Source organism: Vigna umbellata, chromosome 5 (assembly GCF_029865625.1).
Source record: "Vigna umbellata cultivar VRB3 chromosome 5, Vumbellata_1.0, whole genome shotgun sequence".
NCBI classification, from domain to species: Eukaryota; Viridiplantae; Streptophyta; class Magnoliopsida; order Fabales; family Fabaceae; genus Vigna; species Vigna umbellata.
This window is the reverse complement of record NC_142169.1, coordinates 60,559,296-60,701,291: the sequence shown is the minus strand read 5'-3', so window position 1 is coordinate 60,701,291 and position 141,996 is coordinate 60,559,296. Positions and strand designations below refer to the sequence as shown.

Below are 141,996 nucleotides of genomic sequence, written 5' to 3'. Positions count from 1 at the left end.
AAACATTTTCTTTCCCGTGAACTTCAATAACCTTGACTCTTGACTTTACTTACAAAATAGTAAAAGTACTATAACGAAATGGAATATATAGTCTTTATTTATTCTGTATAATCTTAGAGAATAATTCTAAGATACAGAAGATCAAATATATGTTTGGAATAGAAATTATGTATTAAATGAAATTTATTTTTCGAACCGAGTTTAACGAAAACATCACTTTTCAAGATAAAGATAAAAGTATATTATAGCTCAATTTAAAACCAAGCTCAACTAAAATTTATGTTAGAAATGTATGAATTAAAAATAAAAAAAATTAGTGATATAAAAAAAAAAACGATACCTCACCCAAAAATCTAAGTATTTTCTATGGCAAAAAAAAAGTGAGTTGAGACAATCTTTTCAGTTTATCAATTCGACACAACTCATTTCGCTTAGTCTGACAAGTTAGCTCGATAATATGATATTATTAAAAAAAACTAAATGTAAACAACTTGTCTTTGCTCAACCTAACAATTCGACATTACTAAAAGAACTTAAATGTAAGAAACTCGTCTATCACCTTTTAATTACACTGAATAAAAACAAAAAGAAGTTAAATAATATATTAATAAAAAAATCTCATAAACATTAAATTTGAATAATTTGAACGTGGTGTCCATGTCTTATACTAACTCATTCTAATAAATGAACAATTTTCTTTTCCTGTTAAAAGATAAAAATTCAATAAAAATAACTGCTTAAATTGTTTTCAGAATACAAAAGAACAGCATGGTTGGCAATGACAGCAAGCAAATATTGTTTCATACATTAACCCTGTCATTCAAGGTTTTGACTGAGTTTGAATATTTGTCACAGCTAACCCAAGACACTTAAATATGAATTGAATGTTTACAAAATTGCTAAACCTGTTAAGGAATTGAGCCACATATATATCTATATTCTCTGTCAGACTGTCACTTAGCCAGAGAGGAACATTGAACATTCTTAGTTTTCCTCATTCTTCGAGATACCTTTATGCAATATTCAATTCCTGCATTGAAAGCTTTGCTTTTCATCACTTGACCTTGTTTTAACTCACTTTTGGTCGGCACAGTTTAATCAAAACAAATAAGTTCAAATATTTTAAACCCATTCACTTGCACGCAACAGACTTTCTAAAAATAAAATAAAAAAGCACCAACCTGATCTGATTTCATATAAAAAACAATCAATGGGTGAAACCCAAATGAAAGTTCTCCCTTAATCTAGAAGGTGGAATCATAGACCGTGAAACAAGATCATTGTTGAGTGAGTACTAGGGTTGGAAAACGACCACATAGTAAAAAATCAAACAAATTTTAATAAAATAAAACGAAACGCCGTCATTTTAGAACAACATAGAGAGTGAGCCACCACCTAATGAAAACGAAAGAGAACCCTTCAACCATACACGTACGTAGTAGCTAAGTAGCAGTAAGTGACATATCATACCCATGAGTCATGAGTGGTGTCCCACATTACCATTTTCTACACTCATTCAACCATTTTTCCAAATTTGTCATCTTCCTCGAACATTAAATAATGCATAACCCTGCTTCTGGGAAGCCTCAGCTCTTACCATTCATCATTGCCAAGTTCAAATTGTTGCCTATAAAAGCCACCATCATGTTAATAACACTTCACCTCACCATATACATCGTATATACATATATTATATACATATATTTATACGTACGTTTACATTAATACATGGGGAAACTGAGATACGATCCGAATTCCTACCAGCAGAGCAAGGAGTGCAGCAGCAGCGGCATAAAGATGATGCATAAAACTCCAAAGAAAACAGTGAAAATAACCTACATATCGAGCCCTGTGTTGGTTAGGGCCTGCGATGCTTCTGAGTTTCGGTCGGTGGTTCAACAACTCACGGGCAAAGACTCCAACAACGTTGGACATGGTTCTACTTTGATGCATGGTGAAAGGGTCATTCAAGGTGTACGTGGAAGTGAAGATGGTGATCAGTTTCATCATTACAACACCAACAGATCAATGGTGATGAGTAGTTCTGTGGAGTTGGATGAAGAGTATTTCTGGAAAGAACTTTCACACTTTGCTCTTCCATCACCCTGTGTACTTGCATGATACGTATTCATTACGTATATGAATACGTATTTTATGGAACTAATAATCGAGCACTGATTGCTACTGTCTTTTCAATTGCAGCAACCCTTTCTCATCAGTTCTCTCATTTTTTTGCCATTTACTTTCCAAATCACTGTTTTGTAAAGCTTAACGTATATGTGTGAAGAAGAATTATGAAGAAGAATCTGAAGCTGTGAGATTGAAGTTGTAAAAAAGTTACTTTCTAAGAATATTTATTTTCTAAAACATTCTAATATAATACTCTACAATCTATCCTATTAATGAATTTATAATAACTGTTAAAATTCATATTCATTATTTTTAATATAACAAGGTATAACAAATTTAACTCAGAAAATTGATATTCTATTTCAAAAAATTTAATTATTTTATGATACACTTATCTGATCTCATTAAATATTTCTTAAGTTTTTTTACTAGATGTTTTTAGTATTCTTATAATCACCTCAGGTTGAGTAAATAATTGTTAAAACCAATATTTAGCCCATTGAGATTAACGTAAACAGGAGTTGTCTACAAACCAATCTCAACCTATAAGTTTTATATTATTGCAGAGATTCGTCTTCATATTTTGTGAACTCATAATATTTTTTTTTCTCAGCAGAACTCATAATAAAATAACAGATATAAATATCTTACATATATTAATTTTAAATTTTAATATCTAGACACGTATTTTTAAAAAGTATACAAATAACATTTTTAAAATTAAAAGATAATATTAAATATTTTGTCATATAAAATGTAATTTTAATATAACAAAAGTAAACATTATCTTAGGTCTAATTCATTCATGGCTCAATTTCAGCATCTCTAGACGATCTCATAACAATGCATACTCCAATTTAAAGGAAGAAAAATAATAATGTGATCACTATTTTGTTATATATGTAAACAATTGATTTTTTTTATAGTAAAAATCAATAATATAAAGTTAGTAGGAGACAATTTAAAAATTGAAAAGAGAATTAAGCCCTTTCTTGCGTCTATGAAACCTTTTTTTTTCTTTTTCTAATTTTACTTTTGGTAAAGTAAGGAATAGAAGCTAATTTAATTTTGGTAAAGTAAAGGAATAGAAGCCCAATACACCAAAACCTTCTCCTAAAACAAACCAAACATTCTTCTCCTATTATAGTTTTTGTCACTTTTTTTTGTATAAAATTTAAGATAGGTATCAATATTACTTTGACATATACCTAAAAAGATATCTATTATTTATCATGACATAAAAATTGAGTAAATAAAAAAAAATGAAAAACCAAAACATATATCCATGTAAAGTAAACAAAACAAACTTTTCATAATGCCTATATAAATTTAAATATGGGAAGGAAAAAATAAAAAAAAAATTGTCAAATACAAATTTTAAAATAAAATGACAAATCTCATTATGAAAAAAAAATATAAGTTTATTATAAAAATTAAAATCGAGTATCATACAAAGACACTCTCCATTTTCCAAACCTAAAGCAACCAATTATGGATTGAAAGTATAATAATTAATTTTCTTTTAGAGTATTTATATTTTTACCAAACCTATTATCAAATTGTTAAGTAACTATTAGCTATGACAAGTTTACTTTGAGAATTTTACTCAATGTTATTTGATTCCACAACACAGCTACACTGTAAAATTTAAGAGGAAAACTATATGAAGTTACATGTTATAGTATAATTCCCTTTTTTCAATTATAACTCTTGATTTTTAAAATCAACCAAATTTACTAAGGGAAAACATCTTAAATATTTTTATCTTTCCAAATTAAAGTTTTTTTTTTTCAAAATCACACATAATTGTTCCACTTTATCTAATTATTTCAAATTTTATTTTTAGATAAATTATCATTCCAAGATTAGATGTAGCTATGATCTTCACAAATTTCTTAATTGAATTTAATACAATATTTAATTGAATTTATGTTTTTGATATTTGTGTTATTTTATGTTTTATCAGTGAAAGTTTAAACTATCGTAATAAATTCAATGAAAAATATATCAGAACATAAAATTAAAATAATTAAACCTTAAAATATACAATCAAACTGAAGTTAATCAGAACAATCGAGGGTAGGTAAAAGAAGTCTATTAACTAATGATTTTCTACTAAATTTTATTTTTTTAAAAAAGACTATTTATGTAAAAGTAAATCTACTTTGTGCTGCACAATGTATCTTAGATTTAACTCAACTTAATTCATTAGTGATACAAATTCAAGTAACTTGCACATAGAATCTAGATTCAGATTTCATTCCTATAATTGACATTGAGCTGGATGACATATATGTCAACCAATTCAAGAAAAAAATTTAATTAAAGTTGTTAGAGAAATGATTGTTCTAATATTATTTGAGATATAATCTATTTATACTCTATTTAATAAACAAAAAGTTAACACCAAAAGCATTGTTCTCAATCTCTTGACTAATTGAAAAAATAATTTTATATGAAAAGTGAAATTAATTGTCATAAACGTACAATCTACTTTTTATTTAAATTTTTATACTATGACTTTGAATTATAGTATATTTAAGAGTTTAAAAATTATAAGTATCTACAAGGAAATCTTTATGGAGTGATGCAGGGAGATAGAAAGTAGTACTAAAAATGTGAAGCAGAATCTAAACTGATAAAACCAACAGCTTTTGAACTTCACATGGACCAACCATGCTATGTGACCACAGATGTAAGCAGAAAATGTGCTAATTTGTGTAGAAAGATCAAGGCAATGGTTTGCCTCAAGCAATACTACAACATAAACCAACATTATATAATAAGCAGACAAGTTTTGCACTTAGCTACTTAACCTTGGTGTCATTGCCTAATTCTCCTAACTATAATTAACTAACCAAAAGTTTGCAGTAATTTTGACATTTTTGGGGTGTCTAGTTTCCATCTTCAGCAGACTTCAGGTAAAGGCTTTCACCTCCTTCACCTGAGCTTCCCCCTCTGCCATCACCTGAGCCACCGATATCCTGCTTGCCACTTCCACCGAGCATGCTTCTTCCATGCAAACCCTCTCCGGTGGAGCCGCGGACAAAGTCAGGAAACCCTCCAGAACCTCCTAATGTTGAACTGCCAGATCCCACATTCACATTGCTCCCTTCACTTTGCAGCATGTGCAGTCCTGAACTTCCCCCCAGTTGGCTATGCATCACTTGCTGCTGTTGAAGTGCTGAGTATGGCTGCTGGGCGTACAAATGGGAGGAGCGTGCAGCCATTAGCTGCTGTGGTGTCATCTGCTGAGCTTGTTGAGCCTGCATGTAGTGTGCTCCCTGCTGCATCATCCCACCAGGAGGGTACTGCATCATCAAATCCATACATTAGTAGGGGGAAAATCATGAGCTGCTTGGGAAAGACTGGAAGATTGAGACAATGTTTAGATAAAAGTTGAAAAATTACTTTCTGTGGATTTTAGTACTACAAATGAAGAATGAAGAAATTGTTAGTTTGAGAGGAAAAGGAAAAGGAAATGTTTAACATGTTACGAGTGCAAAACTTAATAAGGCATTATGTACCTGACCAGGCATGGTGGGTGGTTGGGGCTGAGAATCTGCTATTGCTGCCAAGTACATTAGATTTCTCTGTAGCCTTGCTTGATTCCTGCAAAAATTTGAGAATAAACTTATACCTCTAAGATCAACTTCAAAAGTTAGATCATTGTGGAATTCTTAACATCCCCTCATGCCTAGTTAGTACTGAACATCTCTGAATGAAATATATATAACACCAAGAGTAGACTAGACTTTGATATGATAAGGAAATTGAGAACAAAATTGGCTCAATTCAACTTTAGAAGCTAGTTTTGAAAGGGAAATTTTCTTGAGTGATTATAAGTACTGTTCAACTTCAAGAAGTATTTCAATAGCTTAAGTAACTAGATAAATCTGCAGTGACTTTATATTACATCTAACACAACCTATACTTTAAAAAATAGAAAATGCACAGTTGCACTTGTCCTTCTATCTTGCATTGAAAGCTTAATTTAAATGCAGAATTGCACTAGCAGTCTAGATGTTGAGGAGAAAACCCTTAATTTTCTCTCTATGTATAGCTGAACAATCCGAAGTTTGATTTCCACAAGAAACATTTCAGTTAATTCAGCCATACATTATTAGTTCCAACTGCATCCAACAACCAAACTTCATTTCATTAAATGAAGGCAGCTACACATTGAAAAATGACATCATTAGACTATCCATCCAAAACCAAAACATCCATGGAAGAATGATTTTTTCAATGATCTCCTGTTGTCTTCACTTCAAAAATCATATAATTGGACTGACCAGTTGACAGAAATGAATTTTCAGAAATATAAAATTTACATTAGAATCAATGGAGGTGTCCCAAAAAAGTTATTTTCTGTACTACAGAAATCTGTGAGAACCAGTGAAGTTATTGGAGAGAGGATAAAGAAGAATAATCCAGAGAAACAACATTAAATCAGAAGAGTTCATTCATGTGGGGAATATAGAAAGTGAGAATTTTAGGCAACTTCTCTTTCATATTGAATATAAGAACTAAAAGCATCCACACAGTGAATATCTTACAGAAAAATTAGCCAAAAAGATCTGTCACAAGATATAATCAAACAAGATAACCGGTAAGACAAGTGACATTACAAGAAACTACATTGGAGATGTATAACTTTTGACTTCTAATCTGTTTGGGATGTGAAAAAACCACATTTAGCATGTGGAGCTAAACACACTAAAAGACATTATTACCTAGCATTAAATTGAGAAATCAGAAACACAAAATTCTTTTCAAATGTAAAAGGATAATTAATTAGTATAATTCTTACTCGGCACACTCGCTCAGCTTGCCAGAATTCTGGCTTTCAACAATCTTCAGGATTAAGGACTTGTTCTCATCCAGGTACTGCTTGTAAAATAATGGGGGTTAAAGGTCAATCGAATGATCAACATCATAATAGTATCATATAACTGTTGCTGAAAATAATCAAGTAAATGGGAAGGAGAACAACAAAAGTTATAAAACCTCCTTGCTGTTACTGAACTTTCTGAAGAAAATACCATATGATAGCACGTATATTTAAGAAGGTTAGAAAACAATGAAGAGTGTTTACTCAAGTTGATCAGATATAGTAAATATATACCAAGCCATGAATAGTATATGAATTTATATCTTATACTTTGATCTCAGTCTGTCTGCCTTAATTTCTTAATTCTCCTACCATTTGGGTATGTAACTAGAACTGCACCACATTAATCAAACCGAATCCTTGAATCAAACATTTCTAACAAAATAACATTTAAGGTAAAAGTTCCCTATGATAAAAGTTGTTACCTTGATGAAATCCCAAACCAAACACGAGTGCAGGCATGTTATCAAAATCTAATATAAGAAAAAGATGTGTACAGTTGAAAGAGTTATACATGTAATTTCAGGTTATTCGAAGGATTAACAGCAAGTGTGAAAGAGGGATGGAAGTAGCACAAACAAACACTGAAGGGTGGGTCAGAGAGCGCATACAGTCAAAGCATGAGCATTAAAAGAGGGGGAAGGAGGTGTTGGTGGAGTGAAGGAATGGCACATACAAACATAGGAAATTGAGAGGGAGAGATAATATGATCTGAAAGGTTACAGAAAATGTGATCTGAGCGGTGAGAAAAAAGCAGAAGCAGGCGTCATAAAAGCTCTGATCGAGCACAGCAATGTACACAGAATATTTATACAGATGCAAGCAAGAGCGTAAGCGGTAGCAGAAGCTGACAAGGGAAGAAGCAGAATAAGAGAAGGAAGGATGCGAACAGGAAAACTAAAAAGAAAGGGTTCTAAAAGTGGCATACAATACAAGACCCACAAGCAGTGCTGAGACAAAAGGGCCCTGAGCAGAGCGAGAGGGGACATGAATGATGAATGAATGCATATACATATATATACATATATACACATATACATAAAAGAAACATGTTTGTATGTGTATGTATATGTACGATGAGTATGAGTATGAGAGGAGATGGAGAAGGGAGAAGAGTGAAGGACCTGCTGAATGTGATCAGTGGTGACGTTGTTGGGGTAATAGGCTGCCATCAAGGGCTGCATCTGCATCAGGTGCTGCTGCATCTCTCACGCAAGATTATCTGTTTATATATAGTGTATGATATGATGAAATGAATGATATGATATGATATGATGGGAAATTTCTCTCTCTATGTTTTCTCACTTCAAAGGTGAAGGCTGCTGCAGCAAAGGAAGGAAGGAAGAGATGGAAGAAAGAAACAAGAGTTGGGTGTTGTATTTCTCTCTCTCTTTCTTTCTGGGTCTGGTCTGGCTTTCTGTGTGTTCCCACTTTTCCCTTCTCTTGGTGTTGTTGGGTATTACAATGATGCTACCACACGGAAGAAGATATTAGAAAGCGTGAACAGAAAGTGAAAGAGAGAGAAGAGAAAAGAAGACATTGGGGTTGGGGCTATTACTATTTTATTGGTTTTGACTCTTTCTTCCACTATGGGGTCGCTCTCTCTTGAACTGCGTGTTTTGCTGTTCTGTTCTGTTCCTCTTTCTCTGTCTCTCTCTAGATCACGTGACAGATGACGTCAGCGACAAGGAGAACAAATTTGACCAACTATTCTCACACTATTAATTAATGTTCAAATTTATATATACTTACTCTGTTCATTTTTGCATTTCCCGTAATAATGAATTTATAAATTTATGAAAAGAAAAAGAATTTAGGGTAAAAGAGAAAGTATCTGAGAATGGCACATAAACATAAAACATAAAACATGACAATGTCGAGAGGGTGTTGTCCTTGTCCACTTAGGTCTCCCTCTACAAATGTGTTGTTGACGTAGGACTTCTGTAAGAGATTCCGATGCTTCCTTACATTTCTCCACGCGCTATCCTTCACGCGCTATCCTTCACGCGCTCTAATTTTTCCTTCTTAACCTTGATCTTCGTGCAAATCATTGTTGTCCTCTTTTTCAGTTTTTCTTTTATTTTATGCATTTTCTTTTTACTTATTTTTACAATAAATTTCTCTCTCCGCAATGTTTAAAAAATCAATTAAAATTTTAGCATAGTTTAGCAATTAGATGTTAATCTCTTGTTTTCCTTACAAATTTTTCACACAAATTAAGAACGTGTTTATCTTTTTACTTTTAATACAACTTTAATGAATTACTTATTATATCTGATTTTTTTTTCATTTTTATGTGTTTTATTTTTCATTATTTTTATTTTAAGTTTAACTAAGTTTTATTTATTCCACGTTTAATTAACTTTTAATTTTTTTCATAAATATAACTTCTTTTAAATTATCTTTTGTTAATAAATTTATTTATAAGATATGAAAAATTTATATATAACATTATCTTAATAGTGTAAAATTATTAAAATAGAACATACATATATAATAACTTACAAAAAGTCTGAGACTACTAGAATCAAAGATTCTACTATTGAAGAGCAAAATTTTCTATCTTGTTGCTTCTTTCTCTACCGACCGCTGGTTCAACTGAAAAGATGTCTCCTTCCTAAACTCACACCGGTTAAGATGATCATTGCAAAAAGAAAAATACCGCACACACAAACAAACACAAAAGCAAGGGTAAGTTATAATACAAAACAATTAATGATATATAAGAACATTTAAACATTTCACAATGGATACACATATCACAACAAAACAACTAAACATTTTATGTATGACAATACTTTGACTGAACTGTCCGGACTTAGCATGAATGTCGAGCTATGACGGATTGTGCACTTGTGATGGTTACTACTGCTTTGCAAAGCCCTTGCCAATTAGGTTTCACTCTACTACACGCTACAAGGTTAGTCCTCAAACACCCTTTTATCAAATGGAGAAAGGTCCCTCAGGCTCAAACCTCCTCCTACTCTTACCACATGCATCAAACCTCTTTATTTGAGAATGTATAATCATTAAAGTGTTAGGATAACCCTCAAGCTCCCTGCATTCAGATTAACACAGTGGAACCACACCAAGAAGTTCCATGTTGGAACTAACTTTCATAACTTTGAAACCATATATGTATCACTTTACTTTTACAATGCATTTCAACATATGAAAACACTAAGCATGCTTCAAATAACTAGAAACAACCCAACAAGTCATCATAGAACACATAAAACAATTGATGTCCAAGATGCATAGTTGAAACCATAAAGTTTCACAACCTAGCTGTGAATGTTTCCACAACCTATGGATTTGTCTCGAGGGAAGCAAATTGAAAACCAACAAGTTCAATAATTGAGTTGTGGCTTTTTCCACAACATGTGGATTTATTTTAGGAAGTGTGAAATTGAAAACAAAGAAGAACACAACCAGATTATGGATTTTCCCATGAGCAGTGAAAATTTCCAGAGCAGTTAATAACCTTTCATAGATACACTTCAAATCTCAACTTGACATTTCCCCCGTATTCTACTGATTCTTCTGACTTTCTATACCTAGAGAAACATTGAAAAGCACCTTCCTAACTCAGATTAGTTATCTTAATCTCACTTAACAACTTAACACCAATCAAACTCCATTTTATACTTTTCAACATCAATTCTCTGCAACTAACAACTTACACAAGTCTTAATAGACTTAATAACAACCTCCAAAACCTCACATTTGTCTAGACCTTATAAATCAAAATACCACTAGTGAAAATCCCTAAAATGAACTAAAAATCATACAAGACACCTCCAAAATATAATCAACTAATTCTACATCAGAATATTGTTGTCATAACACTCAAACAAATCTTAATCAACCCTTTAGACACGTGTCAAAACACAGTTTAACTAAAAATAACCCTTTCCTTAACTTTTCACCTATCAAAACCCCCTTTTAAGTTATTTCTTTTGCTAAAATGTAAACAAAGCTTTATACAATTTGACAGCTTATACTTCACCCAATTTAACATCTTTAAATTCATCATACACAAACTTTACATCAGAATCACATTGCACCTCACAATTAAATCAATTTTCACATCAACACATTATATACAATCAACTCAACATAATAAATTTCTCAATCCAATACAATTTCACAATTCCATCAATAATTCATCATACAATTAACATTAATTAGAACTCGTCTATCAAACAAATCAAGTAAAACTAGCTTCCCTTACCTTACACTGATGATACAAAACTCTAAGAACACCCTGATTACTTCTCGCACAAGAAATTTCTAGAAACACTACGAATCACCAAATTGAAAAGGAAAAGAGTCCTTAGGACCTTAGATTTACAAAAAAGCTCAAAGAAAAGCACGAGACACACATCCAATGAAAACTTCCATTGACTCGATTAAAGAGAAAATAGCAAAAGGAAGAATAAACTTATTTGCTCTATTGTAGAAATTGATCAAATAAAAATTTAAACCTCATCGTTGTGGTCAATTAAGCACCTCTTGAAGGAGATAACTCAGGATCTAGAAGTCTTAGAGAGAAGGTAGAGAATTCTAGAAAAGTAATTTCCAGAGATGATACATTTTAAAATGATGAAACTCATTTATAACAAAACTATTTATATATAAATCATTTAATATTAAAATAACTAAGTCTTACTATTTTTTTAAACTATTACCACTTATAAAATATCATTTTCTGAGTTTTACATAATAATTGTTTTTATATTATTAAAGATGATGTAACATTATTTGTAATTTTTTACATATTTGTACATTATAAAAAAAACAGCTTACTCAAATTGCAGTTTATTAAAAAAATTAAATTTTTTTAATTGAATTTTTATTAAAAATTATTCTCATATTTGTATCAAAAAGCTTTAAATTTTTAATTAAATTTATAATCACTACTTAAAACATATAAAATACAGCTTAGTTAAATTTTAATTTCTTCATAAAGTTTAATATTTTAGTTAATTTTTTTATTGAAAATTGATTTTATATTAAACATTCAAAAGCTTTATATTTTTTCGTTAAGTCCCTTAAACGACGAGACACTACAATTTTTAACAATAATTAAATAATAAAAATATTAAGAGATTTTAAACTTAATTAAATAATAAATCATAAAAACAAACTAATAGTAACCACATTAAAACTCATTTTATCTACAATAAACTATTACTTATATATTTACTAACACCATATAAATAGTTAATAAAACCGCTATTAACGGTAGAAACATTTATTAATTCATTAAATTTTTAAACATAAATCATATGTTTTATTAATTGAAATAATAAATTATTTATTTATATTTAACAGAAAAGTAATATATTTACCACACAATATATTAATCTACTATTAAATATAAATAAATAATTTATTATTTTAATTAATAAAAAATATGATTTATGTTTAAAAATTTAATGAATTAGTAAATGTTTTTACAATTCATAGCCGTTATACTAATTATAAAGAATTATATATATTTTATTTAAAATGAATATTATATATATGGGTTTGTTAATACGCCTATTTTTTAGTTGGTACATTTTAGTAATGTGTATCGGGTTTTAATAGATAAAAATACCCTTATAGATCATGGAATCTAAGTTTTAAGGTTAAGGGTATTTTAATAATTTTAAATTCTAGAAACTAAAAAAAACCTCAAACCCTTGTTCACCTCCCTCTGTCATCCTATGGTAGCCAGAACTGAAAAAAAATCAGGAACACTGATGGTTAAACAATTTCTTACAAAAAATGATTTTATAATGAGTTTTCATTTTATAATTTTTGTCTTATCTAATTTTCACAAGCATAATGACATCAAAGGAATTTGTAATTGGCTTGGAAAAAATCAGAAACACGTTAAACAATTTCTTACAAAAAATGATTTTATAATGAGTTTTCATTTTATAATTTTTGTCGTAAATAATTTTATCTAATTTTCACAAGCATAATGATATATGAAGGAATTGGTAGTTAGCCTGGAGGGGTTTTTTTTAGAGATGATGATTCAACATATGCAGATGATGAAATTATGTTTAACGACAAGTGTTTCTGATTTTTGTTAGTTTTGAGAATGAAAAATTATTAAAATACCCTTAACCTTAAAACTTAGAATCCATGATATATAAGGGTATTTTTGTCTACTAAAATCCGGTACACATTGTTAAAATGTACCAACTGAAAAACAAGCTTACGCGCGTTAGCAAATCCATATATATATATATATATATATATAAAAGTTGAACTTGATTTATAAGTTTCTGGAAATATTTTGGTTTTGTGAAAATTTTTTAACTCTTTTAATTTTTCTGATCAAGATTAATTTGTCATATATAGTAATAACTAATACAATTAATTATTATTCTATGTTCTGTTTTATTTAACCTTTTAGCAAAAGCTTTCAGGAAAATTAAAGACTAGTTAATAAGTATTCAATATTAGGATATTTTTAAATAAATATTTATGATTCATTAAATTTTAAAGATAAGTCTTAATTCGTCTTATTTATTTTCTCTGTTTCTTTTTCTTCTTCATTTGATAGGATGAGTAGTTGTATTTTGTATATTAATAAAAATAATAAAAATATAATAGTAAAATTAATTGATAATAAAGTTAGTTTAATTCATGTACAGTATTAAATTAACTATTTTCATCAATGTGTAGTTGTGATTAAGGTATTTTATATAAAGTAGTTTGAGTATTAATATCTTTTTTTTCTCTAATAATCAATTTGATTAATTATTATTATATATCCCTAGTTTTGGTATTAAAATATTAATGAGTAGTATTAAATAATTTTTCATTTCGAAACTTATTTTTCTTACTATTTTTATGTAATTTCATCATGAAATTATTAAAATATAATAACTTAAAAAAAAAATTCAAACACAATAAACTATATCACAATGAAGTGATTTTATTTGAAGTTATATGAAGTCTGTCACGAATTTTATTAAAAAGTTAAAGTCGTTACATCTTAAAAGACTTCGTTACCATTTCATAAAATAATTAAAGTTTTCATAATATTTATAATTTGAGTACATTTTATTTTAGTTAAAGTAAAATAGTAGTGTCGTCAAAATGAGTTGAAAGCCATGAGTCAACCTGGCTCACCATAGGCTTTAGTCGGGTTGGGTTGAAAAAAATTGTGAAAATTTTGATGCGAACCAATTTTAACCCGATTCACCCGGGTTGAACCAGTGGTGAGCCGGGTTGACTCACCAACCCACCTATTTTTTTATTGAAATCAAATTAATAAAATTAATTATTCAAATCCTATTTTTTATTATTCAAATCAAATTAATTAAATTAATTATTCAAAATGCACAACTTTTACTTCGCAGTAGAGCTTTTCATGCTGCTTTCTGCTGTTGTCTATCCAAAAGTTCCCCTCCGCTATATATTTTTGTTAACGGCTATATGTTGGGAAAATTTTATAACTTATAATATATAACAATAGAGTTCTTTTGTTTCATTTTCTTTTATATTAATTGGTTCAATTATTACGGTTTCAATTTTATCAATCAATCAAAGTAACATGTTATAAAAATCTCAGAAGAAGATGGTGAAAAAAAGTTAAGTGAGCCAACGAGTCAACCCGTTTAACCCACCAACCCGTGGTGGATCGGGTCGGATTCAAATTTTTTCAGCTCACTAAGTGGTCAACCCGTGGTGGGTCGGGCCCGATTACTCATTTTGACAGCTGTATAGAATAGTCTCAATGTAACACAACTTCATTTTGAAGTCGTGTCAAATTTGTACAATATTAAAATTTGAATTTTTTTAAAACTTATCTAATTTTTATAATTTCATATAAAGTTACACGGTAATGATAAAAAAAATTCATGCAACTTTTATTTAATATATATAAATACTTTTTATTTGGAACTTTCAATATGACTCAAAATAAAATATTTACAAATATTTTTTTAAATAAAATATAAAAATATATAAAAAAAAAATTAAGTGTTCATTAACAATTTCATTAGTGTAAATATAAACAAATATAAATATTAAGTTTTTAAAATTTTAAAAATAACACTTCATTCTTTAATATGAGAGGTTTTCAATCAAAACTTACATTCTACATTCGAAGAATAACAACGACCAAGAGCAACGATAATATTTTTATCGAACTAGACACAAAGTGGTGTTTTCAACCAACTACAGTGACAAGGCAAAGCGAACTGGTGTTTATTAATTTCGTGTTATTAATTTCGCTACTAAAATTTGGTTCTTTTTCTTAGAATATTTTTCTACATTGAGGTAAGTTTTGTATCCTTAAAATGTAGACGCGTGATTGTTTTTGGGAGAAGTCATTGCTTTGCATGAATATTTTTCTTATTTGTCTTGAACGTGAATTTCAAAATTTTTGGTTTATATGAGATGTTTTATGTTTATCTAATTTTAGGATATGAGATGAATGTAACGAAGAAGTGAAAAAAGGAAAAGAAAAAAAGAAAAAAAAAATAAAGAAAAAGGAAATCAAAGAGAACGACGAGAATAAGAATAATACAGAGAAAAAGAATAGGAAGAAAGAAAAGAAGACAAAAAAATTTGATACAAATATAAAAAAAAGAAAAAGAAAACGTAAGTTTATGTTCCGCAATAACGTTTAGTTTACAACAAACCTAAAAAAACATAAAATAACGTATTTAAAAAAAAAAGACTTTTTTTGTGTTACCGTGAGTATTATACTCAAATTAATGCATTACTCATACATTATAATCACTTCAGCAATTGTATTGTACCTCGTACCAAATTAATAAAAACACAGATATACACTTGTACATGTTTATGAATAATAAGTTAATAATATATATATATATATATATATATATATATATTATATTAAATTTTTTTATTGAGAAAAAATCTTTTATAAAAGCTTATCTTTATGAAAACATCACTGTAAAATTTTTATATTGCAAAAAGATTGCTTGTCAAAAAAATTATATATCATTACTTTTAAGGAAAACAAAATCATAAAATAAAAGGAAAAAAATATATGTTTCGATTGTACGGGCTGAGTCGTCTAATACCTCCACGTTTTCCTCTTCTCGTCTCTCGGTCGTCCGGTTCTCGCTCCTCACTCCTCAATTTCCTCCTCTGCGTGTGGGTGGAGACCTGTCAAAGATTCTCCGATGCCAAAGTCAGTTTGAGAGCAACAACGTTTTTTAATAGAACAGTAATAAATGCGTAGTAAATGCAACCTATCTACCACTCACCCTGGATCTGTATTTATACTTTTTGCTATGGGCTTGGGATTACTGAAAAGTTAATCACGGTCCAAATTCAGCCCAATAGCTTTTAGTGACTACTTACCGTAATCTTAATCCTAACTTGGTTAATTAGCAATGTGGTTAGTCGGTCTCCCGAAGTTTGGTTCTACGACCGGCCGGCCTATATAGGCAATTTGGTTAATTGGCGATGTGGCCGGCCGGCTTCATATGGGTTGCTGTTCATCCGGATGACGAGCGACAAAGTCGCGTAATTGGATCACTGTGAACCTACGGATGTCCGGTCTATCGCTGCCCGACCCCTCTTGATGACGAGCGGCAAGATAACATGATTGGACAATTATTATGCGGACGTCCGATCTATTCGCTAACCGATCCTTACATGTACATATCACAAGATATAGCATTACACCAAACCCATGAACTAAGTAGAAACACTCAATCTTGTTTTTAAAGAAATTGTCACTATTACAAGTAGTAAAACATAATCAAGAAAGATCAATCCAAAAATCAATTATATCTTCACTAATTAATTTGTATATTTGTTTCTCTCTCCATAAACATGAGTTACAAAAAAAAATTAGTGATTACTATCTAATTCATATAATAATGTGAATAGTACTGAAAACCTTCAATAAAAAAAGTAAAAATGATTTCTGAAAAGATAACATTTAAACTTAAATTAATGAGATAAAAATTAACTTTAAATTTAAATCAACAGCATAAAAACTATAAAATCAATCTGTAAAGTGAGATTTAATTTTATTAATTCATGTTATATATAGCTTGGTTAAGTTTAAAACGAATGAAAAGGTGATTTTTGAGTGTTGATATTGATGTTGTGAACATTTATTTGAGTGAAATACTGGATTACATTGGTAGTAGCAATAGCAAGGTGGCATAGAGAGAAGAGTAGAGAAAATAATGGGGTGAGTGAGTGTTGTTGGTTTTGTAGGCAGAAAAGACAGTGAACATTTTCTTACTTATCATTGAATTGATTAAAAGGAAGGATGGACCCAATGCTTCACATGCATGCCCATAGTGTTGTCCAGTCCATTTCCAACTGTAATTTTACAAGTCTCATCATTTCATGAACAAAAACAAGTCAAAGTTTGAAATGGGTAATAAGGTATGTGTGTGTGGGTCACACATGCAACAGCCATGGCCTCTGTCTCCTTCCTCTATTACACACCAATAACCAATAACAAATGACCAATAACCTCTTTGGTTTTGCCTTTTAAGGGGAACAAACAAGCCCTCTTCTCTTTCTAAGATTCCCATCATAACATCTTTACATAATAACAAAACATGCATATCAACTGTAATGTAAAACCACACTCATAATCAATACAGTCAAATCAAAAACCATTGTGTTTGTGTCTCACTTCCTCAAACATGATGGGTGGTTAGGGTCTCAAACTTCCTATGCCTCTTTCAATTCCAATCCTTACTTTTTCTTTTCTTTTCCACGACCCCATATCCCATGCTTCCACTCCTTGTAGGTCCTCCTTCATCCTTTACTTTCTTCCTCCAAATCACACCACCCACGCGCTTTACCATTCTCTTTTCCTAACATTATTTCCACTCTTTATGTAACAATTACTATATGTATTCTTAAATTATTTCTTCATTCTTATAATAACTTTTTTATACTATAACTCGAAATGGCTAAACTAATGAGTATACACTCTTTTTAATCTAAGAGATCGAGGTTAAATCTTCTTCTATGAATATTTTTCAAAATTTCAAGCTAAAAAGGTCAAAGTTTTGTCTTTAATTTTCTTTACCGTTTCGATTGATCCGAATCTTAACGGGAGAAAACACTTTGATAATATTTTAATATTAATTAAAGTTATTGTTTATCTAAATATTGTAACAATAAATATGTAAAAGTAACTAATCATGTGAATATCAAACTTATATTTATAAATTTTGAGATAGACTTTTAATTAATGTTGACTTAATCACGATCTAAACCGTAATAATCTGACTTAAAATTAACATAATTATTCTTATTGCTAATTTTATCTATAATCCGACTATTGATTATCAATCGTTTTACATTAGATCAATAAGTACGTTCACCGCTCGATTAATGAAGAATGGTCATACTTTATACACACTTGAAAGAACAAATACAAAAATATGAAAAATGTTATCTAAATAAAAGATTGACAAAGACATAGTTAATGATAAGAGAAGAGTGTAAAGCAATGTTGTGAAATATATGTATAGAAGGAAGGCAAGGAGGGATAGAGGAGAAAGAGATAAAGAAGAAGGGCCGACAGAGAAAATTAGAAACGTGGAAGAGGAATACAAGGTCAACATATGTTAGATATTTTGGTACAGAAAAGTTAGAAGCAAAAGAGTGGACCGGTCCTTGGTACCAAAAAATTCAGTCCACTTCTTCCGATGCTAATGCAATGGTCTTCAATCAGGTGTACCTGATTCTGCTACTGCTGATGCTCTCTTCTACCTAAGTATGTGATGTATGAACAGTGTATTTTGTTGGGTGTAATGCATAATAATTAGTTCTGGAGCATTTGAAGAGCGGCAGAAAATGAGTTAGATTTGAAATAAAAAGGAAGCAGGTGGAGTAGAGTATAATATAAGAATAGTGAATGTGTGTTGATGAGTGGTGTTAATGCTAAAATGTGAACAGCACATTAGCATTGTGATTGGGTTACTTAGTTGCAAGTTGGAAGAGAAGAGAGCAGAGACACAGAAGAAGAACAGGTGTGTCTGAAGCAACAGTTGTTTTGCCTTGCCTTAAATGAGTTTGCAATTATATGCGGTACTATAGTTTTTTAGCTCACTTCTGAGCTTCACCATGTGACTTATGCCCCACCATTTCAATTTTCATGCCCCCACTAACATTAATTCATTTCTCCCTTTTCTACTGCTTCCTCCTCCATACTCACATTCTCCTTTAAGTAACCAATAAATGGATAAAAAATATATTTTAAATCTATTTTAATCTTACAATTTTTTCTTTATTATATATAATTATAAAATCATCTTATTTCCTTCTCAACATTTTTATAATTTTTACCATATTTAATAGTTTTCTATTACTTAAAAATTAAAATTTAAAATAATTTAAATATCTAGATAATACATATAGAATCGATCACTGTACAACTTTTTTTATTATCGGTTTTAATAATAATTTTGTTTCTATTTATAGGTTTTAGTAAAACACAATTTATTTGATTTTTAAAAAAATAGTAAATTATGAAATAAGACATTTTATAATTACTTATTATGTAAATTATGATTCTCATGATTGAATTTATTATTAATACATATTTATGTTTAAGGATAAATATTGTTTTGGGTAAGGTGTTCAACAAGTCTCTTATTCAAAACACTCAAAGTTGTTATGAAGGTCAGATAGACTTCCTCGTGCTTTGTTTTCTCTTTTTTTCTCTAAGTCGTTATCCAAGTTGCGTTGTTATTTATCTTTTTCTTTTCCAAGCCGTCTGGGAGGTACTTATTAAAAGTACGCTATGCTCAAGTCAATAACTTTGATATATTTCTACCTTTCTGTCAAATATATATATATATATATATATATATATATATATATATATATATATATATATTAAAATGTGATTATCTAAACGACTTTCATTATTTTATTAACTGTCAATTAATAATTATTATTATTATTGATTATCCTTTAACTATCTCAACGATTTACTGAATTGATAATTCGGTCCATTTCCATACGAGTACAAATATTACTTTTCTTTTTACTTTTTGAATAAATAAAACTAATTGAAGTTTTTTTATTTGGAACCATATGGTAGATTTAACTTCTGTTAGATTATTTGTAATTACATATTTACTATACCGACCAGATATATTAACCGTGAAAAAGAATATTTAATTAGGAACAATTATAGTATAATCCCGTATTGTTAGTTTTAATATTTCATGTTCTGTTAGGGTCTGATTTTTCACAAGTTATTCTGTTGTATAAGTTCAATTTTTTTATACAAAGAAAGGGTAAAAAAGAGTTTGATTAGAAAAAATGGAGTTTAATGGTTGGTCAGTTTTGGAATAAAAATATAGTTTGTGCAGAAAGATACGTCCATATCCAGTCTTCTTGATTCTTTTCCTTACTCTTCTCACAAAGGGACAAAAGTTTACGGTTTTCGGGTATCTTTGATAATTCATCATTGACAGAGAGCCTTTTCTTTTTAATTTTATTTTTTATCACATCTTATTCTTAATAGTTATAAAGACAATTATTTATAGTAAAAAATAATTATCAGTTATCGAAAATTCCTCACCTTCATAGTATTCTTTCAAATTTGAACCCTCTCTTGAATCTAATATATAGTGTTTTTACTGTATTTTTAAGATCAATTGATGTATTGTAAATTTTTAATTTTTTAAAATGTAGTAAAATTATTGTATTATAAATATACAAAGGGATAATACAAAAAAAAATCAATTTTCTCTAGTAGTCCATTTAACACGATTTCTTTTCTCATTAGATGATGATTTTTTTTTCATCCAGATAGTTTATTTTAAGATTGTATAAAATTCATAATAAACTATTTTCGTTGCTTTTAGAAATTTTAAAAAGTATAATAGATAGAGAAAAATAATATAGATCGCGATATGTTCTTATATGAAAGTACGTTAATTTAAAAAATTCATTATTTTGTTGCCATTTTTTTAATATATAGTTATCTATATATTATTTATATAAACGTGTAGGGATAATAAAACAATTATGTACAAATTTATCATTTAATCTTTTATTCTAAAAGTTATTGTATCTAAAATTTGATTTTGACTTACAATTAAAAAAGTACCACTTATTTATATTTTTTCCTGGTTTTTTTTTCAGATTACAATAGTATATGTTTGGAACAAACGAAACTTTATTTTTAATTTATTTTTCTATTTTAAAAAGAGTGAAAACATTACTACACTTTCTTTCAAAAATCTTAATTTAAACATTAACTAATGGAGGAAAGACTAGCTTGAATAAGAAAATTACTTTATGGTCAACTATAAGAATGTATTATTTAATGAATTACTAAGAATTCAAAGAAGGTTTCTTCAATCAGATGAAATACTCGATTAAAGGCTTTTTAATAATGAAGATTAAATTTAATTATGAACGTAATTATTTAGCTGAAAATATTTGTTTACACTGGAATAAATATACGTGGAAATGGTCCCATGCATGCACAGCTAATCTTCTGCAACTATTGCAAAGTTGACTTTCATGAACAATAACGATGAGAAAGTCAACCAACGCGTTCATTAATCCAACACGTGCGATTTCAATGGTCTTACAATAAACACACACGCCATGCATGCATATCTCATCAGCCCAAAAATTTGACGGCAAGATAGAGATATGAAAGAATGTGATGCATGTAGAGGAACATCTAACGGCAAACACGGAAAACAAAACATTAACATATTTGAAGCATCATTTAAGACTATAAAACAATTTAAATGTAAAACACATTTAATTTAATTTACTCACTTTGGTATGTATGGATAAAGAAAGGAGAGAAGGAGAAAAAGAATTAAAAATGAAAACAATAATTGTTGTTTAAACGCAATGATAAAAATTTTAAAAAAAAATTATTGATGTAAAATGATTTAATTAAATTTAAATTATTCATAAATTTATATATTTTCAATAAATTGTTTTATTAATTATTTTTTATTATTAAATGCTCATATTATTTAAATTTTTTGATTGAGTTTTTGCTATTTAATTTTTTTCCTAATTAATTAATTAGATATAAGTAAACAAAGAAAAATAAGTAAAAATCACAACCATTTTAAAAAAATAAAAAATAATAAAGACTCAATCTCAATTCAAAAATATATAATTTTTTTTAATATTTAATAAAATAATGTTAATAAAAACTTCATTTAAAATATGGAAATTTATTCAAGTAATTGTGTGTTAAAGTCAATTATTGTGTGTGAGGTTTTGTCTACTATTGTCGAGAGAAACATATCAAACATTGATTTTAAATATGTAGAGTGAAATTGTTAGAATTAATAATTACATTTAAAGTTCTTTTTAAAGTTTAAAACTCTTACAATTTTATCTTTAAAAGATATCTTACAAACTTTTTTGAAGAAAGAAAATATATTTAAATTATCTTTAATCTATGATGTGAAATTATTACATACAAGAAAACTCGTATAATTTGGAAACATGCATTATACAAACATAAGAGGAGTATAAGAGGAGACACATACATAACATGACACGTAATTGATATGTTATATTTCAAAAATGAAAGAAAATAACCAGTGTACTATGATAGTATAAAAAAGAAACCATGAAGCAGTAATAAGTTGTTGTATCCGATTAGAGTAAGTTTTGACAGAGTTGATATTTTTTTAGGTCAAGATGAAGATATTTTTGTGGTATATGATATGATATCATCGTATACTACTTAGTTGAAAAAACATGGAATAGTTCAACATTTTATCTAATTAGGAATGACAAAAAAATTCGTAAATATGGGTATTTGCGGATAAAATCTACGGCGGATAATTACTATCCGTACGTATTTACTATCCGCAGGTAACGGATAACAAGTATTTTAATATTGGCTTCTAAAAAGGTCGGATATGCATAGTATACTACTCGATCTGTGGTTACCCGTTACCTGCAAAAAATAAAAAATAATAATTTATATATATTTTTTATTAAATTTAACTAAAAATAAAATAAAATAATATTTTATTAGGTTAAATTTAATTAAAATTAAATTTTAATTAATATTTAATTTAACTTATATTATATTATATATATATATATATTTATTATAAATTTATTTAAATTTTATTTCATAAATATATAAAATATTTTTTTTAGTATCCACATATATTTTAAAATTCACAAATATTTTTTAAATGAATATTCGTACAAATAACGAATCGGGTAACAAATACAGATTTATCCGACACGTCCTCGACCCGTTAGAATCCCAGTCTCTAATGTTCTTCTTCCACTTGTTCTCTGCAAACTCAACACCAGGATCATCGTTGTGAAGAGCAAACACATTTCATCTTATGTAATAACGTCGAGCCATATGTCAACTAATTAATTATCTAATTGGACTAATATAAAAACTCAATTAATTGTATTATCAACTCAAAAACCATATAATACATATAAGGTAAATGTGTTAAACCAATCGTATTGTCATTTATTCATTATTGTTATTATTTTATAAATTTTACAAACCAAATTTTGCTTCGCATTCTATCATTAAATTTTTAATTTTCCGGAGTTTTGCCATTGTATTGACGTTAAAACACCGTCATTTTATAAAAGAATACGGTAAAATAACATCGAAATAAAATTGATATTTGAATTATACATTTCAAATATTAAAATAAAAATTGAAAATTTTGAATGTATGGAAACATTGGATAAAATTAAGGAGTTGCGGAAAGAAGAAGCAGACTAAAATCAAACACTACAAAGTATAAAAAAAAATATTTTTGACACATTTCTATCTTTATTTAACACATTATTTTTTACTTTTTCATTATAAAAATAATCTCAAATAAATATAGATATTCCTACTATTATTCTAAATTTTTTATGTCGAATCTTTAGACAGAAACATTATGGTAAAAGATCGTCATGTTTGCGGTAATTATGGTTCGAAATTTCATGTTAATAAAATATATAACTAAAAATTATAATATATAAATAAATGTAAAGTATTTCATAAGTTATTTTATAAAGATTCATAACTTAATACCTCTTTTCTCTCGAGAGAGGGAGAATGTTGAAATTGGTTCTACTTTTTTTTAAAATTTAAAAACAATCCCAATTTGTGAAAAATGAATCAAGTTAATCATTTTTTGTTACGGTGTTAAAATTTTAACGGTGCAACTGTCACTTGGACAAAACATAATGGGGTGTCCAGTTTTAGTGATTTTGTGGCTGTGTGAGGGTGAATGAGGTGCAAAATAAAAAATTAGACAAAAAAATTAAAATACGTGGCAGAGGTTAAGAAAAGAGGGATTTGGGTTAGAATGAAATCGATTTGGGATTAAACATTGGAGTGAAAGTGGTGTTCATGTTCTTATAATTTTTTGAATAGGTATATATATATATATATATATATATGCTTGAAGAACTATGGAAACGCATCTCAGTGGTGGTCGTAATCATGATAGCGGAAGTTTTTGTATATGAACTAAGCCAACCACCAAGACAATGCACCTTGCTTCATGGTTGCCACAATCCCAATTGAAGCAACAAATATGATCTGTAGTAGTACTTCTGTCACATTCAGGCTTTTGTATGCAGAATTGCAGCTCTTGCAGTTCACATAGGACCAGTACCTGTTCAAATTAAATAGTAACCAACAATCTCAAGAAGCCGCAGGGTAAGAAGGGCAAAGGAAGCACCTCCCCAACCCAAAAACAAGCATTCCAAAAGTTGTTTATGAAAAATGCACAAGAGAAACAGGGGAATCAACTATTTGATGCAATTTGTTTTTCCATCAACTATTCATGTGAATCTTGGCTAATTGACAGAGATTCACTAACCACATAACCTAAGACAAAGAATTGCTGAAACAATTGGAGAGCACCAAAGTCAAATGGGTACCCATTCGAAATGGTGAATAGGTACAAAAATTGGATGAACCAAACCTTAACTCCTCTTTTTTTTAACCTCTATCAAAAAAATCCGCACGTAATGTATATTTTTTCACAATTTTAACCTTTTTCACAATTTTAACCTCACACAGTCACATAAACTGGATACGTCATTATGTTTTGTTCAAAGTGACAACTTCATTGTTAAAATTTTGACGCAGTAACAAAAGAATTAACTTGACCCGTTTTTTCACAAATAAGAATATTTTTAACTTTTTAAAAAGATAAGATCAGTTTGAACACTCCCACTCTTTCGAAGGATTAAAAGAGATATTAAGCCTAAATTTAAAATCTATTAGCAGAATTATCGGTTACCATAATGATGATATCAATGAAACCAAATACATTTGAATTCTTATTATTTCTATGACCATGTACTTATACTATGGTTTATCCTTTTATGTTTTGGGGCTTTTACAAAGCTTTTATTTTGTCCAGGTAAAATCAGGAAGTTGACTTTTCTTCCTAGTATTACTAACTACACCCCATACCAAGACTTTTCCTGCACCTTCACGGCTGCCACAAAGAAGACGAGAGAGTTTGTTAGAAAGGAAATATTTCATGGAAATATATTCTTCAAATGGAAAGAAATTTCTTTTAGTACCTCCATAATTTCTATGGGTGAAAAAAAATTCAATTAGTCCATGTAATGAAAATATTTTAGATTGAATAATATAAGAATATATTTTAAACTATAAATCCAAAATTCAAAAATTTATTTTAAATTGGACAATCTAAATTATATTTTTAAATCTAGAAATGTATTATAAATTATATAATTCGAAAATATATTCTAGATTATACAATATGAAAACTTATTATAGATTATTACATAATTTACAGCTATATTTTGAAATTTACATGTTTTCAAAATTTCAAATTGTGCAATTCAAAAATGCACAGTAGATTATACAATTAAAATAAATTTATGAATCATGTTATAAAAAAATCTAGAATGTAATTTTATATTTGAAAATGTAAACTAAATGAACAAATATATAAATAATATAATTTATAATTTTTTTTTTGAATTTATAGATATATTGCATATTGTTCTGATTTTGCAATTCACAGATCTTAAAGTATGAGTATTGTAGAATTTTTAACATTCTCATGGAAATACAGGAAAAAAACCATTGGGTGGAAAAATCAATTTTCCACACAGACACAGAAATTTATTAACAAAGGCTCACGCATGCATCTAATTGGGCCGATATTTGTACAAACACACAGGAGCAAATAGGGCCCATATATAAAATTCTCACATGTGTTAATTCACTATATATTCAAACTACACAATCCAAAACGACAAGATTACACCAATTAAACAAACAAGCAGTCACTCATTTACAAAGAAAAAATGGCAAAGGAAAATTTTGTTGTAAAAAGACAGCATAAATGGGCAGACGAAAACCTTGTCAACTCATTGCAGCAAAACGTTCAGCGAAACCCCGAATAAAAGGCAGGGGGAGAAAAGGGAAAAAGAAACTCAATATTATTTCAAATCCTATCTTATATCCTGATGAAAGCAAGCTATGTTACTGTACAGTTGCAACCAGCTCTGGTAACCTGGTTCACTAGTGTACACTGTCCCTTCCTCCTGGTTGCCGATCAAATCATTGGTGTATGAATCTGTAAAACATGTAGTATGCAAAAGGTGAACATTTTGTATACAGTATACTAAAGTGGTAAAATCTGATGCGAAATTGTAAACAGAATAGGATTTCGTAATCTGCCTTTAGATGTCAATATTTTGCAACTATATGCATAAGACAGACTACAAGCGATATTGGCAAGCATGTCCGATATATGAAAAATAATCTTAAAATGGTTCCAAGATTTTGCTTCTTTAATCTGTATCGTGAATACCCACTTGGCAGTCGCATCTGTCAACATGATATATTCCTAAAACTCAGACTGCTACACAACTGAAGATTAAGCTTCGCATAAGACGGCCTCAATCATTGATGGCTTGAGTTTTGGTTTTGGTTTTTCTACAAAATCAAGCTTCATTTTTTGTATATGTATTATTTCTATGTTTTCAAACAAACACGTGGAACATAAAGAACCACGAAGCATACTGACGAGGTTTTGCAGAGACCAGCATAGTATGACCTCTGATGTATGATTAATGATCTTCCCATTCATCTGTTGCCTCACATAATAGTAGCGGAAACACTGTTTATGGGTTATTTCTTCTTCTTCTTTTCTAAATTGAATAGAATCTATAATTTTTTTTTTCCATATTATCCTTTCATTTCACCGTCTTTAAATCATACTTATACTCTATCCATACTTGTAACTGTATGATTAATCAATAAGCAATTACAAAAACCTACCAACTAAAGTTACACACTATTCCTTGAACAAGACTTCACTTTCTTTAAACGTGAGCTACGTGATAATTAATGCACACCACTTTCAGCATTAAATTCATACTTTCATCTCAATCTTTTTCATTCTTGAAAAGAACAGCAGCTACATTTCCAGATCCAACCATCAACTTGACTTTATTTGCTTTATTATCCAATGTAATGTCGTATTTGACATCAATCCCACCCACCCACCATTTTATTGTCAGCTATTTATTATTTCTTAATTTACATAAATATAGCCAATTAGAAAATAATCTTTTTTATTTGATACCTATTTAAGTCAACGAAAATTCACCTGTTTGAAGCTTCAGTCACTAAAGATATATCACTTGGTCAAACATTTTTCTCCATACTTAATATACTAAACGTGGGCAGGCACATAATTATCGTGGACAAATTTCCTTTTCTAAATTAGTCCGAAGTCCAAACAAAAAAAGAACAGAAAGTAATATGGATCAAAGTAATTTTAAAAAAGAAGACAGAAAGATGCTTTGATTTTTTGCCTAATGTTTTAGAAATAATTACTGACCTTATATACAGTCTCAAGCAACAGGTTGATCTAATTCTCTTATTCCAATCTGACGTAATTGTTGTAGGTGATCGGCTATTTCCCGCAATAAATTAAGTCCTTCTTCTCCATTGCTCGATAAGTTGATACTATGCTTAAGGAAACTCAAATCTGACTCAAGAACTTGCAACCTTCCGAGAAAGTCCGAAGCCAAACTATGATTAGAAGATAAATCATTATTCCCACAGAGCACAGGAGGGCTATGTCCATTGTACCCAAGTTCATCACTTTTCTTGCAAACTAGAGGTTCCTTGGATGAGGAATCATCACCCTTGTCATTTGAATTCAGTTTAAGTGAAGCAACAGATTTGTCCATTAGAATATTATTATCCAACTTCTCCAAGTTTTCCAGGGATTCATTTTCATCAATTTCTGAATTTATCCAATTGTCCCGAGATTGATGAATATTCAAGAATAAGTAAACTTGCTTCTCCAATTTCTCCAAACGTTGTGAAATATATAACCTTTCATCTTGAAACTCCAATGGTGAATTTTTTTCAGGTTGAATATTCTGTTTCTCCAGCAATATGGGTAGAACTTCAACTTTGTCAGATATATCAGTATTTTCAGTAACTGACTTTCCATGGATAATTTCATCCTTTTCAATGCAATGATCCAATCCAATCTCTTTCACCTTCATTTCAGAGTTTATCTCCACCATGTTTTCCGGCATTAATTCATCAGGGAACTTCTTACTATAAAACTCAAGCTTAGCTTGTAACTCTTCAATCTCTTTCTCCTTCTCAACTAAAAGGTCATTAGCTTTCTGCAAAGCTTCTGTTTCATACTCTGACTGCTCATCCATCATTCTTAAGTACTGCAAGGCTTCCATGTGCAACGTTGCCTTTTCTTCCTGCAGCCTAGTTATCATGGCTAAGGCTTGATTTGCAGCAACTGCTGAAGCATTTCTTTCTTCTTCCAGCTCTTTATACAGAGCATTCATAAGTTTCCTATCATGATCAACTTGTCTTTTTAGCCTGTCAACTGCACTTTCACCTTCAATTTCACTGACAATGCTTCCATCCAGAGACAACCCAGATTCATTTCGCTCAAGTGAAATCATCCTTTGAAGTATCTGCATTCCAGCAGAGTTAGAAACATCAGAATTCTTCACTTCATCACTGTTCATAGACAATCTTGGACTGATGATGTCATTAACAGATAGATCAGTCCCTCGAGTAGATGGAAATTGTGACAGCAACATCTTCAAATCTTCACTAATTCTTGTAGAATCCTTTCCAAGCCAATGTTCTACAAGCATGCCAGGTCTTCCTCTGTTACTGACTGCTAGCTTATAGGCATCGCCAAGATCTAGTAAATTGGGATTTTGCTGACCAATATCATTAGAAAAGGCAGTTGATTCTAAACCTGCTTCAGATGTTGTTGGCTTATCAACTGACTCAATTATTTCCTCATAGTCCGTGGTTATCGTTTGCTTAGATTTTAAACTCACTTCATGGGTTGTCAAATCATCTATAGCAAATGGTAAAAAAGTTTTCTGTCAGTTATTCATGGAACTTGCGAACTTCAAATAGTAAAAAATTAGGAGCCTATTAGGTTTCCTAAAATGTTTCCTGTTTTCATAAATACTTCCTAAAATATCATCTTGGTTTGACTTTGCTTCCTTTTAAATATTTGTATAGGAAAAAGTGACAACAACAAAATCTTATTTTCACTGTTTTCCATACAAGTCTTTGACAACGAGAAGCAAAGTAAAAATAAGAAGACATTTTGTAATGGTTACTTAAAATAGATAATGAATACAGAAAATGTTTTCTCAAATCAAATAGGCCTATATTTTTCAGCTATGAAAAATGTATGACTTTTTTATCATTTATAAAGATGATTTGGCTGTTAAGAACTAGCTTATTGTTTCTTTTCATCAACTTTCAGTAATGACTACAGTACACTCCTCCATCCTTCAGATCCAAGTCTTACATGGTATGTATAAAAGCAACTGCAGAAAAAAAACTTACAGTTTTCCTTCACCAGTTCAACGGGAACTCGTGTTTTATTTGATAATGCAGGGACTTCATCACAGGAAATAGGCTCAACTGCGGCAGGACTGACAGCATTTCTCTCAATCTGCTGTTGAGAATCAAATTCGGCCTGACCATTCCTAATCTCCAGTATTGCTGTTGTAGATTTACTGCCATGAGTATCTTTATTTTCTAATTGCATTCCTGGCTCAGATAATGCTGGTTGAAGTTCAGAAGAGGAAGTCCCGAGTTTCTCTGAAGCCAAATTCTCATTTAAATCAAGGATGGGAGGCTCCATATGTTCACATGGAACTTCTATATCTTTCTTGGAGTCATATGTACCCCTGACTGGTATGCTTGTACCACCATCATCAGATAAGGAAAGTTCCTGTTCAGACTCGGTATCAGAAGTAACCTTTAGTTCAGTGTAACCGACATGAGACAAAGGATCTGCCCGTTTATTTCTAAGGCGAGAACCTCTGCTAGATACAAATGATTTTGCTCTTCTTTTCTTGTGAAAATTGTTTCCCACAACATTTGATACATCAAACTCAACACCGCCAGACCCAATTGATTTGGTAATCACCGACCTTCGATCATAACATTTTAAAGACCACTGCTCATTACAACAAGAACAGAATTCTACACTCTCATTTTCACCAAGTAATGGATCCTGATCAAATCTGGACTCGGATCCCTCCCCTAATTTACCCACCAATAATCGGTAGGTTTCAGCATTAGATTTGTTGACGGTAGCGAAAGAAAAAAGGCAACTTTCACACATTCCTTGAACATTCACAAGCTTATCATGTGCACGACAAAGAACTACAGAAGAAATCTCCGTCTTATGACCACTGCAAATCAAGTCCCAATAATATCCCTTCCTCTCCTTGCCTAACACGTGATCAAGCCTAGAGCAGAACAAACACGGTGTTTGCAATTTGCAGTAACCAGCAAACTTTGTAATCACATAAGAAAAAGCAGCATCAATAAACAGTAAAAAGATCAGGAACCATTCAAGAAAAGCCGATGCCAAGGCCATAGTAACACTCGGGGAGAGCTTGCGGCACTCGGAAGACGAGATTCCCGCGGTAGCCATCATCCACCCTACTCAAGCGGCTTCAAAATTAGAAACTGATTTTTGCTTGAAAGTTCAACAGATCAAACTTTGACCTTCTTCCCGATATGATATAAATAATTGAAGGCAAAAAGGTCCGAACTGAATACATTCAAGAAGGAAATAAAATCAAAATCAGAAATACTCATCCAATAATCTGAAATTGAATAAACTTGCCAGCATAAACACGTTGCTTAAAACAAGATCAAACAATGAAAACAGAAGGAAGAAGTTGGATTCATATTAATTGAGATACTAAACTTAAATTAATGAATGAACATGTACTAAAAAACATTCCAGGTAAAACTAAAAAGAAAGGAATAAACTGAAACGTAAATCTTATTCATACCAATATCTGCATCAACAGGTAATCTAAGCAGATGAAACGTAATCGAAAATTTCAAAGTATAAGACAGTGAATTAAAGAGGAGTTATTAGAGGAACTGAAAACAATAATAGAAATAAAATGAGATGAAGAAAATGAAGGGAAATACCTTATGAAGATTATATTATTATAGTATATGATATGAAGGGAACTTTTGAGAGAGAGAAAAGAGAGTGAAATGAGATTAAGAGAATATTAGAAATTAAGAATGTGAGACACCGATCCAAACAAAGTAAACCAACTAACACAAAGGTTGAACTTTCCAACGGAAATCCACGCAATTTTCACCTTTTTTTTTCTTTTTGCGCAGAAAAGTAAAGAAAAAAATAAGAAGCCGACAAGGACAAAAAGGTCAACTGAGTCGTGAGTTTATGGCAAAGTAATTTGTAAACACCGAAAAATATGGAAAAAGATGAAATGAAAAAAAAAACTAACAAATTGACCATATTAATATATATTAAATATGTATTTAAAATCACAATTTTAGAAAAAATAAAATTCAAAACAGGTGATCTGTTTCACTATTCAAGTGTTGGTTGAATCAGACTAAGTCTAGTAATATTGAATCCAATTTAAGATTTTTTTATTAGGTCACAATGATTTTATGGAAATCCAACCAAAAGATAAGTATACTCCTACGATCAGACTTGCTACTTATTCTATAATCGTATTTATAAATTGAAAAAATATTTAAGAAATTGTTTCAATCTTTTCTATAGATATAAATTTATTAGATTTTAAGGTTTTTTTTTTTATAAAAATATGGTCCAACTTTTTTTCTCTAAAAAAAAAAGAAATTGATCCAAACAATAAAGTCTATATAATTCCAAGTTACAATAAGCGAAAAGCGTGAATATTTGATATTATTTGATTGAAAAATAGATGTTATGCTGAGCACTCTCCATCTTGTATTTGTCTTCTTCAACTTTCCAACCGACCATTAGTTGTGCTTCTTTATAAAAGTTTGTCACATTACAATTGATATTATTGTACTCTTTCTATCAATTTCGTATCATTACATTTATATTTCAAAATTATAAGCTTAAAATAATTTTGAAAAAAAAAAAGTGAATCAGTTTGTTTAAACTCAAAATTAATATTTGAGGGTGTTGCTCCCTCCACCACCACACCTTTCTCCCTCCACCTCCCCTTTAATATTTTTCCCCTGAGTAAAATTTTATTTTTAGGGTTATTATTTTTTAATTTTACCCCTTCATAATCTATTTCACTAATAACCTATTGTAGTACCGTATATGAGTAAAATACTTTTCTTTCATTTTAACATTATACTTGTTCTTCTCTTTCTTTGGTTTGCTGTGAAATACTACAAGTTGCAAAGGTTGGTGGTGGTGGAAAGAATTATCAAGCAGTCTCCCTCTCGTGGTGGTGCATTGTCGCTCTCGTGGTACAGTGCGTGGAGTCGTGCAGTGCGTGTGTGGTGCTTCCTCCGACATAAAACACAAAAATAAAAAAGGAAACCTTTAAACGGAGGTGACATCGTTCAACGGATGTCAACATCCGTTTAAGGTAAAACGGATGTTGACATCCGTTTAAAGGTTTCGTTTTTTTTAGGGTTTGTTTTATTAGTTTATTAGATATTTTAATAATTTAATTTAAATATTTTGATTTATTATTTTTGAATATATTTTTAATGTATTTTAATAATGTATATTTATATTAGTTTATATTTAAATTTTTAATTTTGGATGTGACATATAATTAGTTTTTAAACGTAATGATTTTGTAAAACTGAAGAAAAAGGAATGAAAACGCGGGAAGTGGAGAGGTGAAATAAAAATGGGGAAAGGGGAAGAGAGTTCCGTGGGTGGATGTTATGGGGAGGTGAAACAGAAATGGGGAAAGGGGAAGAGAGTTCCGGGTGCTAAGAAAGTAAAATTAGGGTTTCAAATTATTTAAAATAGGATAAAAGTAAAATCTTTTTAACTTAAGGATATAATTGTATTTAAAATAATTGGAGAAGTGAAAGAAGTATACGGTGGTGGTGGAGGGAACAACACCCAATATTTGATTGTACCAATAAACAAATTTCTTTCAATTAAAATTTATTACTAACTTGTTTCGTAGTGATTCTTTAATCTAAAATTATATTTTTTTAATCTAAACGCTTATAAAGTTATATGTTTGTTTATAAAATATTTATTTAATGAAAAATATTTATTACATTTTTAAATATTATGAATAATATATCGTTTAAAGTCATAATAAATAAATGCTAGAAATTTTTTATTTATATTTAAATTTTTTAATTTAATTAATAATTTGATTTCGATAATTTTGACTCAATTGAATTTTTATTCTTTTCATAAAAGAATTTATTGACTCTTAGATTAGTATTAATACATTTAAAAGTGTAATGTGTGAAAATATAGATTGACGTATATTTAATTTTGACACCTAAAATAAATAACCCACATTTTGATAAGTAAGATATAAAGATTTTTGCGTATAAAACTTCTAAAAAACGTCCCTTTTTTAACATAATCCCAGTTCGTACATCTCCCTATACATCCGTGTTTTTTTTTTAACTTATCAACTGTTAATATCTCGTGACAGTGAATATCAAATTAAAATTAAGAGAAAAATAATAATACAGTAACATATTTTTATATTCATAATATAAAGATAAAATAAATAATTATAAAGAAAAAAGTAAATTTTTGAATTTTTTTAAGAAAAAAGAAAAATTAATATCAAATAAATATAAAAAATTTATGTGTAGAAAGCAGAGAGTAAAGCTGACAAATCAAAAGCCCAACAATGTTGTCGTGTTGGTGTGGAATTCTGTTTTCTCTGCACCAATGCCTTGGCGACACAAACGTATTTTAACTGAAAAATATATTTTGACATACGCAATTCTTTTATATTTATTTAATATTTTTAACTTTTATTTGAAAAATACAAAAAATATTATTTTATCTTTGTATTATATATAAAATAACATATTATCTATTATCATTTCAAAAAATAATTCTTTTAATCTATATAATTTTTTTATATTTATTATAATTATTTTATCTTATATTATAAGTCAAATAAATATAAAATGACCATATTATTATTCTTATTATTTCTCTAAAAATACCTGCCAATAAAAACACTACAACTTAGAGTAACACCTTCAATAATGGTATTAAAAAAATCTACCACCAACAACATATTAACAGTATAAATATGTGCATTTATAGTATCCAGCAATAGGAAGGACGAAGAAAATGGCAGAAGAGAAGAGTGTGGAGATTCCTAGAGTCAAACTTGGAACTCAAGGTCTTGAGGTAGTATCATATATATATATCATATTATGATTACACATAAGGAAACTATAACCCTAATTGTTGAAAAACATCAACGATTTTTTATGATACTGAATCTTCTGTTATCTGTCAAAAGGTATCAAAGTTGGGGTTGGGATGCATGAACATCAGTGGAGCCTATACTGATCCTGTTTCTGATGATGAAGGCATATCTCTTATTAAGTATGCATTCGATCACGGAATTACTTTCTTTGACACTGCTGATATTTATGGGGCCAAGGCTAACGAAGTTTTGATCGGAAAAGTAACCATTTTTTTCTCACCCTTTTTCTTACACTTCAACTAGGTAAGATCACTTTCTCAGTGTTTCATTATTTGATTCTATTGAACAGGCTTTGAAGCAGTTACCCAGAGAAAAAGTTCAACTGGCGACGAAATTTGGAATAGCAGGAATGAATTTTCCTAATGTACAAGTCAAAGGTACACCGGAGTACGTGCGATCGGCTTGTGAAGCTAGCTTGAAACGTCTTGATGTTGAATACGTTGATCTCTATTATCAGCACAGAGTCGACCAAACAGTAGCCATAGAAGAAACGGTTCGGATTCCTTCTTCTGTTACACCTTTTTTATGTCTTAAAACTTATTATATACTTCGTACTACATGTTCTGTTCTGTCTTTGTGTGATTCATCTCAAAAGACAAAAGTTACATATTGTCAATTGTAGGTAGGTGAGCTAAAAAAGCTGGTGGAAGAGGGAAAAGTGAGGTACATAGGGTTATCTGAAGCTAGTCCTGATACTATAAGAAGAGCACATGCTGTTCATCCCATCACAGCTTTGCAAATAGAGTGGTCCCTTTGGACTCGTGATATTGAGGAGGAGATAGTTCCTCTCTGTAGGTTAGTTCAACTTCTTCTCCAAGATCACTGGAATGTTGAGATAATTCTCATATCTGTTTCTTAACTAAATTTTTATCCTCTGTTTAACTAAGAGTTACTAGAAAAGATGGTAGAAAAATACATTAAAAGAAAGTTGATCTGCTGGTTACATGTTTATGTTGTTGACACAGGGAACTTGGCATTGGAATTGTACCATACAGCCCTCTGGGGCGAGGCTTTTTTGGTGGCAAAGGAGTTCTGGAAAACATGCCTGTAAATAACGCCCTGGTACAATACTTTTCGTATACTGGTGAATTTCTATAGGATATTCTTAAGAAGGAACTTTAAACATTAATAAACATTACATTTTGTTAAGATAAATTCTAATTTATACTTCTAAATATCATATATTAAAAAAGTCTAACTTAGTTTGTAAGATGAGATTTACGTTCACTTTATCTTTAGTTTCCAACCGATATTGTTAAAAATTTTGGATGTGAAAAGTTGGAAATAGTAACAATGAATCCTTCAATTTGAACCTATACTAGATTTGTTTTGTAATTGCTATGTATTATTCAAATTGAAAATACTTGTGTGAATGAAAAGTGATGATGGAAGGTACCATACATGTTACTTTACCTGATAAAAGCTAGTGAAAAAGTTGGACTGCATAATGAAAAGAAAAAAATGCAGAAGAGATCTGGTTGTCTGATGGCTAGTAATTTCAATTGGCAGACTACATATCATCCTCGCTTCAAATCAGAGAACATGGAAAAGAACAAGTTAATATATGACAGAATAGAAAGCCTTGCTAAGAAACACCACTGCACTCCTCCCCAATTGGCCTTAGCTTGGGTACTCCACCAAGGCAACGATGTTGTTCCTATTCCTGGTGAGTGACAAAATATGTTCACCTTTTCAAAATAGAGGAACTGACAAAACATCTTAAGGATTCAGGATTCTGCTTTTGTTTTATTCAATTATGATAACATATTGCTCACCACAAATATACAACTTTGACTTAACTTTTACAGGAACAACTAAGATTAAGAACCTTGATCAGAACATCGGTGCATTATCACTGAAATTGACAGAAAATGACTTGAGAGAAATTTCTGAGGCTGTTCCCATAGATGATGTAGCAGGATCTCGATTCTTCTTTGAATATGATAAAGATTCTTGGAAATTTGCAGACACACCTCCAATAAATCAGAGCATCTCAACTTAAGGGCACAATAAATCCTTTTCAGTTTGCATAAGATGCAAAAACTAGTACCATTATAAGATTCAAGTGCATTATGCAGATGCAGTACACAAGAGTATGATATGTTGTGAGTTTTTTTTTTTTTTTTTCCAGCAATATGCATAATAATAGCCTAACTCAACTATGGACACTTTGATGGTTGGGTGATTAAAGGTTTTATTTTGAAGTACTAGCTGGTGATGAAGAAAACGAAAGTTCTGATTGTTATTGTATGGATACAGTTATTTAAATGTGAGGGTTTAACTCATGTTTTATGGAGCCAAATGTGTTAAGATGGTTTCTTATTTGATATAATCAAATTATAATATCATCTTACTTAATATAATCAAATTATATTCTTAACCATGTGTATCTAAACGTTAATTTCAGCTGGAAACTATGTTGGAGTTGAGTTTTATACTGAAATAAAGTATTTACATCGTTAATTAATTCTGTATTAAAATAAGTAAATAAACTGTTATATTCTTAGTAACCATTAATAAAAATATATGCTGGAAAAAAAAACAAAAAAAAAGTAAAAGAATGATGAACATAAAGGGTTATTTCAGCAGTTTCAAAACTTCTGGAAAAACTAATTAATTCAGATAACAATATGACCTAAGCCTTCAACATGCCTATGTATTAATTTGTCAGCTATGATACACCAAACTATTTTACTGTAATAGCTTAATTTTTAAAATTTTAACTTAATATATAATTCAGTTTAATTTTGATAAAATAGTATAATATTTCAGTTAAAATACTTTTTCGTCTTGAACTTGAAAAATTAAGTTAAATTCGAATACCCGAAGCAAACATTAACCTTTTATTTATTTATTTTTTACTTTGTTCTTTGTTTTCTTTCTCATGTGAGTTATCATGTGGGCACAACTGCAACTACTTATAAAATAATTACGAAACGAGATGGAAGTCTCAGTCGGTCAATTCTAATAGGTTCTCCAACGTAAATGAATTTATTATTGTATGGTATTGTTTTTATTTATTATTTTATTAATATAATATTTTAATTGATAATTAATTATAACAATTTTCATAATATCTTTTTTTTTTTTAATTTCTATAGGTTGTAAATCTGCCACCATACAGTACTAACTAGGATTATTATTAACATGGAAATATATATAAAAAAAATTGATCTGATCAGCCAATGTTCTTAGGTTTTTTCTTCCTGTGCTTTCATAATTTATAGTTGTTCTTTCAACCATCCATTTGGTTTGGATTTTGTTGACCTCATCAAACACATCCATGACTGTGGAGCTTTATTTTCTTATCATTACAGACAATTTTATCCCATTATTTAAGGAGATACAAATATTAATTTATAATTAGATCTCCGTAAATGCGTGGATTTTACTGATAGTTGGTAATAAAAAAGTTAGTAGTACTTTTTTTTATGAAAAAAATATTTATATTTTTGTTAAAGAATGATAAGCAAGATCCACAGGTTTAGGATGAACTGAGAAATTATTTTATATTATTAAAAAGAGAGGTAAGCGAATATGAATAGGACAAGTGGAAGGACTCTGATGTGTCCTTTACATCTTATTATCCACTGTTCTTTTATTAATTTTTTTATATTATATAATTATAAATTTACTTTTTATCATATATTTTATAAAAAAAACAATCAAATCAAATGCCATAATTTTTTCGCAAAAGAAAACGTGATGAATGACGCACTGAATGACGAAGTGGATAAACCCTTGATTCCTATATAATAGCTTTACTCCTAAAGGTTAAGGAATGGAATAAAACATAGTGTGAGTGAGCCATATCCGAATCACCAAACAAACCAGAATGGAGCATGTGGAACACATTCAAAGAGTTAAACTTGGGACTCAAGGTTTTGAGGTACTAGCAATCTCTAATATACTTCTCTGATAATATTCGTTATGATTAGGGATTTCAGATTGATTAGAGGTTAATTTTCAGGATAGAAGGAGGATAAATCTTACTTTACAAAGTTTCTTAAGGTTGAATAGGATTAAACTCATTTTGTAAAACTGATATTAAGATTTAAGTATTGTATGATCACCCACAAATATGTAAATCAGTAGGTAACCTCTCACCTTATAAGCATGATTTTGAAAGTTGGATTTAGACTTAATCTATTTTTTTTTTTATATTGTAGGTTTCAAAATTGGGATTCGGATGCATGGGCCTGTCTGGATCGTACAATGAGCCTCTCCCAGAAGAGGATGGCATTTCTATTATCAAGTATGCGTTCAGTAAGGGAATTACCTTTTTTGATACAGCTGATGTTTATGGAGCTAATGCCAATGAAGTTTTGGTTGGAAAGGTACCATTAGTTTATTGTCTGTAGTAGTAGAATTAGGTTTACTTGTCTTTTCCTTCTATTTGCTGATTAACCATTTTCCTGTTTTAGCAAACCAATCAGTATGGTTTATAGAACCTTGTTGTTTAGATAAAGAAAATTCATGTCTGAAAGTTTGAATCTCTATGATATAATTAATCATAAATAATATTCTTAATACCAAAATATCGAGATTAATTATAATATGTGTAATTGTCAGGTTTGGAAGGTTCTAGAAGGAAGATTATTGAATCGTGATCTTTAGTGTGTCTATGGAGGAAAACTTTTGTTAGAATGGACTGAAGTATAAATATGACTGGAAATTTTCCTTTATAATCAGTAGTTGTGTTTGTCATTTTCTTTTTTGGGATTTTGTTGGAACAGGCTTTGAAGCAGTTACCCAGAGAAAAGATCCAGATAGCCACGAAATTTGGTATTCTGAGAACAGAGTCTAGGGTTGAGATCAAGGGTTCGCCGGAATATGTGCGGTCATGCTGTGAAGCTAGCTTGAAGCGTCTTGGTGTTGATTACATTGATCTCTATTATCAGCACAGAGTGGACCAATCTACACCTATAGAGGATACAGTTAATTATTTCTTCCTTTCAGAAATCTATCTATGATTTTGCTGATATACAACACATTATGTAATCAAATAGTTTGTTATATTTTAGGTGGGTGAACTTAAGAAACTGGTGGAAGAGGGCAAAGTGAAGTATATTGGGTTATCTGAAGCGAGTCCGGATACTATAAGGAGAGCGCACGCAGTTCATCCCATCACAGCTGTGCAACTGGAGTGGTCTCTGTGGACTCGTGACGTTGAGGAAGAGATAATCCCACTCTGCAGGTTACTTCCATTTTCTTTTTAACTTCATGGCGCTGGAACTCTTGCATGTGATCTGGGATCTGAGTTAGTGAAAAAAATGGAAAAAAGAAAGAAAGAGGAAGAGAGGGCAGAGTGAAATCTTTTATTTATTATCATCATTATTAGTACTTTCATTTTGTTATAATTATTATTTTATCTATCATAATTCTTTTTTTGTACATCATTAAATACAAATACCGACTTTCTTTCGTTCCACGCCTACATTAAATTCCTGAAAACAATAACAGTGTGAAGGATGATAAAGAAAATTGCTTAGTTATGGAGAATGTGCTGGCTGAATTTGTGTTAATCTAATGTTTCTATTGGTACAGGGAACTTAATATTGGAATTGTACCATATAGTCCTCTGGGTCGTGGCTTTTTTGGGGGCAAAGGAATTCTGGAAAATGTGTCTGCATTTAGCAACCTGGTATATGTTATTTTAGCATTTGCAGTTTCATGTGTGTTCTGCTGTATATCGTGGGGGATAGAATTGTTAAGATGTGACGAAAAATCTTCTTCATTGCAAATACATGTTATTGAATTTAACTTACTTCTTTTTAAAAGAAGAAAGATATTATATTGTTTTCTGATGGCTATTATTTAACTTATCAGAAAACACATCCACGTTTCCAAGCAGAGAACCTGGAAAAGAATAAGAATATATATGAACGAATTGAAAGTCTTGCAAAGAAGCATCAGGCCACTCCTGCTCAGTTGGCACTAGCATGGGTTCTCCATCAAGGAGAGAATGTTGTTCCTATCCCTGGTGAGTGACAAACTATCTGATAGATATTGAGGATTCCATAGAGTATTTTGAAAAGTTTGAACTGTTATATCCGAAGCATTTTGAAGCACAAATATGTTCAGTGTTCATGTATATTTTGTGGCTAGGTGTATGATTGTTTCTTCATCAGTTTCTTGGTATCTTTACAGGAACAACTAAGATTAAAAATCTGGATCAAAATCTGGGAGCCTTAGCAGTGAAACTGTCAGAAGAGGACCTGAGAGAAATTTCTGAGGCGGTTCCCATCAGTGATGTAGCAGGTGTTAGATACCTAACCGGAGCGGATCAGTATTCCTATAAATTTGCTAATACACCTCCAAAAGATTCAAAAGTCTGAACCTGAAGCACTGGACTGCACCTTCAGTAAGAGAATCCACGTAACCAAGGCATATATGAATTGAGGGTAATAAGGCTAATATGAGCTAGCTATTAAAATATCAGTAATGTAGCTTATGTCTCGGATGATACCTTTTAGACAATTTGGTTGGTTAAAGTTTTGATTTATGCTGTGTATTTAATTGAAAGATTAATTTGGAAAAATGAATTTGAAAGATGGCTTAATTAAAACAAATTTTAATAAATATAAATTGAAGATTATAAATTTGTTCTTAGTTAAAAATAATAGAAAATTAAAATTTGATGAATTTAAATTAATTTAAAAGAAAAATGTTGATGAATAACTTTTAGATAAAGGGATAATGGATAATTAAAGGAAAATACAGTGCATTTAGTGTAAACCTACAAAGTAAAAATATTATCAACTCAATTAGTTTATGTTCTATTTTTGGTAAACAGAAAATACAAATTAATTTATCTTTTAAAATATATCATCAGAAAATGGAATGAGTAAATTTAAGATGTTATTATTTATGAAGTATAATATTTGAAATATGATTAAAATGAATCATTTTAGTGATTAATTTTTTTCTCTGTTTTTGTCTTATTTCTTTTTCTTTTTAATGTTTGTCATAATGGAGATTCTTTTTGTTAGTACACCTTAAAACAAATGCATAATGATAAGTACCTGCCTAATATAATAGTGTGTCTATTTTTTTTATAATAATAAAAAATAATAAAACTATTATTACTATAATATAAATTAAATATAAATAATCTTCATAATTTTATTATAAAAATTTATACCAGTTTTAAAAAGTTTAAAATTTAAAAGAGTAAATAAAAGAATAATTAAATTTAAAAAATTATTACTTCAGTAAAGTAATTACTTTATTTAAAAAAATAGTTATTTAAAGAATAAAAGTGGAAAGAAAATGTGTACACCAATAATGAAAATTTCCTGTATATAATAGTATAGGAATATAAATATATATAAATTCTTAATTTTATAGGAAAAAAATAGTTGTTAAGAAAATTCTTTTATCATTTTGGGGTCTCCAGTTTTCTATTCAATTTCCAACTACTATTTGAAAATTAGTTCTTATATCATAATGTTAGATTGAAAGCTTCTTTCATACTAAAAAGTTTTAGAGTAATTCAAATTTATTTGATTCTTTATCCTATAAGCCAAAAATATCAGAATATATTTTAAAAATATATCAACAAGATTATTAAAGTGTTATTTTAAAAAAAATGTGATGCACTCAAAATAATATGGAGTAAAACTCCTCTCAAGCACAGTTAAGATTCGCCCTAAATACATATTGCGTAAGATATCTCTTATTATGCCAAAATTTATAATCGAAACAGGAAAAAAATAAAGATTAAAATGAAGCTATGAAAAATAAATATTAATTGTGTGATTATATTGCATCATCAAGAATATAAAATAGGCTAGTTATTTGATTATTTAAATAAATTAAATGAGTTTTTAAACAGTCATATAACATTATATAGAACGACATTCTTAATATATAATATGATCAAATTACACTGTATCGTTATTACACTTTCAATCATTGATTTTACTATATTCTAACAGTTGTATCATGATCAATCTAGTTATTTATGGATTTTGGATAGTAAATTAAAAACTTAAAAATGATTGATTTTCTAAATTAAAAGTTAAAAGAAATTATTAATCATATCCGTATAATAACTCGTTTATTTAATTTCCAAAAAGTTTGGTGCCATGGCTCTGTCTGGTCATCAACCAGGTGATGATCTTTTTTTGTATGAATGAAGTTAGTATTCTTAATTTTTATAGGATATTTATGCTAATGAGACATCTTAAAAACATTTCTATACAGTAATTTTTCCTGGATTATGAAGTTTGAACAATGTTTCGAAAATTTGTGATTTTTCACCATTTTCATATATATACACTCTTTTTAAAGAGAGTTTATGGTTTGTTTGAATTGGATTTAAAAGAATTAATTCAAATTAACCAAGTTTTATGTGTTTGGACCTGCTCAATATTTTCTACAACTTGAACAAAACTTATATTATTAACAAAGAGTTGAATGAGAGATCAATCGGGTCTACTTTATATAAAATATACATCATTTTTAGTTTTGAGAAAAAAATAATGATATTTTTTATATATTTTTTTAAAGTAAAATTGATCATTCAACAAAAAAATAAGTAAAGTTTTTGTAACTTTTTTTTAAAAAAAAAACTGTGCCCAGTAGAGAATTATTGTGGAGAAAATCGAGATAATAAATTCAATGATCAGTGACATGTTAAATTTGTAAATGTAGCGAAAATGATTAATGTTGTCTTATGTTGATGAGTGTATATGTTAAATTGGTTTACATTTAAGTTGAATTAATTATTCACTATTTCATGATTGTATTATGAATGAGATAATTACAAATTAGGCTTTTAGTGTTGGATATTTATAATAAGCTTCAAGATTTGAAAGAATGTCTTGAGTTATTGAATTCATATATGCAAGTTGATTATATGGTAATAATTAGTTAGCCTAAAATATATTAATTAAAGAAGTGATAACAATAAATTTTAATTTGATCACTAGATTTGATTCAATTTTTAAACTTGTAATATTGCATTACAACTGCTTGGTAAGCGTAGAATTACATGGATGATTATTTTGGTGGGTTTGAAAGGTGTTATTATCTACGTTTTGTTTATGGACCATTTGTATTTTAAATTTGCATTTGAGTTGAATACTCATGAGGTAGAAGTTGAGTATAATTTAAAATTTAAAACTATTTATATCTTTATTATTACTAAATAGCATTACACAAATGTTAAAATATTACTTAATTGATAGTGTTTTTATCACACTAAATAATTTTAAATTATTTAACCGTCGAAGTTTAAGATATTTTAAATAAACTTTTTTTTCTATTTTTTAAGATTTTTTTAAAGATAAAACTGTGACAAAATTTATCAAAGTAGATAATATTTTGGATATATAATGATTGACTATAATATGTAATTTAATAGATTTGAGATTAAATTAGTGTTCACCACCAAAGTTAATAATAATGAAATATATCAACTTTTTATATATATAAGTTTCTGATCAAACAAGAAAATATATATTTTATTTATTGAATTATATCACTCAAGAGAGAAAATTTTGCTTAAACAATATTTTCTATATGGTATATTTCTTTTTTTCAAAATTATTTTCAATTATTATGATTTGTGTATAATTGCATTGTTATTTGGTAATTTTGTTTTTATTCTTTGAAGATTTAAGGGCTTTGAACTACTAAATAATTTGAAAATGAAATTTATATTGTATGAATAGCGCGAGCAATAACCACAGTAATATGATATCGTTTACGTACTGCATATTGATATCATAACATATATATATATGAAATGAAATTATAACTTAAAATAATGTAAATAAAAATATTAAGTGGTAAGAAATTGATAAATTTTTTACATAATATTTCATAAGTATATTAAAAAATAATTGTGATTAATCACATATGTCTCAAAGACTTGGTTAACAAATCAAGTGTTAAATTAAAATAATTTTGTTCAATATTTGTTTTTCAAAGTCATAAGTTATAATCAATCATTGTGGCTTTGGAGTTATAAAATTTGAAATTATGAACCTCTTATAAGATTTAAGAAGCAAGGTTTGGTAAGATAAAATTTAATATATTGTTTTTATTAACTTGTATATCTATATTAATTCCTATAATATTTATATTATGACGCATAAATAAATGTTAGTGTAGGTTGGAAGAAAACATGAAATTAATTTAAATGATGCATTATACCTAATTTTTTCTATCGAAAGTTTAACTTTCTATAATTTTAAAATACGCTCATTATATTTTTTTAATATCTATTTGAATATTTTATAACTTGTGTTTTATATTTTATTTAACTTATATAATAGCAACAATATTTAAACACCAGTTATTTTCCTTTGTATTTTCTTTAATACTTTAACGAGTTTATAATTTATAACTCTAATATTTGAATTAATTAATATTATATTCGATTAATTTAAAAGGCTTATTTATTTGCTTCACAGAGGAGTAATGTCTGTCCATATCAGTCAATAGTTCTTACTCTTTACAATTCAAAAGTTTTATGATTTAAGAAATACTTACACCAATCTTTCTAGATCACACTCTTATATACATTTTTTATTACTTATAGTGAATTATGTTTTTTTTTTTATAATGAGTCCAATTCAATTCAATGCTGTTTTTGAAAATAAACTAAAGATTAATAATGATAATTTTTTGAAGACAATAAATAGCATTATGAGGTTAATAAATTTTGTTTCGTGTAACATTCCAATTTTACTAGTTTACAATAGATAACATAAGATATTAATAAAATAAAGCAGATTGTATTAGAATATATTTATTTAGTATTAATATAATTATTTAAAAAAAATAATTGTAATAATATAATATATCTAAAACAATTAAAGAAAACTACTAGATGACAAAGACAAATATTTTGTAGTATCACTGTCTTTCACGGGAGATGTTTCAATATCTACCTTTAGAGATGCTTTAATATATATCTCTTATCTGTTCATACTAATAAGATGATCATCACAAAAGAAATAAACAAACACTAAAAGAAAACAACAAGATAAACTAATGTGCAAAAGAGTTTTTATAAAAAAAAATAGAGATATATTATCATATATCACTCATTCATAAAAACAATCATATCCATATAAAGACTCATACTAGACTTAGTTTTTTGGATACAAACATTGGTGTAAAATCTCGAGGGGTTTTGCACTTGTAGTGATATCTATTGCTCTGTAGAGTTATTGTTAATGAGTTTTACCCTATCATACACAAGGTTAGTCCATTATCATCTTTGGTCAAGGTAAAACCTTAAACTAAGATCTCCTGCACCTATTACTACACGCCTTATTCTATTCTACCTAAGTTTGAATAATTATTAGAGCAACAAGATAACCTACAACATATTTAGACTCCCACATCAATGCGTATACTAAAAAAATGCCACCATAGAATCTTCCCACGAGATCTTTGGAATACGCCAAACACATACAACGCTCATATAAATTAATAAGCTCATCGTCATCACCATTTCACACATCATTATTTGCATGCACATTTATCCATAAATCTTTCAACCATTTTGAGATAAACATCACAAACCAACTATCATTTTTAAAATTCACAATATCATACATTAAACTTATCATAATAGAATATATATAAGAAAATATAGTCAGGTTTTGTAATTTTGCTCAGCGAGACTATATACTCGCTTAACGAGTAGTGTGTAAAAGTCTACTCGTCTAGTGAAATAATCACTGGAACTCACAAACTTAAATTTTTCCAAAAGTTGCCTAGCGAGAGTTGTCTCTCTTAGATACTGTCAAGTCATTAAGCTCCTTAATTTTGGTTTTGCCTAATGAGTATGCTCTCGCTTAGCAATTACCAAGTCAGTAACTTTTTGACTTTAATTTCGTTTATAGTGTATATTCTCACTCAACAAGTTTCCATAATTTTGCATAACATAATTCTACAAGTTTATGTCTCAGTTCAACAACAAACACAAATGCCAAAACATACTGACTTTGAATTATACAACCTTCACTAAGTCAAAATCTCATATGCAATACCAATCAGACAACATTCTCAAATCTCAATCCATGGAATTTCAAAACCTAATCACAATTTAACATATCACACTCATCACACAAATAATTCATTTAGTCAATTAACCATACAGTCATAAAATTATACATTTCAAGGTATTTATAACTTAATAACTGTGTAATTAGCTTCACTTATCTGACTAGCAACTCATAATGCCAACCAACAAATCTCCTCCTAACTTGCAAGATGATTTATCTAATATAGAAATATCACAAGATCGACCAAGACATACCGTTATGATCACTAATCATCAACAGAGACTCATGTAAATGACTAAAAACACGTATGTAAGTGGAAGAAGACTTACATGTAATAGATAATAGAAAAAGACTAATAAAAATGATTAAAACTCAACTTACATGAATAAAGAAAATTAATCAGTCTCAATTGAAAAACTTATCATAATGATCAATTTTACTATCTCAATTTTTCAAACAAAAAAGGAGAAAAAACTTTTAAAAAGAAGTCAAAGAAAGATTATATGTTTTAAAATAACTAAACTTATTTATAATAAAATTATTTATATTAAAATCTTTTGATATTAAAATAATTGAATTTCATTGTTTTTAAACCACTATATTTTTAAAATATTATTTTATAAATCTTTAGTGCTTACTTTCAAGTCAATAATTAAGAAAGCCAACTGCATTATTTAATTTTTGGACGAAAAATTAAGAAATATGTTAAAAATAACTGAAAAAAGTATTTAATAAAGCATTAGACATTATTACATTGCTTTTCTTTAATAGAATAATAATGATTTTAAAAATTTGTCATAATAACAAGAGAAGATTTATAATGTACTAATAAAAGAGCATATAATTGAATGAGTTTTGGTGTAGTAATAAGGTTTTGGTTTAATATATAGTTAACTAACGGCATAAAATTTATAATAGAGAAATAAATGCAAAGTTTAGCATAAAGATGTGAAGGTGAAGTGAATATCGTTACATATTTGTTTGAAGCATAATCTGAAAATAGGGGCAAAAGAGTAATTAGAGGGAAAGGAAAAGAAAAGAGAAGAGGGTGGTTTCGTTTGACCTAAATACCCTCTGTTGGTGCTTGGTTGAAGGTATGGATTTCCCATGAGGACCCTCTAATTCCCAATCTTCCTCTCTTCTCCTTACCCTTCTTCTCCTAATTCCGATTTTCTCCACTTCCCCGCCATTTTTTCAAATTCCCGTTTCTTCTTTTTTCTCGATCAACCCCTTTCTGTTTGCCACCTAGGGTTCCGCTTTTTTTCTTCCAAGCTTCAATCTTTCAGGTAATTTCACTCTCACTCTCCTTCTCATCAACATATTTACGCCTTCAATTCTTGTGGGCTCATGCTTTGTAATTTAGACTTTTTTAATTTTTGTTTAATTATCGCATTGAGTTCTGCTTGGGTTTTATGTTTCCTTTTAAAGTTTGCGTTTTTGGTTAAAATCTTTACTGGGGGGCCTTGTTGAAGTTTTTTATGGGTTACGTGTAGCTTCACTGGAATCACTACTTTAACTTGAGCTAAATGCAATTTTGTCTTCAATTTATTTGGATTGCAAAATTGATGTTTTCTCTCTCGTTTTTAAAAGGGGTGGTTTTTATTGTCTACCCTCTGATTTCAATTTATTCTGGGACGGTTTATAAATTAATAGAAGTTATAGTGGTATGTTTGCGGTTATTGACAGTGTACTGTACAATCATGGACTTGTATTCTGTGATCCCTATGGTGTAATTGTACTTAACACTTGACACTGTATTATGCAATTTGGGATTTGTAACTTGTGGTAGCTGGTTATTAAGGGCTGAGAGAGCGTTGTGTATGTTTCTTAATGCGTCCCATCTTTGTAGCCGACTGTAGTCTTGTATGAATTTCATACTGTGCTGGATTTGGTGATGTTTGTGTATCTTTACTCCCTAGCCTCCTTTGAACTGTTTATTTGCTGCAGTTTCAGCGTACCTAGTTGTATATAACCATCAAACTTCACATTTGTATGATTTTATCTGACTTATCTATTGTTATCTGTGATTTTTTGCAGCTGGCGTTCTATCCGCAAATTCTCGTTGTCGTTATATATAGTGATTAATGTCTTCAATGTCTAATCATGATTTGATAATTGGCCAGAGTCATAATTTGGCACTTGGCCATAACCAGCAACTGGTGCTGAACCACACTCATAGTTTGGGCCTCAGTGGGAACCATGATTTGGACTTGGGACAAACTGATGATCAGCATTTGGGTCTGGGACAACCTCACGATCATGAACTGGGCTTAGGAATTGCCAATGACCATGAATTGGGTTTGGGACTGAACCATGATGATGGAGATGGTGTTCACAGGTATGGGCACGAGGATGAGCTATCCATGGATCAAAAACCAGAGCATGATGGCCATGGGATGCCCATTCCCACTCACAATCATGAGTTGACCATAACAGAGAACAATGAGTTGTCTGTTTCAGAAAATCAGGAATTTGATGAGAACATAGCAATGACTATGGTCCACAACCCAGAAATGAGTATTGAATCTGCTGAAGAAATGGGTGTTCACGAATCCCAGCTTATGGTTGCCACATCCCCTGTGATTCAGGCTCGTACATTAGCCATAAGTCCTAATTATGAATTGTCAGTGGGACAAGAATTCCCTGATGTTAAGAGTTGCCGAAGGGCATTGAGGGATACAGCAATCGCTCTGCATTTTGAGATGCAGACTATAAAATCTGACAAGACTCGGTTTACTGCTAAATGTCGAAGCGAAGGATGTCCCTGGCGCATTCATGCGGCAAAACTCCCTGGTGTTCCAACTTTTACTATTAGGACAATCCATGAGCATCATACATGTGGAGGAATTTCACATCTTGGCCATCAACAAGCCTCAGTTCAATGGGTTGCGACCTCTGTTGAGCAAAGGCTGAGGGAGAACCCTAATTGCAAGCCAAAGGAGATATTGGAAGAGATTCATAGGGTTCATGGCATCACTTTGTCATACAAGCAAGCTTGGAGAGGCAAGGAGCGTATCATGGCTGCAATGCGTGGATCTTTTGAAGAGGGATACCGCTTGCTTCCACAATACTGTGAACAGGTGAAACGCACAAATCCAGGCAGTATTGCATCTGTTTATGGAAATCCAACTGATAATTGCTTCCAACGCCTATTCATATCCTTTCAAGCGTCAATATATGGTTTTTTAAATGCTTGTCGACCACTTTTGGAGCTTGATAGAACATATTTAAAGAGCAAGTATCTTGGTACATTACTTCTAGCCACCGGATTTGATGGTGATGGGGCTCTCTTTCCTCTGGCTTTTGGTGTTGTTGACGAGGAGAATGATGAAAATTGGATGTGGTTTCTGTCAGAACTTCATAACCTGATGGAGACAAACACCGAAAACATGCCAAGGCTTACAATTTTGTCCGACAGGCAGAAGGGAATAGTAGATGGTGTGGAAGCAAATTTTCCCACTGCCTTCCATGGATTTTGTATGCGTCACTTGAGTGACAGCTTTCGCAAGGAGTTTAACAACACAATACTTGTTGATCTTCTATGGGAAGCTGCTCAAGTTCTTACCATACTTGAATTTGAAGCAAAAGTTTTAGAGATTGAAGAAATATCACAAGATGCTGCGTACTGGATTCGAAGAATTCCACCTCATCTGTGGGCTACTGCATACTTTGAGGGGCAAAGCTTCTTTCATTTTTCAGCAAACATAGTTGAATCTTTAAACACATGGATATTAGAGGCATCTGGGCTTCCAATAATTCAAATGATGGAATGCATAAGAAGACAGCTAATGACTTGGTTTAACGAGCGGCGAGAGAACAGCATGCAGTGGACATCAATACTTGTACCTTCAGCTGAGAGAGTTGTTACAGAAGCTCTTGATCGTGCGAGGACACACCAGGTACTTCGTGCCACTGATGCTGAATTTGAAGTTATATCACATGAAGGAACAAACACTGTTGATATTAGGACCCGTTGTTGTCAATGTCGTGGGTGGCAGCTCTATGGTTTGCCTTGTGCACATGCTGTGGCTGCTCTTCTCTCTATTAGGCAGAATGTGCAAAGATTCACAGAAACCTGTTTTACTGTTGCAAACTACAGAAAGACATACTCACAGACCATACACCCAATTCCTGATAAATCTCTGTGGAAGGAGTTGTCGGAGGCTGAGGGGGTTGTCACTGTTTCTGATGTTGATCAACTTCAACTTCAACTTCAACTCACTATTAACCCTCCTAAATCACTCAGGCCACCGGGGAGACCCAGAAAGAAACGGGTTCGGGCAGAAGACCGCGGCCGCATAAAACGGGTTGTGCATTGCAGTCGTTGCAATCAAACGGGTCACTTTAGAACTACCTGTGCAGCTCCCATCTGAATCTCCTCCTACACCTTAGTTTTTCATTATTTATTATTTAGGCTTTTTAGCTTAGACCCTCCAAATTTTCTTTTTTTATTTCCTTTACATTAATGTGAATTAATATGTTTCAGCTGTTGTGTATTTATAGTCAATTAATTTACATTTTTTTCAGTAAGCATAACACTTCAATACATCCTTATTTCAAAGCTTAAAAAATTCTTAACACGACTCGAATGATTCTAGAGAACCAGGGTATTCGAGCCTCCTAGTTTGCTCACTGAATGGATTTCATGTAGCGAACCGAGTTACAAAACCAGCCCTTGTATCGATTTAAATTGAAACTTACTTTCAGGCCAAATGTCAGTAAACTTATTACTTTTTAAAGAAAATCAGACTTTTTACCAATTTAAGTCTCTTGAACAAATGTAATTATGTAAGTTGGAAAAGACGAAATGAAAAACCAAACATAGCCTTGGTAGTTAGGGAAAATGTGGAAACGAAGAAGTTGATTTATACTTTTTCACGTCAAATTTATTAAACGACGCAAACGTTGTTTTCATTTTCAATTTTGGATAATGATTTTTTTCTTACATGATTATTTTTCCATGTTGTAGTTTAATTTTCTTCGGTATGTGAGGCGGATAGTTTGATATATTCAAGCAAAGCAAGAGAGATAACAGAAGCCTGCAAGGGCGAACACACTTGCTTGATTACGATACAACACCATCGACTAATCGAAATGAACTAGATTGCAAAACAAAGATGAAGGTACAATGATTTATTATTTTCGAACTTAATTGATTAACAAAGAATAATTAAGAAAGCAAAATTGGAAGAAGTAAAAAGGACACAAAAGTGTACATCATATAGTTATAGACTTAAAGGAAAAAGAAAACTAACGTGGCATAAGCCTATAATGTTAATGAGCAACGTATCAAGGGTTCTGAGCCATACAAATGATAAGGGTTCCATAAAATTTCTCTTTTTTTTTTCTTTTCTTTTGATCTTTCTTTTCCATTCAGCATTGCTAAAAAATTCAACAGGTATCTGACCCACAGTTCAATTACTTCATGTAATTCCCATATCTTTGAGAAATTCCAGAATCCCGGTGAAGGTTCCATATCTATACAAAACAGTTAGTTTTCCACGTTCACTTCAAATAATAGTTACGCTAGTTGTTGTTATACAGAAATAAAAACTTTCAATGAGCATGTTTCACTTACTCGTAAATTTCCCTTTGAGCCTCCTATAGCCAAAAAAAAAGGGTCCTCTTCCGAGAATGAAATACAAAAGACAGGCCCCTAAGAAACATCATAAAAAATTACATTAGCATCACTTTAACAATGATATAACTACTTCCATCGTACTTTCCCATTATACATACAAACTCTGGGTGAGAAAATTAAACTTACTACTTGTGGAGAATAAGAGGCCACACAAGAAGGTTGGTTGTGTGACAAATCCCAAAGCTTTACCTGCAACATATATTAGCAATTATAGGAGATAATTTCAATAACAGAGCAGCAGCACTATACACAAACAACAGAAGTGCTTTCACTGTTACCGTTTCGTCCTCCGATCCAGTGGCGAGAAGCTGCATGAGGTCATTTTATGAAAGCCGAGTTAAACTAAAGTACATAATTTATACAAGTTCTAATTAAAACGTTGAATATGCATACATTAGGAGCTGACGGATTGTAGGATACTGATGTAACAGCTTTGCCGTGTTCATTAGCATTGAACTCAGATCCGGAATCTGACTTGGCAGTCCGAACATCAATCAATCTAACAGTACCATTTGCAAGACTCGCCTAACAAGGCAAGTAAATTGCAATCAATGAAATAATAAGAATTATAGTCATTTTGGCATTGGTATGTAAGCCTTAGAAATAAGCATAACACACCACAAAAGAGTGCTCAGAGTGTGGATCCCATGCCAAGCTCTTTACTTTAGCATTGAGTTTCCACTCACAACCATCGTTTGATGGCATCCTCCCGTCCTTCTGCAAAATTTAGTCGCATTAAAAGCAAGCTGAGACTTAATATAATTATTTTTGTTTGAATACACAAACGTAAAAGAAATCAATGTCAGGGCAAAAGAACCGAGGAACATTCGATCATTACCAGAAAAACAGTACCATCAAACGAACCACTAAGAAGAAGCCGCGGTGAATGGAGATTCCAAGCAACAGCTTGAACCTGTGAGAGGATAGACGGACAGGAGATAAACATGACGAGAGATCAATAAAAGTGATTGATTCAAAAGTTAAAAATTGGAGAGATCTATAAAAGTTTAATTCTTGCCTTGTCTGAGTGATCCGTCATCGTAATTTCACACTTCCCACTGACAACATCCCAAATCTTCACTTGCTTGTCAACACTCGCACTTGCAATTATATTCCTATGCGATAAGAATAAAATGCCAATGAAAAGAGTTAAAAAGAAATTACTACATGAAAACTTTATGACGTAGAAAACATTCAACAAAAAAGAAATAACAGCAGAACACAATTTGAAAATGTAACAAACCTGTACTCTTTGTTCCATGCAAGACCAAGTACTGCGTCACTGTGCCCATCATCTTCAGTGCTACCCAACACCATACATGGCTCTCCCCTTCCATCCCCTTGAATCTGAGAACAAGGAAAAGTTATAAGCTATCCTTCAAAAAGAACTCTACTTAAAGTTACAAAACAATCAGTGAGATTTATGCACTAAATTCACTTACAACGTCAATGTTAAAAATTCCAATATTAGGTTCCATTGAACCAACAGCTAAGAAGTTCCCTGTGGTCATAAAGGAAATACATAAGATAAAAATATTATAGAAAAGCATCAAGTTCGTATCAAGAAAAACAAGTTGCAAGTGATGGCAGTGATTTAAGCCCACAGTTACAACTGAAATAGTAGAATGCTATCACAGGCATATAGCAAGGGTCACATTATAGTTCAAATATGATACAAATCAGTTATAGTTTGAGTAATGAATTGCAATCGAGTATTCAACCTTTTACCTCACCTTTAGATGAAGTATGAAATGTTCATAGTTTTAATATATAAAAATTGAAGTTAGAAAAAAAACCCTTCATTTACATATGAAAAAAAAAGCATAATTGCCAAAAACAAACAGTTAATACATGACAGATATCAAGCAAAGAAACCACAATTCTTTTACCTCTCTCTCCTCCTTGAAGGGGACAATCAAGCCAAGCTGAGCAAAGCGGCAATGCTGAAATTAGGATTTCATGATGATTATGCGGCAATACTGGAATTCGGATGTCATGGTGATAAAGCGGCGATGCTGAATTTCGGATGTCATGGGGATTAAGTGTCAAAACCTGAAAGAGCATAAGCAAATGAATCATAAGTCTAGTAATGTCTAATCGGATATAGAAGAAAATTATAAAATACTTTTATCACACTAAAGAATTTGGTTACCTCAAGAATACCAAAACTATCACTACCTTCTACCTTTGGCCGTGCACAAACAATGAGAGAATCCGTTGGATAAATGGGATTGCAAAGTTCCTCATAATCATAATCATATTCCTGACAAACAAACAATGTCATAGAAAACAAAGGGAACAGGCGGAAAACAAATTAATAGAAGTTTTGAACTAACATCTTTATCTTTGCTGAGATATGGATCCTCATCACCATAAAATTCCCTGAGGACGTCCTTCATGGCTTTGGTCATGTAGATAACTGGTTTTGATACTCCTTTTGGTACCCATGAAATTGACGAAATCATTGTTTTTCAATACTTTTCTTTGCTGTTCCAAAAATTCTCACAACCAACCGTTGTAAACTTATAGGACTATTGTCTCAACTGCTACACCACGTAATAAAGAATTTAAATAATGTGAATGATTTCTTTACAATGCGTGAATGATTATGAAAAGAAGACAAAGAATATACATAAATAAGTGATATCATGGACTTTTGCCCAGAACATATAAACAAGTAGTCAGAATACAAGAACAAATAGCCAATAAAGTATGTGTAATGATACAAAAGATAAAATACGAGGCAAATCAACAAGCACTGTGAATAGCATGATACTACTCTGACTTTCTCGTACCTAAATTTTGAAAACTCATACATAATTCTCATTTTGAAGAAAGGCATATGAACAACACAGTTCTATTAGAACGAAGATTTTAAATTTTGAAAAATGTTATGTATCTAAAACTATTATATAAAAAAATATGAGATGCTGGAAAGGTGTCCGTGCTTTTCTACTTTTAGTTTTAGTCTCCACGGCTTATTCTGTATAAATAAGGTTGTCCGAAGAGGGTGCTCATTTAAAAAGTGCTTTTCTACTTTTACTTTTAGTCTCCACCACTTATTCTCAACAAATGTATGAATAAGGTTGTCCGAAGATGATGGTATATTTGTAAGATTAAATAGTTTAGAGATTAAATAATTTAGATGTGAAAATGTATCAAAATTTAAGATTTAGATGAATTTTAATCTCAAGCCTTTTAACCCTAAATTTTATAAAAATATATTTCAATATACTTTTGTTTTAAATTGAAATAACCACTTCCCTGATGAAAAATTTCATTCCCATGCATGTCCTTTCATATATAGCTTCATTAAGAGGCTTGCAACAGAGTATAAAAATCATGATTTAAGAGAAGAATCAGTAACAGCAGCAAGACCGTGTTTATATAGGATTGAATAAAAGAACTGAATGAGTATTATTTTTTATATAACTTATATATATATATATATATATATATATATACATATATATATATATATATATATATATATATATATATATATCATTTCCTAGATTATTAATTTGTTGTGAGTTTGTATAATAATTCTCTTTAGAAATTATTTTTTTATAATAATTAATCATCTCAAATCTACTTGATAATTAAATAAAATAATTTTCTTATAAATAAATTTAAATATTCGTGTGATTCTTTTTGTCGGTCTTTTTTTTTCATCATATCAATTGTGTACAAATCATAAAAAAAATATAAAACTTTTCAAAAACAACAAAAATAATTTCATCTTCCATTTATTTTTTATCTAGCTCGTTATCCATGGTGTGACACTTTTTTCAAGATAATTCAAAAATATAAAAAAAAATCATAAAATCTCCAAAATATAAAAATATCAATCTTTTTAAATGGCTCTAATTTCACGACTACATAATTTCTGGATGACTCAGGTCAATCCAATGATGTTGGTGTATTTCGACCTTTGGATCGATCCAGACTAATCCATTTTGATTGTTTTTCTGTTTTGGATCATTTCCATCGTTGGATTGACCTGAGTCAACACGTTTGGATCATTAGCTTGAGTCGGTCCATCTCAACCTTTGACTTAGACGAACTTATCTCGATATTCGGTCTGACTTGACTTGCTTTAACCTTCAACCTATGATGGTTTGTCTAGACCTTTGGCCAATCTAAACCTTCACCCTAGTCCAACACATCTTGACCTTTCATTCGAGACGGACTGGGCCAACTTATCTCAACCATCAGCCTGGATTGGTCTATCTCGACCTTTGGCCCATGTTAGTTTGTCCAAACCTTTGGCTTGGGTCGGTCCTTCTTGACTTTCGACCTGACTTAACTTATTTTAACCTTTAGTCCGGGATGACCTGACTCGTCCTTTGACCCATATAGACCTTCAGTCAACTCCAGCACATCTCGACCTTTCCTTTAAGATATTATGTCTCAACCTTCAAACTCACGTTGATCCTAATCCTAACCTACTTGAGTGAGAGGTGTGAGAACTGAAGTTTATTTTTGTATCCCTTCATTTAGAGGTCTTCTAAAAGAAATCTTATTTAAAGGTGAATTAAGGTTGACTAATGGGCCATAGATCTAAATAAGAATACATGGACAGATATAAGTAACAACACATGAACATTGTTTTAGTCTTTTATAAAAACACAACCCCAAAACTAACGATATTAAGAAAACCTAAGAAAAAAATCAAAGATTTTGTTTTTGATAACAACAATACAAACCCAAGATGAATAAGAAGAATAAAAAACATAGAAAACACAACCAACTTTAAATGAGCAAAAATGATAGGCTAACAACATACATTAATCCAAGAAACACAAAAAGAAAAATTCTAAATAAAACAAAAGTCAATGTTGTTTCTTAATAACACAATCCTAAAAGAAATAGAAATAAGGATACTAAAAAAAACCTACTAGACAGAAATCAAAATTTTCATCCTAATAACAACACAATCCAAAATCATGAAAATAAAGAGAGTAATAAAAAGGAAAAACAGAAAAGAAACGTAAATAAAATATTATTGACAATTATTAATGAAAATCAATAATTGTTGTTGTTATTATTATTATAAAATTTAATATAAATTATTTTTATAACTTAACTTAAAAATTCTATTTAAAAAATGAAATTAAAAAACAAATTTTGACACAAAATAAATTATTTTTATATAGATATAAATGTAATTATTTATTATATTATAATAAAAATAAAATTATTTTATTATATATTTATTTCTCCATTTCAATGTAATTATTTCTCTTTATTTGAACATATAATTAGGTTTCAATTTCAAGATACTTAGATTATCCGTAGAAATGGTAGAAAGAAACAGCTATTATTGATTCTATTGAGTTTAGTTTTCATGTGTTATCGGTACAATTTATTATATTGCTGATCAGATTTTAAACCATGGTTGGATTGTGAAAACATTTTACTCATACTCTTTCTTTATTGCAAAAGAATAACATTGAGAACCTTTTCTTATTTGAGTTTTATTTGAAAACTTTATTAGTCTTAAAAATATCTTTTGATTATAATTTTAATTGCGACATAAATATAATTCAGCTAGTTCAACTCATAATATTTTTCAAAGAAAAAAATCAATTATAGAAAAATCATATCTCCATATAATCATATCTTCAACTCAGTCAATCGTGATCCAAGTGGTTGACTGCAATCCAACCCGGTCGATTGCGATCCGACCCAACTGACTATTTTTTATAGGGAATGGAGAGTTTACGTGAGAAGAGGGAAACATTAATAGCCTAACTGTCTTTGTATAAATATTTGAATTACGTGTTGACAATTCTTTGTGCTCTTAATACACAAGAGGCTATTCTTTGTGATTTGTGTATACCATCGGTTTGTGTGTGAGTGACTGCCTGTGAGTTTTCTTGAACGGAACACTATCAGTTTTCAAGTCGGTCGATTGTAAGCTGTCAAATGAGTCCTTTTATTAAGATTTGACCCTAACCACGTGGGGTTGGGGTCAAAAAAGTTCACATAGCCAAAAAAACCTTCATTAAAATAGTTCACAAAATGGATTTAAGAGAATTTGAAAATAAAATTTTTGTTGTTTATTGAGTGGATTTTGGAGGTAACTGACAATGGATTTGAAAATAAATTTTTTAATTTGTCACGTCAATCAAATCCTACATTAATTCTTACAAATTTTATTTCCAAATCGTGGATAAGATCGTGTGTTGCGGCTTCTAGTTGCTGGACTGTGAGTGCCTCTGGACGCTCTGAGATGTGTGTATGGGTTGCCTCAGTGTGAAAGCAGGCTCCCTTCTTTCTCGTGTGCACCCCAACACTTCTCTTCAATCACACACCTTAAGCCCATTATACTCTCCTCAACGTGGCTGTTGCTGGGCGCTGCCAAGTGTGGGCCGTGGCATCCCTTTTTCTTCCAGCACCACTTCTTCATTTTAAAATAAGCTTCTCAAATCAAGTCCATCTCCGTGTGCACTACCATAATTTAAATCCACACCTCTTCACTCATTTTAGCTTAAAATATAATTGATGTGTCATTTCTCTTTAAGTCCCAAAATATTATCCAATAATTTTCCTACAATTAATAATGCAAATAATTAGCCTCAGATAATTCAAATTAATTAAAATAAGAATTTATGATCAAATTAAGCACAATTAACAAAAATGGGAAAATGCTGGACATTCAGGCACAATTCCCTGATTAAATCTAGCACAACAAGTTAAGTGAAATCAAGAAAATATTGACTCATCAACATGTCATCCCATGTGCCTATACGTTAGCCATCTCACCTGAATTTTAACGCCTATTGTTTTGGAAGACAAAAAATTATGCTTTCTAAAGGAGAGAGACAAAAAATTATTTCTCACCTATTTATGTTCATGTCATTATCTTTTTACTAAACTTCAATCAATTTTTTTCATTAAATAGTATCATCTACTTAGTTGGCCTTGTTTCATTAAAATCCTCGTTTTTGTATTAAGAACCCATTCGAAATCAACCATGTATTTTCATTAAAAAATATAGTTTAATTTTAATTTATTTAATACTTATTATTTTAATAAAAAAGATTATATTAATAAAAATGTATCTATATAAGTTTTACATACTAGAGTAAATCCTTAAAGGTGGTCTTAGACTAATGTCATGTGTTCTTTAATATTCTAAAACAACTTAAAAATATGAATACTAATTCAACATTTTTCTTTAATCTAAATGTTAGAATGAGATAAGCTGTTACAAGGGAGTTAGGAGTTTAAATTAGGAAGGTTGATTCTTAATTATTAGGTGTATTTATTATAATTGATTACGTCTTATGCAATAAATACATGTTATGTGGTCTGCATAAGATACACAATTCGTTCAAAACATATACAATTCTGTTTAAGTATCTCAGTCCTGCTTTCCTAATTTCAGTTCTATACAAGGCCTCTTTCACTATTGTTCATTATCCACTATTTTTGTCCATCGTCGGGCACAATTTTTTCCTTTTCTTTATAATCGAGCATCCTTCTCCTCTAGTTGCTACTGTGATCAAGACCAACTTTCTTTGGTGACCACTGACCATGACCCAACCCGACCCCCCATGACCCAACTTGGTCGACCATGACCAACCGACTGTGCTTCGACCTGGCCGACCGTGCTTCGTTCTGGTTGGCGGTGCTCTGACCTGATTGATGGTGCTATTGTGTTTGTTCCTTTTGAATTTGGCAACTCTAACAATAAGCTAGCTAACACGTTCACTTAATCCCTCATAGGCCCCCACATTAAGTAAATTTGTAACAAGCTTATTACACATGACTTAAGGAAGAGTGTTAGAGTAAAATCACTTGTTACAAATTTCTAAGGAATTAGGCGTTGCATAATCTGGAAAATTATGATGATTGATTCCTAATTATTAGGCGTATTTATTATAATTGATTTTGTATTATTCTATAAATATTTGTTGTTTGATATGCATTACACACAAAATTCATTTAGAACTTATACAATTCTATATTAAAAAATAAAAATAACTTTTTTCTGATAAATAATAGAATTAAATTTTGTTTTTGAACATATATTATACTTTCTATATTGGTATTGGATCAATGAAATGGATAATTGTTTAACATGTTTAAAATTTAGCATGTTACAATCATTAAGTTGTTGTTATTTACAACTTGTTTAATATTATTTTGTTTTTAATTTTAATTTAAATTTAAATTTAACCATTTTTGTAAGTCTTTGTTTTGTATTTAATATATATTTTTTGCAGAGTCTATTCATGGCTCAACCTCTTTATAGGTGATTTTTTTTTCAATTGTTTCAATTGTTTCTTCCATTGTTTTATCATGACATTCATTTGAGTTTTAACTTTGTTTTAATAAAGGTGGCGTAAAGAAAAATTTCCATTTCAACTACATGCAAGATTTCATCCAACCAATAGTCATGAAATGCTGAATTTGTTAACTCAATCCTATTCTGAGGTAGATTTATTTCTTCTTATTTTCATGTTAACATGCTCAAATTTCTTCCCAAAAAATGTAAACATGCTTAAATTGTTTAAATTAAAGGTTGGAAGCTTTCCACACCATTATTATATTGATGGAGTTCCTTGCCCATCATTTTCGGTAAGTAATGGTTAAATGTGTATTTAAAAAAAGTAATTATTTTATTTTGATATATCTAGTAAATGTTAACCGTAGTTTCTTTACTTTTGTAAATAAGGTACCAGAAGAATACATGGACTTGCATCCAAGGTAAATATTTAGATCTCTTCATATACATTCAACTTCTTCAAATTTTCAAAATACCGGTTTATATTATTTTAAGAACTTTTTTTAATTAATTCTATATTATTTAAGTAGATAGCTTTATTATGAGTTTATGACTACGTTTCTTTATAAACTCTTATTTTTATCTTCTCCCAAATAGATTTGTGAAAGAAGGAATCGAGAAGAAAATAATAATTGCAACTAGGTTTATTAGGAAAGAGTTCATGATACTCATGTTTATATATTATGGACCTTTGCATTTAGATTCCATTAAGAAACGCTGTCCATTCTGAGAAATTAGCGGTTTTTGTCCTCGGACTTCTCACTTCTTAAGGACTTCATTTTCTTTGTTTAGAGATGCCGAGCTGTCAAATCTGCCATCTAGGACGGATAATAGTATATGTGGAATGGATTTTGATAAGCAGGTGATTTTAGTTTTATAAGTTAATTATATGAAAATGAGTTTCTTAATGATATTCATCATGCTTTTTTTATTTCCCCTCCAAACTGTGACACCTCAAGTATTCTATTTTTGAATAATGTTCCAGGGAAAATATTTAGTTTCTTGCACAGAAACAGGCTGTCTCACGATTCACAATTTCGAAGTCCTATATACTCAAGCCAGAAGATATCCTAGTAAGTTTCAAATCTACGTTGTAATATTATTAGTTAAAATGGTTATGCACGCTTAAGTTTTTTTTACCAATTAATTTTGTTTTTTTGTTTTTCTCTATTTATTCTATTATTTTTTTAAGGAGGGTTGTGTTAGGTTTCTTAGTAACAAGAAACAAGACTTTCCTCTGTTTTGAGCACAGAACACACACACTCACAGTAGAAAAACCATGTATTATTATGTGGGTAACAAAGAAAATGTTCAATAACATCCAGGGGAATAATCTCCCTTCTCACAGGTATAAACTTGTCCACAACAAAGATACAGAAACGTGTCTGTCTCAAGACATCTTCCCCGTTATATAGCTAACCCCCCAAGAGGCACTACACAGCCTAACAATCCTAACACCTCTTCACAGACTATGTTTTGTTTTCATTCCCTTTTCTCTTAACATAGACTCTCATGGTCCTATCATTACTCGTCACAGCAGAAACAATCTTGTCCTCAAGGTTGTAGTCTAGAAACGGTCCTTAACTGTTGCCACAACTTCCTATGTGGCTGCCTTACGGCTTCCTTTTTGCGTTTGGATTAACACTTGCTGCAAGACTTGATCTCCCATCAGCTGTGGTGGCCTTCTTCCCATCGTCTTCTTCAGTTTGGTAATTTAAGCTATCACAATATCTCCCCATATAAACTGGAGGATATTGCATAGTAGCGGCCACTGCACTTGTCTGTGTTGCTTGAACTTTTCTGGATACTGTAAGGGATTGTGCGTCCATACTTTCCTCCACAGTAGTACGTTTACTGTTTTATACAGCAACTGTTTCATCTAGTAGACTATTTTCAATTCCAGGCACCAGTTGGGTATCCATGAAATCGAGTAATTTATGCCCTTTTGACAAATAATACGCAGAAAGTCAAGCCTTGAAGATCTCCAGCTCCATAATACTACTATCGCTACCACTGACTCGTGCAATTTGATTCACATGAGGAAGTAATTTGCTGGCTTAGTTTGACTATATAAAAGTCTATCTATGCCAGTTTTGGGCACAATTCCTTCCTTGATTCCAGAATTTTTCCCAAATGCGAGAGTAAATTCAAATTCAGAACCTGTTCGCTTGTCAATGACTAAACGACTCAGCTTCATAGACGGAGGCCTTCCAACCTCCCCTGCAGCTTCTTGTACAACATTGGCAAAATCGATGCAGCTACTTCTGTTTAACCCTCTCATCAATGTTGTCCCTAAATGCATTAAAGTGATGGAAGAAGGTAACCGAAGATCTGTTCTTTTGTTCCATCTTCAATGAGTCATCAGATGCATCAGGTGGGTCATAAATTTGGCCAAGCCACCAAGGTTTACTCTCGACTTGTCCCCGACCAAAATCACCAAAAGCAAAACCATAACCTTCATCTCTCAAGTCCTTCACGTGTACCACCATGTTTTCACTTGTCTCTGCAATTGGAACCCCTATAGTCACAGTGTTCTCAGAACAATCTGTCTTTTTCTACCTCTTCACTGCCTCCCTCGTCTTTTGCTTCCTCAACACAAACCACTTTTGAACCATCCATACTCAATACAGTCACATCTTCTACTTTATTCTCAGAAGTAGTAGTGACCATGTTCTTACCACTTTCTGCTTTCTTTCCTCTATCTTTCTCCTCCACTGTTTTAGAATACGCACCAAGACCTACCACACTCTCCTCACTAAAATCAGCAGCTTTTGCAACTTCACTCTGAAAAGCAAGAGTCACACCATTGCCATCACAATCTTCACCTGATGTATTTTTCCCACCAACCTTGGTCAAATTATCCTCCCTTAGACCAGTAACTTTTGCACCTTTCTTAGAAGCAACATCAACAATGTCACTGCACTTATTATCAGCCCCAAACCCGCCATCAAGATCTTCCCAAGAAAGGTTCTTGGATTTTTGTTGCCAGGTCTTGAACCCCTGGACTGCATTTTCTTCCATGCTATTGATGGTTAGGTGTACTTCTGTTGTTCTTGTGATGTTTTGAACTTCAAAAACATTTGTTGCCCTTGTTGTGTGACCTTGGGTGCCATTGCCTTCAATTATGGACAACTCCCCTTTTATTATCCAACACTTCTGATTTTCCTCCCTTTCTACCTCAATTTTCTCTTCAGGATCCTCCCTTGTTCCTCTTTTCTCTCCATTCACAGAGCTCTGGCTGCCTTCGGATCCCTTTCCATGGGATTTTGGCATTCCGCAGCATGTCTCTAATTTATTGGAAGATCTCCTTGAATTCTTGCATAGGGTTCTTCCTTTCAGTTATAGGTCTATGGGATTCTAACTGCCGCAGCATATCTTTAATTTCTTGGAAACTCTCCCTGTTTTCTTCCTTTAACTAGACTAAGGCTCTTCTCTGTCTGTTGGTGATAGGCTTCTTTAGTCAAGAAGTCTATCACACTCACTGTAAGGCACACACTCACATGAAAGAAGAAAAGTATATGTGTATTCCTTCTAAAGAAAACAATATCAGTGTACAATAGCCACCCTTAAGGGAGCACTCCTCCTCCACAGGAACAAATTTCCTATCTATACAAAAGAATAACCAAAACTCCAACCCTTTACAAAAACTCCTAACCTTCTTATAAGGTTCTCCCCCTTGTCCGCCTAACTGAATAGTTAACCGTCTTTCATCTTTCTAAACCACCTAACTGCCCTATTAATTCTTCTTCCTTCTCTCATACACTCTTAATATTCTATCATTACCCTTCTCCACAAGATCAACCTTGTGCTCAAGGTTGAATTCTGGGAATTGCTTCTTGATGTTCAGCTCATCCTCCCTTGTAGCTCCTTCTTTTCTCCCTTCCTCCCACTCAATCAACACTTGTGGTATCATCTCCCCTTGCTGCTTTATCATTCTTTGTAGCACCTTAAGTGGCCAACAGAGAGGCCATTCTACCTGTAACTCTGCTGGTAGGTCCCCTTCCACTTGTCGCGTCCCAATCACCAGTTTCAACTGGAAACGTGAAACGTCGGGTGTATGCGGGCTGTTTCCGAAAGCTGTAGCCTGAAAGCCACCAGTCCGATCTATTGAAGCACTTGAAAGGGTCCGTAGTAATGGGTTGACAACTTAGGATGTAATCTAGCAGGCATGGAAGCTTGTCTATGGGTCTAATCTTCAAGAATACCCAGTCCCCCTCCTTTATAGTAGATGCCCTCCTTTTCTTGTTAGCATGCTGAGCCATCTGGTCTTGCACCTTGGCCAGATGATACCTCAGCTGCTTCAACGCTTCGTCTCTGGTTTGCAAATCTTGTGTCATTGCTTCTATCATTGTCTCTCTTGGCACAAACCTCGTTAGAGTGGGCAAATGCTTCCCATAAACTATCTCAAAAGAGGTACATTTTTCTTGGTAATTGATGTTGTACTAGTATTCCACCCAGGGCAAAACTGAACTCCACATCTTAGGTTGTTCTGTGTCAAAAACCATGATTGACGTGGTAGTAATTGTCGTGATATATTTTAGGATGTTTTTATATTTGATGGGCTGTATTTATGCAACAGTTATGTGCTGCATTTATTAGGTTTATTTATGTATGATTGATCCCGTAATCATAGGGATCTGTTTCTTAGAATTAACAGTATGCATTTCCTAAAATATGCAGCTAACCCATGTATATTTATAGAGGTTAATAACCTCATAATGAGAATAAGAAAGAAATAATATTCCTTCTAATTTTGAGATGGTATCAGAGCTCCCGATCCGTGGGAGTCTCTGACCGTGCCACCAAACTGCAGCCGTAACCTTCATTGTTGTGCGATCTGTAACCTAAAATTGCAGCCTTTATTGTTGCGCCCCGGAGCTAGCCTTCATTGCAGCATAACTCCTTCCACCTTGATTCCTCCTTGTTATGGCTGAAGTAGTGAATCTGGAAACTAGGGACAGTCCCCAAACCACTGGAGAAATGCAGAATATTCATTCCACTTATAGGTTAAATGGGAAGAACTATCTCAAATGGTCTCAAATCATTAAGACCATCTTGAAAGGTAAAGGGAAGATTAGTCACCTGACTGGTAATGCACCAGATGAGACTGATCCCAAATTCAAATCATGGGATGAAGAAGACTCCATGATCATGGCATGGTATGGAATTCAATGGTCCTAGAAATCAGTGATACTTGTATGTTTCTGAAATCAGCAAAAGAAATTTGGGAGGCAGCTGAACAAACTTACTCTAAGGCCAAGGATGCTGCTCAAATTTATGATGTAAAAGTGAAGACTGTGGCTGCCAAACAGGGCAATAAATCAGTCACAGAATATGCCAATCAACTCAAGTCTCTATGGATGGAAGTGGATCACTATCGAGTTATAAAAGCAAAATGCTCAGAAGACTCAACAATTCTAAAGGAGTATATTGAACAAGATAGGGTCTATGATTTTTTGGTAGGCCTAAACCCTGAATATGACCAAGTTCGAATCCAAATCCTGGGAAAAGAAAAGGTTCCAGGGCTTAATGAAGTGGTGTCCATTATCCGGAGTGAAGAAAGCAGGAGAGGGCTGATGCTGGAAACCTCAACCATCGAAAATTTTGCAATGATAGCTGAAGGAGGAACAATCATGATTGCCAACCAAAAAAAAAACTGGGTTCCCAATATGGAGAAAAAACATGAGGTTTGGTGTACTCATTGTAATAAGCCACGCCACACAAGGGAAAAGTGTTGGAAATTACACAGAAAACCCCCAAGCCGAGAATGGGGGTTGAAAGATGGAAAGATCTCAAGCCGAGAATGGGGGCCAAAAACCCAAGCCGAGAGTGGGGGCAAAAAGGGGGCGTATACAAAAAAGAAGGGCAAGGGCAAGCATACATTGCTAATGGAACGGGTAAGAGCAATTCTTAGTAAATTGGAGAAGCCCACCAGTACAGGTATGTGTACATTGACATACTCTGGTAAGTTTCCATTTCTGTTTGGGCTCAATGTTTCAGATACACCATTTACACATTATTGGATATTAGACTCTGGAGCCACTGACCATATGACCCCCTTACCCAAATACTTTTCCACGTATTCCCCATGTCCTAGCAACAAGAAAATTTCTACCGTAGATGGAACCCTTATAACTGCAGCCGGACAAGGAGAGGTCCAAGAGTCTTATATCTACATCCTAATCTGCCTACTAAGAGTCTTATATCTACATCCATCATGACCAATAAAGAGAAAGCTCAACTTCATCATTACCGGCTAGGACATCCATCATTCCGTGTTATAAAAGTGTTGTTTCCTTCCCTGTTTAAAAATTTAAATGTGGAGAAGTCTCCATTGTGAGGTGTGTGAGTTTGCAAAACACAAGCGTGTACCTTTTCCCATTAGCAATAAGATGAGTTCTCTCCCGTTTTCTCTTGTTCACACTGATGTATGGGGTCCTGCCCATGTTCCTAATATCTCAGGTGCTAAATGGTTTATAACATTCATTGATGATTGTACCCGGGTGACTTGGGTGTTTTTATTGAAACAAAAATTTGAAGTTAGCTCTATGTTTATCCAATTTGTCTCAATGATTAAAAATCAATTTGGGGTCAGTATCAAAAGAATTAGGTCTGACAATGCCAAGGACTACTTTAACCTTGTACTAAACTCTTTTTGCCAAAGGGAAGGGATAATCCATGAGTCCTCGTGTGTAAACACACCTCAACAGAATGGGATTGCAGAAAGGAAAAATGGGCACCTATTAGATCAACTAGAGCTCTACTTTTTCAAAACCATGTTCCTAAGAGATTTTAGGGGGAAGCCCTTCTTACTGCCACCTATCTAATTAATAGGTTACCCACTGAGGTTTTAAACTCTAAAAGTCCCATGGAAGTTCTATCCTCGTTCTACCCACACTTAGATCCTACAAATAACCTTCATCCTAGAATATTTGGGTGTGTATCCTTTGTGCATATTCATAGTAATGAAAGGGGAAAGTTGGATCCTAGGCTGTCAAGTGTGTCTTCTTAGGGTACTTTACCACACAAAAAGGGTACAAATGTTTTCAACCCCTCTCAAAAAGATTCTGTGTCAAGAGATGTCACCTTCAACGAACAAGAAAACTACTTTAAACAGCCTCATCTTCAGGGGGAGAATGTAAGAAAAGAAGATGAGACTCTCATGTCCCCAAATATGATGTTTGGACCTGAAATTGGCCCAGAAATTGACCTTGAAACTGAGGGAAGCATTGAGCATGCTGCACCTGAACCATGAGACCTCTTGCAACTACTCCTGCACCTGAACCAACAAAACAGCCTACACCTGCACCTGATGGAGGCGGAAAGTTTGGGAAAAATCTGGTATATTCAAGGAGAGAAAAGGCCATTCCAGGATCCGGCAATGTCCAAGAATCCAACCTACCGTCACTACATGAGGTAACGCCTTCAAATCCTATAAATTTAAGTGATTCTAATGAGCTTTTGTCTGAAAATCTAGAAGCACAGGTGGACCAAACTCTGGGCCTGCCCATTGCCCTTAGAAAGGGAACTAGAACATGCACTCAACAACCACTTTACCCATTGTCAAATTTTTTATCCTTTGAAAAATTCTCTCCTACCCATAAAACTTTTCTCACTAACCTCAACTCCACACACACACCTTCCTCTGTATCTGAAGCATTGTCTGACAGGAAATGGAAACATGCCATGGATGTGGAAATGGATGCGTTAAACAAAAATAGAACCTGGGAACTTGTCACTCTACCTCCTGGAAAAAAACCAGTTGGATGTAAGTGGGTATATACAATAAAGTATAGGGCCGATGGGACCATTGAACGTCACAAGGCAAGGTTGGTAGCTAAAGGCTTCACTCAAACCTATGGAGTTGATTACTTGGAGACATTTGCCCCGGTTGTTAAAATGAACACGGTCAGAGTAATATTGTCATTGGCAGCTAATAATGATTGGGATATGCAGCAATTTGATGTGAATAATGCCTTTTTGCATGGAGATCTTGAAGAAGAAATATACATGGAATTGCCCCCTGGTTACAATGATCGGGTTGCTGCTGGAATTGTTTGCAAACTAAGAAAAGCTCTATATGGGCTAAAACAATCTCCAAGAGCATGGTTTGGAAGATTTACCAAGGTCATGACAGGTTTGGGCTACAAACAGAGCCAAGGAGATCACACATTATTTATCAAACATTCAATTTTAGGGGGAGTAACACTTTTATTAGTGTATGTAGATGATATTATAGTAAGTGGGGACGACAAGCAGGAACAACAAGTGTTAAATGAGTGTCTTGCCACTAAATTTGAGATCAAGACGCTAGGGAGGCTTAAATATTTTTTGGGAATTGAAGTGGCTCATTCCAAGAAAGAGATCTTCATATCTCAACAAAAGTATATTACTGATCTGCTCAAAGAAACAGGAAAGATAAGATGCAGACCAGCAAGTACTCCAGTTGATCCAAATATAAAATTGGGAAGTATGGAGGAGGATATTGCGGTGGACAGGGAAATGTATCAAAGACTTGTGGGCAGACTTATTTAGTTATCTCATACTAGACCAGACATTGCTTTTGCTGTAAGTCTAGTCAGCTAATTTATGCACCAACCAAAGGAGGCTCATCTACAAGCTGCCCTTAGGATTGTTTAGTACTTAAAAGGAACCTCCATAAGAGGAATTTTGTTCACGCGGAACAAGAGTGTAAGTCTTGAAGCATATACAGATGCGGACTATGCAGGGTCAGTTGTAGATAGAAGGCCAACCACGGGATACTGCACCTTCCTCGGTGGAAACTTAGTCACTTGGAAGAGTAAAAAACAGAGTGCAGTGGCTAGATCAAGTGCTGAAGCAGAATTTCGTGCAATGGCCCACGGAATATGTGAACTTATATGGCTGAAGATTATATTGTGACAATAATCTGCAATTAGCATAGCTCACAATCCGATTCAACACGATAGGACTAAACATATTGAAGTTGATAGACACTTTATCAAGGAAAAACTTGACAGTGGCATGATTTGCACACCATATGTGTCCACTCAGAACCAACTTGCGGACATCCTCACCAAGGGCCTGAACTGCAGCAAATTTGAAGGGATTATATCCAAGCTGGGAATGGAAAACACCTATTCACCAGCTTGAGGGGGAGTGTCAAAAACCATGATTGACGTGGTAGTAATTGTCGTGATATATTTTAGGATGTTTTTATATTTGATGGGTTGTATTTATGCAACAGTTATGTGCTGTATTTATTAGGTTTATTTATGTATGATTGATCCTGTAATCATAGGATTTAGAGTGTTCTAATCCGTATAAAAAGAGTACATAGATCTTTAGGTATCCTTTTAATATACCAAATGAGGTAAATATAAGTATCCACATAAAGATCCACCCATCTCGCCTTTTGAAATTGACAGAGTTATTCTTTGAGAGTTATGAACCGTTTATGTGGATACTTATATTTACCTCATTTGGTATATTAAAAGGATACCTAAAGATCTATGTACTCTTTTTATACGGATTAGAACACTCTAAATCCTTTTCAATTTATATGATTTTTGTTGATTTAAAAAACGGTAAATGAACTAACTTATCCTTCAGTAATGTAAATGAACTGACTTACCCTTCAGTAGTGTGCAGGTGAGTCCTCTCAAAATCATCAGTTGTATCCAAACTACCAGAGCTACATAAAAATTTTCAGGAAAAGGTATACACAATATTATTAAAGCCTTTATTATTAGCTCACAAAATACAACGATAAACAGGTAATTATTTTAGACAGATGAAACCTACTGGTTTTCACTAGACTGAAACCCTAATTGGTTTGGGCACGAAGGATTGATACGAATGGTGTTAATGCGTTCTAAAGATCGCAACCCCTGCATGAAAATATGTACGAATGACTTAGCACATGTTAAGTCTTCACACTAGAATTAAACATCACTTAGATTGTATAATTTAAAAGTAGCATTTGTCCTAGAAGTCATATGTCAATTAAGCATACTAAATCTTTATTGGCAATTTCTCTTTGGGTGCGAATGTCCCACTCATACACCTTTCCATCTCTTTCAGCACCAAAAATAACCTAAAGTAATGTGAAATGATATTGACCGATCACAATAAACAAGTTATATTTCCTAGATAATCACAAAATGCTGTAATAGAGTGACGTAAACACTTGATAACCTTATTTTCCACGTCCAATTCAATTGAGGCCAATCTATCATTCTTGGGTTTAAACCGATGGGAAGGTTGACTAGTCCGTATTCTCGTATCCCAAGTATATACATATTTTTGTCCTGAGTCAGAAGCAAATATCTTATTAAAATTTAAAAACATTTAAAAGGTGACTTCAACAGAAATTATATAAGGTTGAGGTTGAGGACAAATACATTTTAGTGATTTGGCAGAAAATTTATCTTTACCAAGAGTAAGGTATTGGACAAAGCATGTCCAACCAAAAACACGAAGAGGAATGGAGTAAAGATCTTGCGTTGGATATAAAAGAGAGTGAGGAACCTAATTATTAAGGACGGGGAAGCCATGCGGTTGATCAGATAAGATGCTGTTAGAATAGCATCTCCCGCATAAGCGAAAAGGAATATTATGGTGAAGCAGAAGGTATAAGCAGTTTCAACCAGGTGCTGATTCTTTCTTTCAACAACACCATTCTGTTGGAGTGAAAGATGATTGATGAAGGATACCCTCTAAACTTACAAAAGACTAAAATTGGAAAGACATATTCATGAGCATTGTCAGCGCCTAAAATTTTAGTCGAGAAACCTTGGAAAACAGAGAAAACAACAAAAAGATTTTTCTTTAAGAATAACCAAGTAAATATGGAGAAATTGTCAATGAAAGTAACGACACGACTAGGATCCCAAATATTAAAGTGAATTAAGATAAAAGAGGACAAAATACTTTTATTGACTTGAGTACCATATGTATGACAAGTGTTTTCCTAACTGCAAAACTCACATATGACAAATTTGAGTAGTGAATGAAGCACGGTGGTTGACGGAGGAAGACGGTCTTGATCGCGACGGTCACTGGAGGAAAAGGATGCGAGTTATTGGTTTCATTTCTGGAAGAAGACCAAGAACCCATCTTGGGAGGCTTTGACGGAAGCGTTGATGAGGAGATTTGAAGGGAGAAACAGATGGTCAATCTTTTAGAAGTTGGCGGCCGTGAGATAGTAGGAAACAACAAAATATATCCAAGAATTTGAGATGCTTGTGGCCCAAGCTACTAGCGTGACAGAGGAGCAACTCTAGGGTTATTTCTTGGCGGGTTTACAGGGAAGCCTCATGAATCAGATTCGACCCCATAACCCGAGGGTCCTACTAACGGCAATGGAAGTGGCCCACGATGTGGAGGAAGCTGGGAATAACCCCAGAACAAATGAAGGAACGGCTAGTAAGAGCATCCAACCATGGGGGCGGTATCAGGGAAGTTCAGGAACGGTTGCGAGAATTGAAACATACAAGGGAGGCCAGAATGCTCAGGAGGCTTCAAGTGGCGGAAACATGTCTAAGAAGGAGGGAATGGTTAACACCCTAAGTTCTAAGGTGGGGAGCAATGCAGGAGGGGAGATGCTAAACAGGGGGTGAGAACTTTACCCTATCCCGAATACATAAAGAGAAGGGAAGAATGGAGGTGTTTCCACTGTGAAGGGCCATACAGCCCAAGACATAGATGTTCTGAGAGGAGTATGAGGGTCATGATAATGGAGGTAGATGACGAAGAAGAGAAGGACGAGGAAGGAGAGGAAATGGAGCAGAAATGTATGGAACTATCAGTTTTTTTCTACAGGGGGCCTACCCAAACTAACACCATGAAGTTGGAGGGCTGGGTGTAGGGGAAGGAGATATTGGTCTTGGTAGACAGCGAGGCAAGCCATAACTTCATTTCAAAAAGGCTAGTGGAGGAATTGGGCTTAGAGGTCGTCGAAACACCTCACTATAAGATGTGTCTAAGGGATGGATAGAAGAAGGCCACACAAGGGGTGTAAAGGAGTTTCCTTGACTCTTAGAGTTGTGGAGATCAAGGAGAACTTCGACCTATTCGAGCTGGGGAGAGTAGACAATATACTGGAGGTGGCTTGGCTGGCGACTCTGGGAGAAATTAAAATTGATTGGGGAAAACTCACCATGAGATTCGACCAGAGAGAAGGAGGTGTTGATCAAGGGGAACTTGACACTAACCAGGAAAGTGGTATCCCCAGAGGCTTTATTGAAGGAAACCGGGATAGAAGCAGTAACCTTGGGTTAGGGTTTGGGTCAGACTGAATTAGAAAGAGGTGAAGAGGAAATGACGCAACTAACACCTAGCCAGGCTGAGGATCTGGAGCAGATTTTGGGAGAGTTTGATGGGATTTTTAGGGAACCCCAGGGGCTTCCTGCCAGATTTGTAGACCATAAAATACCCATTAAGGAGGGGACAGAGCCTGTCAATGTAAGGCCCTACAGTTATCCACATTTGATGAAAAAGGAGATAGAGAAGTAGGTAGCAGGGATGTTGGAGATGGGTATCATTAGGCCCAACAATAGTCCTTACTCCAGCTCGGTGATTCTAGTGAAGGGGGACGACAGCTAAAGAATTTGCATAGATTACAGGGCCACAATCTCTGACAAGTTTCCCATTCCAGTAATTGAAGAGTTACTCGATGAACTCCAAGGGGCGACTAATTTTTCAAAGGTAGACTTGAGAGCAGGATATCACCAAATCCGGACGAGGGAGGAGGATACTCAAAAGACAACATTCAGGACTCACTAAGATCATTACGAATTCTTGGTGATGCCATTCGGGCTAACAAATGCACCTGCAACCTTTCAGTGTATGATGAACACCATTTTTAAGTCTTTTTTGAGGCAGTGTGTGCTAGTCTTTTTTTATGACATTTTGATCTATAGAAAGACGTGGAAGGAGCATGACAAACATCTCAGGCAAGTGCTACTATGGTAACAGCTGAGGAGGATCGGAATCTGAAAAAGATCATTAAGGAAGTAACGGTTGACCCAAATTCTCACCCTGCGCATACGTTGGAGCATGGCAGACTCCATTATGAGGGCCGCTTAGTGCTCTCGGCTCAGTCAGTGTGGATTCCAAGGTTGCTGGCAGAATTTCACACCACCACCACGGGGGGCCATTCAGGGGTGTACAGGACGAATAGGAGAGTCGCTCAATCATTATATTGGATTGACATGAAGAAGTTGGTAATTGATTTTGTGGCAGCTTGTTTAGTTTGCCAAAAACACAAGTACTTAGCATCATCACCTCAAAGCTTACTTCAACCGTTGCCCATTCCTCGTCCTTAATAATTAGGTTCTCACTCTCTTTTATATCCAACGCAAGATCTTTACTCCAATACAATAAATTTTCTGCCAAATCACTAAAATGTATTTGTCCTCAACCTCAACCTTATATAATTTCTGCTGAAGTCACCTTTTGAATGTTTTTGAATTTTAATAGGATATTTGCTTCTGACTCGGGACAAGGATATGTATATACTTGGGATACGAGAATACGGACTAGTCAACCTTCCCATCGGTTTAAACCCAAGAATGATAGATTGGCCTCAATTGAATTGGACGTGGAAAATAAGGTTATCAAGTGTTTACGTCACTCTGTTGCAGCATTTTGTGATTATCTAGGAAATATAACTTGTTTATTGTGATCGGTCAATATCATTTCACATTACTTCAGGTTATTTTTGGTGCTGGAAGAGATGGAAAGGTGTATGAGTGGGACATTCGCACCCAAATAGAAATTGCCAATAAAGATTTAATATGCTTAATTGACATATGACTTCTAGGACAAATGCTACTTTTAAATTATACAATCTAAGTGATGTTTAATTCTAGTGTGAAGACTTAACATGTGCTAAGTCATACATACATATTTTCATGCAGGGGCTGCGATCTTTAGAACGCATTAACACCATTCGTATCAAACCTTCGTGCCTAAACCAATTAGGGTTTCAGTCTAGTGAAAACCGGTAGGTTTCATTTGTCTAAAATAATTATCGTTGTATTTTGCGAGCTAATAATAAAGGCTTTAATAATATTGTGTATACCTTTTACTGAAAATTTTTTATGTAGCTCTGGTAGTTTGGATACAGCTGATGATTTTGAGAGGACTCACCTGCACACTACTATGAAGAGTAAGTTAGTTCATTTACATTACTGAAGGGTAAGTTAGTTCATTTACATTACTGAAGGGTAAGTTAGTTCATTTACTGTTTTTTAAATCATATAAATTGAAAAGGATTTAGAGTGTTCTAATCCGTGTTAAAAGAGTATATAGATGTTTAGGTATGCTTTTAAATATAAGTATTCACATAAACGGTCCACCCATTTTGAAATTGACAGAGTTATACAACAAGCACACACTAAAAATAATTCCTATCCTTTCTCTATACCAAGACTCGTGTACAAGATCAATGCAGTAAATTACGTAAAACATAATCTCCATGGCTAAACAGAACCCAAAGCTACATACGTGACTACCTTACCATCTCCCCCACGATTCAACAAAACCCCAAACTATACTACAATACCCCATACACATCCATAATCAAAAGTGTTAAATCCCCTTACCTCGTAACAGTGAACCAGCCACCAAGCCAAAGTCTTCACAATTCTTTCTTCTCTCTCGAGCTCTACTCTTCCACCAAGGTGCAAGGCCCTCCACGATTTGCTAGGAAAGAGTGATATAGGGTTTTTCTCTCACTCACACACTTTCAGTGAATTATCTTCCCCTAAGTTTTATCCTAATTTCATTTAAATATCTCTATCAAATATTACTTTATGTTTCTTATTATTATTTATTTATTTATTTATTTATTTATCTATTTATTTATTTAAAAACTAAGGCCCAAACCCTTTTTTCAACTTATTTCCAAAAATTAAAATAAAACAAATACTAATTAATTTTTCTTAAATACTTTTATCACCCAATTCTATATATATATATATATATATATATATATATATATATATATATATTTTATTATAAATAGAATAGCCGGAACAAAAATTCTCGTAAGTAATTTTTATTACATTCAACTATCTAAATTTGTACATGCAACCTAAACTTTAACTTGAACATATTTTTCTTTTATTAACTACCACCGTATCATAATAATAATAATAATTAATAAATGGATGGGATTTTGTAATAAAGAAAATGTAGTTGTTTTGTTAACAATAAAGTAAATAAGAAAAAATAAATACTAAAACTTTACATTATTATTTCTCACTTATTTATATTCATCTCTTTATTTTTCATTATTTTTTTACTAAACTTCAATAAAAATTTCATTAACTAGTTTCATTTACTTTTTAGATTAAGAATCCATTCTAGATCGTATTTTTATTAATATATATATATATATATATATATATATATATATATATATATATATATATTCTTTTTTTTTTTTTTCTTCTTAATTTACCTTTCTTTTATTATGTTTGCCTGAACCGTAACAAACAAACCATTCTGATTCCTTTGCCTCCCTTTCTAACGGCTTCATGTCATTCCATTTTCATTTCCACACCCTGCATTTTCTCGTGACTGTCTCAGTCGTTTTCAAAGACTAATTCTAAGATCGAGATTCTCTAATATGGTGGTAAATCATTGTATTAGAACAGAAGCGAAAGAGAAAGAAAAAAACTCGTGCGTGAAAGAGAGGAAGAGCTCAAGGCTCACTGCAAGCGCTCTCACATAGCTGTCGGAAGAAGGAGAAAGTGGAAATCAAATGAAAAGCTTCATTGGAGGTAAGAAAACACTGAACCATACTTCTATTATTATGTGTACTGAATCTGATGAACATTATTCAAGGGGAAAGAAACCCTAACCTTAAATAGGTAAAGGGAACGAGAGAAAAACGGTAAAAAGGCAAACTTTCTAATAGATTACCACTTATAAGCAGTAATCTTAACACAGATGGTATATTTAACAACCCTAACTAACTTCATTACATTGTTTAAACCATACTTTTTGTTTTCAGGATAATGTATTTGCCTTTGTTTTCATGTCCGGTGTTATGGTTTGAAGGGAGAACGAGTTTAAAATTGTAACTGAACGAAATTGCATTTGTGATGAATCATCTATTTAGTATGCCATGTTTAGAGGTGTCGTTTTAATCCACTGCCTATGGGTCAGCCCCAGCCCTGTTTAAAACTAAACCTTATTTTAGTGACCCACTTATTAGGGGCTTCCTGAAAGCCACAGCCCCAAAAGCCCTGAATAGAATGGGTTGGGACATCTTCATGGTGGGTTGAGCCCCTTTTTCGATCAAACCACTTTTTCTTTCATCAAAGTGAAAGTTCTCACCGAAACATCTTCCTGTGTGACGTTCTTCTTCTCACCCTGCTAAAGAACAATCCAAACCTTCGCTAACCTCATCACCAACCTCGCAACATCTACGCTTTCCTCCGCTGAAACCTCACCAAATCCATTCTCCGTATAACACCACCAGTTTTGGTTCTCCCTCTAGATTTCACTTCCGGTAAATCTTCTTTTTTCTTTGTTTTATTTTTGTCTAGTGTTGGTTTTCCACTTGATTGGTGGCCATAATTCATTTCTCACGCCCCTTTTGAGGGAAAGTAATGGATTCAATCATTATAAAATCAACCGTTACTGGGTCTTCTCCATTTTATGTGTTCTGCCACTGTAGGTGTTGTTTTGTTTCTGACAACATGCATGGTTCAAAAAGAGAAAGGGTATAGAATGAGACTTGAAGGGATTGTGTGAGGAATGTGTTTTGAATGATTATTATTTATTGGTTTGAAATAATGAATTTTAATTTGTGGGGTGCCCCTTTTCTTCTTGGGTTGTTAAGTGGGCTCTGCCTTGTCTTGCTGCTATTGTGGACTTATGCTATATTGTTAAAAAAATGTTTTATTATTAAGTGGGAATTCTTTGTTGTATTATTATCTCTGAAATTAAAATGATGGAAGAATGAGAAATGCAAATATCTTTTTCATTGATAGTCATATTGTGCACAGAGTTGGAATGTAAATAATTATTAGCTGATAAAGTTAAGTATAGGGTTTAATCTCAGCAGCAGTTGGGACTTGATTCACAGAACTATAAACTTATTTTAAAGAATGTTCTCTTATCTACACGAAGATAGCTTTAAGTTCGAATGATGAAAGAAGATGTAGTGGCAAGAATTGACATAGTTTGATTTTGTTGAAGTGTTAGAAATAGAAGTGACAGTCTGATTCTGTTAAAGCATTAGAAATAGAAGTGACAGTTTATTTCTTGATATTTCATTTTGTTTGTGTTAGTCAGTTTAAAAATAGCTTTTACATTTTGGATAATGTCATTAATGGCTTGTTTTTTATTTTTTATTTCATTTCATTTTTCGCTTGAATGAAATATCCTTCTGTCAGGAACCCATATATTAAATGCAAAATTAAGAGTTGTTGAGGTGGCAAAATTTATTATTAGAATAAGGTTCTCTCCTTCTCCTTCACAGCGAACACTCAACATGCCCCTGTTACCGTTCGGCTTCTCCTATTGATACCATTCGGTTGTCCCCTGTTATCGTTCGGTTGTCCTTTGTTTCTGTTCGGCTTCTATCCTAGGCGAGCTTTGTGATGACGACAAATGAAGATGGTTCGAAGAGGTGCAAGGAGAAGGCGCACTGTTATGGGTTTTGTGTTTAGGGTTCTTCGTGGTTTCTGTTTTCTGATGTAGGTTGAAGGCATTGGAGTTCACGATTTAGGGAAGGTGAAGGCGCGAATTGGGGCTGCGCGATTCTAGGGTTTCTGTTTCTGATTTTGGGATGAACTGTGTTGATTTTCTGGGTTTGCAGATTAAGAACCGCAAAGGAGAAAACATGATTTGCGCGAGATGATGGGGACATTGAATCGCTTTTGCGTCACGGCGGAGGTGCAGTTGTTCGTTATTGATTGTGTTTCTGGATGAGGGGAACTCGCGGTTGAGGCTTGAATGACGTTGCTTGCAACACAAAGAAGAGGCTTTGGGTGGTGGCGCTTTTCGCTCTACGGCAGCGACAACAAGGTTGGTCACGGTGGCGGTCTTGACGGTGCGGTATAGTGAAGGCATTAAGGGCGATTTGCAGTATTGACGCCTTCACTGTCGGAGAATCAAAGAGGTGTGGTGTCGTTGGATGTGGCGTTGGCTTGTTTGAGAGCTTCCAGCATGCAGGATTCCTTGTCACCATTTTGGGGTTTTTACGGTGCTGGTTGGCGAAGAGATGTTGATCATGGCTGATGATGACAGATGAAGTTAATGGAGGATGAGATGCTCTGTGGGTGAGGAGGAAAGAAGCTTATACGGTTTTTTTGAATGTTACTTCCATTATCTTTTTATTTTTTTAATTTACTAAATTCCTTGTCATAATTTAATTATTTTCACGTAATAAAATATACACCTTCGCATATGCACTATCATCACATTTTAACGCCGTCTGTAAAAGCTTAATAGACAGAGCTTAATTAACTTAATTTTTCAAATATTTGGACACATTTTTGCAAATATAGAACGAGTACCAGTTGAGATTCTTCCACAGATATAAAAACGACCAAGGGTTTAAACCTATTTTGTTATTAAGATAGAAGTCAGGAAAGAGTATATGGGGCATTAATGATTTTACTACTTTATCCTATTTTGATATCTTCACAACTTTGGGGAACTCGTGAATTGAGCTTTCGTCAGCAGTTTCTTTAGCAAGTAATTTAGGAAAAACTAAATGCTACAACTACCAGACAAAATTATAGAAGATGGAGATGATGATACATGAGAGGTATGTTTAATCTTTGAAATGACTACGAGTACAACACAATACAAGGGGTCACACAATAATTTAATATTTGTTAAATTATTACATTGATTCTGTTCTCAGCATTTTACAGTGAAATAGTGGAAGCATTAGTAGAAGAGTTAAACTTAGTAACCATAGTTTGCACCATAAACAGAGCTATATCCTCCAGCATGTCCTGGATTGGAAGGAGGAGATGCATACACAGAAGCGTGGGCAGGATAAGAGCTGTATCCTTGGTCTGCAGCAGGTCCACCTGCTTGCGGCTGTGCCGGTGCCCCACCAACTGCTGCTGCAGCTTCAGCCATAAAATTCTGCACCACATTCATTAATTGTATTACTTGATTCATGCATACTAATAATCACGTGAGGCAAGTGCAAGTTTGGTTTAACTTTTTAAAATAAGTAACTTACTTTAACTAACTTTCTAATGGAGAAATTTTGAAAACTAAACGACTGTGTATCTAAATTTAGGCATTACCAGACATGCATTAAACCAGTTCAAACATTCACATGGGATCTATTTGTCTGTGATGAAAAAAAAATGATTATTTTATTAAAAATACTTTGTTCTTATAAACACAAACAAACTTATAATACATACAACAATATTAGCATCAAACTAAGAAAAACCTCTAGCCTCTCTTCAGAAATAAAATAAGATTGAAAATTAAATGAGTGAGTAAACAGGAAGATTGGAAAAAAAAAATATATTAGAATTTTACTACCCATTTTTTAATATGATACTTTGTGACGGATAACTGTAATTTGAAATTCAACCAGCTTATAGTTTTCTCCATTTTTAGTTACAAAGATTAATCTTGATGAAACTTCGGCAATAAATATTTTATGTCCCGTATGAACACTGCAAACAGTTTTTCACAAAAATAATTTCATCATGATTAAAATGTAATACCTGTATCAGTTGCTGAGCTGTTTGGACTTGAGATGCAGTTCCACTGATTTCAACAGTCATCTCCCCAGGAACACCTCTTGTTTCTTGTATGGTAACAGTAGCCCCACTAGCTCTTCTGATGTAGCTTATACTCGCTCCTGCTGTTCCAATGACCGCATCAGCATACGAGAGAGGAATTTGCATTTGCTGCGTTATCTGCCAAAATAGCAAAAACAATTCATCATGATTAAAATGTAATACATTTTATAAAGAACTGGAACTCAGGTCTAAGTAACAAGTATATATTGCATATTCTCCTATCCCAAATATGAATACATACTAGACAAGAGTGTTTGTCTGCACCCACATTTAAAGTCATAAACTACTAATCAAACAGAAGACCACATCTAATCCCAACAACCGAAGATGACATTGACAAGATATTTCACATACTTTGGTTAGCTAAATATTTAAGCAAAAATCCAAGTATTTGTGCACTTTGCATCATCTTCACAACAGTTATAGAACAAAATTGAAGAAACACCAGTCAACAAATCTCAACAAAATAAAAACTCAATTTTCTAAGAACAATTACAGAACTCTGAAAATTACTACAATAAAATTTTCCAAGAAGCACATGTACCTGTGTGACTACAGAAGGTGCAGATTGAGTATTTGAAGATGCATGAATGCCTATTGAAGCATCTCTTCCATATGCAGATATACCTTGATGGGGCTGTCTTTCGACTGGAGGGATCTCGGCTGGTGGATAATAATTATCAAGTTGTCGTGGAGGTGGTACATACTGAGAAGGAGGTCCAAAACCAGGACCTCCACCAGTATTTGGAGGAAGGCCCTGTGGTGGACCCCAAGATTGGTGGGGTGGCATGGGCTCTGCGTGATGGGGATTGGCTATTTGCATCTGGAGAAATAATAACGTATATCTCGTTATTTTTATAATAAAAAGGTGATTTTAAGGATGCATTGAAGAAATAATTTATTTCCAGAGTTATTTTTAAAGTATAAGCTATTTTTATTTGGTAACAATATATAAAAAAAAAGTTCTTTTATTTTAAATAGCTAGCTTTTTTGTTCAGAAGCAACTCAAAATAATAACAAAATTGATTTATTCAACATCTGTTTTTTCAAAACTTCAAACAAGCACTAACTTTTTTAAAACATGCTTCTGTCCTGAAAAAAATCTAAACAAACAGGCTCTTAGAAGCATTTTGCATCTTATTAAAAAGAAAGATTCTTCACAAGTGTAAGGTAAAATCACACTTACATTCATTTCAAAAATTGGAATTACACTGCGATCAACTAGAAACTTCCTTAGGTGGGAAGCAATTAACTCTAGTGCCTTATGTACTCCAGCAGCATCCCCAACTACTTCAACCACCCTGTCATCTTGAAGAGCAAAAATTGGGAGGTCTTCTGCAGAAGAGAAAGACGATGCAGATGGTTAGCAACTAGAGAATGTCAACAGCCCACCAACGGACCAAAATGCAAAGATTGTTAAAGAGCTTCAAATTTTCAGTACACTATATTTGAAAGCATAAACCAGAACATAGTAATAGATATTATTTTCTCCATAATTCGTTCATACCACTCCAGTAAATTATTCCTGCAATAGTTTTCAGTTAAGAAAGGATAGACAATGAAGATTGTAGAATGTTTCAAAACTATAATTGGATGGTAGCAATCTTGAATTGAAACCAAAATTATGGTTTAAACTATAATTAGATTGTAACGATCATAGCTTACAATCATATTAAGACTATAAAAACCAAAATGAAATCCATGAAATTACAGAATTCTAACATAATGAATAAAGACAATATTGAAAAATTAACAACTACATGAGAAAATGTTATATGAAAAAGCAAGAACCTGCTCCAAGAACTCTAACAACACAATTGGATGCTTCTTGGATAGATTTTACAGTTCCTCCTTGCTTCCCAATTAAACTCCCTGCTTGTGAGGCTGCCACTAGAAGTTTAGTAGAAACCTTCCCAGCCACACCTGAAGGAGCATGGGTAAAATCACTCTCCAAACCATCAATAATCCTCTTATGAACCCTCAATAAGCCATCCACAGCAGGAGGAAGAGAGGAATCAGGATCATCTTTGCCTGATATCATTACCTAATCAAAATGAATGAATTACAGTATCAACCAACAGCACAGTATCTCTAATATTGAGATATGACAAGAATACATAAACATTATGGTGGAAAACAAAAAATAAATCAAATTTAACTGACAGTAATACACCAAACAAAAACATTAATTACCAAGGATATTACATGTCACCTATAATGTCAAGCTCAGCAAGAAAGCAAACAAGCAAGCAATTTTGAATATTTCAAAATGTAATAATTTAAATTCTTTTTCTGTGACATTTTCTTCCCCCAATTAATATTAATATCTATAACATCCTCACCTATCAAAAAAATGCCAGAAGAAATCCTTTACCATCAGATCAGTTGTCTAACAGCTCCAATTTCATTATGGTTAAGACCTCATCACAATAACTCTTCACCTAATTAATCTACATTAACAAACCGATCTGATGGTACAATAGCAATAATTATCTCAGCCCACTACGTGAGATTGGCAACGGGAATCACATACCACTATTAAGATTACTAAGGCCAAATTCTCAAGGGTATTTATTCACGATGAGCTCCTTAATAATTTAACCATAGCAGTTAGTAATATCTGAAAATTAAAATGTTAAACAGCTCTTGGTTAAGAACCAGCCATGGAAACACGATGTTCATTAGAAGCAACTGGAATGAATAGATGGAACGTGATTGAGATGAGATCTTAATGAGCCTCTTCAATAAATCTTAAAATGTGAGTTTAGACTTAACCGTGGAAATCTAAGGTATAATTTGTAGCTTGCACAGCCCTAACTCTTCACCAGACCAAGGAACCACCTTCCCTTTCTCTGCCCGTTTCCACACCTTATACACAGCTTCCCGGGCCTCCACCCATTTTTCTTACTTCAGTAGTGATCTATAAGCATATCACCTAAAATTTCTCTTCCTATCCCTCTACTAGTACATGAAATAGCTCCATAAGTTACATATGCCACAAAAAAAAAATCCTCATAGCTGCTTTTATTCAACCAACTAAGACGTGCAAAAATGGAAGTCTCAAGCTGAAATGTAATAATTCTAATTGAGCAATAACTCTTATATAACATGTCACAAGATGTAAGATGCACGTAACAAGGGAAGTGTCTTCTAACTCCTTAACAATTGGATTTCAGTTTACGAGAGTGCATTCATGTGTTATAATTGAGTTGATTGATAGACCTAAGTAGTTTTTGATTCTTTTTTATCCAATAACATGTATAACAACAGAAAAACACTCCAGTTTTGATGGTTTAAGTATAGTATTAGATTTGGTTATAAGTTTCTTTTCATTGCTTGCAATCTTCGGCAAGACATCAATCATCCAGGTTTTGAATTTACCAGATGGAATGCAGAGCTTCGTGGTACATGCAAACAAACGTTTCAGCACTTCGCAATGCTCAATGCTGATCCCTGAATCTGAAACTTTGGTTCTTCAATATTGGGACCTAATTGATGATTGAGTCGTTGCCTTTAAAATTGGAACATTGAACCTGCACAGATTCATTTTCCGTCAGAATTATATTCATATTCTGTGGATTCTTGCCATTACTCTTCATTTCGAATTAGCTTCATCTTCTTCTCCTAAGTTTTTTTTTTTCTTTTTTACTGTAGCACATGAGTAAGGTTGCACTATAGAGTTTTAGACCATGAACAAGCTATATTTTTTATTACTGCAATATTTTTAATTAAAATTTCTGGGTACAACAAGTGGACACCGGAAATGTCATGAAAGATAGCTGAAGGAAAGACAACCACTATTTGTTATCCCTCATAACATCATTGGCCAACCACAGTCTTAATTCCACTGGAAAATTAGCAGCACTAGAATTACTCCGAAGTGATGCACGAAACATTAATTTCAGTTCTTCAAGAGGAATCAAACCTCCAATATATGCAAAGGAATTTTAACTATCCTAATGTTTTCTGATGTAAATGTTATAAGTAGTTAGGACAAAGACTACCACATTAGCCCTAACTTCCAAAAAGCAGATCCACATGAATTCAAACAGTTTCTGTTCATTTCTGATATCTAATCCAATAATGGTTAGACTGTAGATAAAACATATAACTCAATTCTATCACCATGAGCTTTGAAAGAAAAGCAAATAATGAAAATCTTCCACTATTCCAATCTCCAAGAAGGTCAACCAAAACCTCTAAACATCATAATATAAAACAAGTGCATTACAGAAGAAAATAAAAGTAGACACAAGAGCACATTAAAGATTCCAGATCAATAATAGCACAACAACAAGCAGCTGAAGTATCAACAACAAAATAATATCAAACCGTATCACCCTCAACAGAAGAAAAAAGAAAAAAAAAAGTTGCAATTAACTGGACAGCAAGATATCACATAAGAGGAATTGAAGAAGTCAGAGTGTATGGGAATATGACGATGAGTGAAGTGGAAGACACTTACAGCCCTTTGCGCAGTTCCAGGAGGACCATCAAGAATTTTAACGCGAGCTCGTGTCTCCTCCACAATTTTCTTAATGAACTCTCCTTTACGTCCAATTATGCCCCCAACCTTCTGCGCAGGAACTAACATCCGAAACACACTCTCTCCAGGCCACCCCGGCCACTTCTTCTCAGCCACAACCGGCTCTTCGCCACCTTGCAATTCCGCCTCAACTGTTTCCTCCGCCTCATGCTCAGCGCTCGCGTTCTGATCCACTTCAGCCATCGAGGTTTTCACTGCCAAAACACACAGCAAGCACTATTACATACATGACAAACGAAAAGTAACATCATATCACATGCTATCTCGAAGGATTCAAATAAACTGGATCTAAAATGGAAGCACTTAATCGCCACGATAAATGAATAGTAAATTATTGAACAAGTGAGCTTAGTGTGTAAGATTACCTTGATTGGAAAGAGGACGAGGTACAGTTGCAAATCTAGGGTTTTGAGTTGAGGAGGAGAAGAAGAAGAAAGGCAAGTGTGAGAGAAGAGAAGCAAATAACGATGATGAATGAAAGGGGAAGTCTTATATATGAGAAACCGATGGAGCAGAAAGATAGATAAATAGATAGATACTATCTGTCATCCAACCACTAAGTAAACTTCTTCCTATATTTGGCTTTTTTTTCCTTTAACTGTTAACTCAAAAAGTAAATAATTGAATATAATTAATTAAATTATTGAATATAGTATAAATCAACATGGTTATTTTTTATGTTAATTAATGTGGAATTTTGTATAATGATTAATTTAAAATTTTATAAAATAAATATAACTGAAAAGGTTTAATGTTTAGTACTAATGCTTTTAATATATTAAATTTACAAGGTGCTTCATAAAGGGGATAAAATATTTTGATAGAATTTCAATAATAACCAAAACATGTCTTATAAAACAATAAAATTTCTATTGTTGAGTTTTTCAATAAATAGTTTAATTAAGAAGAAAATTTATGATTTACTCATTAAATAATTTAGGAAAATTTCATGCTAGAAGTCACTCTACAAATGCTTCAAAAACATTTTTAACATGGAGAAAAAGACATTTAAATAACCTTTGAAAAAAAATAGGAAATTGACCTTATAGGAAATGTTTTTGGTCTTTTAAAGACCAGGAGTCTCTCATAGATTTATTAGTTTCTTTATTCTTATCAAGCAAGCCAAAAAGATAATGCAGTAATAGAATTATTATAAGCATTTCTCAAATATAAATTGGTACTCTTCCTATAAATTAGGGATAACTTTTTAAGATTTTTGTTTTGGGTGTGTTTTACCAACATAATAATTAATCATAATAAATTAAATATTAATTTCTTAAATTAGTTTGCCCTTTGTTAGACACTTATATTGGAATCTTAGAATTAATGTGATGTATTAATTAGTAGCAATTAAACATTTTTCTTTTTCTTTTATTTTGTCCCTAAAGTGGTTTTTCTCAATAAAATTTTGGCATCTTGTACTGGTCATTTCTTTAATTTCAAGATAACTTTTTTTTTCAATTATACTTTTTTATTTCCATTATTACTATGCATTAAAAACTGTTTAAAGAGAAAATTGAAAAAAAAAATAGATATTGCACCCCATAAATAAAAAACTATTACATTGAAAATAAAAGAAAAGAATGCTTCCCCTAATAATTAAGACCTCAATCAATATGGAATTTCTTATTGCACCCCTGTTTTCTTCTAATATCCCATATTATTTTAAAATTTCAGTTATACCTTGATAAAATTAATAATAAAGGATATTTTGGATGAAAGATATTTGGAATTACAAAACCTATAATTCAAAAATATTATTTTTACATATTTTTTGAATTATACAATTCAAGATAATTCATAATGCAAATTTATATTTTAGATCATGTTAAATTTACATTATAAATTATATAATTCATAATGAAAATATATAATATAATCCCTAACGTAAATTAAATTTTAGATTATATAATGCAAAAATGTATTCCTTCAACTCCTTACACATCAAATTAAACAGCCTGGACCCTTTTCTAACCATTCTTGAATGATTGCAAGCCGCTAATATATGGTTCAAGCTTGTAAGAGTTTGAGAATCACATGAAACGGGAAAGGAAAAACATAATTGAATGAATTTGAATAAATAATATATTTTAAAATATGTAATCTATAATACATTTTTGAATTCAAAAATACATTTTAAATCACACAATCCGAGATGTGGTATTGATTTTAATATATTTTGGATTATATAATTATAAATGTATTTTTAGATTTAAAAATATATTTCGAAAAAATTTCAAATTATTAAATATGGAAAGTGTTTCAGAATTATTTATTTGGAATAAAATAGTCATTTAATAAAATCTATGAAGGTGCAAAATGAAATATGGAGTGCAAGAAGAAATTTGTATAACAATTATTTTTAGCGCTGGGCATAAGTATCTAAACTATACTAAACTATAATAAATTATAGTTAACTATATTTCTAATAAACTAAAAATAATTGAACTACATATACTATATATAAACTGTATTGTTAACAGTTCAGTTATAAAAAACTGCAGTTATACCAATTAACTAATAACCAAATCCTTTCAAGATCATCAAGTCAGTTTTATAAAATTCCTTACTCTTCCGTCACTTTTACGGAAAATATTTTATTTTGAGTTTTAAACATTGTTCTTTTGTTTTTGTCTTTAAGATAAGTTATATATTCTTAGACTTTATACCAATCATATAAAATATTATTTCTATTTTTATATGTTATCTATTAAAAAAAATCATATTTAAAAAAAATCATTTATCAGAAATTAATGTAATTTTAAGAATGGATTATTGGAAGTTTGTTTTATTTAAAACGTTTACTCTTAAACCTCCGAAAAATACTTCAGATTTATTTCAAACTTATTGTATAAATAAAATTAAATAACTTTATAATATTTTCTATAAACAAATAATTAAAATTAACATATAATTCTAATAAATTTTATTTGTTTTTGGTTTTCCTTTTATTCTTTTCCCTAACTTTCTTTCTTCAAAACTTACGTCTAACTCTCAGAAAAAAAATATATTTAGTTTAATAATAAATTATTCTTACAAAATATAAAATACATTTAACCTTTTAAATTATATTTGTCTCAGAATCTTTCATTTTGTTTTATATCATAAACTATAAAGACAAATTAAATATATAATTTAGTTTAATCATAAAACTAATTTTTAAATAATTTGAATATATATATATATATATATATATATATATATATATATAACGCTTTTATTTTTAACAATGATACTATATAATACAAAATATTCAAAATATTTATGGTCAAGAATAATTTCATGTCAATTTTTAAAATAATAATATAAAAACTTTAAAATAAAGTATAAAACAAAGTTTACAGTTATCTTACCTTAGTTGAAAAAAATACATTGATTAATTAAATTATACATCAAAACATAATTAAATTATCTTAATTTAACTTTTATTTTAATTATATTAATTTATACTTTTTATTTTAATGTTAAAATAAAAATAACTAAGGATCATATTTAAAAACATTAAAAATGTTAAATATTTAAAAATATTAATTTTTATACTGAATCAATATTGTTTAGCCAAAATTTATTTATTTTAAGTTGAGTTAGATTAGTTGAGAATGAAATGTACATATCTCCAAAAAAACGACATTAGATTGATTTGCGTGAACATGAATTTAAATAAATAAAAAATAAATATTTAAAAATAAATAAAAAAATAAGTATTTAAAAGTGAGATAAGATTAATACTACACGTAACTAGGTTGAATTTTTCATAGAGTTATTCATCTAACTTACAGTTTTAGAACAAAATGAAAGTAGAAGTGATAGGAACTCACTAAACATAGTTCAGTTTTTAGTTAACTGCACTAGAAATATAATAAGTTCAGTTTTTCTAAACTGAACTAGACAATAGTATAATTAGTTTTTAGTTAAAATAGATTAGTTTTTTTTAGTATAAAATAGTACAGTTAACTATAGTTTAGTATAGTTAAGTTATTTTTGTCCATCCCTAATTATTTTATATTGGGCTATTTAAGGAGAGTTTCTCCCTACACCATCACACTCTTCTTCCAAAATCACCACATTCCTCATTTACCCTTCATTTACTTCTGTGATATAGTTAAAGATGATTGGTAAAAAACTCTCATTTGCACCAATGTCCAACCACCTATTTAGAGGGATCTTCACTATAAAATGTAATGCATCCCCACAACAAAGATCACATTTCTTCTTAATTGTGTTATTTTTTTGCACCTCCGAGTTGTGCTATCGTGTTCGTGCTTGTTGTTAGAGATCATGATTCTTTGCTGTCACTTTGGACAACAGTTTCTTAAAAGTGGTGTAAGAAGGTGGCCCAGTAGTGGTGGTGGTTGAAGAAAAGGAAAAAAATAAAGCTTGAAAAATTAAATCAATTACATACATATAAATATTAAATCAATTACGTACATATAAATCTATATATATATCCTAAAACAAAAACTTTTTTAAAGTCAAGAAAACATAAAGAAATAATATTTTATGATTTTGGTGATAGTTGTAGAAAATTCACAAAAAAGGGGTCAATTATATCAAGTAAATCGGTTAAAAAGAAGATAACAGTTTGATGGTATGAGATCACGTTTTATTTTATGAAAACTCAAGTTATATTCTAAGTACATTTTAGTAATATTTTGAATTCGTTCGTACCAAGCACAGCAACAACATTATAAAACTGTGACAAAAATATTTAATGCAGAAAAACAATGAATCAATTTATGTAATCATCATTATCATCATAAATATGTCAAGGAATGACTTCTAAAAGTGACAACATTGAAGTTTGGAAATACGAAAACCTAGTGCGTGGTATTGTTTATAACTTTATGACTCCTCTTGTCGTGGGTGATCAATGAAACCATAATCTAACATCTATCCACTTACGTATACTTCTATGAATGCAAACAGCACAAAAGAAAATTTGAACATGGATGTTAACTAGTTAAGGTGCACATTCACCCAGATCTCCTACGTCTGTCATTTCTCGTTGCTTTTTTTATTCGCAGCTGATTTTGATTCAGTGTTCGTAGGAGCCATAAGACTGTCAAACTTCTCGGATTTCTCTAGAACAATTTCAATCTTAGCCTTCTGCACCAGGCGACCTTTGTTCTCATCCTTCATGCTAACAGAAGATGTAGAAACTTCTGTTCCATCACAAAAACATTCATCAAAATTACTACCACACATCAATCGTATACATAACAGAACAAACAATGAATCTCACTCTTCTCAGTAGCAAATCCATTGTTCTTCAAAATCTCGGCAATCGTAACAACTGTAGTTATAGCTGTTGAGAGAAGATTTGCATTAAACCATGAATCAGAATGGCATCAAAGATTTCAGCTTTACGTTAAAAAAATCGGATCTTTTCGAAAGAAGACGTACCCATTCCAAGAGCAGAAAGCACAACCTCATCGCGCTGCTGTATGTACCTCTGGCTCAAAGAAAGAAGGAATCTTTTTGAGAGAAAATGGAAAGAAGGAATCTTTTTGAGAGAGAATTGAAAGAGAAATAGATAGGTATAACCTTTGCAAGATTGACGTAAAAGAAGAGGGGTTTCTTGGTGTTGGAAACCTGGATTCTGTTCTTCTTGGGAGATTCAATTTCATGGTCAGTGGTGTTTTGAATTTGAGGTACAGGGGGAGCAGCAACAGTGGGCATTGTGATTATTACTATAATATTATTGTATGATGATTTCTCCTCAGTGAGGGAATTGGATTGAATGAAGAACAAGGAAGGAAGTGGATCAACGTTATAGAAAACAAAAGGACACGTGGCGGTGTTTCAAGGGAATCTCTTCTTCGTCGATGCTAAAACCGTTGGAATTCTGTTAGGAGGTTTATGGTCGGAAACGTCTCTTCCTCCCGAATGGGCCTTCGTGCCAGGCCTCATTGGTTATGGGCCCAAAAGGTCTTTGAAAATGTCTAATACGAATGATTGGTGGAGAAAGGTTGCACGTGTTAGAAATTATAGATAGATCATAGAAGGTGTGAATTGTCTCTTATGATGTTTTTTTTTTCTAATGCAAAAAAGAAGGTCCCAATCCCAACAACATTATAGTTGTTGCGGTCATGTTTTTCACAACTTTATTTGGTCCGCAGCATTGTTGTGGTGGTCCAGCCACACGTAATGAGAAAGTGAGTCAGGGTGTCTCTATCTGGAAGAGAAGTTGCATTCTCAAAACGAACGTGTCTTCGCTTTGAATGATGAACCCAAATACATAATAAAGACCAAAGCGAGTGCGTTTTCCGGCGTGGGGAAGTGTAGGTCCAAACGAGAATGCTCTGTTTTCTATTCTATTCTGTGGAGCCATAATATGATAAAGCCATTGAGCCCTTTTCATTATTGAGTCCTTTTCTTTTCTCCTCATAATCTCATAATCATAGACCTTTTCTGATTCATCAGTCATTTTCTTTGTCCTAATCCCTTATGAGGAGTACTTGCAGATCACTCACACCCGCAAAACCAAATGGAAAGCTTAACATAAAATGACGGATAAAGAAAGAGAATAATAAGTGTTAGGCATGGATAAGAAGATAAGGCTAGTTTAATTCTTGATGGAACTGCGGAATCTTCCAATATTCTTTGTGCTTGCCAATTATATAATAATTTGGTGTTTCAATAATTAACACAGATTTTCTTTTTTAGAAATATCTTGATATAGTATATATGTTATTTATTTTTATTAGATTTTAAATATGTAAGCATAATAACAAATAAATAATGAATTAATGAAAAAATAATACATAAATTGTGTTAAAATATAGTTAAAAAATTTATGTTAAAATATATTTTTTCTTCAATATAAATATAAGTTCTAAGTATCATATTAAATAAACACGAAAGAGTTAAATATGATATAAAGTAATAAAATATTTTGAAAAATTAATTTTTAGTCTAACTTAACTTTACTTCTCTTAATTTATAGTTGATATAAATCTTTAATATACCATTATTTTATAATATATATATATATATATATATATATATATATATATATATATATATATATATATATTTCACATCTAAAATTAGACTTTAATAATGAATTAATCGTGAGTAATATGATATATCAAATAAATAATAATTTTCGTTAAAATGAATTTTAAATAATTATAATATCATCTTGAACTTTAAATTTAGTATAATTTTATAAAATTAACTTATAAAATATAATTTAAACTTATTTATATATATAAATTTACTTTGTGAGATTTAAAAAAGAAAAGAAAAAGAAAAAACATGATTAAATCATGTTTTATTGGATATGCCCTTCATAATAATTTTCCTAAAAAAATCATCATGATGGTTGGCATTATTCGGTTTAGCATGTAATAATCTAATTGAGTTAAGCGATCGAAAAGGAGGGAAGGATCCAAGTTGATGAAAGTTGACAATGAGTGAAAATCAGTATTGGAAGTTAGGCTTCCATCTTTTCTAAAATAATTTATCATTTTGCTTAGAGACATGACTTGTCATTTTATTAGTTAACGTTCCACGTCTTGTCTTGATTACGATTCATTTTATTATGTTTATACGTGCACCCCACAGCAAAAAATAAAAATAAATTAATAATAAAGTTCAAACATATGGTGAGAACAAATGGGACGAATGAATATTTATGGGGACCAAAGATTTCGTCATACTATGTAGTCGGTGCACACTTATAAGAGATGAAAGTGAACTGTGAAAGCAAGGGCCCGAACGAGATATATGAAATTATATATTTTAGTTCAAAAGTACAAGACATTTCACCTTAAAAAAATAACATATCATCCATAAATAAGACATGTCATCATCTTCCTTGAGCTCATCCAAAACCCTTATAAAACAATGTTGAATATTTAATTTTACAGTAATAAAATTATGTTTATTACATATTATAACATAAAATTAACCATGAATTTGAGTTTATTATAATTTATTCTCTCTTTTTTTTCTAACGTTAGTTTTAGTAACCTTTTTTACTTTCCTTTTCAACTCATCAAAATAATTTTATTTTTTTTAGATAATGATGACAAAAATATATGTGTTTATGAATATCACAAATAAAATTTATACCATTTGCATAAAAAATAAAATAAAAATTTAATTTATATTTTATTAAGTTAAATTTAATTAAAATTTAAATTGATTTATATTTTATTTTGTTAAATTTAATTTAATTAAATTTATATTTACATTTAATTTATATTTTCTATTTTCTATAAATTTATTTATAAATTATTTTAGAAATTTGTAAAATATATTTTTTAAATATACGTGGGTATCCACATGTACCGTGAATTTTAAAATATTTATGGATACTTTTTAAATGGGTATTCAACTGGTAATAAAAAGGATAATAGATGAATTTTTTATTGCAAGTGGGGTGGTGCTAGACATATCTTTGTTTGATTCAATTTGTTGTCATCTTTACTTTTAGTATTAGTGAGAGAATTAAACTCACAACTCTGTATTCTGGTTTGATCTGTATTGTTGAATAAAAACACTTTGGTCACTTAAAAAAAATTATGTTTAAATAAATTAGTTGAATTAAAATTTCAAAAAATATATAAAATACACCTAATTAACAAAAGTTTTATCTAATGAAATTAATTTTGATTTAAAATGGGATTTAAAAAACTTGATAATTAAACAAAGAATACTATTATACGAACACATTTCATGAATGTAGTTCCTCCACACGTGCTCTCTTAATTACCACCACATACATAACCCATAAATTGGTTGATACACCATTGTTTGATGACCCAAAAAGGAAAAGGAAAATTAATGTCCTAAAGTGAGTAACAGAAGGAAGCTTATAGCAAGAGGTATAACATATAGGGACATAAGAGGTCCCATTTTATGATAGATTAAGTAAAATGAAGCATAGCCTAATTCTTATGTACGACTTTGACTGTGTTATTTTTGGACTTTGGTTGTTATATGTCTAAGTTACAATGATGTGAGCTCATGATGTGTCTTAAACCAATAAATTAATTAGGTTTTAAAATGGGAACTTGGCAAAGGCTTTATGTGTTGATTACAAAAACTAAACTGCTAAACCAAAACGAATCTATCTTCTTTTTTCATTGCACGCATGTAGAATAAGAGGTTAGTCATAAAATAATAATTGAATGCCTTTTTCTGGTACTATTTTTATTGTACTGAGACGGCGTGTTAGAGCGGATATATAATTAAATGCCTGTGCTAACTTTTCCACATCAAAGGTGCAATCCTTTTGACTTTCCATACATCCTTCCGATTTCCAAAGTGGAGAAATTGGAAGATTGAAATTTCAGTAATTGCCAAAAAAAGTAGGTTACATTAAAAAACATATACTAGATATTGAGATCAATTCAAATTGATTAACTAATTCAATTCAATAACAACTTTTTATACACTTTTTTAACTATAATTATTTAATATTTTCAGTGTTTAATTAGTAACTCGGTCTTTATATTTAAGTCTATAATTTATTTTTGTCCTTTTCAATTATGTTTAAGTATTTTTTTAATAAGTTAATTTAATTATTTATGTTAAATTGACGTAATTACGTTTGAAATATATTATTTGTCAAGATTTGGAAAGTGTCAGGCAGGTATCATTGTTTAGAATCAAAATTTGAAAATTGTCACATGTAAAAGCAGAAAAGTCTTAAAGATAGAGAAAATGAACCAAATTTGGATACACTGTCAGTTTTACTTTCAAATGACTTGAATTTAAAAAAAAAACAAATTATTGTTATGTTTTTGAAAACAAGGACGCATTAAGTATTTTTCTACAAAAAATAGAAATTTTAATTTATTAGAAAAATATGGAAATTAAAATTAATCAAATACCTATATGTAGGATTCAAAAATTACTAAGTAAACCTATTTTTAATTATATAGATTGATAATTTGATAATTTTAAAGACTAAAATATTATTAAACAATATTTGAATAATCTAAATATTTAATATATTTATTTTTCAAATTATGTATTTTAATTTTCAACTGATACTTTATAATAATATTTTATGAAATAAGTTAAACATTTTAAACTAATGTCTATAATAATTGTTACGTGAAACATTTTTTATTATACAGTAAAAAAAATATAAAATAAATTAAAAAATTGAAACTTATTTTAAATCAACTTTATATTCTCATGAAAATATGAGTTAAACCTACCGTCTCTTTCGTATTTTCTTAAAACTTTTACTAATAAAGAAATCTTATAAATTCTAAAAGATGCATAAACTCACCTAACTCAAAAACATACTGTAAATCAAATCAAAAATAAAAAACATACTGTAAATCAAATCAAATTATAAAATTTTCCAGTCATAACAAACTAAATTGACTTCAATTAACTCTTCAATTTAACACACCAAACTAACAGTGAATTATGTCTAACATTCTTATAATTGGTCTTATTTTTAGTCGGTGTAAGATATCCAACACACCTCCTCACGTTGAGATATATACACTTCAAGTGTAAAATTAGACATTTTTAATAAGTGGTCTGATAGTGGGTGAAACAATATATCCAGTAAACAACAAATATCGGTAGGATAGGTTCTAATCATAACTTTAATAACATATTAGAAGTGAAATTAACTTAACCTCACAAAACCGACTTGTAAAATAACATATTTGCAAACCCTTATATTGTTTTTTTTCTGCATGCACTAATATTGTTAAATTCTTCACGCAATTTGAATAAAAGCTTGTACAACGGGTAGTGCGTAATTGATTAAATTCTTCACCACCTTTTGTTTGAACTTTCACTATGGTAGATGATTCGGTGAGTTAATTTATTTGAGCAATTACGACGAATTCTTCACAATTCATTATGTTCTCTACCACCTTCTATTTAAACCTTCACATCAATATCAAATACATGTAAATATTTTTCTCTATATTCACACATACCTCAATGAAACCTTTTTATAGCAAAATATAATGAATAGGATTTGTGAAAAATGACACAAGGCTATGTGTTTTACTTTTACAAGACACTCTTGATCATTACGATCATTAAAAACAATAGAGCCATTAAATAAAATACATGATATAATAAATGTAATAAATATAAAAAAGAAAAATTGATGAGGTCCTTAGTTTGGTAGGGATAGTCCTTAAGAATGAGTAATGTGATATTTATGGGGTCATAGAGGTTAGAAGTTCCGACCACACAGGACCCTACACGTGTCCAACGTTGTCCTTTGTGTGTCTCTCGTTTTCTGCATCTTATTATGGATTGGATTGAAAAATGGGTGAGGAGGGTTGTTTTCCTTTTGACTCCAACGTCACCTTCTTCATATCTCACTGTCATTTTAACACCGTCGCAAACGGTGAAAATGAATAAATGCAAATTAAATTAAATTAAAAACAAAAACAAAATGCAGTGACTATATATAACCAAGGAAGGAACACTAATAATCGAAAAAGAAAAAACCTCCCTAAGAAAAGGAGGAATAATCATACATAAATTTTGGATTTCGCACGTAGCCACGCACAGAGGACAAAACACAAAGGAGAGAAAGAAGAAGAGGAAACACGAAAGAGAAGGGACCTTAAGTTTCGAGATCTTGTCAGATCGGAACGCAACTGCAACGGACACCCAGATTCTGGTTTTTTTCTTTGACACCTTCTCTTTACCTCTGCAATGTGTCTTTTCGATCTTTTTTCCCATTTCGGAGATCTATTTTGCTGTTGTTTTCATGTTTATCTCGTGTTCTTTTCCTGTTTTTGTTTGTTAATCGAAAGCAAGAGCATTTTTCTCAGTGGACTTTCTTGTTATTTCTTTCTATTTCCATTTAAATAGATTTTGTGCACATTCTTCTTCCTTGGACCACGTTGGACTCTGTAATTTGCCTTTTTGATTTGTCTGGCATCCGTTCAAATTTGCATGCGTGTTATTCCCGGAATCCTGCCTTCAAATTGCTCTCCTGCCGCTTTTCTATGGTTACGGGTCAAAACACATTCAAAGTCGCTGTCTTTCTTTTCAAAGTAAAAAAAAATAAAAAAAATTAAAGGTCTCAGAGTGGTTGTTAAAATGGCCAATTTACACAAATGATGTGCTCATACGAAGTGATTCTGCTAGAAAAGCAATTTTCTTTTTAAGCAAGGTAGTTTTCTGCATCTATTTTTTTTTTGGCTGTGCTTGAGATTAATTCCATATTGGCCTGAGCTAGCTTGGGCCACAAGATGCTTTCAGGGTCTCCTGTATCTTTTCAAGCTTACCTGGAATAAATTTCCATTTTTCCTGTATTCTAAAGAATTGTGAATCCTCTTGGATTTTCTTGATTGCATATTCAGAGAATCAATTGCTAAAATTTTATTTACTTTTTTTTATATATATTATTGGAATTTATTTCGTATCCATACCTCCATCCTATGTGTTTTACCTTTTTGTTTTCCATTTGAAATATCTCTGTTCCCTTTTTGCCTTTTTAGATCTGTTGTTTTGTAGTTTTATACTTGTATCTTTCTTTCTCTCTTTCTTTTTCCATTGATATCTTTCTTGGTTTGGGGTGGCAAATATTAGGGAACTAGTTCTGGCACTGTAGAGATTCAGGTATAGGTGTGTGTGGGTGCGCATATGGGGTGTATTAAGTTAGACCATGAGAGCAAGAGGTGCAAAGAGCTAATTTTGACCATTTGATATTATATATTGAGTTAAGGTTACATATTAGCATCTCTCACGCCATCTCCTAGTATGTTCTCTGTATAACAATTGTTTTGTTATAGGATGGAAAAAAAGTAGACATATAGTTCGTCTTGACCCTTTAGGTTTGGCATATGTAGAGATGCTTCTCTTCCCTGTCTCATGTTCTTTTCTTCACATGTTTGCTTTTGCACACAATTTTAGGCCAATAGAAGAGATCTGCTCCTGTAGTTTCAGAATGTTTATGATTCAATCTTAATATATTTTTTGTTCTGGTAGACAATTAAATTTATTCTTTTGCTTGTCAAAGGCATGTTTGTTCTTTGTCAATATCAGCCACCTGTTCAAAGTGTTTTGTTACTTACGCTTCAACTTGTTCCATGCAGCACCATGGGAAGGGAAGTTACTGGCTTACAGGTTATGGACAAGAAGCCAAATGGTTCCATAGCAGCTTCAAATGGTAGTTTAAGTGATAGAATGCGTGTTTCTCCCAAAATTGCGGCAATGGTTCAAGCAATGGATCATGATATAAAGGAATCTACGGAAGCTAATCCTTTGGAGAAACATCACGAGAGGAAAGATGTTTCAACTGGCAAAAGCACAAAATTAAATGTTGTCTTGCCAGAAGAGAAGAAGAGTGAGAAATCTGAAATACAGAAGATGGATGATAATAAAGATTTGAGTTCTCCTGTTGTGGATAAAGAGCTCCCAAGCCCGTCTGCTCCACAACCATCTGATCATGTAACTGAAAAGCATGTCACCCATGCACCTGCTGCCCATACTGAAGCTGCTGCAACTGGTCTGAACTTGTCTCCTAAAGCTAACAATATTCATTCCCCTAATTCCTCTAAGAATTCACAGGTACTGTTTCATCATATTTTGAAATTTGAAGTTTGAGCGGCTGAAATGCTTATGTTAGTACTAAGTAGTATGTGAAGTGGTTCTGATTGTGTATGATTATGTTGGATTATTTCCAATAACAAGAGAAAATGAAGTATAAATTTTATTTGTGTGATGTATTGTGAACACAGATTTGTTTTCCCTGCTGGCCACCATTTAAATGCATAGTTATGCGGTGAGACTCCTTGTAAAACACAATTTAGATAGTTCATCAGCCATGATTTAAATAATTAGACCGACACATACGTGCTAACTGATGAAGAAAGAATTGAGAGATTACATTTGATGGGTTGCACTGGGTCAAATCTAAATGCAGTCGTTATATAAAAGATGTTGCTGGGAAACTCATAGTACCGTGCATCCATACCCAACAAATACTAGCAACTTCAATTCATATTGAATGCCTTAAAGTTCTTGAGCCTGTTACTTGGTGAACTGGCAACCAAAACCAATAACAAATGTTTTGTTTGGACACTTCACTCATTTGCTAAAAATTCTGTGAAGGATTTAACCATAAATCCTTAACCTCCGTGTGTACAGGTCTTGTAGGGATGCTTTGCCTTTGCCTTTTTTGCTATTTGTGTGATATAGTGTTGAGTGTGTTTAATGAGATTACTGATATGCCAAATCTCTTCCATTTTCCTTTTCAGCCAAGCTCACCTTTTTCACCAAGGAAGTCCTTGCATTATGATGATAAGAAGCACCTGGACGATGAAGACAATTGGTCTGTTACTTCCTCGTATCCTCAAAAGTTGAACATTTTGATTGTTAATTCTGAACAAATCAATTTTTAGGTATGTCGGAAAAAAAAATTAGAATCTTCCATACTGAGTACTACTAAATATCAAACAGATCCTTCATGACATTGTAATAAGCCCTATTTGGAAACCCCTAACAGAGCCTACATTTACCTATATTTAAATATAATGCAACACTTATTTTTATTTTTTCTTTAACCATAATTAGTAGCGTTGCATCTGCACGCACTGCCAAATGTAAGGTAACTGTTGGTTCAGCCCCTAACTTTAGATGCTCGGACCGTGCAGAGAAACGGAGAGAGGTATTGTTTTACCGAACTTCTATTTCAGATGTATATTCTGGAGTTGTTTGTACTCCTGGTTGGCTATTTTGGTGTCTATTTTGTCATTTTGGTTCTTATCTCCACTTTGATTTATCTTTCCAGTTTTATATGAAGTTAGAGGAGAAGCATCGAGCTCTTGAAGAAGAAAAAAGCCAGTATGAGGCAAGGAAAAAGGTATATTGATCTTCACACTGCATGCATACTGCACACCCTTGTGGGGCTATTATTTTCAACTTTTGTTTTTCTTTGTCTAGCCTTGTGCTAAAAACATCTAATCACTATAGCTAAATCCTAGTCTGGTTTGAAGTCCATGTACGTGTATAACTTGTGTTTTAAATTGATTAAATAAGTTTGCTGTTTATACAATAATAACCTGTATAGGAAGAGGATGATGCTGCCATCAAACAGTTGAGAAAGAACCTGGTCATTAAGGCAAAACCAGTACCAAGCTTCTACTATGAGGGACCACCCCCCAGGACTGAACTCAAGAAGGTACACTTTTCATTTCCCTGTCTAAGGATGAATATGAGTTGCCTTTAAGAATTTTGGAATTTGCATGAATAGACCAAAGGAGTAATGCAATAATGGGTATGCTAAAATGCAATGCAATGCTAAAGAATGCTAATTTGACAGTAAGATGTACACCTATGGCTATGGTACTATTTCTTGTCTGAGTTCAGTGAAGAGTCTTCCTCTCCATGCTACCACATTCATGAAATATCTCACAGCACTTGCTTGTCATGATGATGTCATTTTAAGTTCTTTCCAAAATTTTCTAATGGCTACCAGATAGAAAAATTTCTTATTCCCTTTCTTTTCTTTGATGGAAGCTCCCACTGACCCGCCCCAAGTCACCAAAACTCTCCCGGAGAAAGAGCTGTGGTGATGCTGCCAATGTACCGACTACACACATTTGTACTATAGGACGGCGCAGTGTCGACATGAACACGAAACATCATAACCCTGCCACTCACAAAACTAAGGACCCTGTCACTGGACGGAAGAGCAATGGCAATTTGAAAAGCAAAGAACGACCAAAACTGGATAAGGAAACAGCTCCTAAAATCAGAGAGCAGACAAATGCGGACATATCAGTCCAATCATGAGCTTCCCAAGATTTTACTGACCTCCAGCTGAGAGGAAAATGGCCTTCATTTTCCTTTGTCACACCATATGGATAATCTGCAGAAAAGATGGCCTAATTTTCTTTTCATCCGGACTGACATTTTCATGTGGTTTGTTTTTACTTGAAGTGTATATGTTTTGTAAGTTATATCAGCACACATTGTTTTATATATATAAATAGTTATTGATGTAAGATGTATGTACGAAATTTGATATTCCTCAGATTGCACAACCAGACTTGGTAAGGGAAATTTTATGAAATATATTACTTTTTTTTTTTTGTAGGATGTAACTGCTAAATCTCGATTCTACTGTCTTTTTGTTTTAAGGTGGTAATTGTAGCAGATGTTATTGGTAGAATTTCAGCTTGAATTTGTTTTATTACTGGTACTGTGATAACAAATATTGAGTGTAGTAGAAAACTCTGCTTATTTTTAAAATAAACAAAATAGACAAACATATTAAAAAAATATTTTTTTAACTGATCACAGTAGAATTCTTATTCGAAATAAAAATGAACAAAATAAATTATATATAAGGAGAAACTTTCATAAACATGTAAAATTTTACGACTTGCGGATGATTTTGTTTCCGGTCGAAATTATGGATAAACCGGATTGCTGCCATAGATGGGTTTACCGTGTTTTGGAATGGAAGAAAAATGAAAAGCAGAGAAGAGAACGAAATATATTTGAATATTTCAAAAATAAAAATGAGTGATTATTATTTTTATTTTTTTTATCAAATTTAAACTTTATCCAAAATGCAGTTTGGTTTAATTTTGAAATATCCGAAAATAAAGTAAAGAGAGGCTTTTGGTGTTAGCTTGGGTCCTCGGAAGCATGGTTTGTGTGAGTACAGTGAAGAGCTTGAACGTATTACCCCTTGCCTCGTGGCGGCCCTCCACACGTGTGTGTGGTGGAAGCGGTGGCACGGTGACGATGGAGGGGCAAAAACGTCCTTCCCCCAAAACCCGTAGGAAATCGTCGTACGGAACTTCTAGAAAGTCTATTCTGAAGAAATCCTTCAGTCAAGAACAAGTCACTTTCACCGCTCCTATCTCCGACGACCCCCTCGTTGCCGTCATCGGCGGCGGCATCTCCGGCCTTATCTGCGCTCTCTTCCTCGAGGCACGCGGCGTTCGCTCCACCGTGTTCGATACCGTCAGTCTCTTCTCTCCTTAATCCTAATTCACTTCACCATTTGGTTATGCCAAAGCTAAAGGACTTTGTTTTAGGGTATTCACGGTCTTGGAGGAAGATTGGGAACCAGAGTCGTCGATCCTCATCCGTTAAAATTTGATCATGCGGCTCAGTTCTTTACTGTGAACGATTCTCGCTTTGCTGAAATCGTCAACGGTTGGATGGAGAGGGGTTTGGTGCGTGAGTGGCATGGTACCGTTGGAGAGCTTCACAATGGTGGTGGATTTGTTCCGTTTGTACCCTCTCCTCGGAGATACGTAGCCACCAATGGAATGCGATTCCTTGCTGATTCTTTACTGTCTCAGGTTCATTGCATTACTCCTTAAATATCATTGATTACAACTCTAAATAAGAGAAGAAAATATGAAGTCAAATTAGTTTTTTCTTAAAAGTTAAAATTATCTCATGAGTAGTTTGATGAGAGAGTTTTCATGAGTTAATTTACGTTAAGTTTTAACTTGCGGAAAAAATTATAACTTTTTTGGATAAACTTACAGGTAAACACACTTGTAATAACAGAAAATAGGAAAGGAAAGCTAAATAAGTTAATGTCGATTTTTAAAGTAGTGAGATTTTCTCAAAGAAATGTATATAGTTCCTATTCTTTGAAGAGTATATATGAGGTTTATCCAAATAGACTTTAATTTATTTTTCAATCTACCTTTTCTCTCCCAACGTACTTATTTATCTAAAGAAGGCATAAGTTAGTGATTGCTATTCCAGTTTTTTTGCCGCTGTTACTACCTGCTGTGAATTGTGCAGGCTCGCTTGGTTAATGTGGTGAGGCCATGCTGGATCAGTAAATTGGAGCCGTTTAATGGGTCCTGGCACTTGAGTGAAAATGGCAAGCCTTGTGGCAAGTTCGATTCCATTGTTATCGCACACAATGGTAACTTGATATTTCCACGTTGACCATAATTTGTCTTAGCTATGCTTCCTTGCATAACTGATTTCAATATGAACTTCAATCGAATTGCTTTTCGAATAATTAACTGATTCCAATATGAACTTCATTTAGTCGGATTGCTTTTCTAAAATTGTATAATTAGCTGAAAATTTGTACAGTTTTTCTCTGCTCATTGCAACTATGTCTGTCAACAGGAAAATGTGCCAATCGCTTGCTTATGACATCAGGATTACCATTAATTGCGAAACAAATGAAGGTTGGTCCATGTTATGCCCCTTCCATTCATTTGATTTGATAGAACAGTTCATTTATTGTTATGCATCTCATGCTTCTTGTTTCTGTTGTATTACCTAATTATGTGTTAAGAGGTTGGAGTTGAGTTCAATATGGGCCCTTCTAGCAGCTTTTGAGGACCCTCTCCCTTTTTCAGGAAGCACAGAAGTTCCTTTTGAAGGAGCTTTTGTGAGAGGAGTTGATTCACTGTCATGGATGGCCAATAATACGAAGAAACTACTGATTTCCCAGAGCGGTGGTCCTCACTGTTGGACATTTCTGAGCACTGCTGCTTATGGAAAACAGAATAAGGTTCCACAGGTAGGTGGTGGAAATTTCAAAATCATGTACCAAGAATTAGGATTACAAGTGTTAGATTGGTTTTAGCTTACATTCAGTATTTTTTATTTGTTTTGAGAGTGGGGAATGGGAGAGGAATATTGAAGATGTATATCGTTCATTATCCTACCTAAAATTACACTTGAAATTTGAAAGGGATTTGATTACTTATATCCTTTTTCTTGTCATGCACTCACTGGGATATCTTTATGAATATGTATAGCCTGCAATAATTAGGGTTTTGCACCAACCTGTATTTTCAGGAAAACATCCCTTCTGCTACAGCGGCAAAGGTAAAGGCTGGAATGCTAGAGGGTGTTGAATCTGCCCTTGGACTATCAAAAGGGTCCCTTCCAAAACCTTCGTATACCAGGCTTCAACTATGGTAATGATCATATCTTGGAAGTACTATGTTGGTTGGTTTGAAATGTCCTTTCATAGTCTTGGCCGAGTTAGGAGGTAGGTCGTTAGGATTTTTAAGCTGTTTATTTTGCATGTGTCGTCTATGCATGAAGTGATTATTTCATTAAAAAACGCTTTATTTTCTAAAGTTAGTTTAAACAAACAAACACCATGTGTGCACCCTCAATAGCATTGCTTCTGTGATATTCTAAACCACGAGTCAATACTCAACAAACTAGGTGGGATATAATATCTAATACTCTCCAAGCATCTAAAATATCATATCGGTTGCTCTTGAAAATTGCTTGTAAATTTAATTTATTGAAAATTATGTTATTCTGAGATTTGCAGGGGTGCAGCTCTTCCAACTAATACACCTGGAGTTCCTTGCATCTTTGATCCCTTTGGAAGGGCTGGGATATGTGGTGATTGGCTGCTGGGTTCTAATATAGAGGCAGCTGTCTTAAGTGGAATTGCTCTAGCGAACCATGTACATACATACATACCACTTTCACTTTGACAAGTCAATATTTTCATTTGCGTTCACATTTTTTAATGTTAAATAGACATCTTAAGTAATTCAGTTTTACTCTACAGTGAAGTGCTTAATTTTTTATTTCATTTGAAATTGGGTTGGATCCTTTTTACGCAGATTGCAGACTATTTCCAAAGCCCCGGAACTAACCCTGAGGAGTTCGCTGTTGGTTTAAATCATGAGTTTCAACCACTGGAAGGTCATGATATTGGACAATTCCCTGGTTTGGGATCAGAAGAAAAGATGAATGAAGGCCAAGCCTACGAACTTACCAAGTAGTCCACTGTGCTCGTGAAGGTCTCTCTCTTCTGGTAACAGAAAATTCATTTCATATATCCATGCAAAGGAATACCCCAGATAGCATCGCTGGTTCGAACTGGGAGATAAGACTGGAAATTAGATCTCTCCTTTGGGGGTCCTGATCTCCCTCAACAGCCACATGATGATATGAAACGAAACAGAATTGTAGTTTCTACATCTCTTCTGAAGAAAGAGATAGTGAAATTGTTATTTTAATGGAAAGAATAAAACTGTCCCTGAATGATTGTAAATCCCTTTCTCATATCGGACAGAAATATAATCTTTTTATCTTTTTAAATGCAGGTTTAAGAAAACCAGAATTTGAATAGTTGGAACAGTATATTGACTGCAACTTTAGCCTTCAAAATTAAGAACAGTACAGTTTACATTTCTACCACCATCTCTTTCTATATTTTGGGCAGCATTTTCTTACGCACTATAAAATAAACTCGAATTTGACAAACAAAAACAAAATAGTGATGAAAGGCTAGAAAAGGATAGGTGTGGTTTTGTACAATGCTAGTAAAGAATCAGAGTCTCAATAATATATGACAGGCAACAAGTAATTCGAGTGCTTGTCCGTACAAGGTGACAACAAGGGTATAAAATAATTCATGTTGATAAATATAAAAAGAATCATGATAGCGGGGAGGAAAGAGTAGAAAGTAGAAGCCCCACGAATACTTCAGGATAACCGGTTTGGTCTGCTTGAATTCTATGAATGCTCGAAATTGTTTCCTCTACAGCAACACAAGAATATGTATACACGGATCACACTACTTCTCATCGGCCTTGTGGACTGACAAGTTGTGAGAAGTCTTGCTCATTGTCTTTCAAATCGTTGGTAATGTCAATATCACTTCCAAGGCTCAGGTTTCTATAGTGGCGTGCTATGTCGTTTTCTCTCAAGATTATATCTTCGAACTCACTTTTCTCAGCAGGGGCAGAATGAGTTGAACCACCCGCATCATTGACATTTTCTTGCAAATTGAGAGCAAATTCAAGATTCCACAATAGATCATTCATGGAGGGACGAGCAGCTCCATGATCGGACAAACACTTCTCAGCCGTGTCTACAAACTTCTTCAAGCTTTCTGGATTGATTTTTCCCTTGATACTAGGATCAATGATATCCTCCAGAGTTCCTTTTTTCTTGCAAATCAATGCCCATTCAGCAAGACTAACCTGTTCCTTTGGAAGGTTAGGATTGAGAACAGGCCTGGCACACAGGGCTTCAAACAGAACAACCCCAAATGAGTAAACATCAGATTTTTCAGTCAACTGTTGCCTCCTGAAGTATTCAGGGTCCAAGTAGCCAAAACTACCCTTCACCACAGTGCTAACATGACCATTGTTCATATTTGGACCAGTTTTTGACAAGCCAAAATCTGAAACCTTGGCATTCCAGTTTTCATCCAAGAGAATGTTTGTTGTTTTGACATCTCTGTGAATGATGGTGTACTTCGCCCCGGTGTGAAGGTAGTGAAGCCCTTTTGCAGCTCCAATGCAAATCTCCAACCTTTGCTTCCATGACAGAGTAGAGATAGGTTTGTTGCCCTTGTAAAGATGCTCCCTCATGGTGCCAAGAGCCATGTAGTCATAAACCAAGCACATCTCATTATGTTCCTCGCAGAAACCAATCAAGGACACCAAATGCTTGTGTCTCAGCTTGGAAAGCATCTCAATTTCCGTTTGGAATTCATTAACTCCTTGTTCTGACTGTGGGTTGGACCTCTTGATTGCCACCTTCACTCCATTATCAATGACACCCTTGTAAACCTTTCCAAACCCACCAACCCCAATGACGTTAGACTCATCAAAATTCTTGGTTGCTTGCGTTATCTCTTGCAAGGAGAAATAGCGGCAAAGACCTTGAGACATGGCAGATAAGGTGGAACTGCACACGCTCTTTCCAGACTTGCTGGATTTGCTACAGCTTGAGTTCGAATACATGGGAAGCCAGCCAGTTTGACCCTCTGACCCTGGTTCTTTCTTCTTCTTGTTGTACACAGCAACACATAACACAGCCATAAAAGCAAGACCAGCAGCACCTCCTGCAGCTCCACCGATAACAGAATGATGACTTGTTTTGTGGACGAAGAAACCCGCTTCCTCCTCCTGGTGCTGTTTGAGGAGCATGTCTGAAATCAGAGGATTGGGAGCAGATAAGTCTTTCTCGTTGATCTTGAATATCTCTACTCCATTGAGTATGGCATCGTAGAACTCAGGCTTTGTCTCAGGGTCGGGGTGCAGTGCGAGCCACAGCAACTCATTACTCTTTCCACCTTCAACATTTATCACGTAGTCCTTATAAGTTGGCACTCCTACGCCTCCTGTCCACCCAATCACATCGGCTAGATCTTGTGCTGTTTGGTTGTTCACAAAGATTTTGAACACAATCTCATTGATCTTGGAGAAGTAGTAATCACAGAAATGCAACCTTACAAGGTACATGGAATCAGTATCAACATGGAACATCCAAGTGAGATTGTAGCCCATGGTGAGATCTTTATCTCCCCCCATTGATCTAGATGTGGAGTAGACATCAACAGGAGCAATATACTCTGGCATGCCCTGATAGTTGATTGTCACATTCTTCTCTGCTTTGTTCGTCACACCAGTGGCTGCCCCATAAATATAAGGTGTATCATCATACCACATCCTTGTGAGTCCAGAATCTTGGACTGGAGATATGAACTGCCCCCCAACATTTAATCTAAACATGGTCTGAAAATTCAAGTTTGTCATATCTATGGTTTGGCCATCAAACCCTATCATTGTTGCAGAATCAAACAAATCGGGCATTTGGATAAGCTGAATGCCATTAACAAAAGCGAATGCACCGTTGTATTTATCAGAAGGCCTGAAAGTGAGAGTCAAGGTATCTGAATTCAAAGGAGCAAGGGAATACTCTCTATCAATGTAAGCTAGTGATAGGGCCTCACAAGTCACTGAGGCGCTGAAATTGGTGAGGAGGGTAACCCCATTTGCATCCACGGAGAAATATGAGTTATAGGTATCAAAACTGGCATAAATAGAGGGGTAAAAATGGAGCCTGAGCCAATAACGCTTGTCAGGTTTAACGGGGAATTTGTATGTTGTCTCAGATTTTATAATGCGTGCTGACATGTATGGAATCTCAGACGTAAGAGAAGGGTCTTGGAAAGAGGCTTTGGATGTGATTGAATCACCTTCTGTCCCCAAGAACTTTTTATCAGAACTCCATCTTCTTCCGTCAGCATCTTCAGCTCCTTCATCCAATCCGCAACCCAAGATCAAAGACCCTGGCTCCTCATTCCATGCACCACGAATGCCTTTCAACAAAACAAGAACACAAACAAGAAACAAGGGACCTTTTTCACCGAAATGCATACTTGAAGAAGGATAAGGAGAAAGAAAAATCCAGATAGAACACGTTCTGGCAGTACAGGAAAAAGTTTATGATTATAAGACGAAGGTATGTATGGATAATTTTTTCCTGCACGCCAAAAGGAACAAAGTGGCTGCTTCTGATTTTGTTCTTGCTAATTAAGGTGATGGAAATGCTTTCAAATTAACGCATTCTTCCTACCTCCTTGGAGATTCAAGCAATCAAAAACTCACCTGGTTGGAGGTTCCAAACCAGGCAAGAAGGTGGAGGAGAAGGAGGAGGATGAGATGATGAAGTATACTGATTTCTCTCTTTCTTGTATTATGACAACTTGGGAAAAAAAAATTTCTTCCTTTTCATACTTTATGTATGGGAGGTGGGGAGCAAGAATCGTAATCGAATGAATTGAATTGCTTACAGCGTGTGGTTTGAATTTGAAACATCATCGTATAAGCTATATTTAGCATCCCATGTTATTGTTTTATTCCCCTACAATTTCTGGACTACTGGTTTTGTTCACACTCTCATTATTATTACACACTGAAACCAGGAAATGCATGCATGCATGCATACGCTTTGATTTTGCATTTACTATAAGTTACTCGTAATTCGTTTAATATTTTAACGTTGATTCTCCTGATATCCACACACCAATGTTTGTTTCTTCTCTTTGTGGGAAACTAAATAAATGTTTTCTAAGTCACAAATGTGTAACTAAATTTGATTTAGTATTATGTAGAAGACTAGAAATAAGGCTCCATGGAAAGGCTAATTAATGAACAAAGAAATATATATTATAATATTAAAATAATTTAGTAACACATTTGTTAAAATAAATAAGTTTCTTAAAATATTCATGACCAAAATAAATACTATGGTAGCGATTAGTTTACTGATAAAAAAAATATTTCATAGAAATTATATTTATTTTAGAGAAAATGCAAATGAAAGTGGTGAAAAAAGTGTGGTTTATTTTTACTATCGAAGGAAACAACTGTATATTTTGAAATTAGATTATAGAGAAATGTAATATTTAAACCTTTTAAGATACTGAAAAGTGTAAAAATATGCTTTAGTCATAAAATTATTTTTTGAAAATTTTTAAAATAATAAAATGTATGTCTTAAATCAAGGAAGAATTAATAATATATTAATTCAATAAAAGAAAAGATATTACTAATATTTTACATTGGGTAATCGAATCAAACAAACCTATTTAACGTATAGTTCACAAAAATCTAGCTACAAATTGATCTTTAAAATAAATTGTCCTTTTATCTATGCTTAAGTGTCTAAACAGTAATAAAAAATGAAAAACTTATCAATTAGGAAAAAACTATATATATATTTTTGTTTATATTTACTAGCTAGGTGTGCTTATGAAGAATTTAGGTTTGATAAAATTTTATTAATCAAATCAATTTGACTTGGATTTTTTATTAATTGGATTAGTTAATTTTTGGTTTTTAATCTAAATTCAAATATATTTAATTTAAGATTTCATAGTTAAGATAAAATTAACGTGTAAATTGTTTATATTGTGGTTTAACTTCACAAGTATATTCAGTTTAGTAAATTCTCTTTTAACGTAAATTTCAATAAAATAATTCATGCATTTATTTAATGTTCGTATTTTATGTATTTATATACAAAGGTGAAATAACTTATGGAGATTAAATTGTAATAAAGAGAAATAAAAAAGATCAAGATGAATTAAAATGGTCAAATTGAAAATGTAAATTGTAAAAGCTAGATTATCAAGAGTAAAACAAAAATTAATAAATCAACAAAAATGGTGATTCAAATTGTAATTATCATCAAAGAACAAAAGCGGTGATCCTATTTACAACATTCTAAAAGTTTTTTAATTGTAACGATACTTTGTTACCTCTTTTACATTTGAACAAATTATTTATATGTTTCATTTTTTTTCATAGTTATTAAATAAAAATAAAAGAAAAGAAAATTAATAAATTGTGAAATGCTTTAGATCCATTCATGTTGTGTCAATTATGTCTCTCTTCTTGATTTTACTAAGCAATTTTTTTTTTCACTTATGTTGGCTTTTCTTTCAATTTTTCTTGATATCTTATATCATTTTTTGAAGTTTTCTTCGTTTTTCCAAATAAAACCGTAAGGATGAGTGACTCTGTGGATGAATGAGGTTGCAAAAACTTAGATAGTATGGATGATTGTGAATTTTCTAAGAAAATATGAGGTCAACTCTTAAGGAAGAAAGCCTAGAGTAGTCTAGAAGAGAGGACTTGTATAGGGAGAGCTCAAGCAACTCAATTTCAACAACATTTCTTTACTAAACTCAAGCTTAAAATACAAGAGGTAAATGCCTTCATTTATAGGCCAATAAACCCTAAAAATGTCTAAGAAATGAGAGCAAAAATTTGAATTTTGGAGCAAAAAATTGTGCATGCTTGAGGTGTGACTTTCCACCTAAGTAATCACATGTTTGTGCTCTATGTGCACAAGTAGACACTTGCAAGACAAGTTTTCACTCCTTTAGATTTAAGAAACCTAATTTTAGGCACACACCTTGGCCCGAATTTAGGCCCATCTCCTTTTAGGCCCAATAAGACTCAAATTAAAAATCCTATCATACTCTGTTCATTATACAAGACTCAAATATTACTATTTTAGTATTTACAAAAAAAATCTTAAATTAAGTCTTCATATATATTTTTTTAGCCCAAATGAACGTCAATTTGAGCCTATTCAACTCCGATGAAATCTAATCTTTTTAAATTCTTATTATTACTCTTCTAGTTAGTCCCTTACTTAGGAGTTTGTCATCAGTTCATTATCTGAAATTTGTTATGAAATCTCTCTTAACTTACATCATTCTTTTTTATATATGTCTTTTAAAAGATTATAAAAGTAAACGATAACACATATTTTAAAATCAAAGAATATAATACTAATATACTAGGTTTAATAAAAAAAGTTGTCAAAAAAAGACTGTTAAAAAAACTTTTTTTTTGTTTTTTTGAGTTGTATGGGTAGTCGTTCAAGGCATTTGAATTTAAGAAAATGTTTTTTTTTACAACTTTTTTATAACAGTTTGTATTTTCCATATTAGCAACCTTAACCGTGATTATTATACTAATTAAAGAAATTAGAAAACGCCTATAGCATTAAATAAGATTATATAATTAGGGATGTTAAGCACTATTCCTAACATATACTGTATGAGTGGAATATACTCAGAAAAGACAACGATTTTAAAAGAATTAGTCTTTCATTTTATCCTTTATTTCTTTTATACTTAGCAAGTTGGATTTAGGAAGTAACATAATATATAATATAGTATGTTCCAAATACAAGCTAAATAGAAGTTGAATTTGCGCTGTAATAGCTCGTATTTCAAAAGTTGGTGCATGCATACATGCATAGAGTAAATTGGAAGAAGAATTTGATGGTATTAAAGGCGAATCTTAGATGCAATTACATTTTATTTGAATCATGGTAAAGAAACGCAAATTCCTATACGCCGTAGTATTTACCAGTGGCTCAAAACTGTATACATGGATAGACCTCGGAGAGACATACGAAAAACATATCTATAAAAACGTAAAAAGGAAAAGAAAGGGGTATTTAATTTAGTCCAACCATTTTTAGCTCCAAACAAAAACCCCGACAGAAAGCAACACACTTTTGTTTTGTGTTTTGGTTGTTTTTGAAGTGTCCAGAAACGAAAGCAGAACGATAGTTGTGTTCTTTATTGAGATTTCAGATTCTGCTTTTCGCCTTCTTGCTATCTATAACATATATCTTCCTCTGTACAAAAATTCCACACTTCAATGAAACTGCATTACAGAACAAGCTACAGCCTGAGCCCAATGCCTTAACTTCGTCTTTACATGTTCAGGGTCGTCCCCTGCATACATGCATATGATTCGAAAGTGATGAGGATTAGTATTATGAACAGTAAGATGGAAAAAGAAAGTGAAAAACTGACCTGGGTTACAAATCTTCCAAGAATCAGAGTCAGATGGTGGTGGTGTAGCGTTGATGGAGCTGCCAAAGGAAGAAGAGGCGCGGGCGTTAGGGGTGGAGACCGGTGACATCTGGCGGTTGACGGCGAAGTAGAGATCGAGAGCAGGCAAGGTGTCGCACAGTGTCTGGCCGTCTTCCTCGTTGAAACCGAACCCTAATTCTATGCAGCCTTTGAGCTCGTGAAGGTCCTCGTCGGTGACGTCGTCGCAGTGGTGAAAACTGTTCCTCCTTGTTCTCGGTCTCGTCTTCCCCTCTTGCTTCTTCTTCCTCTCCCATGCAATGTCTCGCGGCGCCTCACACAGCGATAACTGCTTCGATAAAAAACGCTTCCTTTTCTTCAACGCATCTTCTGCAAACGTAATGTGCTGCTGCAACTTCGCATCTACCTCCTGCATCTGCACACGTTGCTCCACTTCTCCCATGTATACTTTTTGTGTATATACTCGATCGATTCAGTGTGTATATTTACACCTATCAATGCCTGAAAGTATCTATATGTATATGTATATATATATCTATCTCTATATAATATTTTATAGGCAAAAGGGTGGCGCTTTATTTATTTGTTCAAGAGGAAGAATTGATGGGTGTGTAAGGAAGGATGTGTGGGTGGTTATGGTGGTGGTGGTGATCGGCGGAGGCAACCTTGAAAGAGGGTGGTCGCCTCGCCGCCGTGGAGGGTTGATTGGTTTGTGCCGATGGTATAATGAGTTGAGTTAGTTAATGGTGAAAATGGTGAAAAACGAAGGGAGCTAAATAATAATGAGGATTATTAACGGGGGTTTCTATTTGGTGATTGGTGTTTGACCATTCGTTTGTAACTGTCAGCAACTGTTAATTATAGAACATGATTTAACTACTTTTGGGCAGATACGAGGATAAAAATCAGAATATGCTTTACTTCAACCCTTCCCAAATTTATGAGGCTCTTGCTTCGTTCCACTAATAGTAATGTTGCATTTATTTACAAACATCATTCTTAATTAGATTATGAGTTAATTTTTAGTTATAAATTCAAATACTGTGTCTCTTTTCTTAATCTTTCAAAACAAAAGAGAAAAATTGTTGCGTGGCTCCTTTCTTTTTGTGTATATTTAGATGGTAAAATAATTCTGACACATCTAAATTTTTTACGTTCATTTCATTTTATTTTTACTTATTTTTTATCCTCTTCATTTTTAAAAAAATACAAAAGTTTATATTTTTATGATTATTTTATCTTTGTATTCTGTATCAAGTGAATATAAAAGTGTGTCATGGTACTATTTAGATGTATTCAATGAAAGAAAAATAAGAGCAAAGATTATTTGACACACCTAAATATTTTACATTTATTTGACAATATTCTTACTTTTTACCCTCTTCTTTCTTCAAACAATACAAAAATTTACACTTTTTTATTATTTTATCCTTGTAATATGTGTCAAATGAATGTAAAAGTGTATCATGATATCATTATTCAAAAAATAAATAATAACAATGGTCAAACTTCAAATAAATAAAGAGTAGGGATTTTGTAAGTGACAACAACCTGTTTGAAAAGTTTAAGAAAGACTTCTTTCAAATGTATGCTTGTAATCGGATAAATAAAACAGAACAATTTTTAGTAAAAACTTAGAAATTTTAATTAAATCCAAACGTATATATAGTAAGCTCTATAGTTTTTTTTTTCTTTTATAATTTTATAATATTTAATTCTTTATACTCCCGTCTTTGTTTTCGTTGACCGTTTTCATTAGGGTTTTCTTACTTCATTTAAAACTACACTAAAAGGAACAAATCTTATTACACCCATTTTCTTTAATTTTTAAATAATAATTATAGTATATCGCAAAATTAATTTTATTATTTTCATGATTTCAAATATATATTGAAAACACATGTTTTTTTTATAGATAGTCCTCTTTCATCAATCAAGTACATTATAATGCAATTTAATCATTCCTAGTTTTTTATCACAATAAATAATATTAAATTTTAATGAACAAACAACTTCATCTAGTATATGATGAGGACTCAAACAAATAATATTAAATGCAGTTCATACCTTTTATAATGTTAAATATTTCTTTTTTGATAAATCTTTTAAGACTTTATTTAAAAAATGGGACATAAGTAATAAATAAAATTGAGTGAACCAATATAAATAAATTACTAACACATTTATACCTTTTTATATATCTACACGGATATTTTTAAAACCCTTTTGAAAACGCTTTTAAGTAGATACTGTCCTGCAGATCATTCTTCAGTGTACATTTTCCATAACACTTTATGAAAGCTATACAAAACATTCATTCCATCCATCTTTTAGAACATTCTTGTTATTTTACATAATGTAATAACTAGATTAATCCTATAATTCGAAATCATGGTGTGAAGAATTCTCATCCTGCTAGGAATCATTTTGATTAACAACATTAATTTCGAAACTAGATGAAAGTTCTTATGTTTGTTGAGAGGTTTCATAACATTCAGATCTTGCTATTAAACTATTATTTTTAATTATTTTTCATGACAATATTTTAAAATAACTAATTCAAAATAAATTTCAAAGTAACTATTATGATAATAATATAGTATTTGTACATTCATACATATTTATATTAATACAAAATTTATAATGTATATAAATATTGTAAAAAAATAATTAGATAATAAAGAAAATTATGTAATCAACTCAGTACTGTTAAACACCATATCATAACATTAATCAACTAAACGAGTACTTTTATAGACGGTTTGTATTATATGAAGAAGTAGCCATAGGCATGTTTTATAATCCTACAATGTACTTATAGAAACAGAATGATCTTATACAGTAAATACAATAATTTCAACAAAAATATAATATTGTTTTAACAATCACATAGAAACTTAATTTTAAGAATATCTATGGTATTCAACAAAAATATAATAATATCCTTTTAATAACTACATTTTTAAATTCAAATAATTACTTATAATAAAAATCCATTTTTCAATTTTTTCTTTTTAATCATTACTTTTTTGAATTCAAATGGTTAGTCATAAAGAAAAAATCCTTTACACAATAAAAAAAAAATTGTCTATAATATAATTATAAAATTTATTTATTTTTGTGATTACTTTTTCATCGATAGTTTTTATTTCAATAATTAAAACTTATTTTATAATTTAATAAAACTTTTACTATATAATAAAAGAAAAGTAGATACACAGATGTATTTTCATTATTAAGAACACGGGTCAACAAAATTTATGAAACACTGCAAGAACAATCTCTCTCTCTCTCCCCTCTGCCACACACAAAGATGATTATTCTAGTTCTTTTAGGTATCTAAGACCAACGCATTAGTCTTTGTCATTGACCATACTAGGGGGTTTCAATATAAGGATTTTTTTTTTCATGTGAAATTAACCAAACCGAAATTACCCACACAAAATTGACCTAAGTACACACAGGATTTAAAAAATATGATTACCATCTTACACCACTAAAACACTTATCATTTCAAAATGAATAATCCTTCAAATCAGATTTTGAGTCGCCTAATTCCATGTCTGCCATGCACTCTTCCTCAGTAAGTGGTGGGAGTTGCCTTGTCTTACGCTTCATATTGTGCTTGTGCCACTCACTCTTGTGATGTTCCCTGTATAGCTTAGACTCATCAAAAGAAACATTACATGTATTGCACTTGTTTTGCTTTTGTTGTCCCTCAGTAGGCCTACTCGTGGATGAAATTGTTTGTTTCTGAAGTTTCTCATTCAATTCAACCACAGAATCATGAGTTTCTTTGGGCAAAGGTGCAGGCATATCCTCATAATCATTGTATTGATCTACATGTGTATCCCCCTCCACATAAAGAGAGTGAGCAAGAACTTCAAATCTTCCATGCATCTTATTCATAACAAAGTCATGACAATCCTTATATAGACCAGGTTCCATTTCAAAAACCTGCAATTCAAATCCAATCAGAGAATATACCATTATCCCTCAACACGTTAGCAAATTCAAGATTGATATTCACCAACTTTTGGAAAGGATAACGTTTCATCCATTAATCCAACAGAGACAACAGAAGAATCATGGAACAGTTTCAGAAATAGACGGCCTTTGGTAGTGAGGTAGGAAAGAAAGTCCAAAAATAGAGCTGATTTTGCATTGGTTAATGCTATTCTTTGTTTAGCAGATTGCATGTATCTACAACTAACGAGAAGTGGCAAAAATATTCTATATAGCTGCCATAATTAACTAAAAGCAACAACGGAATGTCATGCTATTTGTAACTTCATTTACTAATGAACATGGCATAAACTTGAACAATAAGCACATACAATGTCCCAAAGAATGTGACTGACCAAATACTAGAATTAGATCATCAACACGACTACTAGAAAGTGGACCCTTCGTTAGCTCTCCAAAGCTTATTTTAGCTTATGAAAGTGTCCCGTGACTCTTAAAAGCTCTTTTTATAGCATGTTTCAATAGTCTTTATGTAGAAACATAAAGATTATTTCACTAAGGTTTTAAGTCAAATTTATGAATAAGTTCTAGAATGATAAATTTCTGATAAAAGTGCTTAATTAAGTGGCTTATCTTAACACACCCACATAAGAGATAATAAAGACTTCAATAAAACTACCAACCATAGTAATCCTTGGTTTAACTTTCAAGTGATAATATACAATATGAGAAATAAAAATAAAAAAACAAAAAAAACAGTACAACTAAAATTAAAATAGAATTGACCATGGAACTATAGTTGTTTACAACTATACAAGAAATAGCAAGTACTTACAACAGATAACTGAGCAGAAGATCCTTCTTTAGAAATAACAGTAGCATTCCATTCCTTCAGTTTTTCTAAAAGATTAGGCAATTGGTCCTGAGGAGCAGTAGCACGTATTCTCAACGGACATCGTTTTATAGGGAAGTGCTTTTGAAGTTCTTGAATTAACTCCAGAGCCTGTATCATATAAAATATATCAGAATAACTTTCATAACTTGTATTGCCAATCATCATAACATCATTGTAACAGTTAAATAAATGAGAAAATTGTAGCATAGAACCATTTAGAGTGATGGAAAGAGAAACCTGTTTCTTGGAGGCGCTGTGTGGATCAACGGCAAAATGGATTTCCCGCATAAGGCGTTCAATCATACTGATAGTATAAGGGCGTTGAGTCTCAGTATTGTATGTCTTGTGCATTACGATGGTTGCAATATCCCTGAACTGACTTGACAACAGTGATTCCCTCTCTTTCCCAGCTACCTGAAGCTCCCCTTTCTTTAAAATCTGCTCCCTCAAAACAACAACAAAAAATAGAGAAAAATGTTATTGTTATTATTATAAACTTCTGATTTGAGGCTTCCTTACTTACATCTAAGCATATATTGGTCTGGTCATCAGTGCCAAAAGCTGCAATTAAATCCTTGGACTTGGCGAGAACCCCTTTGGAAACATTAGAATAAACAGTATGGGACTGCAGCACTTCATCCAGATCTTTTTCCCTGTTGATAGAAATTCAAATGTAATGGGAAATATGGAGATTGCGTAGCATATGTATTATTAACAATGAAGAGAGGGGTAAGAAAGGAGGCTACACTCCAGAACGCCAAGAGAGGACAGTGTTAGGGTAGCATGCAATTTCAAAGCGCATGCCATGCTTCTTCAGCCGCACCACTGCCACATTTGTTAGCCTCTTCTGCCCTACAGGCTGCACTAGTGTTCTAGACATCTCTTTCCTTTCTTTGTTACTTTATGCCTCCTCTGTGCTTCTTCCTTGGTTAGGTTGAACCTTGATGAATGAGAAAAAAATATTAAATAAATAAAGCATTTTTCACTGTAAACACTATCTTGTAATGCTTGTAATTATCTTAATGGAATTCACAAACTTATCCATTACATGCATGCAAGCAAGTTGATGCTTTGGGCTACAAATAGTAAGTCATTAGGAGCGTGCAGCTACGTTTGTCAACAGTGGACAAGACTACCAAGATTGGCTTTAGTTCCAACGTTCCAAATTCGGGAGTCACGATTATACGATAGAAATTGAAATTTTTTCAAAACATTTATAAAGTTTCCCAAGAAAGATAACTAAATATTAATAATTGTGCGACCATTATATTAATACATAAACTAATCTACAAAGTTAAAGTTTACATAGACCTCAAATCGTTATTACATTATACATGAATTTTTACAAAACCCCTTTCAACTTTAACTTCCCCTCTCAAGCTTCCACAGGATAATTTTGCTCCAGTATAACATCAGAATTACACTATCATTGCAGTCACACACACACAAACCACAAACAAACGTATGGGTGAGCTAACGTTTAAAACACATATACAACCAAACAATCAAATACAATGACATCATAAGAACACATCCAATTCATTAGCACATCAATATCAACAATATCTAATGATTACAACATTCACCATCACAAGTATTTTCTGAATAACAACAGAATGCATGCACATAGTCATAATTCTTCACAAATATAGCATACCATTCTCATTTTCAAGTTTCAACATCATCACCATATTTCCCAAGACATTATTCAATCTGTTGGAAGTTCCACATCGACTAGAGATAAAGGTCAATTTAGAGTATACGCTTGAAAGGCCATCGGGTACATGTTTGGATTAAAGTTTACAAACTTAATTTCGTTAAAATTTGAAAACTGAGATTGAAAAAGCAACCCAGGACTTGCTTTTACAAAACAGTGTTCAGCTAAATTTTAATGTGCAAATCTTGAGTAACGAAACATGTCAGGAAACTATGTTTGGGTGTCCAAAACTGAAAACCACAAATAGCTGAAGATGAATTTACTTCCACTTGAATGTGAAAATTGAAAAATGCATAAAAGTTACCTATTAGCTAATTCATATATTCATAGGGATCCTTACATCCGTGATATTCAAAAAGGATATTATAGGTAATACAAAACCATATATTAACATATTCAAATAAGTAAGACAATTTTGACAATCCCAAACCTGGAGTAATTGTGCCAAATTAACATGTCATGAGATATTATTGGTACAGTAATCAAATTGGGAAGTGAATTGTACTGAATGGCAAAAGGGAACAGCAGAGGAAAAAGAGGGGCAAAAGATTTCTCTGCTTCAGGAATTTATACAATATAATGTTTAAAAAATACTAAAAGATGTGGATACGATTTACTTTTTGAAGTGTTCAAACACAACCATAAAATGAAAGATTGTCCAAAATTTATGATCAAGCATTTCCTTGTTATAACATATGTTTCCAGTTCATATATCAGCATATTTCTCCACTGTTACAGACAAGGTGGGCTTAGGAACTTCACCCATTACGCTTTCTTTGTTATCTCTGGTTTTTGAATAACAGAACAGCAGGTACTCTTCTAATTTCGTAGTATCTGGCTATGTTGGAAAAGTTATCAGTGTTAAACTTTTAGCATGCAATTTTTACCGCATACTCTTTTGTTAACTCTTCAAGCACGCCGACTATGATCTTACATGAACCACACCACAAGTGATGTCCAAAACTCCACAAGCCTGAATATATCATTATTTGCATCGCAAAATAAGGCTTGCCACTTACTACTACCTAAATGCTTTCTTATGCAAAATAAAGTCAAAACATCACCAAAAGAGACCTAAAGGATATTCAACAATTTGGGTGCAAAATGTTAACTCTGATATAAAGTTCTATTCAATGATATTCCTTGTACGATTTGGGTACAAAATGTTATCAATTGTATACTTTTATCCCTTCGATGTTACTTTCCATGAACATTACGTATGCTAGCTACCAATGAGATTGATTCAATTAGCAAGAAGTCTGGTTTACCATAAGTAAAGTCTCGAATTTGATTCTTGGGAAAGGGAAAAAATAGGAACCTAGAGCATTTGGCACCCTTAAATGGGTTCATTTGGCTCAACTAAATTGTACTAACAATCTAAACAAAACACAAATATGTTTTGGGTTAATTTACTTAGCATAACCAGTTCAATTGCAGCTATTTATTTTCATTTGTCCAGTTGAAGTTTTAAAAGATCCATCATTTCTTATACACGTCTATGTAGAGCCATAGCATTAACAGAAGAAGAAACCAACAAATCTCATCCTACATTAATCACACTTTGGATGAGGGCCTATAGTTAACCCTACAACTCCAGCACAGCAAATCCATATCCTACATTAAACCCAACAACTCCTAAAACACCTCACATTCACTGATGCAGTTTGGTAAGCAAGTAAATTACATCAAGTAATGAAATACATATGGCTTTGAATTGTCTGATAATCATGAATTGGTATGATTTGGTATCGCTGAAAATGCTCTAAGGTTTAGAGCAGCAGAAACTGAGTATATTACTTGGTACTCGTAGCTACTAGTATAACTTTTAATTTATTTTATTATTATAGCTTGTTGAACTGCATCAACTATTGAGGGGCAGCATCAATTGAAGGTATATCGAGAGGGATGCTAAGCCCAACAGTTTTTTAAGGGACTAAGGGAGACTTTGATCAAATAGAGCCAACATGTATCCTTATCTTTAGTCTTACTTGTCTTTATTTTACATATATGCACCATACACAACATCAACTTCCTACATTGGATTTTGAGAGTGAATTCATGTTTAAAGAAAATATTGTTTCCCTTGCATGTATACATGAATCAAGTTATATCCGTATGCAAGTATTGATACTAAATCTATCATAAATATTTTATGATTAACCTGTTTCCTGAATTATATTTTTCAGAACGATATTCAAAGGTTGCTGCCCTGTGAGTGTAATTCAGAACACAAACGACTGCTATAAGTAAGAGCATAAACCACGTAATGCTTGCACAAGGAGTCAAAACTAAAAACTCCAAACTGGAGATGAGCTATTAATATATGCTAACATTCAAATAACAGTCTACAGTCACGTGGATGGAAAAACTGCTTGTAAAACAACAGGTGTGTAAGCTGTTTTCATGTTTGGGCTAAAATCTGTTTGGGTTGGTTTGCATGTAAATCGTGTTCTACTAAAATTCAAGTTTTTGTATAGTACCATGTAACAGAATGTTTAATTAAATCTTACAAATTAAAAAGTCAAATTAGAAAATAAAATAATTATACACAAGATAGTACTGGACGTGCACTTCAAACAATCCAAAAGCTTGCTCCCCATTCAATGCTGAAATTTTTTTGGCAAACTAAACCCTACCTCCCAATCAAAAATTTAATTTAAACCCAACTAAAACAAACGAACACAATTAAAAAAAGTGGATTATGACCAGAACAATATCACATAAAATATACGAAGATGTCAAAACAATTTAAGAAATGACAAATTGCTGAATTGGAAAAGTAGATGGTAGATAAAAAGAATGAGTGCTCACCGACGGCTTTAGATCCTTCAGAGCCCCCCGTCAATGGAAGGAAAGCAAAGCTAGATTGAAGCTAGGGCACGAATGCGAAGGAAAGAGAAAGAAAACAATTTTCAGAGTTTAAGATAAAGCGAAAAACTTATTTTTATTTTATTTAATACATTATTTAAAAGTTTCTCTTATTTTATTTAATATGATATTTAAAAACTTCTCTTATTTTTATTTGATTTAATACATTATTTAACTCATTTGCTTGGAGAAATTTTTTCCTAAAACCTTGTAGTGACGTTAGAATGTGTCATCTCTCTCATTCGAGTTATCACTCTTAGTTATTTAGTTATTTAACTCATTTATTAGTAAATGTAACACTTTTTGGTAAACGGGTTAACTTATTCACTTAATTATAATTTTTTTAAAATTAAAATAAATTATAATTGTTTGTAATTCAAATTTAAATAATTTCATTATAAACTAATGCTAAACTCAAAAGATAATTTAAAATAAAAAAATTAACATAAAACTCAAATTTGATCCAAAAGCAATTCCAACAAGAAATAAATAAGTTTATAATATTAATAATTTTTATATCCATTTATAAGATTAGAGTTTTAAAAGGATAAATTTATAATATATTTTTTTGGAAACATTTTTTTCTTTATTATCATTTACAGTACAATAAAAAAATATTAACTAATAGTATTAAAACACAAAAATAATAAATAATTAAATTAAACTAGGTGAACTAGCAAACTAACCCGACTTACCATGAGCTCAATCCGAGAGAGTCAGATTCTAAATGAGTCAAGTTGAAAATTGGTTTGTAGGTTTTAACCCATTTTAACATCAATGGGACTAATTAATTTATCCTAATTAATTTATCCTTCTACGATAAATCAAAATCATCAAAATAGTTTCAATGTATAATAATCATTAATTGATGGAGTAAATATTTTAAATTTAGGCATTTTGAATGCTATATATGAGATTTATTTTGTTAACATAACTTTTTTTCAATAAAAGGTACTTCCCATTTTTTGAAATTAACTTTTCATCTTATACACTACTTTTTTATTCCTATCACACTGCATTATAACTTTTAAATATATGATTAATTTGTTTGTAAATAATAAATTTGGTATATAATTATATTTTTCTTTCAAATCCATCCTTTAAGTGATTAATGTTATAGAAAAAACGTGCTTTATGATTTTTAAAATTAAACTCTTCTAGCAGGTCTTCATAACAAGACCACTTGTAATATTTATTATGTGTGAATTAAAATATTAAATAATTTTAAAAAATACACAATGGTTTTTGTTTAAATATGTTTTTAATCTTTTAACTAGTAAAAATTATAATTAATCATCTTCAAAACTTAAGACTAATTTAGTTTTTCATTTTTAAAAGTGTATAAATTTAGTTTTTTAATTCAAATTTTGTTAAATTTATCTTATTTAACAATTTTCTACTTTAATATTAACTAAAAAAGCATTTAAAATATTAAATAAACCTAATAAATTTATTTTAAAATATTAAATTTATATACTTTTAAAGATAGAGATTAATTGGACTAAAATTTTGAAGATAGACTATTTACCATTTTGACTCAAATTTAAAGAATAAAAAACATATTTAATCCAAAATAATTTTATAGAAAAATTAAACAATTATGAAATCATTATATTTGATAGCTTAAGTGGTTCTTGGAATTGGAATATTATAAAATTTTCATTTTTAAAGAGAAATTGTTCTTTTTTATTTATTTTATACAGATTAAAGATATTTCACCTTTTTTTTTGCAATTACACCCTCCTTTTTATTTTTATTATGATTTGAATTTTTTTAATAAATTAAATAAACTTTCAATGAATACAAATAATTTATATTAAATTGAAAAAAAATTACAAATGTGATTTGCATAGTAAGTTTAATTTTTATGAAACAAACATAGAAAACATTCGAAGTTCAACAACAACTCTTCGATAGATAGAAAAGTAAGAGAAGAAAAGTTCAAAAACCCTTTGATTCACATTAAGAAATAAAAACAAAGGTACTGGCTTTTAGTTATAATCAATAATACGCTATGATGTCTATTTCTTTGTTATTTTATCTTACTTGAATGATTTAAATTTAATATGTATATGTATTTTGATTTTATAATTTGTTTAAATAAATTAAACACTATTAACTTTTACATTTGATGTGAAATATGTAATTCGAATAAAAAAATGTAGAAAGAGTAATATAAGTTATATATTTGAATGAAAAATGAAAAATAAATTAACATATAGTTAAGTCGTGTACAAGTACAATTATTTTAACTATTTTAATTGTATACATAGTTTATCTCAGTTATTTTGTATTTATGGTCATATAGATAATAGAAAATATTAAACTTTTAAAATATAATTAAAAATAAAATATTTTTTTCAAAATGAAAATATTTCATTATATATCAGTATAAATAGTAGAAAATAAGTCACGTATACATGATAACAAACGTATTAGAAATAAATGTGATTGTTTTTTAATTTTTATATATATATATATATATATATATATATATATATATATATATATATATATATATATATATATATATATATATATATATATATATATATATATATATATATATATATATGTATGTATGTGTTTGTGTTTACTCGTCTGAGAAAACAGTGAGACTGTAGGGTATTGTAAAACCCTCTCGTTTTCGAGTTCTTTCGCACTGCTCTCTACTCCATTGCTATGGCTTCCGACGCTTCCGACGCACTTGCAGGTCACATCGTTCTCTCTTCACTTTCTCTGTATGCATATCTCTTTCTTTATGTGAATCGATTGTTAATTAATTACTCAAGTTCTCTGTCTTTTCTATGTGAGATTGCAGTGAGGCAAAAAGTTCAATTGTTTCTTAATGCTGCTCGAACTGGATCAATTGATCTCTTAAAGAGTATGTATGTATTACGTTTTTGTGTTATGCTATGCTGTATGCCTCTATTGCATTGCATGTTATTACAAGTGTGCTTTTGGTTTTGCAGAGTTGGCGTTGCAGCTGGACGAGGGAAATGATTTGGCGAAATCGGTGGAAGCTATAAAGGACGCGAACAAGCGAGGAGCACTGCATTTTGCCGCGCGTGAAGGCCAAACCGCTGTTTGCGAGTACCTCTTAACCGATTTGAACCTCCCTGTTGATTCTCCAGATGATGATGGTGCTTCTTCTTTCCCTGTCAATATAACTGGTTCATACCTGTAACGTAGTTGGTTGATGATAATCACCCGATTGTTGTTGTTATTGCTTTCTAGGAGAGACCGCCCTCATTCATGCTGCTCGTCAGGGACATACCGGCACTGCTAAATATCTAATTGACTATGGTGCCGATCCCACTATAGCTAGCAATTTAGGGGCTACGGCCTTACACCATGCTGCAGGGATAGGTCTGCATTCCTCGCCTCTCCCACTGCTAAATACTTTACTTTTTATAAAACTAATTAATATATCGTTAAAATGAATGTGTTTTATGTTCATCTATTTTCACTCAAAGTTGATTTTACTCCATGTACATTTCAAATCTATGATTTTGATACCCGTATATAATTGGTGACTGTAGTCCCTTATCCCGGTGTCCTAAGGTTTATAAAGAGGGACGGAATTAGGGAACTAGGCCTATTTTATAAAAAAATGAGGGATTCAAAATATATTTTACCCTTCAAAATTAAATAAATAAATTTTCTATTTTTGTGCAATTATAGAAAAGTATTACTGAGTTCTGCACCTTATTTCTCATTTTCTCTCACTGTTTTAATTTTTGTTGCAGGAGATACTGAACTGCTCAAGTACTTGCTGTCCAGGGGATTTAGTCCTGATCTAGAAAGTGATTCAGGGACGCCTTTGGTTTGGGCTGCTGGTCATGCCCAACCAGATGCGGTCAATGTACTGTTGGAACATGGTGCAAATGTATGCCCTCTTTTACTTTGTTGCGTTTTCTTAATATTATTGGCTGGAAGCTTTATCTTAAGGAATTTTATTTAATCAAAAGTTTCTTGTTTCTGAATGAATTTTGAATGCAGTGTATTTCCAGGTGGTAGTATATATTATTCTGTTTTATGTTTTATTTAGATATATACATATACATATATTATTTTTCATATTCTGTCAGTAATTCTATGGTTTAATTGGTGCAACCAGCATAAGCTTTGTTAATCTATCTTGTATGACATGTTTTAAAAAAAATGATCTTTTGATAAATATGTGCCTTCATAGCAGATTTAAATGATCTTTTGGTGATCTTGCTTTGCAGCCTAATGCTGATACTGATGATGGTATTACTCCACTTCTTTCGGCTGTGGCAGCTGGTTCTCTGGCATGTTTAGAGATATTAATTAAGGTACCTTTCTCGATCTATCAACTTTTACTTTCCTGCACTGCAAATTAATATACAATGTATATGTTTTGTATCATGGAACATGAATAAACTATAAAGTGTTTTAGAAGTGCACTTTAAGCCTAACTCAACCCCACAAAACCGGCTTGTAGGGTGAGGTTTGCACCCACTTATAAAGTATGAATTGGCCTTATCTCTAGTCGATGTGAGACTTCCAACACACTCCCTCACGCCGAGATATACATATCTCGAACGTGGGATTAGACATTTTTAATGGGTTGTCCGATAGCGACCCGATAGCAGGTGGAACAATATGCCCAACAAACAACAAATTATGGCTAGGAAAGGCTCTAACCAAGGCTCTGATACCAACTTGAGAATTAAACTCTAAAATAATTCTAGAGGGCTTGATTGATCCCTCTCATGATCTTCTATTTATAAGAATAAATTGATACAAAAGTATATAATAAATAGGGTAACCCTAGACACAATATAATCATGATAAATAGGGTAATCCTAGATACAATATAATCATGATAAATAGGGTAATCCTAGACACAATATAATCATGATAAATAGGGTAACCCTTAACACTATAATCATGATAAATAGGGTAACATTTGACACACTATAATGATGATAAAATAGGATAAATATCCTAACATTCCCCCTCAAGCTGGAGCATACAAATTGTATGTACCAAGCTTGGAACAAATAAACTCAATCCGAGGACCCCTTAGTACTTGGTCAATACATCTGCGAGTTGATCGTTTGACCCAATAAACTCAGTACATATTTCTTTAGTCAACAACTTTTCACGAACAAAATGACAATCAATTTCTATATGTTTAGTCCTACGTGAAACACTAGATTTGATGCAATGTGGAGAGCAGCTTGATTGTCGCAATACATCTTCATAGTATGGATGTCATAGAATTTAACCTCTTGAAGGAATTGTTTTACCCATATAAGTTCACATGTTAGTGATGTCATTGCCCTATACTCGGCTTCAGCGGTTGATCGAGCTACTACATTTTGTTTCTTACTTTTCCATGAAATAATGTTTCCTCCCAGAAAAACACAATATCGTGTAGTAGACCGTCTATCAATAGGTGAACTTGCCCAATTTGCATCACAATACCCAGAGACCTGAATGCTTCCTTTATCTTCATATAATAATCCTTGCCCGGGAGTCTTCTTTACATACCTTAGAATGCGAATGAGAGCATTCCAATGGTCAACACATTGAGCCTGCATGAATTGACTAACCACTCCAACTGCAAAGGATAGATCTGGCCTTGTAATAGTGAGATAAATCAATTTTCCAACTAGCCTCCTATAGCTCTCTGGATCGGAGAATAATTCACCTTCTTCTGTCTTTAATTTCTGGTTTGGGTCCATGGGACTGTCTACCGGTCTACCATCAATCATGCTTGTTTCTTGTAATATATCAAGAGCATACTTCCTTTGGGAGATTACAACTCCATCTTTTGATTGTGCTACTTCAATGCCTAAGAAGTATTTGAGACTTCCAAGATCCTTGGTTTGAAAATGTCTACACAAATACTCTTTTAGTTGAGATATTCCAACAACAACATTTCTTGTAATGACAATATCATCAACATATACTATTAAATAAACACATTTCCCGAGAGAAGAATGACAATAAAAAACTGAATGGTCTGCTTCACTGCATTTTAGCCCAAATTTTTGAACAATAGAGCTAAACTTTCCAAACCAAGCATGTGGGGATTGCTTGAGGCCATATAGAGATCGATGCAATTTGCATACCATATCAGACTCCCCCTGAGCAACAAACCCAGGAGGTTGCTCCATATAAACTTCTTCCTCAAGATCACCATGTAAGAAGGCATTCTTGATATCCAATTGATGAAGTGGCCAGTGACGAATGGCTGCCATTGCAAAGAAGAGGCGAATAGTAGTCATCTTGGCTACAGGAGAGAAAGTGTCACAATAATCAAGACCATAAACCTGAGTGTAACCTTTTGCAACAAGCCGAGCTTTGAGCCGATCAATTTCACCATCAGGGCCAACTTTAACTGCATACACCCATCGACAACCAACTGCCTTTTTGCCTGGAGGAAGGGGCACCAGCTCCCAAGTATTACTGTGGTCAAGAGCCTGCAGTTCTGCAATCATAGCTTGTCACCATCCAGGATGATCAAGTGCTTCTTTCACATTCTTGGGTATAACAACAGAGGACACTGAGGATAAAAGAGAAAAATAGGAGGACGAAAATCGATGATAGCTTAGGAAATTATAAATGGGATGAGGGATTCGAGTGGAACGAGTACCTTTTCTGAGGACAATAGGCCATGCTGAATCATTTTCACCAGGAGGCGTGGGAGGAGGTGACGAGGGAGAAGAATCTGAAGTAGGAGATTCACCATTGTCTTGGGGAGGTGGACTATCCATTGGGGCCCTGTGTGGGATGATCTCAGTATGTGGAGAAACGGGTGTAGGAGGATTGTGATCAAGACTTGGATTGACAGAGACAGTGGAGCTATTTGACTCAGCCATTGGAATAGGAAGGACCTGCTGAAGGATAGAAACATCCTGAACAGATGAAGAGAAGTAAGGCGTCTGTTCAAAGAATGTGACATTGGCAGACATGTAATACTTCTTGGTTTCAGGAGAGTAACACCGATATCCTTTTTGAAGTCGAGAATAGCCTAAAAAGACACATTTGAGAGCGCGAGCGGAGAGTTTGTCTAGACCTGGAGACATGTCATGAACAAAACATACACAGCCAAACACTCGGGGATATGTATGAAAGAGAGGATAATTAGGAAACACAATGGAGAAAGGGACTTTATTACCAAGAGAGGAGGTGGGCATCCTATTAATAAGATGACATGCAGTTAAGATGGCATCCCCCAGTGATGGACATGAATATGGGCACGAAGCAAAAGGCTACAAGCAGTCTCAACCAAGTGTCTATTTTTTCGTTCTGCTATACCATTTTGTTGCGGTGTATGAGGACAAATAGACTGATGTAAGATACCATGGGAACTCAAGATGGCAAAAAAGGAGGATGAAAAATACTCTTTTGCATTATCACTTCTTAATATTTTGATTACTTGAGCAAATTGATTCTTGATTTCAATCAAAAAAGATGTTAAGATAGTTAACAATTCAGAACGATTTTTCATAAGATAAACCCAAGTACATCTTGAATATTCAAAGGTAACAAAATATCTAAAACCAAAGTTGGAGATACGACTAGGTCCCCATATATCAGAATGAATGATGGAAAAACTAGAATTACATATTGATTGAGACCTTTTAGGAAAGGAAGATCTAACCTGTTTTTCTAATTGACATGACTCACATTCTAAGGTTCGGAGACCACTAAGTTCAGGACACATCTTTTTTAATTTGGACAAATGAGGATGGCCAAGTCGATCATGTAGCACTTTAAGATTATGAGCAGCAACACAGGACACCCTTGGACGAGATCCAAAATGGTATAATCCGCCAGCTTCATATTCTTCTCCAATCTGTCTCCCCGAACCACGCTCCTGTATAACAAAAGATTTATGATCATATTGAACAATTTAACATTTTGGTCAACTAGCTTAGGGAAATTAAATTAAAAGGACAATCAGGGACAAAAAGGACATAGTTGAGATTGAGGGAGGGAGACAAAGAAACATGACCGACTCCTTTGGAGGAAGTTTTAGATCCATTTGCAAGGGTTATGAAATGAGGTTTTTCTCGAAAGGAAATGGATAAAAACAAAGAGTATTGCCATAGATTGAGAAACGCAGGCTGTTGATGTACTGGGAGATTGAGATGGTTGTGCCAAGCTGTTAGACTTTAACCTTAAATACTCTTGATATTCATCCTCAGAAAGCATAGAAGTGGAAGTTTCAGTCTTCAAAATATTGGCGGTTTTGGAAGGGAAACCATGTAAGGAGTAGCAATTCTCTTGAGTGTGACCCATCTTTTTACAGTATGTGCATTGAGGACGTCCCCAACCTCCTCGTCCTCCTCTTGTAGCGCCACGTCCTCTTCTTCCTCATGTGGCAACCATGACAGATGGTTCCATTAGTTCATGCGCTTCTTGAGTTTGAGGTACCGGGACACGCAGAAGGCGAGTGGTCAATGTTTTGCATGGAGGGGACCTCATGACTAGTTAGAAGTTGATTTCTGAGATGATCAAAATCGGGATGTAGGGCACGAAGGATCAACACCATGTAAAATTTGTCTAGTTTCTTTTTAATATCCTCTAATGGGTCTGCTTCTAAAAACATCCTGAGTTCTTCGACAGTAGCTTGGGCTTCAGCCATGAAGGACACCATATTATGGTCTGCTATTTTAAGAGATGCAAGCTTGTTCGTAGTGTCATAGAGACGTTGAATATCGTTGGCATAAATGCTTTGGGCTTTCTTCCAAAATAAGTGACATGTTTTGAAAGCCCTCAAAGATACAAGAAGTTTGGGTTCCACTGATTGCCATAACAGGGCACACAACTGGAAATCTTCCGGAGAAGGAAAGAGTATTGCCAGATGCCATTTCTGAAGAAGACGAATAGTACCAGTGAGGAACAAGAAAACCCCAAGGGTTTAGACGAACGGAACTATGATAGTGATGGATGACGATGGCCGGCGACGATGGACGGTGGACGGTGGCGGACGGTGGTCGGCTGCGGGCAGTGGCAGACGGTGGCGGGCGGCGACAGACTGTGGTGTCGGACAGATATCACGAGACAGAAGCCAGAGTGGGATCGACCCTTAGAAGTGGACTTTAAGCCTAACTCAACCCCACAAAAGCGGCTTGTAGGATGAGGTCTGCACCCACTTATAAAGTATGAATTGGCCTTATCTCTAGTCGATGTGGGACTTCCAACAGAGTGCATGGATGATATTATGATACTCCAACATGAAAACTCTAGAAAATTTATCAGTACTAACTTTGACGGAGACATGATGTAGATCAATAAATAAACATACAACCAACATTCTTTGCAACAATCAAGGGCACAATTAATCATTTGATCTTATTTTATTAATTGATGCACTGTAGTCGTAATAATGTCATAGGCAGGAAACTTCATGAATGACAATGTGATTTTGTTGACAATTTATTATCAAGTTATGTATTCATCAATATTAGTTATTTCAAAGTACATGTCTAGTATTACAAAAGTGTTCCATTACAGGATGCTAATGGGAGGGAGCTTGTTAAGTTATTAACCAACTAAATCTAGATAATGAAAAAGAAAAGGCAGACTCACATTAGTAAAGTAATATTTTTGATGTGACGGTAAGCTGGATGTATCTTATTGAAGAACACACTTTTGCCTGAAAGATATCTATACATATAGGCACGCCAAGCCCTTGATGAGTACTCATGGAAGTTTTGTTATGATAGTCAAATGATTAATGGATAAGTATGACTTTTTTTCTTAGAACATACTTAGATAGGAAAGTTTCTGATATACATGTATATAAATCTTGTTTAAGGAATGAGATTCATAATGTTTTATGGAAAAGAAATATGTCGCAACATGGTGTGATATGTAATGTAGCATACATTCTTTCAATACACTGGTTTTAGACAGTTGTTTTACTGGTTTTATGTGAAGATGGATTTGTTTGTAGATGTATAAGTTTGTAAGGTGCTGCTTTCTTAATGTATATTTTTTGTCTCATGCTATACCCTTACATTTGAATATTTATATGCAGGCAGGTGCTAAAGTAAATATAAGTGCAGGTGGAGCAACACCTTTGCATATCGCAGCTGACAATGGAAGTCTAGAACTAATAAATTGCTTGCTGAAAGCTGGAGCTGATCCTAATGTCTCTGATGAGGTGAAACATTTTAAGTACTAGTATTTTATCGTACTGTTAGGGTGAGAATCGATGAACAACAAAATAGTTCTTAGGGTTAAATTATCTGGAACCCAATAGCGTATGACTAATGGCTCTTTTCTCGACACTAGTAGTGGTAATTGTAGTTAACAATATACTTCAGTTAATATTTGGAATAAAACGTGGCATCTGGGTGCATCACAGGATGGGGTCAAGCCAATACAGGTTGCTGCTGCAAGGGGCTTTGTAGGTGCAGTTGAGGTATTGTTTCCTTTGACATCCAAAGTGGATACTTTTCCAACTTGGACTGTTAGTGGGATACTTGAGCATATGCAATCTGAAACTAACAAGCAACAGGTACGGAATTCTTAAACTTTTCTTTTATAGTGACCTGGACTAAGCAAGACCATCTCTCTAATACAAGAGCCTTCCATAACTATTTTCTATTTTTTGAATGTGTCACCATATGAAATCATGCTTGAAAAATTACACCATTCCCTTTAATATACAAATATTTGCCATGTAGGTTGTCCGGATAGAAATGTATCATTGCATTTATCTGTTTAATTTAAAATGTCTAACTAACAGAAGACACGGTCCACGTAAGCTGACCAGCAAATATTCCATCTTTCATATAAAAAATATTAGGCTTTATATTCTTCTGCCACCACTAAATTCTTGATCCTTTTACTGGTTTTGCCCACAAGTTTTACCAGCATATGCTTTGATCATTTTGTACTCATTTTCATGGTTAAGAATTTGACAGTTGATATTTTCTAATGCTGTTTGCATTCTGTCGGAGAAAGTGGGTTTCTTGTTTTTATTACTAAGTATGATGAGCAATAATATGCAGGATGAATTGGTAAATGCCAAAGAAGCTAATCAGGCCAAGGATGCTGTTTTTTCGGAGAAAAATATTCTCGAGGTATGTTTTTTTTTTTGTATTGAACTTTCATTAGCTGTGGTAGTCAAACTCAGGGTTATACTTGGATCAGGATGGGGTTACAAGATTGTAAATTGCGGGATTTGTAAGATTGTACATGATTATAAAAGTCATATACATGGCTATAAAATAAGATACATAATATAGAAACCTTCAAATCACAAAACAACTAGTTAGTTAAACTGTTCATAATCACAAGATAGAAAGTAAGTCAATCTAGTCATAATAGGTCATAACATCAGAAGTGACAAAACAAAACCTAAGCTAGTAGGCAATGGCCTAACACATACCAAATAATAAGAGATGAAATCCTAAATGGTCGCCAGGCCTCTAATAGAGAGATCTTTCAGAGAAAAGAGTAGAAAAACAAGCGAAATATTTATTTGTTGTATCTTTTCCATGTCCTTCACCTACCATATTAGTAAGAACATCCTCCTCCTCCAACGGTAGCACCACAAGAATATAATATTATTGCTTCCAACTTTGTTTGTATGTTCAAACATTCATCTCCACTCCCTCCACTCACATTGGATGAAACATTATCAAGTCTAACTCTTTGAGTGATCTTCTTGCTAGGTTTTTATTGGTCGATTTTGTATTGACCATGACAAAAACACCCCACTCATTGTATTTTGCTCCAAAGATTTATTTTTTAAAATATTTTACATTTATGTTCTTTTTACCCTTTTTACATATTTATTTTTTTAGTATATCTATTACAGTATGCTTTATTCCACAATTAAAGTTCCTCTAAACTTCTAAATAATTTATTATCATTAATAATTTTAATACGATGGATGCTGTACTAGTTCTTACTAAAAGGATTTTAATGGGAACCTTCTTGGATTCTATTGATCATTCTTCTGCCTGATTATATAGAACCAATTTGTGGACATTCTTGAACTCTCTTAGAAGATATTTGAGCCTTTATTTAATACATTGTCAAAATGATAATCCAAAATTAATTGTTCATCTGTATAATAAAAAGGAAGTTTTGAGGAGTGTTAGAAACACACTCTTTTTTGTTAAAATTTATTGAAAGCCATCAAATCACTTGAAAGATTTCATTAAAAAAGATGTGGAATCTAGAAATTTGTGATTTTCATTTAATTTCAACAAATAGAAGGGACTGTATTTAAACGAGTATATCAAATAGTATGTTCCTAGCATTTTTAATTTTTATTTGTCTGTCAACTCATCTAGGTGGCTCCTGAAGCCAAAAAGAGAGCAGCAGAAGCAAAGTCAAGAGGGGATGAGGCCTTTCGAAGGAAAGACTTTCAAATGGCTATGGATTCTTATACGCAAGTAAGGTCTTCTGATCCATGATTTGCCTCCTACGTTACTTATATTTGTTGCACAAGTTATGATAACCCCTTCTGTTAACTTGTATGTCTCAATGATGTTTCTGTGAACTTATGCAGTGTCTACCGACATGCGCATGCTTATCTTATCTAGTGCTGGTTGACAAAAAGAATGCTTATACTTCATTCTCTGTGATGATAATTTTGTTTGTTCTTTTACTTTTTTAAAAATGTGTTTACAGGCAATTGATCTGGATCCCTCTGATGCTACTTTGCTATCCAATAGAAGTCTCTGCTGGATTAGGTTGGGCCAAGCTGAGCATGCTTTAGCTGATGCAAAGGCCTGTAGAGCTTTAAGACCAGATTGGGCAAAAGCTTGTTATAGGGAAGGCGCAGCTCTGCGTGTGTTGCAGGCATGATATTCAGAAAAACTTTGCCCTTATTAACAGTAGTATATGTGATTGACATTTCTAAAACTATACTTGGCTTTCCTTGTTGCAGAAATTTGATGAAGCTGCAAATGCTTTTTATGAGGGAGTAATGCTTGATCCTGAAAATCAGGAGCTTGTAAATGCCTTCAGGTCTGCATACTATTTTATTTATCGACACTTAATGGCATATTGACGTTATTACACTATGCAAAAGGAATTATTATGATCAACATAGTTTCTGTGTCATGGTTTGAGGCAAACATAATTTACTGAAACTTGCAGTATTCACATTTCAATGTAAATATGCATACGTGATGTCTCATCATGACATTGATAGAAAAAAAAAAGTAGAATCACCGATGAAACCCATGTTAGTGCCTCAGAATAGGAGAAAAGTGTAACTTACGAAATCTTAACAGAAACTATTGCATCCTTGTCTAACAGTTGTGATTGCTACTCGAGGATTTATAAATGTGACTACACTGCAAAGCTAACACAGATAGTGGCCTTCAATCTTTTACAGGGAAGCTGTGGAGGCTGGGAAGAAATTTCATGGAACAGCTGAAAAGACTTCATAGTTGTTGGGCCTTCTATTTATCCCGCATTGGTGTACGTGTTTTATTTGACGAGGCACGGTCCAAAAGATTCATTAGTTAGAAAGGTTATGCATATTAGAAATTTGGCGCAATATGAAATGCGGGCAAATTGCTTGTCAAATTTCTTTCGCCAATTTCTAGTTTTGGTGATGTTGTATGATTGGTTTTATAGGTTCATTGTCCCATACTGGCATAGGCTTGTTTGTTCTAAAATTCAGGAAAAAAAAAATGATTTTGATATAATTAATTCGGATAGTGTCTATTGATAAGTGAGATTAGAGATACGCATAAAAACAATTCTCGTTGAGCATTGTCTGAAAGATTATTCTTTAAGTAATGGTAAAATGGATTTCTTGAAATTCATGTTGGACTGCGTTAATGTTTTCAAATAAGCGTTTTATTTAAACAACCTTCGTAAATTGCGAAAGTTAGGAGAGAGAAAAAAACCTTGACAGAGGCAAATATATGTAACTCTAGCTGACAAGGACTTCCTTGCATTTTTAGAAGATTTTTCTATTTGTCCGCTAAATTCTCTGAAAATCATAGTTGGAGTACATTAATATTTGCTTGCATTGTTAAAAGGACTTTCTATTTACCTTTCTAAAATCCATTCAAATGGTGTAATAGAAAAGCCTAATCCTAAAAGCATGTTCCTAACGTAGTATATTTGGTGGAGAGGATGGAAAACAAACAATTTTAGAGAATGAAGAGACTTATTGTATTCTTCATCATCTATTTCTAGCTAACAACTTACTTATTTTTATTCAACCTATTTCTCTTTTTTCTTACTAAGCAAAACATTAGGTAGTGTTTGATAGAGCTGAAAGAGAAATGAATGAAAAAGATAATTGTTTTGTTGAAGAGAAACAAATTAAAAACGATATCTTGCTCTTATTTATATGAGATCAATTAGGCCGTCATATATCCATATAAGTCCAGGAAGTAATTTACTATTAAATATTTTTTTTATTAACAATATAAAAGGTCCGGGACTACAAGAGATAGCAAATCCAACATCATAGACCCCCGAAAGGATATCTTAAGATGATGTCATTCTTAGTCCATTAGCGTAAAAATCACTGTGAACAATTTATCATAACTAATTATAACACTAATAATTATTACGAGTCTCATCTATTGAATTTTATGGTATTGGCATTTTTTAGTTATGTATTTCTTTTAAAGAAAAAAAAAAGAATTTTGATTTAAAAGAGTTATTTGGGTCCCAACCCAACTCAACTCATAATTGTAATTTACTCGAGCAACCTTAGGTTAGGACTACTTTGCCGACTCCGGAGAAACCTGATTCCCTTGTATATACGCTACTAAAGCATACTTAGAGTGACCGTATTAGACACGCAACAAACAAAGACAAACAAAACGGACAATAAAACCATTTTATACAAAACATAAAATCAATGCTAATACTAAATAATTAATCCTGTCAAATCCAGAACAGGTTTTTATAATAGCATCCCTTTATTTATTTTATTATTGTTATAAGAAATAACCCACTCCTACATCCTTCTTTATTGAATTTAGTGTCACCACATACATGAGGCAATTAATTATAGGAAGTGCTTAGTCACCACAGTCCACAAAGTCGTAGTTAACAATAAGATGACCTTGCGCATAGCCATTCCCATCTGTATCTATCGTCTGGAATGGACTAATATCCAAATCCAAGCCCCCGTTGGCGCACTTGTCAACGATTCTCACCGTTATTTGAGCGTTCGTTCTCGTGTTTGTCACCTGCAACCAAACACAATCATTACATCATTAATGATAATTACAACTTTTTTTTAACAACCTTTTACGATAGATTACGTTATTGGTTGTAACAACATTTTTCATAGAATTTTAAGAAATGCGTACCCTTAAACACCTGCCACAAGCTTGTTCTCCCTGAGGGCCAGAAGGTCCACAGAAAGCTGTCCAAGGATATTTGCTGCGCCATGCGAAGGATTTGTCAGCATCCCAAGTGGAGCAATACGCACTCACTGCGCGTAAGTCCCAGTTATGCTGCTCGGGTTGGTACAAATGGTACGTAGATCTCACATTGCTCGCACTCTGAGCTGAAACCAAAGCCACTACACAAACCAAACACACCACAAACACAGATACTTTTTCCATTATCCTTCTTCTCTGCATTTCGCTTCATCCAATCGCTTCTCCTCTTATAGGGATTCTCTAGGATCACGAAATTATGAAAATGCCCTTTGTTTGAAAAGTATGATAGATATCATGCGTGGGTTGCCTCTGACGCTGGACACATTGCTTGTGGTGACCAACATCTTCCTTCTTCTCAGAATATTCAAAGTCTTCCACTCACAAACTAATGTTGTTTGTTGAAAATTCTCTCGCAGATATGTCATTCTTATTAGACTAACAGAAGGTTCTATTACGAAAATAAGCTCTTATATATTACAAAAATAGATAGATTTTAAAAAATATATATTAAAAAAATATATAGATTTTATAAAGTATATGAAAATAGATAAGTCAAGTAGACTCCACGAGATTTTATATGAAACTCATACACTTTTTAAACAGCTTTAACATAATATTGTATTCGCTTACGATAATTTGGTACTTTAATTATGACATATTTAAAAAGTTAATATTGTGTACTCTTTAAAATTTACCTATTTTTATAATATAGAAAGTAAATTTATCTATTTTTCTATAAAAACTCTGATAAAAAGAAAAAATATACTAACTTTCCTTCTTTAAATTTTGTTATTTCTAGTTTAAGTGAGAATTTTAATATGTTCTAATGATAAAATTAATATGAAAAAACTCTGAATGATTCCAATAACATTAAAAAAATGAGTTTAACCTTAATTTATTCTTACAAAATAAATTATTAAAAGAATATTAATTTCATATTATAAATTTATTTTTATTTCTAATTAACATGAAATAAGAGAAATAAAATTTTCCTCGGTCACAAACATAAACGTGATAGGGTATCCTATCAATGTTAATAAAATATACAAGTATTTATAAATGAACGATAATATAAAAAATGTATTATTGTGAATATCTTATTTTATTTAACTTTTTGTAGTTAATACATATATTTATAAAGATGTCAGCATGAAAAATGAAAGACTAAGCAGTCTATATGTTGTATAATTAAAGTGCTTTAAAAAATTGGGAAAAGATGATTTTGGATTTGATTAAAATTTGATTTCATCTTATTTTAATCAAAAAATGCTGTTGTTTTTTTCTCCTTGTAGTCTTAAAGATTGAAACGTAAGTTATTTTGTTTGTCTCCGAAAATTTCGCAACCAGATGCAGCCAAAACAAAATTCCCGCAACCTGTACGATGAATTCATCCACTTCTTCCTCGTGTTTCTGAGGTGCCATTAGCACAAATTTTCCAAGGTCACCAATTAATAATTAAGTGTGATATATTGATTTCTTTTGGAATTTAATATAAAAATTAATTGTCTCCTTAGATTCTTTTTATAAAAACAATAGGAATGATTTGACAATTAATATATATGGGTTTGCTAAACGCGCATGTTTTTCAGTTGGTACATTTTAGTAGACAAAAATACTCTTGCATAATATGCATTCTAATTTTTAAGGTTAAGGGTATTTTAATAATTTTCATTCTCAAAACTAAGAAACGAAACCTCCAAACCCTTGTTCACCTCCCTCATTCCTTTCCACCCTTTCTCTTTCATCTCTCTCACTCCAACATTTTCTCTATCATCCTATGGTAACCCCAACTGAAAAAAAATCAGAAACACTGGTTGTTAAACAATCTTACAAAAAATGATTTTATAATGAGTTTTCATTTTATAATTTTTGTCTTATCTAATTTTATGCAATTTTCACAAGCATAAAGGAATTGGTAATTGACCTGGAAAAAATCAGAAACACTCGCTCTTAAACAATTTCTTACAAAAAAATTGATTTTATAATGAGTTTTCATTTTATAATTTTTGTCTTATCTAATTTTCACATACATAATGACATCAAAGGAATTGGTAATTGGCCTCGAAAAAAATCAGAAACACTAATTGTTAAACAATTTCTTATAAAGAATGATTTTATAATGGGTTTTCATTTTATAATTTTATCGTATATAATTTTATCTAATTTTCACAAGAATAATGACATCCGAAAGAATTGGTAATTGGTCTGGAGAGTTTTTTTTAGAGATGATGATTCAACATATGCAGATGATGAAATTAGTGAGGTCAGTGAAGATGGCGAAATTGAAGAGATCTTGAATGAACCTTTGCAAGGTGAATATGTCAATGACTCAACCTTTACAGAGGAAAATTGTAACGGCAAGTGTTTCTGATTTTTTCAATTGGGGTTACAGTAAAGGTGACAGAGAAAAGGTTGGAGTGTGAGAGATGAAAGAAAAAGGGTTGAGAGTAATGAGAGAGATGAGTAAGATTTTGGGGTTTCTTTTTTTAAGTTTTGAGAATGAAAATTATTAAAATACCCTTAACCTTAAAACTTAGAATTCATGATATATAAGGGTATTTTTGTCTACTAAAACTCGATACACATTGCTAAAATGTACTGAAAAACAGGCGTACGTGTGTTAACAAACTCCATATATATATATATATATGTATGTGTATATATATATGTATGTGTATATATATGTATGTATATATGTATGTATATATGTATGTATGTATATATGTATGTATGTATATATATATGTATATATATATATATATATATGTATATATATATATATATGTGTATATATATATATGTATATATATATATATATATATATATTTTATATTGATTATGAGGTGTATTGATTTAGTGTATTGTTTTCATTGTAAAATTTTGTAAAAATAAAATAAATCTTAATTAAGATTTATGTACTGATTACATATAAAAAAATATATAAAAGAGCTAAATGGATAGGGATGACACCTTCGTTTAGAAAACTGTGATTTTCATTGGTAAAAAAAATTATATGTGTGTAGATACAGAATTGTAGAAAGTATTAAAGTCGAATTTATTCAATATGAATAACTAATGAGTATAATAAAATCAACCAACATCTAAACCAGATGTTATATTATTTACTTAATAGTAAATTAAAATGAAATCTTGTGCGTTATTTTCTCGTCCCTCAATCAATTTCATTGACTAGGATTTAGCATAAAGTCTGAGTTAGCTAAGTCAATGAATTACTTATCCTTTACGTAAAGTAACCAATAACTCTTCTTCTTATTGTTCTTGATGACGTGGAACTTTCAAGAACAATCAAAACCAAGATACATGGTTTTGAACTAGTTTCTGCGTCACTCACTGTGTCCGCATTATCATAACATTTATTGAAGTAGCTAGCACAGTCGAAACTCATGAACTGCGATTCTAATAACAGTAAAAAACAAAGAAAGTTGAATACTGATAGAACTCTGCAGTCTGATACGACACTGCTATATTCACTTAGGACTATCGAGGACGAGGTTGAGGTTGTCCCCACAATCCACAAACACATAGTTAACAATCAGATGTCCACGTTGGTACCCTTGTCCATCGGTGTCCAAACGATTGAATACTCCCACGTCCAAATCCAACCCTCCATTGCTGCATTGATCAACAATCCTCACCGTTGTCTGCGCTCCCGTCCCAGTGTTCGTCACCTGCATTATCACATAAAACATTCAATTCTGCAGAAACGAACCCAAACCCAGAAAAAAAAAACCGATAAAATCTGTCGCTAATTACCCGCAGACACTTTCCACAAGAGTCTCTGCCAGTAGGTCCAACTGGGCCGCAGAAAGCGGTCCACCCATATTTGCTGCGCCAAGCGTAAGATTTTCCGGCATCCCAAGTGGAGCAATAAGCACTGACGGCGTTCAGGTCCCACCCGTGTAACTCTGGTTGGTAGTAATGATATGTGGCCCGGACATTATTCGCCCCGCCTCCACCTCCGCCTCCACCTCCGCCTCCACCTCCACCTCCACCCCAGCAGTTGCTCTGGCAGTTCTCGGAGGGTGAACAGTATGCAGCGGTGTTGCCGCACCACCCGTATTGGCTGCAGCATAGGTTGCCGGAACATGTACTCCCACCGGCTTGCCGACCGCATTGTTCGGCGGTGGCCGTCACAATCAAACACAGCAATAACACGATGGCTACTCCACCTTTTCCCATCTCTCTCTCACTTTTAATTCACGTTTTTTTTTTCAAAGTTTGCATCTCTCCCTGCTATTTATATAGATATTTCATGCAGAGATGCCATTTATGTCACGACACGATACGTAGCAACTCCTTCGTGACCGGCGGCTAAACGTGGCTCTGTTTTAGGAAAGAGAGAGAGAGATAGGTAAGATGAGATAAGAGGCGGCTAAAGGTTTAGTTTGAGAATTGGTCAAAAATCTAATTTCTTTTTATTCTTATATCTTGTAATGGAAGCAAAATTTGTATTTCATTTTGCATATATGTGAATATGCAAAAATTCAATATTATAATATATATATATATATATATATAATAATGAAATAAAGATAAAACTAATTTTTAGTATATAAATTATTACAAACTTTATTTTACAAGTTAATTTTATAAATTAGATTTAAAGTCCATCTTTTAATAATAAATTTTTTAATATTAAATATAAATAAAAAATAAAGACAATTAAAATAAAAACACAAAATAATAATTACACAAATATAAAGTAATTAAATAACAGAGTAAAAATTATGTAGGGGTGGAATTTCATAATAGTTATAATATATATATGTTATTTCAAATTTTTAGATAATGTGAGTGAATTTGGTAAATATAAAAAAATTATATTAAAATGATTTTTTTTCAAATAAAATAAAAAATCATATAAAAAGTAAAAGATAATTATTTTATACTATTTATTAAAAATGTTTAAATATGTATCTATACGTTCTTATCTATTTAATTCATATACGAAAAAGAATCATTGTCAAGTCATCCCTGTTCATTAAATTTAGTTCTGAAAGATAAAGCAAGAA

The 141,996-nt window shown here is 32.3% G+C and overlaps 16 protein-coding genes, 1 long non-coding RNA gene and 2 pseudogenes across 26 annotated transcripts; 8 read left to right on the top strand and 11 right to left on the bottom strand.

The window, feature by feature from the left end:
- Positions 1–4,735: 4,735 nt before the first annotated feature.
- Positions 4,736–8,571, bottom strand: LOC124833884 (GRF-interacting factor 1-like). Its single transcript, XM_047308448.2, has 4 exons — positions 8,149–8,571; positions 6,944–7,020; positions 5,658–5,742; positions 4,736–5,441 (listed from the first exon to the last, which is right to left on the bottom strand). The coding sequence occupies exons 1-4, from the start codon at positions 8,227–8,229 to the stop codon at positions 5,025–5,027; spliced, it is 660 nt and encodes a 219-aa protein (XP_047164404.1). The 5' UTR covers positions 8,230–8,571; the 3' UTR covers positions 4,736–5,024.
- Positions 8,572–26,198: 17,627 nt separating this feature from the next.
- On the bottom strand, positions 26,199–31,639 carry LOC124833880 (myosin-binding protein 1-like). 2 transcript variants are annotated; one of them, XM_047308442.2, is made up of 4 exons: positions 31,500–31,639; positions 29,886–31,107; positions 27,871–29,382; positions 26,199–26,598 (listed from the first exon to the last, which is right to left on the bottom strand). In XM_047308442.2, exons 2-3 carry the CDS (start codon positions 30,988–30,990, stop codon positions 27,884–27,886), a joined length of 2,604 nt encoding a protein of 867 aa, XP_047164398.1. In that variant the 5' UTR covers positions 30,991–31,107; positions 31,500–31,639; the 3' UTR covers positions 26,199–26,598; positions 27,871–27,883. The 2 variants fall into 2 exon arrangements, with proteins under 2 accessions (XP_047164398.1, XP_047164396.1); XM_047308440.2 differs by lacking the exon at positions 31,500–31,639 and adding an exon at positions 31,355–31,485.
- A 2,911-nt stretch (positions 31,640–34,550) lies between these two features.
- Positions 34,551–37,061, top strand: LOC124833878 (putative aldo-keto reductase 1). The gene is made up of 7 exons (XM_047308438.2): positions 34,551–34,683; positions 34,799–34,966; positions 35,055–35,258; positions 35,388–35,560; positions 35,731–35,827; positions 36,275–36,431; positions 36,574–37,061. Exons 1-7 carry the CDS (start codon positions 34,624–34,626, stop codon positions 36,765–36,767), a joined length of 1,053 nt encoding a protein of 350 aa, XP_047164394.1. The 5' UTR covers positions 34,551–34,623; the 3' UTR covers positions 36,768–37,061.
- Positions 37,062–38,503: 1,442 nt separating this feature from the next.
- LOC124833879 (putative aldo-keto reductase 1) lies at positions 38,504–41,268 on the top strand. Its single transcript, XM_047308439.2, has 7 exons — positions 38,504–38,654; positions 38,935–39,102; positions 39,502–39,702; positions 39,790–39,962; positions 40,313–40,409; positions 40,595–40,748; positions 40,916–41,268. The coding sequence occupies exons 1-7, from the start codon at positions 38,601–38,603 to the stop codon at positions 41,101–41,103; spliced, it is 1,035 nt and encodes a 344-aa protein (XP_047164395.1). The 5' UTR covers positions 38,504–38,600; the 3' UTR covers positions 41,104–41,268.
- Positions 41,269–47,818: 6,550 nt separating this feature from the next.
- LOC124833887 (uncharacterized) lies at positions 47,819–51,279 on the top strand. Its single transcript, XM_047308450.2, has 2 exons — positions 47,819–48,080; positions 48,832–51,279. Exon 2 carries the CDS (start codon positions 48,879–48,881, stop codon positions 51,165–51,167), a length of 2,289 nt encoding a protein of 762 aa, XP_047164406.1. The 5' UTR covers positions 47,819–48,080; positions 48,832–48,878; the 3' UTR covers positions 51,168–51,279.
- Positions 51,280–51,964: 685 nt separating this feature from the next.
- Positions 51,965–55,377, bottom strand: LOC124833876 (uncharacterized). The gene is made up of 14 exons (XM_047308436.2): positions 55,231–55,377; positions 54,772–54,978; positions 54,588–54,698; positions 54,325–54,487; positions 53,878–53,936; positions 53,679–53,782; positions 53,454–53,550; positions 53,274–53,348; positions 53,054–53,152; positions 52,829–52,960; positions 52,714–52,743; positions 52,562–52,624; positions 52,373–52,450; positions 51,965–52,272 (listed from the first exon to the last, which is right to left on the bottom strand). Exons 2-14 carry the CDS (start codon positions 54,898–54,900, stop codon positions 52,213–52,215), a joined length of 1,200 nt encoding a protein of 399 aa, XP_047164392.1. The 5' UTR covers positions 54,901–54,978; positions 55,231–55,377; the 3' UTR covers positions 51,965–52,212.
- A 3,100-nt stretch (positions 55,378–58,477) lies between these two features.
- On the bottom strand, positions 58,478–75,672 carry LOC148198760 (uncharacterized). Of its 3 annotated transcripts, none has more exons than XR_015779967.1 (2): positions 75,323–75,672; positions 58,478–58,991 (listed from the first exon to the last, which is right to left on the bottom strand). XR_015779967.1 is itself a non-coding variant. In XM_088092171.1 (2 exons), exon 2 carries the CDS (start codon positions 64,005–64,007, stop codon positions 63,270–63,272), a length of 738 nt encoding a protein of 245 aa, XP_087948297.1. In that variant the 5' UTR covers positions 64,008–65,223; positions 75,323–75,529; the 3' UTR covers positions 61,998–63,269. The 3 variants fall into 3 exon arrangements, 1 of the variants encoding a protein (XP_087948297.1); XR_015779968.1 differs by lacking the exon at positions 58,478–58,991 and adding an exon at positions 59,578–60,281; XM_088092171.1 differs by lacking the exon at positions 58,478–58,991 and adding an exon at positions 61,998–65,223 and having other exon boundaries at positions 75,323–75,529.
- LOC148198761 (uncharacterized) lies at positions 65,230–66,960 on the top strand (annotated as a pseudogene).
- Positions 75,673–76,196: 524 nt separating the features above from the next.
- LOC148198759 (uncharacterized) lies at positions 76,197–79,143 on the top strand. 3 transcript variants are annotated; one of them, XR_015786775.1, is made up of 2 exons: positions 76,197–76,504; positions 78,214–79,143. It is a non-coding gene; the product is annotated as an uncharacterized LOC148198759 (long non-coding RNA). The 3 variants fall into 3 exon arrangements; XR_015786776.1 differs by having other exon boundaries at positions 78,128–79,143; XR_015786777.1 differs by lacking the exon at positions 76,197–76,504 and adding an exon at positions 76,511–77,238 and having other exon boundaries at positions 78,128–79,143.
- A 310-nt stretch (positions 79,144–79,453) lies between these two features.
- Positions 79,454–85,584, bottom strand: FLK (RNA-binding KH domain-containing protein). 2 transcript variants are annotated; one of them, XM_047307676.2, is made up of 7 exons: positions 85,427–85,584; positions 84,981–85,255; positions 82,307–82,559; positions 81,702–81,850; positions 81,060–81,338; positions 80,438–80,632; positions 79,454–79,835 (listed from the first exon to the last, which is right to left on the bottom strand). In XM_047307676.2, the coding sequence occupies exons 2-7, from the start codon at positions 85,242–85,244 to the stop codon at positions 79,650–79,652; spliced, it is 1,326 nt and encodes a 441-aa protein (XP_047163632.1). In that variant the 5' UTR covers positions 85,245–85,255; positions 85,427–85,584; the 3' UTR covers positions 79,454–79,649. The 2 variants fall into 2 exon arrangements, with proteins under 2 accessions (XP_047163632.1, XP_087971956.1); XM_088115830.1 differs by lacking the exon at positions 85,427–85,584 and adding an exon at positions 83,897–84,048 and having other exon boundaries at positions 84,981–85,120.
- Positions 85,585–89,768: 4,184 nt separating this feature from the next.
- DAN1 (Alba DNA/RNA-binding protein) lies at positions 89,769–90,916 on the bottom strand. Its single transcript, XM_047307691.2, has 4 exons — positions 90,606–90,916; positions 90,465–90,513; positions 90,304–90,366; positions 89,769–90,223 (listed from the first exon to the last, which is right to left on the bottom strand). The coding sequence occupies exons 1-4, from the start codon at positions 90,738–90,740 to the stop codon at positions 90,057–90,059; spliced, it is 414 nt and encodes a 137-aa protein (XP_047163647.1). The 5' UTR covers positions 90,741–90,916; the 3' UTR covers positions 89,769–90,056.
- A 5,559-nt stretch (positions 90,917–96,475) lies between these two features.
- WDL1 (WVD2-like 1) lies at positions 96,476–101,119 on the top strand. 4 transcript variants are annotated; one of them, XM_047307680.2, is made up of 7 exons: positions 96,476–96,684; positions 98,108–98,582; positions 99,272–99,360; positions 99,588–99,681; positions 99,805–99,876; positions 100,084–100,194; positions 100,533–101,119. In XM_047307680.2, the coding sequence occupies exons 2-7, from the start codon at positions 98,112–98,114 to the stop codon at positions 100,806–100,808; spliced, it is 1,113 nt and encodes a 370-aa protein (XP_047163636.1). In that variant the 5' UTR covers positions 96,476–96,684; positions 98,108–98,111; the 3' UTR covers positions 100,809–101,119. The 4 variants fall into 4 exon arrangements, with proteins under 4 accessions (XP_047163636.1, XP_087948110.1, XP_087948109.1 ...); XM_088091984.1 differs by lacking the exon at positions 96,476–96,684 and adding an exon at positions 96,882–97,182; XM_088091983.1 differs by lacking the exon at positions 96,476–96,684 and adding an exon at positions 97,641–97,690 and having other exon boundaries at positions 99,591–99,681.
- Positions 101,120–101,604: 485 nt separating this feature from the next.
- Positions 101,605–105,083, top strand: LOC124833255 (FAD/NAD(P)-binding oxidoreductase family protein). The gene is made up of 8 exons (XM_047307679.2): positions 101,605–101,990; positions 102,065–102,334; positions 102,792–102,918; positions 103,131–103,192; positions 103,303–103,530; positions 103,812–103,933; positions 104,302–104,440; positions 104,603–105,083. The coding sequence occupies exons 1-8, from the start codon at positions 101,670–101,672 to the stop codon at positions 104,762–104,764; spliced, it is 1,431 nt and encodes a 476-aa protein (XP_047163635.2). The 5' UTR covers positions 101,605–101,669; the 3' UTR covers positions 104,765–105,083.
- A 136-nt stretch (positions 105,084–105,219) lies between these two features.
- LOC124833254 (receptor-like protein kinase ANXUR1 pseudogene) lies at positions 105,220–108,628 on the bottom strand (annotated as a pseudogene).
- A 3,042-nt stretch (positions 108,629–111,670) lies between these two features.
- LOC124833252 (uncharacterized) lies at positions 111,671–112,873 on the bottom strand. The gene is made up of 2 exons (XM_047307674.2): positions 112,126–112,873; positions 111,671–112,044 (listed from the first exon to the last, which is right to left on the bottom strand). The coding sequence occupies exons 1-2, from the start codon at positions 112,583–112,585 to the stop codon at positions 111,965–111,967; spliced, it is 540 nt and encodes a 179-aa protein (XP_047163630.1). The 5' UTR covers positions 112,586–112,873; the 3' UTR covers positions 111,671–111,964.
- A 2,484-nt stretch (positions 112,874–115,357) lies between these two features.
- LOC124833258 (sequence-specific DNA binding transcription factor) lies at positions 115,358–121,686 on the bottom strand. The gene is made up of 6 exons (XM_047307683.2): positions 121,533–121,686; positions 117,751–117,944; positions 117,528–117,657; positions 117,242–117,442; positions 116,945–117,112; positions 115,358–116,100 (listed from the first exon to the last, which is right to left on the bottom strand). Exons 2-6 carry the CDS (start codon positions 117,882–117,884, stop codon positions 115,657–115,659), a joined length of 1,077 nt encoding a protein of 358 aa, XP_047163639.2. The 5' UTR covers positions 117,885–117,944; positions 121,533–121,686; the 3' UTR covers positions 115,358–115,656.
- Positions 121,687–124,174: 2,488 nt separating this feature from the next.
- Positions 124,175–135,364, top strand: TPR10 (ankyrin repeat family protein). The gene is made up of 13 exons (XM_047307689.2): positions 124,175–124,302; positions 124,411–124,473; positions 124,562–124,732; positions 124,827–124,958; positions 125,339–125,478; positions 125,822–125,908; positions 131,617–131,742; positions 131,947–132,099; positions 132,596–132,667; positions 133,889–133,990; positions 134,229–134,399; positions 134,488–134,567; positions 134,941–135,364. Exons 1-13 carry the CDS (start codon positions 124,272–124,274, stop codon positions 134,993–134,995), a joined length of 1,383 nt encoding a protein of 460 aa, XP_047163645.2. The 5' UTR covers positions 124,175–124,271; the 3' UTR covers positions 134,996–135,364.
- A 1,032-nt stretch (positions 135,365–136,396) lies between these two features.
- LOC124833260 (pathogenesis-related protein PR-4-like) lies at positions 136,397–137,182 on the bottom strand. The gene is made up of 2 exons (XM_088114947.1): positions 136,889–137,182; positions 136,397–136,765 (listed from the first exon to the last, which is right to left on the bottom strand). The coding sequence occupies exons 1-2, from the start codon at positions 137,162–137,164 to the stop codon at positions 136,595–136,597; spliced, it is 447 nt and encodes a 148-aa protein (XP_087971073.1). The 5' UTR covers positions 137,165–137,182; the 3' UTR covers positions 136,397–136,594.
- A 3,027-nt stretch (positions 137,183–140,209) lies between these two features.
- On the bottom strand, positions 140,210–141,357 carry PR4 (pathogenesis-related 4). Its single transcript, XM_047307692.2, has 2 exons — positions 140,738–141,357; positions 140,210–140,652 (listed from the first exon to the last, which is right to left on the bottom strand). The coding sequence occupies exons 1-2, from the start codon at positions 141,161–141,163 to the stop codon at positions 140,452–140,454; spliced, it is 627 nt and encodes a 208-aa protein (XP_047163648.1). The 5' UTR covers positions 141,164–141,357; the 3' UTR covers positions 140,210–140,451.
- Between the last annotated feature and the right edge of the window lie 639 nt (positions 141,358–141,996).

Bases quoted from the DNA above. Each gene is read 5' to 3' on its own strand.
- LOC124833884 (XM_047308448.2), bottom strand. From the start codon at position 8,229: ATGCAGCAGCACCTGATGCAGATGCAGCCCTTGATGGCAGCCTATTAC. The intron at 7,021-8,148 runs GTCCTTCACTCT...TTTTACAAGCAG, and splicing joins CCACTGATCACATTCAGCAG to TACCTGGATGAGAACAAGTC. The intron at 5,743-6,943 runs GTAAGAATTATA...AAATTTTTGCAG, and splicing joins AAGCTGAGCGAGTGTGCCGA to GAATCAAGCAAGGCTACAGA.
- LOC124833880 (XM_047308442.2), bottom strand. From the start codon at position 30,990: ATGATGGCTACCGCGGGAATCTCGTCTTCCGAGTGCCGCAAGCTCTCC. The intron at 29,383-29,885 runs GTAAGTTTTTTT...CATTTGCTATAG, and splicing joins TGAACTGGTGAAGGAAAACT to ATGATTTGACAACCCATGAA.
- LOC124833878 (XM_047308438.2), top strand. From the start codon at position 34,624: ATGGCAGAAGAGAAGAGTGTGGAGATTCCTAGAGTCAAACTTGGAACT. The intron at 34,967-35,054 runs GTAACCATTTTT...TCTATTGAACAG, and splicing joins ACGAAGTTTTGATCGGAAAA to GCTTTGAAGCAGTTACCCAG. The intron at 35,828-36,274 runs GTACAATACTTT...TTCAATTGGCAG, and splicing joins TGCCTGTAAATAACGCCCTG to ACTACATATCATCCTCGCTT.
- LOC124833879 (XM_047308439.2), top strand. From the start codon at position 38,601: ATGGAGCATGTGGAACACATTCAAAGAGTTAAACTTGGGACTCAAGGT. The intron at 38,655-38,934 runs GTACTAGCAATC...TTTATATTGTAG, and splicing joins TTGGGACTCAAGGTTTTGAG to GTTTCAAAATTGGGATTCGG. The intron at 39,963-40,312 runs GTTACTTCCATT...CTATTGGTACAG, and splicing joins GAGATAATCCCACTCTGCAG to GGAACTTAATATTGGAATTG.
- LOC124833887 (XM_047308450.2), top strand. From the start codon at position 48,879: ATGTCTTCAATGTCTAATCATGATTTGATAATTGGCCAGAGTCATAAT.
- LOC124833876 (XM_047308436.2), bottom strand. From the start codon at position 54,900: ATGATTTCGTCAATTTCATGGGTACCAAAAGGAGTATCAAAACCAGTT. The intron at 54,488-54,587 runs GTAACCAAATTC...ATGCTCTTTCAG, and splicing joins ATAGTTTTGGTATTCTTGAG to GTTTTGACACTTAATCCCCA. The intron at 53,153-53,273 runs GTAATGATCGAA...TAAATTTTGCAG, and splicing joins TTGATGGTACTGTTTTTCTG to AAGGACGGGAGGATGCCATC.
- LOC148198760 (XM_088092171.1), bottom strand. From the start codon at position 64,007: ATGCCAAAATCCCATGGAAAGGGATCCGAAGGCAGCCAGAGCTCTGTG.
- FLK (XM_047307676.2), bottom strand. From the start codon at position 85,244: ATGGCTGAAGTGGATCAGAACGCGAGCGCTGAGCATGAGGCGGAGGAA. The intron at 82,560-84,980 runs GTAAGTGTCTTC...CATTTTGATTAG, and splicing joins CTGGAACTGCGCAAAGGGCT to GTAATGATATCAGGCAAAGA. The intron at 81,339-81,701 runs GTAAGTGTGATT...TTATTTCTCCAG, and splicing joins TTCCAATTTTTGAAATGAAT to ATGCAAATAGCCAATCCCCA.
- DAN1 (XM_047307691.2), bottom strand. From the start codon at position 90,740: ATGCCCACTGTTGCTGCTCCCCCTGTACCTCAAATTCAAAACACCACT. The intron at 90,514-90,605 runs GTTATACCTATC...TCTTTGAGCCAG, and splicing joins TTTACGTCAATCTTGCAAAG to AGGTACATACAGCAGCGCGA. The intron at 90,224-90,303 runs GTGAGATTCATT...GTGATGGAACAG, and splicing joins TGGATTTGCTACTGAGAAGA to AAGTTTCTACATCTTCTGTT.
- WDL1 (XM_088091982.1), top strand. From the start codon at position 97,656: ATGGGGTGTATTAAGTTAGACCATGAGAGCAAGAG. The intron at 99,361-99,587 runs GTATCCTCAAAA...AACCATAATTAG, and splicing joins AATTGGTCTGTTACTTCCTC to TAGCGTTGCATCTGCACGCA. The intron at 100,195-100,532 runs GTACACTTTTCA...CTTTGATGGAAG, and splicing joins CCAGGACTGAACTCAAGAAG to CTCCCACTGACCCGCCCCAA.
- LOC124833255 (XM_047307679.2), top strand. From the start codon at position 101,670: ATGGTTTGTGTGAGTACAGTGAAGAGCTTGAACGTATTACCCCTTGCC. The intron at 103,531-103,811 runs GTAGGTGGTGGA...CTGTATTTTCAG, and splicing joins AACAGAATAAGGTTCCACAG to GAAAACATCCCTTCTGCTAC. The intron at 103,934-104,301 runs GTAATGATCATA...TGAGATTTGCAG, and splicing joins TATACCAGGCTTCAACTATG to GGGTGCAGCTCTTCCAACTA.
- LOC124833252 (XM_047307674.2), bottom strand. From the start codon at position 112,585: ATGGGAGAAGTGGAGCAACGTGTGCAGATGCAGGAGGTAGATGCGAAG. The intron at 112,045-112,125 runs GTCAGTTTTTCA...GCATGTATGCAG, and splicing joins TTGGAAGATTTGTAACCCAG to GGGACGACCCTGAACATGTA.
- LOC124833258 (XM_047307683.2), bottom strand. From the start codon at position 117,884: ATGTCTAGAACACTAGTGCAGCCTGTAGGGCAGAAGAGGCTAACAAAT. The intron at 117,658-117,750 runs GTAGCCTCCTTT...TTCTATCAACAG, and splicing joins CTCTCTTGGCGTTCTGGAGT to GGAAAAAGATCTGGATGAAG. The intron at 117,113-117,241 runs GTTTCTCTTTCC...TATATGATACAG, and splicing joins ACAGCGCCTCCAAGAAACAG to GCTCTGGAGTTAATTCAAGA.
- TPR10 (XM_047307689.2), top strand. From the start codon at position 124,272: ATGGCTTCCGACGCTTCCGACGCACTTGCAG. The intron at 124,474-124,561 runs GTATGTATGTAT...TTGGTTTTGCAG, and splicing joins ATCAATTGATCTCTTAAAGA to AGTTGGCGTTGCAGCTGGAC. The intron at 134,400-134,487 runs GCATGATATTCA...TCCTTGTTGCAG, and splicing joins CAGCTCTGCGTGTGTTGCAG to AAATTTGATGAAGCTGCAAA.
- LOC124833260 (XM_088114947.1), bottom strand. From the start codon at position 137,164: ATGCAGAGAAGAAGGATAATGGAAAAAGTATCTGTGTTTGTGGTGTGT. The intron at 136,766-136,888 runs GTACGCATTTCT...GTTTGGTTGCAG, and splicing joins CTTGTGGCAGGTGTTTAAGG to GTGACAAACACGAGAACGAA.
- PR4 (XM_047307692.2), bottom strand. From the start codon at position 141,163: ATGGGAAAAGGTGGAGTAGCCATCGTGTTATTGCTGTGTTTGATTGTG. The intron at 140,653-140,737 runs GTAATTAGCGAC...GTGATAATGCAG, and splicing joins CTTGTGGAAAGTGTCTGCGG to GTGACGAACACTGGGACGGG.